This window comes from Anopheles nili, chromosome 3 (assembly GCF_943737925.1).
Source record: "Anopheles nili chromosome 3, idAnoNiliSN_F5_01, whole genome shotgun sequence".
NCBI classification, from domain to species: Eukaryota; Metazoa; Arthropoda; class Insecta; order Diptera; family Culicidae; genus Anopheles; species Anopheles nili.
In genome coordinates this window covers 65,118,416-65,262,594 of record NC_071292.1, presented here as the reverse complement: position 1 = coordinate 65,262,594, position 144,179 = coordinate 65,118,416, and the positions used below count along the sequence as shown (strand labels likewise).

The window sequence follows — 144,179 nt, the reverse complement described above, 5'->3', positions numbered from 1 at the left end:
GCTTGCCAGCCTTAGCGGAGGTTGAAAATAATCACTCGGAATGTGGCCCGAGGCGGCATTGCGCCTTGGTACTTCGTCTTAGGACGCTGAAACAAAGATCCCGGCTGACGGGGGCACGAAAATTGATTTCAAACCTTTCAGTGCTTTTGCTCGAGGGAAACGTCGGACGGCAAAAGGATCAGCTTGGCGTGGATTTAACGCCCTTGCTTTAACATTACGTGGGAAGGTTTTGATGAATCTTCCAGTGACAAAATGCACCTTTGATTATTGCTTTGGATTAGCTTATCTTGTTAGGACAATTTATTTTTGTTGGTAAAAACTTTTAACATTAAGTTATCAAGTTTATTGCTAAGCTTAAAATTATACTAAAACAAAACGAATATTTTCAGATTAATAAATCTGTTATGTTTAACGTTGCTTAGGGAAGAAATGTTGTGAAATAGTACTGTTAGAGTACAACTCTTCTAGTAGCTAAAAGTCTAGCCCAATGGCTGTTTCCAGCAGCAGCCACTGTGACCTTGCTGACCTTCAAAGCATTTGGACCCGTAGTATTACTGCACGCTGAGTTACGCTTTCTAGCTTTTATCTATTTTGTGCTCTTTTTTTTATGCAAACGGCTTAAGCTTTCGAGAGCATGGCAACGCTTCTTAAAAACAATTCAATCCCTTTTAACCATTTGTCGCTCAGCTCCTTCGGCTACCTCGAAAGTGTTTGTATTCGATGAAAAACAAAAAGGTGTACTGATTCACTGCCTCGCTCGATCGTAATCGGCTACAATTATTCACCCCACGACACGAACGACCAGCCGGCGTTCTGGCGAACAGCGCCCTCCCTTGTACGGTTGTTTAAGCCTTGCCCCTTTCAAAACAGCCTCGATTACTCGATAATTATTCCACCGGAACTGCCGCCCGGGCCTTCCTTCCGGTGCCTCATTGCTTTCCCCTCCCGGGCGGCTGGGGGTCTGCCACTCGCCAGCGACACTGCTGATGCGAGGAATTTTCTCCCACCTAGTGCTCGGCGCCCTGGTGACCGCAAATCCATGACCTCACGCTTGGTACATTCCTGCGGAGCGCCCGGGTGGCGTGGCGATAAAATTTTATGAAAAACGAAAATCATAATTAATCGGCATCGTTACCGTTTTGTGCCTGTGTGGGTGTGTGTGTGTGTGTGTTTGGTTCCACAAGCAGCTGCAGCACCGGCTCGGTTGAGGATCGTTTCGTTTATTCATATTATGTTCGTATGCATGTTTCTATTCCAAGCATACGCCACTGCTCGTTCACAAACACACGCACGTGTCGAGGACATGCCCGATCTAGCTGGGAAAGCGTTTTTCATCCTCTCAGGCGGCAGACGAAAAGGAAGCAACGAGCAAACGAGCACGCAGCGCCCCACCGAATGGCGCCGAGGGAGATTGGAGTACTTTTATTTTATTCACTGAATATTTCCATTCGACCGTTACCGGTTATAATTGTTGTAATCCCGGGTTTCCCCTCGTGCGATAGCGCCACCCGGACCGACGGTGGGACGTTGGGTCATGAGCAGCACGAGCGGGCTTTCTATTTCCGGGACAGGGGAGAGACAATTTGCTGGCGCCAGCATGACACTTCGATGGCGTCATTTGGCACCGGTGTGAGGAAAAAAATAAAAAAAAGAAGACGAGAAAAACGAAAGGAAACGCAACCAGCGGAAGCGAAACGATGAGAAACTTTTACATGGCACCGTTTACCGCCGGTTCCGGGATTGTTGCGCCCGAGTTCTCTGGTCGCCGTGTGGGGCATGGGCGCGTTTCGTTCGCTTCGAAAGTTGCCGTTCCACCGGGCAGGGGTGAAATTTGCCTTTGCTTGAGCACGAAAGAAGCGAAGAAATAATTAAAAGACGAACAAACAGTCTATCAGGCACGCTCGCCAGCACAGCGCCGGGCGGAATTTCCACGCGAGCAGGACCACGACCACGCGCACTGAAGGAAGGAAGAAAAACGAAAAACCTGCACCTTCGTTAGGTTACAATTATCTCTTGCCACTCGTTATGAAGACGTGTGAGCATAATGGCCCACCACCGGAATGGTAAGCCGCCATTGAAGCGACGCGATTGCGCTGAGGACTCGCTTTTTCCACCAGCCAGCCAGCACGGTAACGGCGTAGCGAACACGCCCGAGGGCTTAACGGTAAGTGCCCGCCGTTGCAATAATATCGACTTTTGTGAAAGGATTTCCCTGTCGCGGCCCCGGTGGTGTCTTCTTTTGCATGCTGCAATTATGCACTAAATGGTTTCTTTAATGCGAGCGGAATGTTTTCAGCACCGTTCACAGGGTGCCGTTACCGCTCGATGGGAGAGCTTTGCGAAAGCTTTCAAGGCAAGCTATTTTTTAACGGTTGTTCGGTTTTATGGGCCTAGAATGGCTTTCGGAAAAGTTGCTTTTCTTCCAGGGGACACAAGCTCAAAAACGCTCTTCAAAGGACGCATTGATAATGCGATCGATAATAATATGAGAACTCCATCACGAGTAAACAAAAGAATAATCCTGATAAGCAAAAATGTCGATGGCATGCAAAAACCAAACCCTGATGCGCATATAACTCAGCTTCCCACAATTTTGATTCATTAAAAAATACTTACCAGCACTCTTCCGTCGGTCGTTGCATTCACGCAGCGATTCTCTGATACCTTTATTACGGTGGATAACGTGCTTCACCATAGGACAACATCGCCTAAGTCCGCTTCAGTCGAGTGAAGCATTAAAATGTACCATTCGACAAAGCTCACCATTTCCATGCTCAAGTTGGACGGAAAAACGGTCCCATGAACTGCTGAAACCGCCATAACTTAAGCGCGTTACTGAGTAGAAAGGTTTCTCTCATAAAATCCCCTCTGGGAGGCAAATTTCTAATCGCTTGAGCTAAATCCTTTAATGCCTTCACTTCCACCCGGCCACACCTGCCCCATGCACGCCGAGAGCCACGCGCGATGCGGCATAATTTAGTGCGATCTTTTATGGTATTGTAAGGAAAATTTACAGCTTTATTATGGTCGTCTGGTAGCTGCTTGGCGCGTTACGCGGTAGATTTGTGGAGAAGTTTTATGGACCAGACCATCCTCGGTGGCGGATCCGTGCGGGCGCGAGCGATGTGGGTGAAATTTGGCACAAAAAGGACCCAACACAGCCTTCGGACCGTAATGTATCCTTTTGCGTCCCGCGGGGACGCGAAGTTATTTAAACAAACGACAGCCAATCAGCGGCGAACCACGTGTCGGCACAACATACACTTTTGTGACCCTCGAGTCCGGTGTGAGTCCGGGACATGGGGAGCTGTTCATTAATCAAATGGGTGTTTGGTTTTTTGTGTGTGTGTTTTTTTTTGCGGAATGTGATGATTTCTGCTACCATCGACCATCCTGTGAAGAGGTGAATTGGTGTTGCTATCTTGCAGTTCGATTCGTGTGACCGAAGCCAGAGCCAATGCAGTTGCATTCATTCTGCTCATCTCGATGTGCCACGGTTGAACCGGTGCCAGCATCGGAATGGATTTAAGTTAGTGTCTTTTCGGGTCAACGAGCTCGCAAAGCGTGCATTGTTCGATTGGATCCGACGCTGTCCACGTCCCGTTGATGGTGAAGCATGATGGCAGCTGGATGGCTCGTGTGCCCGATAAAAGCATGAGAAAGTGACCGTAATGAAATGTGAAATAATCCTAATGGATAAAAAAGTACTACGTGATGCAGAGCCCATTCTCGGATGCACAGATCGGAGTATGGACAAGTCGTTCTCGTAAGATTCATCAAGTCAGTTTTCTCGAGGCTCAATTTTTTTCGTTGGAAAAAAAAAGAGTAACATTACTCATCGCTTGTCAGCCGGCCAAAAATGCTTTTCCTTTATCCAGTGGCACACAAAATCGATCACATTTTAAATCCAACCTTTCTTTAGCCTTTAGCCAAGGCAAACCCCTCAAAATTCAGCTCCACCATAAAAGAAGTAATGAATTTTTAACCAGACCGATCGACCGGCGTCCGAGAGCGAATCGATTCGATAGGGGAGAATTCGAAGATGCAGCAGTAAAACGTCGAATGACATCCGACCGGGCAAATAAATAAAATTCGACAACACCAAACCAAGGGGTGTGTGGCTCTCGAATGGCGTGAGTGACAAACGAACGCAGCGTGGGTACGAAATAAAAACCCTTCGCCCTTCGCATTGGAAGGAAACCTCCCGGAACGAATCATCTCGGGTCTGCTGATGCCAGCGTTCGTATTGTCCTTTTTTTTTTATACGGCATCGTGCGTCGTTCACACCCCGATGCAAAACTAGAACGAACGGACGGTGAAAGACATCAAAAGAAAAATTTCCCTCCCTGAGGTTTTGGTCTGTTCCGTTCCATCTGGTGGCGTTTGTCGTTCTTCATTTCTCCACCACTCGCTAATACTCTAACCCTAACCGGGCCCGTCCAGAACGATGATGGACCATCGATTTTTAGGCGGACAGATGGATGAAGGTTCCGCACATTGCTCTGACGACGACCAAACAGGATACCCGGGCATCCCGCTTCCTCGTGGTAGGCATTTTTGTCGGGACGAAAATGATGACGAAAAGGCACAGAGAAGCATTTTCCTTCGACGGAGGCGGAGGCCAACGCATCACATCAAAGCAATGATCGAAGAAATTAGACGACTTTTAGGTGACCTTTTTTCTGGTTACACAGCATCCGACTTTGGGCTGTATCTTTTACTATTTATCCGTCGTTTAGGTCCATTTTTAATGGAGTATTAAACATTTTCTGGCAGATTGTTTTGCCGCATTGTTTGAATAGAACAAGGATTTTTGTCAGTAAGCGACACTTGAATGTTGTAATAAAATCCAATCGGTTTTTAACGGGCTTATTGAATGTTTCATATCGATTTCTGTCACGTTTCATCCATAATCGATGAGTGAGCTTGAAGTAGGGGAGATGCTGGCGCTTCGACGTTTCTACACGAAATTCAAATGATCCTTTGCTTCCACGATTAGCAACCACATCTTCCAGCGCACGTAGCAAGACGGCGTCATCCTTGCCCCAGTTACCGACGATAAACGTGGCTTCATTTTATCGACCGCAGAAAAGAAGAAGAAGGAGAAGAAAAAAAGCTACCAATCTTCATCTTCAATTTTCCACTTCACCTCGTTTCGTCGCTTTTGGGCTCCTATTTGTGCCGACCGGTCCATGGCAACTGAGAGATCACAGCCGGTGCCGGTGGGTGTAGACCACCTGATCCAGTAAGCGCTTCAGCTGCAGCGCTCGGTTGAATGATTCATTTCCATGAAATCGAATTTTCACTTTAAAAAGGAAAACGATAAAAGACCGGGGCGATACCAACCGGGCCCGAAATCGGTTTCGTACGTGAGTTGGCCGGCGGAGTAACAAGGCTCGAATGGGACGATCGGACGAGAAAGTGAGGCGACATTTTTCGGATGGCTTACTCCACGGATCAGCTGCCCTTGTTGCAAACGAAAATCAGCAGGTCAGCTGGCACAGCGCTGCGAGTGCATTTTAGACAAACCACCAACCAACACGAAGGGCTAGAAATCAGACGTGGTCGATTCTAAACGATGCAGCGATTTTTGGATGTATTTTTTTTCTCTCCCTCCTTCCACTGCCACCCGGGGCTAAGTCTGCGCCAGAATGCATTGATGGCGAACCAACGCAAACGGAAACGCCGATAAGAGGTTTAATTTAGGTGACGTGACCAACGAGGTCGACCAAGTTGAACGTATGGCTTTTCGGTAGCGAACAGACTGCAAGGGAGAAGCTGCCTGGCACTTGTTTAATCGAAAGAAAGAAAGGAATGATATATTGACTCATGGTTTAAGTGGTGCCAGAATATTAGACCACATGGTTTCGGTGGGGGTGGGAATGCTGAATAAAGCTGGAAAATGCCATTTTTCATGCTTTGGTGGGATTCTTCATTGAGATGCTAAGGCTGTTACAAGGTTTTCGTCTGATTCAACTTTAACCTATGGTTTGATTACAAATAAAGTTGGGTAAATTCGAATGACGTAAGCTATACTGCTATTGAGATTTTATTAACCCCCTTTCGATTGGTTACATAACCTCACTTTACTGAACATTTGAGTTTTAAACTGAAGCGATAAGAAATTCAGTTGGCTTCAGTAATGCGTTGCTCGAGCCAAAATGGCGCCCCTTTGACCACCAGTAAACTGTGGTCTGGCGCGGTACGAAACGTCATCGGCTACATAAACGAAGAAGATACAGCAATAACGACACTTGCGCCACCACCCTATGGGCAACAGCTGGCACGGGAAAGTAGGTAACGAAAGCAAAATAACGGCGTGACGGTTGGAACCTACTAAAGCGAGCCGTAAAGGGCTGCCCAATGCGAAGGGCTGGCAAAGCGATGAAATGGAAACGGAAAAATAAAAAAAACCCCTTCCCTTGCACGAGCACCACGCGAGCGTTTTATCACGATTGCCATAATATTCGGCAGATAAATAAGGGAAAAAATGTTAAATCATCGAAATTGCAGCTATTGTGGACGATAAAAAAAAAGCTCAACGCCCGTCGGTGGCTCAAAGGTGGAGCGCAAACGCAAGAGTACGGATCTGCCCCTGCAGGAGACAACGATCAACGTAACGGTGACCCTGTGCTTTCACGGAGCACAGTGCGATGTGGATGTGTTTTAGACATTAGAGCCAACACGAACGGCAAAACGAACAGGGTACAGTGAGCGAGCGAATGAGCACTCGTTCGCTCGTTTTTCACAGGACGCGAACGATTTTCTCCACCATAAAACCAACCCCAAACCAATGCTTACCGGGGCAGAAAGATGCTGGGTGGAGCTGCAATCCTCAAACACCGGGCAGGTCAGAAAGTGCAACCGACTGCAGTATAAAATGGCGGCATGTGTGGACGTGTGGCGCGCAACTTTTGCGTGCACGTGCTAGTATTTGCACCCTGCTCGAACGAGCGAACAGGCGAACGAGGCAACTTCAATAAAAAGCCATAATTTTTACCCCACAATCTTCTGCCTCCTGCTCTGGTGCGCTGGTCGCGGTCGTCGGTTGGATGCGCCGGGACGTTTTGCAGCTTCCCGAGCTGTCTAGCTCGGTTGCATCCGCTCGCTCGCTTTTCATTGGATATTTAATGGTCGCTTTTGGAAACAGGGTGCAAAAGAAACCAGTCACTTTGCCTCAGCCAGCAGCCAGCCTAGCTTTGCCGTAACCTCGCCACAAAAGCCAAAACGGAACGTCGGCTGGCATGGGACGGTTAGAGAGGGCATGTCCTTTTTTAGGGGTGGAAAATGCGAGCAGAAGCGTTTGATGATCGTCATGATGAGATATGCTTCGGCGTAATGATAACAGCGGAGGTGATGAGCGGTTGCAGGGAACAGTGAATACCCTAACGATAATCATTCATGATACCCTTCGGCTAGAGTGAGCTAATTTTTTTTTTGTTTAAATTGTGCTTCTGATGTAGCCTAATTTAAGCACAACATGAAAAGAGCTGCGAGTCCTTGCGTATGACAATGAATCGGCAATGGATGCAATGCATCCATGAATATTTCGTTTGTGTTTGACAGGTAGATTTTTTCTTTTTTTAATTTAAACACCTTCCACCTACGCGCACATCATGTTTCCGTGAGCTACTGCACAAAACGGTTGCATGCGCGGCAAACTTTCTCAGTTCGTGAACGGTTCGTTTCTCGCCTTTATTTGCTCACTTTATTACGCTTGAGCTGCCAGTTAAGAGCCCGAAAGTCCAAAGTGGAACGTTCGCTTCTCACCGCTGACCTTGGCACGGTCCTAGAGGATTAGAGGTCCCGGTGCCCATAAAATTTCATCCCGAACGTCGTGCATCAATTATTGATGGCAACGGGCTAAAAAGTGGCAGCCCGTTGGCTGTTTCCCGAATTTTCTCCCGCACTAACGGGGGTGGGTTGGTGAATAAACGAATGAATAAATAAACCACTCCGCCGAGGTTTTTGGCAGCCGTCCGGAATGCAGGCAACGCCCGGGTTTCGGTGGCCAACTAGTTTAAACTACTCGACTTTACCTCGGATCCGAACGCGATCGTGCAGCGAACCGTTCCAAAGGCGATTATGTAGCGCAGGAGGGCTTCTTTGCGACCGGCACGGGCTGGACTACCTTTCCAATCTTTCGCTTTTTTTTCTTCCCACCACGCGAATAACGGGTCCATCGGGTTTGGTATTACGCTGGAATTTTCCTTTTTTTTTTCGCTCGTGTTACTGTTCAACCTGTACCTGTACCGATCCCGCGGCACCGGCTCCTGACGGCTGCTCCTTTGGACGCTGCCGCGCTAAATCCCAAATCATGCCCGCTTTTATTTCACTTTAACATTCATTCTCGAGCCGTTCGGGCGCGGCTGGTCTGGCTCGGCTGGCGAACAAGCCGAAGCGCGCCATAAAATTTGTTAGTTTAAAGGCTTTTTGGCAGCGAACCAGAAGCGTTTATGCATTTATGCATGGAGTCGGTTTAATGGAAACCTGCAGCGTAACGAACAAAGTAGACGGGAGAAAAGAGAAAGAGAGAAAGAGAGAGCGAGAGTGAGAGTGAGAAAGCGAAAGAATGCACCGTTTTGGATCTTCTAGCAAAACGGTCCCAGGTCGTACCTGCTCTGGATGTTTTCCGACCTCCGTTTTTTTTTTTTTTAATTTTTTTTGTTGCGTTTGTCGCTCGTCCCATTTTCCATGCAACGAGTGCAGCGACTTCCGCTGACGGTGCACCGGGAGTAGCTCGAACTACCGCCGCATCGTACCGGCCTTCCAGACTGTTTATCATAACTACTTCATTGTAGCGCCATGACAAACTATCCACAGTAAGCTCCGGAAAGAAAAGTAAAACAAACGCCAGGCAAAATAGCGCACCAGCATAAACACGTCGAGGTGGAACCTCCGTCCTGAAACGGAAGCACGGGGCTTGAAATATGAAGTGAAAAGTCCGAGACTTTTCCTCGTTGGGAAGTTTGTGTTGTGCTGTTGATTTTTTAAATTATTGTGCCTCGGCTGCTCCATCCCGGCGTGAATGATGCATGCACTTGTCGGATAGGGAATTCGTGGAGTGAATTGAATTTGCGTTTCCAGCTTTCTCTCCGTCGGAATCAATGTGGATATACCGCTTGCGCTGGTGCATTTTCATTAGCTCTCGTCCATCTGGTGCTGTTCTAAATGAACCACCGTCCGTTATTTGACTGCACGCCCTCAACGGGAAAAGTCAATATAAATGTGTTTGCTTCGCCGTTGCTAGTGGCGTTCTATTTATTGCGCCTGTTGAAACATCGTAAGCTTTTTAATCAAAAACTTAAAATTGAAACACCATACATTATCTGCCCATTGATGATGTTATAACGACTATACGACTATTCTATTATCATCACCGTTCTGCAATCATGGCTATCATCATGTGTTCCACTTAGACATTTCCGTCCACTTCAAACTTATTAAAAGCTCCTGCTAAACTGTTCCATCCCGAACCCGGAAAAGCGTCATACCCAAAAAAGCTTTCCACCGGCTGTCACCCTCCTTATACAACCGGAGGTCCATTATCAAGGTATTAAGCGAGCGATTATATCATCAGCGTCACAGTTCCTCCGCTTTCGCTGCTCCTGATGCCTGCGGTATTGGTTTGAGGCCAAAAAACGGCGTCCTTTCGACCGGCGTTAGACAGCGGCATAGCATCGATAGTCCCGCGCGGAAATCAGGGCACTTTTTTATTCATCCTTGAAAACGAAATTCGATTTAGCGGTGCCGTCACCATGGGCACGATCGTCTATCTGATACCGCCGTTCGCCAATTCACCCGCGTCACCTAACCTGCGGCCGACAAATGGGGATAGTTGCTGATGGGATTCATATTCCCAGCACGTGCCCCGAGTGCCTGCTTGGCGTTCCGTACCGTTCACTTTCGTTCCCCGAAACGGACAAACGGCATTGACTTACTTTGGCCAGTAATAGCCGTGAAGCGGATGGAAGCAACCACAAAAAGAAAACCAAACTGCTCGCCGGCCCATAATCCCTTCAGTGGTGCTCGATTGTGTCTGGGACATCGATAAAGTAAATTATAATACAACCAGTTCATGACCAACGTACTAACCATGCTCGGTGGCCGGTTCATACAGCGAAGGTTTCTACAATCCTGGAGGTATGAGAAAAAAAAACCCCTCCGAAAGGAACTGCCCCCATTCGGTGGCACGAAAAGCAAAACGCACAATTCCGCAACCATGTGACTTTCGATGGCGAAGCAGATAAAGCACGAGATCAAATGTGCCTTAACCGCATAAAACCATTTAGTGTAGCTTTTTTAAAAAACTACCTCCATTACTGCAGCAGTCCGGGAAGTTATTTGTGGCCAAAAACTTATCCGAGTGGTTCGTAGTGGCCGGAAAGAAAAACAAGCATCCTCTACGGCGGTGCCGTACGCTCCATTTTCCTACCAGCAACCAATTACCATATCCTCATCCTGTTCAACCACACGTTGGCAACGGGTGCACATAAATCCAGCAAACTACGAAAACCAATTAAGTCGAAAAGGCATAATTCATACGAGCTACGAGCATTTATTTTTGAGAATAAAATTCATACGCCACGCTCGGCAGGACCGAGAGGGTTTTCCTTCCACACCAATAGCGACTCATGCGGTCGACGAAAAATCGACGTGCCCGGAAAAGTTCCTCATATGGGGTGTGAACGAACTCTCATCCTTATCCGAGCCTAGAGCTTCTGAATGCGAGATATCCTCGTGGTTACGGCTTGAAATATGGATCGAACCCGACATCACCGCGCGCGATGTGTTTGTTGAGGCTTTCGGAGGGATTAGTGTTTCCTGAAAACCCGTGTCCCCATGGGGAAACTAGTCACCTCAGCCCACAGCCCAGTCGGGTAGGCTAAGCAGCGAATAAAATATAGGTGGCGGCGAATGAACCGGCGCGCCGGTGCTTTTAATGAGTGTAGCATTTGGTCAGCATTTGGACGATGGCCCACTTTTTTGGTGTATCATGCCGTGACCGCAGCCGAACCCTGTAGGCGTTCGTTTGCACTGGACCGGGCACCGGCCACCTAGTTCGTGGGATGGATTTATGGCCATATTATGGATTTATAATAGACCAAAAATTATTTGAACTCGCTTCGCACCACTCCGTCAGCCTCCATGGCTCGTAGGTGTGGTAGTTGGAGCACAGTTTGCCTTGCGAGCCTAGCATTTTGGATTTCGAGCGGCTCAGTTTGGTGAGCCTCGGTGAGGGATTATAGGAATTTATGGCACGGTGGTTTGTTTTGGATCCTTCTGACCGCACGGATTCAGGTGATGCCCTGTGCGAGTAGGTGTAGAATGGCTCTGGTGTCCGGCAGAGTTGGCGTAATTGAAATGCAAAATCATTAGCACGTCCGCAAATGACCTGTGGGATGTTGATCGTAGCTTAGCTGGCCCGACGCATTGTAAATCTAGCTCAACAAAATGGCACATTTCATGTTCATTGCAAATCCAATGTTCTCTACACGATTGAACAATAAAAAATAAATAATTTGTATTCGATTCTTTGTATAACGTACTTTACTTTGTGATGTAAAAGGTAAGTTACAATGTTGTTAAAGGTAAATTAATTAGATATTCTTTTTTATGAAACACAAAAACAGTTTGAGTAAATATATTCCTTGGAGTCATAAAATGAGCCCTTGAACGAAATGGAAGAATCGACATAATATGTTGGGATGAAATTTAACGATCACCGAGTTATGTCATAAAAAAATGGCGATATGAAACCAAGCCCGTGTCTTGTAATGGAAAAATAATCCCCCCAATCTGAAATTGAATTCGGCATTCCATTTTTTAACAGCCAACAATAAGAAACCCTGCGCACCTCAGGTCGACGAAAAGCCAGCATTGGCAAACGATACACACTCGAGGCACAATAAAATTATAACTTTTATCATTAAAGTTGGGTTTTTAATTAGCGTGTACACGGGCGGCTGGCTGAAGGTGTTGCACGAGCCAGGGCCAGAATCAACCATCCATACGCCGGACGGTCCAGGGGTTCCATAAATCTCCGTCCCCGGGTGCGATTCATATCCCTGGGCCCCCCCTCGGTGCCAGGCTGTCGTCGGAGACAATGAGCAAACTTTAATTGGAAAATTTTCGGATTGAGTGACAATTATATCGCTGTCGGGTGAAATTGAGCGCACGAGCTCAGCTGGGTACTGAGCCCTGTGCTACGCCACAAAACTGCTGCGTTGGCCGGTCTGCCACCGGGAATGTGTTCGATGTTTGACATGTTTTCGAGAACTTTGCTGTCGCATCGCAACAGTGCTGGGTAAACTGAATCGAGAAGGGCCATTCCCGGGGCTGGATGTGTGTATGATTTATTAATGAATTTCTTATTGCTTCTGTACCGAGCCTGGTAGGTGGTATGATGGGTTGAGACCCGATGATGACTGAATCCGGTTGGCTTTGTGCTAGCGAATCTTTTGCTGGGAGTTTTCGATTGTGTTAATAAAAGTTGTACGAATTTAAGAACTCAAAGCTTAGCCTTCAGCCACAATATGAAAACTAATTTTTCATTTTCAACCGGAAGCTGGTTGATAATAGCCAATAATTAAATATTTTCAAAAAACTGGTTTGACATCAATCCGAATCGTTTAGGATTACATTTCATGTAATTCTCGTAACTTTATACTTGAAACTCATACAGCGTCAATCGGGTGTATTCCAAAAATTCCTTCAACTAATTGTACAAATAAATAGACACCACTAGAGCACCGAAATGTATTGTGAGCTCATTTTACAGCTCCAAGGGCCACTTCTTGGGATGTGAACCAGGACGAACAGGAACCAGGCGGGTCTTAAGAAAGGGCACAAAGAACAATTAATTACGTGCCCCTCGGGCCAAGGTTCTTGATGGAGAAAATTATTTCGAAAATTCGAGCACCTTCGTAGAATTCGGCTTCGATTCCACTCATTCCACGATTCCAGGTCGAGCACATGCTTGCAATAAATACGCTCGGTGCGCAGAGACGAACACGCTGTGTTTGTGTTTTTTTTTTTCATTCTTCTTGCCGTGGAAGGCCTGTTTCCATTGCATCTGCTACTAGGGAGTGCTTGATCGATAGCTGAGTGCAAGCCCTTGAGCAATCGAAAAGCATGGGAAACTGGTACCACGAGGTACTTCACATGCCCCTGAATAGCGCCTGCGGGAGGACTTGCGAGCTCGCTCATGTTGAACGATTGAGTAGCTGCTGGGAAGCACGTGAAGCAGCTGCTGGTGAAAGTTTTGATAACACAAAAGTAGGAGCATTTGATTGTGGCAGGTAGCTGAAATTTGGCAGAAGCATCCGTACGAAGAGCAATACCTCTTTTGTAATGATCTTTTGTCTAAATATCTAAAAGCTTTTCCACAAATCATGTCTCTGTTTCTAAATCACTGGTACGTTTGAAGTATAGTTGACCCCGGGTAAAACAGCAGAGCTTTTGCACAATCTCAGATATCGCTGTAAGCTGGGGTGTTCAAATCTAAGAATATACTCCTTTGAAGAAGAATTCAAGTGATTGCTGCTGTAATTATGAAAATAAGCTGAATTTTTGATTTCCGACCTCGTTTTATCACTCCTATCAAACGAAAGCTCTCTGGGTACCAATTCAAATCATATCAATCACGTAACAACTGAAATGAACCAGATAAATCAAAATCGCTTCTAAAAAAACGCATTCGAACATTTTCTTACACTTTTAAGGTTTCCTGTAAATTTATGCAATGATAAAATAGATCATAAAGTACTAAAGTGAGCTTTAAAATAATGTGATGGCGTTTATTGAATATTCCTACAATATTCAGCGCTATTTCGTGGAACGCTTGTTCCTTCTTAAATCACGTCGACTCGCCATATTTACTTAACCATATGTCAGTGGCGTTTCCTGAGGTAAAAAAGGTTTTAATTCCTTTCTCTAAGGCACTCGTTTGCTCAAAGTGATCGGTTAAGCCGTGAGTTGCCGTACTCCACAGCCGACTTCCACGGTTCGTCCTGGGACGACTGATCGAAGTAGAATGCCGTCTTGGCGTTCCGTTGGCTTATCACATCGGACAGTTTTCCAGCACTAGCAGTCCGCAGGCACGTGTACAGCTCTCCCACCACCTGACACGATTCCAGTGCGTTAGCCGCTACCCCGAACCCTTCGAAATCTCGCACTATCTCCGCGACCTGTGAAAGTAAAAGTATTGCGACGCGTTTAGAATGCTAGCCCCACGAGTCGAAATGGAGTTGAATCCTCACATTCACGGTGCCCTCCTCGGTGATCCAGCGAAAGCCACGGAAAATGCACTCGACGGCCGTTCGATTCGGGCAGGCACGTTGCTCTTCCTCCGACCAACCGAATGCGTACCGTTTCTCACAGTAATCAACAAAGCTCTGGCCGATCTGCTTCACACGCGATCCAAGCCGCTCGTAGGTGAGCAGAATCTTGCGCAGATCACCGTGAAAGATGTCCAGTATGTGCTCCTGGTGTACGGCGTAGAAAGGAGCGTACTTTGCGAACACGGTCCCACACTCGCTATCGGTTAGCTCGCCCACCAGCAACCGATGCGCGTCCGCGAACAGCTCCCCTAGATCCGAGTCTGCATCCTCGTGAAAGGCGCGTGCCTGCTGCACGAACCGTTCCGGCACAAAGCGACGCCGAACGGGATCGTACAGCCGCAGGTCCTCGCTGACACACTTCACGTAACACTGGCTCTCCGGTGACTGATCCGGCTGCCACATGACCCAACGGATCTTCATCTCAACACTGGCGGACGAATCGTTGAGGCACCGCACGTACGCGTACAGCGTTTGCTCCGGCGTACGCGGTTGCCAAGCGAGCTCGGCCGGAGATGGAGCCTCCACCGGAGGACATTCGGTCCCGAGTGGACTCCCTTTGGTGGCCGACACCAGCAACAGCCCTAGGGCAACAGCACAATTCAACGCGAACGCTACCATCGTACCGGGCGTATAGGGCGGCTGCGCGATTGCATCTGATCCGTTGAACGACCTAAAACAGACTGCTAGCTGCGACCGCCCAGGGCGGGTCCGGTCGGAACGGGTCAGAGAAAAACGGCGCGAAGCTTATCACGGTTCGAACACGGTTTCTCCGGGAATGATTAAGTCTAATCTTTGCATCCGCCCAGGCCAGCGACTCGGCCGATGCATGCGCTGATTTCGCGCGTATAAATAGCGAACACGCCTTGCCTCGATTGCACGAGTTCCCTCGGGTGATCTTCACGCCACGTCCAGCACGATTCGCTCTCAACCCACTCTGATTGACTGACGGCGACCATCCAGAACTACCGGTGCCGCGAGCATCCCCATCCATCCATCCAGGCCATGAGCGCTGATAAAGACGCAATCTGTTTGTTTTGCTTGCCGCAGCGTTTCACGCGCCCTCTCGGAGGACCGATTGCACCCCCAATCGGTGGTCCAGCGAGTGCATAAACATATAAATCAACGACAGCACCAACACGCATCCGCCTGGGTCGCATCGTCAGCAGGCGTATTAAGTTTTCAGGCGACCACCGAGGATGGGCCTGATGCGTTCTGGTGCAAGGGCGGTGAGTAATCTGAATGTGATGCACTTCGTGACGCACACTTTCCATTCCTGCCTGATTTTGGATTTGCGTCGCTGCGAGAACGTTTCTCTCACTCGTGCTGGTGCTCTAGAGCGAGAAAGTGTACTGTCTCATCGCCGTGGGAGCTGATCGTCGCAATGACGGACAAAGCTGGTCGGGAAATGCGACCGATGATTGATGAGATGATTGCTGCTGGTGGACGCGTGTGTGTCGCAGTAGGCCATGCGATCAGGCTCGAGCTATCCGGCGTGCGTGTGTGTGTGTGTGTATGTGTGTGTTGGACATTGGATGAAACTCCAACCTGGGTGCTAAATTTGCGTGATTACGTGCATTGAAAGGAGCGCAACATTGTTCAACGAGAATGGGAAATCAATGTTCAATATCCGCTTAAGTTTACCGTACTGAAACTTCACGGCCATAAACTGGTTAGTAACAATCTCATCGCGGCTCCTTACGCTCAAATTTTGGCGATGGAGTTGGTCATAAATTAACGGGCCACTTCTACTTCCGCATCACGAAGCCACTCGAAACTCGATGAAATATTGAATCATCAACGGGCAGGCCTTAAAAATGGTAATTAAAATCGTTTCCAACTTTTACCCGGTGCCGTCCCAAAGCGAGCCACAAGAAAGCTTGCGGAACCAGCGCAGAGGGAGACGCCCAAAAATCTCCCGACGCCCGTCGATGCTCGTGGCTCTAATGATCCGCATCGAGCGCATTCGAAGAAAGCACCCAAAAGTGGGTCCCCCGTACGGTAGGGGAATGAAAAGATAAACGAAAAAAAAAGTGGTGTACACCCCATTCTTACGTTGGCCCGTGCCATAATACCCTCCGGAGCCCATTTTTATTACATTCCCTGGGTTCCTGGAACCGTTAACGGATGGCGCGGCTGTGTTGCGGTGTTGTACGAGCGGTTAGCCCTAAAAACCCGCCCCGGGGGCAGCATCCGTGTGCGAGAGTGGTCATTAGAATAAATTTACATTTAACTTTCCACCCGTGTGCGGGCCGGGCCGGGCTGGGCGCTCCAAAATGTGCCATGAATAGAGGCCGAAGGTGAACAACTTTAACGGCAAGCAAAAAAAAAAGTTTCCTCCTCCCAATCCGCTATGGTTTCGCTCGTTCTCGTTCGCCTCACCGGACTCGGCCGCAGACATGATGCAAATGAACGGCCACCCAGGTTGGAGGGTTGAGGAAAACTTACTGATGACGGAGCGGGAACCGGCAAGTGGCCAGAGGCAAGCGAAATGAAACATTCACGGAGAGTAATGAGAGTCTAATGGGGCTGCTCGAAGCCCATCCGTGGAACCCGGGAAACGGGCAAGGGATCGAAGCCACCCAAATGGAGACGCACGGTGGCCCACGGAGAAGGATGGCTTGGGTAGGCTTGTCCAAAGGGCCAACGAAAAAAAAACGAGTAGTAATCGTATTATTAGATTGATGATTGCCCCGCTTCGACCGGTGAAGTGGCAAAACTTTTCCACTCGAGTCCGGGCCTGTTGGCATAGCTTAAAAGCATTATGAGTTATTTATGACGAGAGGAAATTGATTCCTTCCTCCACGGGCGCCTCCACTGGACGCGTTTCGCTGCAACGTGAGACGCTGTGGAACGCAAACACCGAGCACCGAGATTCCGTTCGACAAATAGAGCTTGGCGCTGGAGGAGTTTAGGATCGCCCGGTTCACCCCGGGCCCCCACCGTACCGATGACAGCATTGATGGATCCTTTGCTTCGGAACGCCGGAACCGATGGGAAGAGTACTTGAAGCGAAAAACTCCAGCACCCTGGAAACGCCCGCACCCGGTCAGCGCTAGTGGCCAAGTTAAACAGATTGTTTACGGGAAACTCTTTTGGCTTAATTGAAATTTATAAAACTTCCTGCCACTGTCCACCCTGCCAGATGACCGGATCCACGCGTGGCGCAGGGTAGCTACTAAATGGAATCTTTGAATAAATTAATTTAGAGCGCAACAAACTCTCAGGGCGCCCTAGCGCCTGGGAAACTCTTTTCGGAAGCGATGGTCAGCTGCAGCTAGTTAGCTTCTTTCGCCCATTGGATGTATCCTAAAATTTGAAGCTCAAGCCACATGCAGCTGCTTCCGGACGGCTCTCGGTGCTGGTCGGAGACGGTTGCGAAGAAATACCGAAGCTGCTGGTAACAATGCTGAAGTTAGTGAAAAAAAAAACACAAGCCATCATCATGGGGTGAGCGCTCAGTGCAGCTGAGTGCATCGTTTTCACAGCGAAAGTGTCTTCCCGGTTGGTATTGTGCTTTTGCACTAGCGCCCCAGCTGGCGCTCGTTCTACCTACGAGCTGAGCCCGTTTATTCAACAACACTTCAAATCTCAACAACTATTCGGTGGTGGGGAGGGCGCTCGCCTGCGCAACACAAAAACGCCAATGGCCGGAGACCAGCGGGGACGAATTAGAAGGAGCACAAACTTTCCAATTATTCTTGATAGCTTTAAAAGGGCACATAAATTGCGAAACTTTGTCCGGTTCGGCGTGATAGGGGAATATGAATATTAAATTACAGATAATTACTCAAAAGTTGGGCAAAAAGTTGCATTATTCATTTGCACCAAAGCGTCACGAGCCAATGAGAACTGTGAGAGTCTGTCGATCTCGCACAATGGAAACAGATGGGGAATCTGGCCACGCCAGCTATTTAGCTTGTCTGTTGAATGGCTTTATTTATCCCTCCGCCGGAGATGCTGGAACGAGTAAAAGTCTCTCATGAAACTATGTTTGCATTATGCGATGGGTTTTGCTGTTGGTGTGGGTGGCTGGTTCAACTTCACCAAGGTAGCTCGCTGCGTAATTAAATGGAATTTTATTTCACAACTCAACCCCCATTGTGAGATTTCAGTACGAAAGCTATTCGAAAGGAGCTTTGAAACACACCACCTAACTCTCTCTCGAATGTGCAACTGTCTTTGGCGGAAAAATATGCATCATCTCCTCTGCTAAGCCTGTTTGAGTCCTTGAGAGATTTGAATAATGCTTTGCACACAAACCGCGCCATAAATGTCACGTCAATTCATTACGCCGATTAAGAAAAACCCCATCATCCTTTCCATTACACTGTTGACCTATTTCAACGTCAATTTGTCAGCGCTTTACTCGAGGATGCCCATCCACCGAAGGCGATTATCAACTTTTAGGAGCACAAGCGAAAAAAAAACACCAACACCACATTCCCATCGTCCGATCTCCTGGAGGCGTTGAAACTGTTGGCGTTTATGTTACGCCAACCGGTGACGCCTTGCTCTATCATTAAGCAAACATTAACGCTCCACGCCACCAGCGTACCAGCGCACCGGTACTCTAAACAAATGCCGGCGCGATTTTTGAGCTCAAGAATGAAGGAACGGGCCTTGATTACGAACCTGTGGGCTTCTGCATCTCACGCCCGCTGTTGTTTCTGAAGATTTACAAACACACGGTTGAAGTTGTTCATGCGCGCGCTCAAGAAGAGCTGCGGTTCGTCACACCAAACAAGAGTTGCCACCGACGTTCGGGAGTGGTTTTAAGTAATGAACAGCGCACACATCCATTACTGGTACCGCCACGGACGGGCCGCGTTTAATATGGTCCTCGCTGCGAAGAGAACCGTAACCTTTTCCCGGCCCACGATAAGGTGTTTTGGTGTAAGCTCCTCTTAAGCTCGATTTCACACACAAACGCAACCACGTCAACCGTGGCGAGTTGGAGCATTGGTAAGCCGCCAAACGCATGCACACGCGGAATGGGACTTGTTTTTTGTTTTCGTTCTTTACCGCCGGTACCGTTGGGTACCGGAGCCGAAAGTGGGATCTAACAACACATGCTGAACGGGAAGAAGGAAATAATTATGCACCACTCGGTGCATGCTTGGCGGTGCAATAGTTACAAAACACGTGCATAAGCACTTGTCTCGCGCACGTACCGTGGTTGCCTTATTCTTATCAGTGGGTCGAGCCATGGGCAGACATAAAACCGCACGGTGCTGGCTCAAACGCATATCAAACGGCAAGAAGCTGCAGTTTACTGCAGATGAAGCCGGTTGCACTATTTTTACCACGCGTTTCCCGACCAGCTTGAACCACCGCTCGCCATGAAGTGCTGGATTTGCGAAGCACTCGTACCCAAATCGTGGAATTTGCACCCGAGCGCGCGTTTGCATTTTTATTCTATTCCTTCTGTCCCAATTCACCCACCCGGTGCATATCTTTGCGTGCAGTGGCATAAAAAGTCATAAAATTAATTCATGCTTAGTGTCGGTCCTTTACTCTCGCAAGCTTGCCTGCCACGAACCGAAGCCGGCTGGGTAGTGTAAGTGACGGTTGTGCGGCGTGTAGTGGGAGGTTTTTGTGCCTTTCACGAAGCCCTTCCCTAACGAAGCCCACAACCCGTCAAGTGCATAAGAAATATGCAATAATTTAGCAGCCAGCGGGAATCAGTCCCCATTAGAGTGGGGGGGCGTGAGCGCCAGATTTTCCACCCGATATGCTGAATTACGAACGTAGTCAACCGCACAGCATAACCGTGCCCCGTGCTAGCTTGGTTAATGGTTGCTCTGGGGGAGGCGACTGCGATATCAAAGCCCTAGACCGTGGTCGGCCTGCAGGCGGTTTGCGCACTAAATGCTACGCGAGACATGGGGCGGTGTGTTCGTGAGTGTATAGTAGGGGAACTTTACTTTTAAGTTGTGCAAGGAGGTGAACAAATTTAGTTCCTGACCGTCGCTTTTCGAGGACGAATTGAGATGACAGCCCTTAACGGTGGTAATGGTTGCGTTGGATACGACTCAGGGTGCAGAGAAACTGGATAAACGATCTGAAAGGTGGTTTATCAACGTAAATTGGGAAATGTAACGTAGCATTTAATGCGACTTTTTAATGATCTAATTGTTTTATTACGAAGGAAATATGCCATGGATCCTTTTCTGAAGATGTAACGTTGAAACAGTTCAAAGAGAATCCTTAGGAAATCAGCGCCGTAGGGTTGAAATTTAGATACAAAAACAGTTAAAAATGCAGTACTTGACTTAATGTAGAAATGATATAGGTTATTCGTTAATTCAAACAAAAAAAATGAAGTAACACTTGTAAAATTCAGCTTATATGATACAGTTTAAACAAATTGTGGAAAGATAAGTGCACTAGACCAAAAAAAAAACCTTCACCTTCATCGCTTTTCACCATTTCAAGGTAGTCATCATGCTTTTTGTAATCATTCCCAAACGATGCAAAATAAGACCCTTATTTATGCTGCCAGCATAATCACGGCCTTCAATTTCGGTTCCGATAATGCGGTACACGGAGAAAAAGAAGGACACAGTGAAACAACGCCATCCCACCAGCGGTGCAATCGTAAATGCAAATCGAGCTTTTGCGCGCTGCTCGCAGAGGAGCGCCAAGTCAATTTCCATTTGGCAATGGCCTTGCGCCTGATTTCCCCGTGACTGATTCCGCTTGCTATCGCGCGCTCTCGGTCGCTGCATTGTTAACTTCAAACAGGGGGTTGGCCAAACGGGAGCAAGGCAGGCCAATTATACTAACACTGTACCAACAGCGCTACTCAGGAAGGGTTTCGACCGGGTCCTCGCGCCCACACTACGGTGCTCGATTGTTTCACACCGGTATCAAGACACCCACCGGCATGCACCAGCTGCCCGTGGAAAGCTAAGCTCCGATTCATCCGAATTGGGTGCGGGACCGGCCCGACCCCGATTGTCTGCTGCTATTTCGGGTACCGACGGATGAGCGCTCATCGGTTGAAGCTGCCTGCAACGCCAATCGGACGAAGAGTTAATTGAATCATTTGAATTTTAATTTGAAATTAAAATTAATTGAAATTGATTGCCACGAACCATCGGTGGAGCACGACGGTGGTGGTGGTGGTGAAAAGAGCGCCCGGAAAGGAAGCCGAAAAAAGGGGTGCCTGGCCGGGTCTGACGAAGCCGATGGAAGGACGAACGCGACACGGTGCCAGGCCTCATGCATAACTGCATGCATAGTGGGTTGCAAGTTGATTGTGTCGAGGGCTGTTGTTTGACACAAGCGGTGATGCGGTGATGCATTTATCACCATTGTTTCCACGGGGATACATACAGTATCGGGGTGGAATGGCGTTGTTGAAGAAAAAAAAAGCACCACGATAGATTCAAACCCGCACCGAGAGACGATGGGTACACTTTTTTTTTTGGTCACTTCTCTTTGCAATAGATGCCAGAGTGGATGAATTATAAGTTAAACTAGCAAGCTTGTGAAGCAAAACAAAAATGAAAAATGAACTGCGAGCGATCCATCGAACTATGTGGATTCATAACGAACGTTTAGAAGCAAAAAAAAAACGGAGTAAAAAAGATCAACTCGAAAATCCTCTGAACGTTCACAATGCAGCGCTTCCAAATTTGTTTGTTAGCGCAGGAAACGTGTACCCTTCGAACATTTTTCATGACGTTAACGTTTTGCATCGGCTTTTTTTTTGCACCTCGTTATTTCGACGCGAATCCATCGACCGGAAGTATGGAATTGCACGTTGTTGGTGGTTGTTGTGTTTTTTTGCAGCTACTTCCAGTGTAGTTTCCGTAAATCGCTTGTTATGCGTTTCCGGGGCTTAGAAATGCATTTCCAAATCGCATTCAATAAACCAGGCAAAATGTTCCGCTTCGATGGTTGTGCACGGGAAATTGGGTGTGAAAAAGGATAAATTTAACGCGGAAAATTTTTTATCTAATTGGCACACGATCGTTAGTACGACGTTTCTTTCAATTTAGCAGCCGCAGCAGGATGTGTCTGTATGAATTTCGATAAATTTAACGGCGGCACCATCAATAGAACTGCTCTTTCAAATTTAATGTAACAAAGCTAACGCTAAAAGCTACAGAATGTAACGTAACTTGTGTGTCTGTGTGTGTGTTTCTTTGCTCTCGTTCAGTATCCTTTCAAGGGGTGAGCGGACAACTGCTTGACAAATATGTTTGTTTGTTCATTCACTGCCTTGTGTGCTTGGTGCCTGATTTATTCAACTTTGGAACAGTCTCGGCGCAAATGGTCACGAACACAACGGGCTCATGACAGCCGGGGCGGGCGCGTTTTCTTTGGGAAAGTTTTCGCTCGCCGGCGGCGATCGCGTTCTCGATGAATTCCCAGCCGCACCGTTCGATAGTGTCGTCGGTGGCCACTGCGAGAGATGATGAAATGGATTTCGGGCCCCGAGAGACGCGCACGAGATACGGCGGGTGATAAACACGATCCGGCGTTGGCCAAATGATTCACCGCTTTATGAGGCGACCGTCTCGACGGGGCCGAGCGCTCGTTTCGCTTTGTTAGCGCTTCCAACCGGTTGGTTTTTCGCTTCATGATTGAAGGCTTGTCCTACACCCGCCTACGCCTGTGTACGTGAGTGTTTGTGTCTAAGGCGGCGATCGGGTGTTGTGCGTGCCGCTTCCGTTTGGTCCTTATCGTCACGCACACACCGACAGTGGTTGGTGAAAAAGTGGAAAACTTCAAACCGAAGCCGCTGCGTCGTGTATTTTCTCGGCAGGGTCGGACAAGAAGAACTGGTTCGTGTGACTACGCCAACCCAGTAGTAGGCGATGGAGCAACGCGAACCAGGCCAGCCGTTGCCTCGGGAACCGCATTTTACTGTGCGGGTTGGAAAGAAAAATTTGAATAATTGATTATTTATGCCCATGCCCTGGCCGCAGGGTGGCTTTCGAAACGATGCGCTTGGCGCAGGATGGAAGTTGAAAACAGCGTGGTCCGTTTTTCTCCCACAGTCTGAGAGCCAACGCGCACAAGGATGTTGAAAAATCGGCCCCCAGTCAATCGCCCGCCCGCCCGAACGGACCCGACTCACGGCCCAGTGACCTAGGGGGCCATATGCGCGTTATGGTGTCAAGTTTCCTACGGTTATTTACTATTTTATTTGCTTGTTTGTGCAACTCTTTCTATCGTTATCTTCCCATCGGATGACCCTTCGAAAGCGGTCGATTCTCGCGAATTCCACTGACAGGGAATGCAGTGACCAACCCAGCCGATGGGGGCCGATCGGACGGGTAAATATTGCGCATTCGATGTCACTTATCGTCAGCCGATGTCCGGCATTTGGGTGGCTGGACGACGGAAACCATCGGTTGGACGTTTTTCGTACGGCATTTTTGCTTCCCCATGCCCAGCGACGGAGTCGGATGTAATTTAATTACTGACTATTTCTCTAACAAGACGCCACCCTAGTGGAACGTTCGTAATTGATTGTTATTTTTCGCCGTCCGTACGGGCGGAAAAACAATGGAATAATGAATTTGCCACCGACAAAAAAAAATGGGCAGCGAGCGAGAAATTCAATCAAGCTAAATGGAGGGAAAATAAACCACTATTGACTGGGTCCGCAGAGCAGCACCAGAAGCGAACCGAGCGTGATTGCGACCGGGCAGACGTAATACGTTCGATGTACGATCGAAATAAAGCCAATTATACACGCGCGCCGTAAGCTTCATTCGGGGCGAGAAGCTGCGCGCTGGAAGGATTAGAGAATTTCATTCGGTAGTTGCTGTACGAGCGGTACAAATGGAATTTGTCTATCCGCACTTGTCCAGAGAAGCTTTCCACGAGATGACCTCGTGCATTAGTGATGAAAGAGTAATGCGCTGGATAGTGAGCTCCCTCTTCAATCCAATCCCAGCACCGTGCTGGTAGCGGAATTCGTTCAACATTAACCGTCAACGCCATCACCCGTCATCGGTTTGTTGAAATGGCTTGTGCTTGTTTTCATGTTACCGCAAACTCTCTATCGCTCTCCGGTATGCAATTACTGCTTTAATATCCCAAACAAGCGCATGCATTATTAATCCTGAGCTGCATTTATTGCGGGTTTGCCCGCTGTACCTGTGTGGTTTCAGTACGACGCACAAGCGCGTCAAGGAGTACACTTAAATAACCGCTTTTTTCTTTCACACCTCACAGACAAGCGCACGAAATTGAAGCCCGCACAAAAACAGAGATGAAAGCCGTTTCCGCGTCAACCGCCACAGGCAAGATGACGCCGGAATGTATAATTGATGGTTTGATTTCGCTGCGAGCGTACCAGCGTACCGTGGGTTTTTCTTTTCACCCCACCAAGGGGGAGTTTTCCACTTCAAGGCGCCATCCGGATCGTGTCACAGGGCCAGCACTGCGGTGGGTGATTCGCACCGCCTACATCTAGCACCCTTTAAGGCGCCAAGCGACGCTGATTAATGGCTGCCGGTTCTGGTTCTGGTGGCGAGGCGCTAGACTCGGAGCATCGTCCCATTAATGACATGGTTTTGACAACTTTCGACAAAACACGGGACGGCCAATTAAAGCGCGGCCCTGATTAGTGTGCGGTGGTACCAGCGGATACCGTTCGTTGTGTGCGGACCCTAGTCTCCTAGGTGGTTCGCATGCGAGAACCCCGCAAGGGACATCATTCAAACGTGATGAATGTTGATGAAACGAAAATGACACGCGGGCCCGCGGGCCATCCCTTCAAGCGGACCGAGTGTCGTGTAGGAAAGGGGGTTTAATTAGGACAATAAAAGTCATTAGCTCGCCCGCCCGGCTGAGAGGGTCGCCAATGAATAGGATGGGCGATTTGCGTGTAGTGTGGGTGTTTGTGGTCGTGACTGGAAGAAGGAAAATTGGCGTCACACACAAACACTCTGCTCGATGGTACATCCTTACATGGTGCTCGCTGGAAAGTGACTATGTTTTAGCTCTAGCACGCTTTCGGTTACCGAGTTTTCGCTTTTGTTCGTCACGAACGCACCACTGTTCAAGCGCTTTTTTGACACACGAGTACGCTGGGATCAACAGACCGGCATCACCTTGCAACTATATTTTTGCTGTAAAATTGCATTCCACACCCATTGCGGAGTGCTTTTTCTTTCTTCGTCATATTTGCTAACTGTAATTCGCCCCTCGTTTGAGGTTCTGGGCAAAGGGTTTTGCTTTGTTTGTTATTAACACGTTTTTTCTCTCTTTCTCTCTCTCCGGTTCCTTTTATCCGTTTCCCGCAGGTGAAGGACATGATCGCCGACGTTGGATGACCGGTGTATGAAATGATCCCACCCGTCTGGTGCATCACAGTCTGGTTTTACTTCAACGATGACGCTATTAAAAGTTTAATGAATGTAAGCTAACGGTTTGGTGCGTTTTCATCAGCCCCGGGTATAACCGATTCAGTTCGGTTCCATCGGACTTTTCCAGCGTGAAGTGTGTTTGTGTGCGTGATTGCTAGTGGAACCGTTTGCGAAAGAGTTATTAATTTTACAGCCACGCCGAGACGATAACTTTTCCAATTTTATCACGACAGCGATGAGCGGAGATCCCGCTGCCATCCGTCGGCTCACTGGACCTTGTTGACGGTTCCGCGATGGCACCGAGCGTCTGCCAAAGAGATCGATGTTTCCTCGCGGAGTAGCTTGAAGAATGTAACGGCACGGAGGAAAACAAAGCGTATCCGGCGGCGCAGTGCACGTACCGATTGGCGGGGCAAGAATTATTAATTTCCCGCAAAGCCATCACGAACACGGTTCACGTTTCGCGCACGGTTGCACCACGCGCGGTAGGAGATAAATTGAAAATGAATGTAACTTCTGCTTACGGTGGGTTCCGGGTGCTAGGGTGACACGAGAGTCACCGCGAGCGTGAGTTTGGTGATAGTGATACTGGAGCCGGTTTTAGCCGTAGAGCACCGGGTGTCGTTTGAAAATTGAGACAGGAAACACTTCGGGAGCATCTGCGCGTGAAACAGTACGTTACCATAAGAGCGAGTGGTCGTTGTCGAGCTGGTGAATTTCGGAGAGTGCAGTTTAAAAAAAACCGCCCTTACCGGCGTGAATCGTTTTGATTGAAAAACGTCGAGGTGTCGTTAAATAGTACAACCCATAAAGCAACCAAGTCGAACGAAATCGGCGATAGCATGATGTTGGAGCTTAAATTGATTCTTCTTTGCCTGCCATCGATTCTCCTAGCCACCACGCTAGATTCCGGTAAGTAATTCATTTTTTTACGTTTTTTTTTGACAAATAACGGATCCCGTAAACAAAGAAAGCCAGTTACTAAGCTAAGGATCAGCATTTTTTGGTTCAATAAAATTATTCGCATATACCTTTATCATATTGAAATGTCCTGTGCAATGTTTGATAACAAATTCTACATACTTTCCTAATCTCTCGAAAGCTATTGCTTCGTACGATTTTATCCACTTGTAAGCCAAACAGATGGCGCTGTAAAAGTTTCTTCCAAGAATAGAAAGAATACAATAACACCCTACGCAAGAGCGTCGAAAAACTGTTTAAAAGTAGTACGCTGTCAGTGCAGCATGTCCTGCCGGGTGCTGCTGTTGCCTGCGCCATCAATAATCCTTCGTACGTGACCTACGCCCGAAAACATCCGCGACCGTTCGCTCCGACCACCGTTGCGCAGCTGTGCCATTAGAAAATGCCACTCGCTCACAGGAAACAAAAAATCTTTATCTCGTGCTGCGGGATTTAGCGCTGCTCGCTGGTTTCCGAATATAAAACAACGCCGTCAAGTGGTGATACATAATCACTTCAATTAGCTCCAGAAATAGTACCTTATCCGACAGCGTCGAGGGCGACCGGGCCCCGGGCTGGGTAGATATTAGTCTCGCCTGTCTTCCGGTGGATCAGCCGGTCGGATCATGTCGTTTTTGTTTGCCACCAGCGCCCGAAATGAAGCGCACGGTCGCCACCAGGGTCGCCCGAGAGGTACGAGAACATGGCCGTAAATCCGCCCCGGATGTCCGAAACCAGCAGGGACGGCCCCAAAATCGTCCGACCGACAGCCAAGCAGGGTGTCCGGGCCACCGAAAGCTCCGCCAGCGGAAAGGAAAGTTTCGAGACTGTTGATTTTTCCATCCACGGCCGGGCCCGGTCCGTTTCCCACGCGCGTGCCCTAGTGAACCAGGATATTGTACCACGGCAGACGTGTCCTTGTTGTGTTGGGTTGTTGTAGCTTCTGTTTTTTTTTTGTTTCGCTTCCCCGTTTTCGGGCAAGATCGTTCCGGAACGATATTTTACATCAAGATTAATTGCTCCAGCCGGGTGGAAAAATGCGAAACGGAGCGAACCAACCGAACCGAATGCCGTAGCACGAGTGTCCAGTAATTGCACAACAAGACTTGGACGTGGCCTGGTGCTTCGGGCTTGGCACCCTCGAAGTGGGTGGAAAATGTTTGAGCTTTCGCTCGAGAATGGCAGCTTGCAAAAAAAAAAGGAAGCATTTTTTCGCCCACTGCGCTCCGGTGGGGATGGTGAAATATTTCGGTTTCGATCGTCAAACCCAGCCGTCAGCGTGCCCCGGACGGGTCGTGCTCGTACAGAGCACGGGCAGGCCCATTAGTCATTCGAAAAGTTCAATTTTTCCACTCCACTCCGACCATCCGAGCACTGCCAGTTGCTTTCTATATTGGCCCTCCCGAAGGGCGTAGCTCCATTATCGGGACGGAAATCGATAACGTATCGCATCGCGTCACGTGACGATGAATCTATCCACTGGCACTGGCAGCAAGGGAGAGATGTTTTCAACTACCGACGTCGCGTACCCCGAGCGAGTCTTTCTTCCCAGCTAGCGGCGGAACATGCAGATGCAGGAAAAGCGACCCGGAAAAGCCGGACGAATGGCACCGGACGTGCATACTTACATGCACGCTCGCTCCATTCATCCTTCGGGTTGCCGTCCGTGCTGTATCAATTTAAAATCTCTTTTTAAAGCAAAGTCACGTTCCAGGGCACACTATCGCTCGGGCGCATCGTCGAGTGAAAGGGACAAACCCCAGGGAGCGCCACTCATGAGTGGAGCGTGCACGTCGCTGGCTGGTTCGCGTTATGATCGGTTGTGCTGCTAAATGCCCGGAACAGTGCGGGCAGAAGAATAATATAAACCATGCTTAGTTTCGAGAGCACGAACAATGGAGCGCTATTTTTCTTTTCTTTTCTGCTCACCAAAGAAACCCTCAAAGCTTCCAAAGGACCGGCCGCCTGGGAATGCGCTCAGTCTGGCGCTAATGCAGTCTCGGTCCTTCGCAAATTGGGAAATTTATAAATCTCTATCGAACCGTTGTACATGGTATGAATATTTGCTTTGAAGATAATCCCCCACAGGTCAACGTCTGACGCCAGAGCCGGCAATGGCTGAGTTGGGCACGGAACCGATCCAAAACCCGATCCGGGCAGAAGATGTTCGCTTGAAGTAGCCATGGTGAAGCTAATTTGAGATTTGCCGCAGATTGCCAGCAAACCCAACAATCTGTGGCCCATTTGATGCCGAAGCGTTTGTGTCCCCTTTTGCGGACGAACCGGGTCGGGCGGGAACGTTGCATTCGGGTGACCAAAATTTACATAATTAAACCTTCCGATGCACTGGGCCATTTCAAAAGGCAAACAGTCGTTGATGGGACAGTTTTAATTATTTTAGAAAACTCGGGCTGCTGCACATGAGACAGAAAAGCATGACGGTAGTTTGAGTCGGAGATATCGAAAAATAGTCATAAATTAGCATTAGAGCTATGTTTGCGGATGCGATAAAGGCAGCCGAGTAAATAGAGCGAAATTTGTAGAGCCGAATGTGTCCCTCGTTTTTCTTGGTTCTTTGATGAGCAAATTGTAGCCAATCACAGAATCAGAACGTTAGCTCGGAGTACACAGCGAAGGCAGCACTCGAAGGAGTATGGAAATTGAGCAAATTGTATCGGTCCACCATTTTTTCTCCCACATGCAAGGCAATTGGATTCACTGAAGCCACAGATTGGAATGCAAAGCTCTCGTGATCAAGTTTCAGCGATGTGCATAATTCTATAGCATCGAAATAATTTTCCCATACGTAGCCCCACGATGGCTGCCGGCTTTGAATAAGTCGCAAATATAACTTGGTTACGTGGAAAATCTCTCCTCCTGCTGAAAAAAGCCCGCCTTCAAAGGCTCTTTCACACTTCGTGAGCACTTTCTCGGTGCTATTGAGCCAACGCCACCGAAATGGCATTACCGTCGAGGGGTTTCGCTTGCGAGCATGTTCGTCAAAGATCAATCACTCCAGATCGCACTCCGTTCCATTGCGTTACCACGCACCAGCATGAGCTTCTTGCGAACAAACGCGCCAATATCTAATCGAAAGCGTATTACAATTCACCGCATTAGCCTGAAATTGCCCATCGACAACGGTTTCATTATTTTCCATTACGAAGCGCTCGGAAAACGCACGTGCCGAGCCGGATGAGGTTTTAGTAACGGAAGCTCACCGCACCACAGACGCGTGTAAGTGCGTACCACCGAAGCGTGTTATCGAGCTGGTCCGTTTGGTGTCATCGATTCACTTGTTTGGTGAAGGTTTCACATGGCTTCGATGGCGCTACCACGGTAGCTTGGGAAAACGGCCGGAACACCGACACCCGGATACTGCTGACAGTTCGTGGCCGCAACGAGACGGGGATCCCAAATCCGTGTATGATGGCATGGGTATCTAAATCCTGACAGCTGTCATGTTTCCGACCAGCAAGGCAGGACAGGAACGCAGCTCCTTGGCAGTCTGGCTCGGGTACCCGACTTAAAAACCCAACCTGGCGGGGAGACATAGAGACGGATATGAGGAAAAAGGCTCAGAATAGCGACGGAAAAGGAATGCAAGACGAGCGCGGCCAAGATGCAAATTAGCGTTGACAATTTACTTAACTTTTCCACCGAGCACGCACTCGGTACGGCGGCTTAGGCGGATGGCTTTTTCGGTCGGATGTGGCTTTTGCTGCTTCGTTATTTCAGCTCGTATCTGTACTGGGTGTATTCTACTCTCCGCTCTGCCCGATGCGTTCAGTTGTTGACAATTGCCGAAAGCCAACCGGCCTACCGCCAGTACCGTGAGTGGTTAGGTGGTATATGTTTGGTAAAAAAAACCCTCCGAAGGTTGGCGCTTCGTGAATAAAACAGTGCCCGGCTGGATATGAAGGCAAACTGCAAGTCGATCTGGCGTAAGGAAGCAAAAAAGAAATCGCCAACGGCAACACTTGCCTTTTTGCAGCGCCTCACTCAGCAAGGAATGAGGAAAAAAAAGCAAAACGCAAAAGCTTTTCAGCGCACAGTAATCATATTCCGAGGCGTACGCGCGTGCCCCCAGCAGGGTCGAGCCGGGTGCGCCGAGCATAAATTAACATAATTTTATATTATAATCAATGGGGAATAAATGCGCCAAGCCGTCCACGTTCGCTTCGCTTTCGGGGTGCGTTTCAGACCAGGACTGCGTACGGGCAGGCATTGCGCTTTCGATCGCTTGGTGCGCGTTGTTTTTTTCCTTCTTAACCCCCACGGTGGGTGGACCGATGGTATAGGTAAGCTTGTCCTAGCTCACAGCATAAAACGGCGCGTAGTAGTTCCACGAACAACAACAAGCGTGCGAACAAGCGTAACAGTGTACGTCGCTGCGGCACATTAAAGCACGAAAACACAGGCGAACGAACGAAAAACAAGTTGTTAGCGCGCTACAACAACATGCTTACTGCTTCGGCCTCAATGCCGTCACGCGTTTTGTTTTGATCAGTTGTTGAACAACCTGTTTCCAGAATGCAGCCCATGCTATACAGTAACATGCTACGCTTGAGACCACGACGTCTGTCACGGAAATGTTATCTCATTCAACAAAACTGACTCGTTGGTTTTCGTTGGAAATAAACATTATGGAAAAAAAATATTCTGCCGTATTGAGATTTGCAATCGTATGAATCAAAAGCATTGCAATCATACGTCAAAACGAAAGTCTTTTTAAGCGCACCTTTTTATTTATTTATATTGAAAAATCGTACATGAGTCACTTCCTGTTTGTACAATGTGCTTCCAATCTAATGTTTGCCTACGAAGCATCTATAAAATATTGTGTATTAATCGGCCACCGTGCACCCTCGAGAGTTTTACTACTATTTTCGATTTTACCATCGAAATCGATTTCGTCACACCTTCCAGCGGTCGACGTCAAGTTCCTCGGAAGCACTCAGTAGCAACCGGCAAACGATGGACCGTGAGGATCCCAACAACCCTTTTCCACGTGCCAAACTGCTCCATCCGAACCTGGCGTATCCGAAATGGAGGCCTGATTGCAGTTTGATTGAATCTCGCTCGACCCAGCTCACCTTTTTCCCAGTTCACGAGCGAGTGATGCGTTCCGTAAGCGAGTTTCTATTTACCCGCCAGCTTTGGGACGCGCCATTTTTGTTTGCCCAGCAAAACCGTCAAACCGGTGGCAGCAGTGCGGAGAATTGGAGCTTGTCAAAGCTAAAAACATCCTTCCTGGCAAAGTAGCATTCGGTAGCCGACGGTTTGGCGGTCGGTGTTGAGCGGAATCGAGTTTGAGGCATTTCTATCTTTCCGATCTTCACCTTTTCGCGCACTCGCATGCTCTCGTGTGTGTGTTTTTTTTTCTGTTGCTCGCCAAACTCCACCCCAAGAAGAGTGAGAAGGATTTGGCGTTGACGTGAAAATTGCTATCGGCGCATCGATGAAAAGTAAACGTACGTTACGTCAACCCCTCCGGTGCGCGTGAAATCGCTTGGAGTAGCTTCGCTTCGAAAGATTTTGAGCAAAGCAGAACCGGAATCGAGTGTGAAGTGAAAGTCGAATTGAAATTTAAATTTCGCGTGAAATTATTTTCCACACTTCACTTCCACCCTGCTGTCGGTGTGCAATACGCGGCCACGTGCTGCAGGAGCGATCGTTAACGTAAGCCCTGAGTGGTTGTTTCCATCGGCGACGTCGTCGTTCACGCGCACGACGTGCCTGGGAGTATTACTCTACACCACGCCAATATAATCATTCCGTTCTTGGGAGAGATTGATTTAAAAAGGCTCTTTCAAAGGCGTGATTTCAAAGATTCCGAGACAGCGTTTATGGCAGTTTTGGGTAATGGAAAACGGCTTTATGATTAGTTCGGAGCCGTTTTTACGCCAATGGAATGTGCTTTGTCCGTTAGCGGGTATTAAAAGTTGTAAGTCAATTATAAAGGGGCATTTGGGGAAAATCCCCAAAAACGAGCAGCGAAATATATTTTCCATCAAAGGTTCGGTCTCTCGGGAGCTATCCGTTAGCCACAAAGTCGGCCGTAAGTGGTTGAAAGCCCTGGGAAATTAACATTTCGAAAGCGTCCCCTTCAACCCTCGTTACGCTTTATCTTTGCCCGTAGGCAGGGTGTCGAATTTAAAACGGCTTCCCATTTGCAGACCACCCGCCTGCAGCTGGTTCGCGCGTCACATTGATGCATAGTTTGTCGGGCTCGCGAATCAACCAATTTATCACGTGCCTCATGGCCCGACTCACGCTCTTGTGTGCGGCACATAATTTACGTCGATAGCAATCGATCAGAGTGAATTCGGCCTGCTCTCAGGCGTATCTTTCATCTCGCAGGTCTTTCATGTGCTGCCTTTTGACTCACTGCCGTGGCTTTCTCCGTTCGCGACACCAAAGCCCTCTTGGTTGGGTGCAATTTTGAGAGGAAAAGTAACGGCTGCTGCTGTTTCGGATTTTCCAAACGAGGTCCTTCACAACCGTGCTAGGAATGAAGCCAGCCAATGCCGCCAGCCGGAGCAACAGATTTATTGCCGGCAGGGCCAGCTCACGGCTGTGGTACCGGCGGCGAGATGGTATCGAAAAATTTCAAAAACTTACCCACCAAGATTTATGGACCGTTTAGTCGGCTACTTATTGCTCACCGTGGGCGCACATACCTCACGAGCCGCTTGCCATACGGTGAGAATTGATTTAGAACGTGTAAAACCTCGACCTCTACCGAGCCGGTCGTTCGGAAGCTGGGGCTGAATTTTCCTTTCTTATCTGCACCGGTGGGCACAATGCATTCGCACCAGCTGGTGTGCCCACGATTGCGGTTACCTTTTGATGGATGTGGCGTTAAACAAGATAACTTACTTTATTGCCATTGCTGGGTTCGGAATACCGATCGGAAGTTCACCGTTATCATGATAAAGAAGAAAACGAAAAACGCCCTTTCAAATTTGCAAACCAGAGTGCAGTAAATCTTGCATTGATCTGTGACATTTGAATCCGTATCGCACATTCCATGTGGTGTAAATGATTGAATCGCATAAAAAAGTACGCCCTTGGGTGGTGTATTGCGATGTGTTGGATTGAACAGAGGGAAGCATTGGGAAATATTTATCACTGCCATTTCTGCTAGTGCAATGGGCAACAGTAAGTAGACTATTTATTGACATTTGTTGCACAACTGGCTGAACAGAAAACAAATTCTGTAGGTGGCATGTAAATACCTATCCAATACCAACAACAATACCAATCTATAAGAACCCGTTACAATAATCCCAGTAACAGGCGCCTCTATAAGAATTCACCTGTATAAGAGCTAAAAGGCGTCTCTATCAAAACTACCATGCGTGAAGTTCAAGTAAAATACCAGGCACCTCTATGATCATAACGGTTTGAGTAGAAATTGAACAGGAAACACATTTCGTCGGTGGCATGTAAATACCAAGCGCCTCCATAAGAACTACCAGGCGTCTCCATCAGAAATATCATGCGTGAAGTTCATGTGTGAAGTACCAGGCGCCTCCATGATCAAAACGATTTGAGTGGCAATTACCTTTTAGAGCATTACCAACACGGCTGGAAGAAAGAAATTTTATTCACTTGAATGATATTCTATACCACCTCATTTGTTACGGGCACACGGGCGATGTGAAAATCAGGTATAAAGCAATATCAACGTCCTACGGGATGTGTCTTAGCATGGCGAATGTAGGTAAACTGCTACTGGCACTGGCACTCCAACTCAGTTGCCATTCCAAACCAGCACATCCACGTTCGAGTTCATCAACTATCCCTGCACGTGCGGATTGATGAACCCTTCATAATCTTCCTGCCAGCCGTGAGTGACAGTCACGGTTTATAGTTTTCTACAGCGAAGCGTGCCCCATCTGCTACTCCTTTCGTGCCATGTTGCTGGTTGCCTTGAAGAAACCATTTGCATTATTTCTTTGATATACAAAGCTGGCAAGGCTGATTTTTTCTGGACTGATTGAAGTTTTTTTCCTATGGCGAATCTTACGAATAGTGTTTTATTTAAGATTCATTATATTTTTTTAGCTCGACGTGCTTTAAGTTCTTGAACATTTCACTATTTGGCTAAAAGGAAAAAAACGAATGCAAGACTATGGTAAAATCATAATATTGTTCAACGCTCGTTATCTGATGTATTCTTTTTTTTTCTCATAAACTTCGAGAGGTAAATAACATAAGTTGAGGTTGAAATTTCCATTTCGTTCATACTTGTTGTCTAGGGCTTCCAGTTCACGGAAAGCTGACCTATCCTGACCAATGAACAAGATATTTGCAATACGCTTCCGACACGGATCAAACCTTTTTGCAGTTTTCCGCGGAAAATCAGCTTACCGAAGGCTTCGATCGACCTCGACCGGTATCCTCTAATCCCCAAAACGATCGGGTTAGCCAATAAACACCCACCACCATCTTTCGCACCGTGGTGCCTCGGGAGCTTTCCAACATTCTGTTTTCCCTCTACAACGGCAATTCTTCAGGATGCATGGGCTAATCCTGACGACAAAGGAATTGTACCGGATTTGAACGGACCAGGTTTGCTGGGTCTCTAGCGCTTTTTTTTTTAGAACGGCCCAGTATACCTGGAATGGAAAAATCCAACCCTGTTTTGTCGCAATGAGAAAAAAAAGAAAAAGATTTTCGTCGATGCGCAGCGCTTCACCTGCTGGAATGGAAAATAAATCCTCCCGCCTCGGGTACACTAGCAACAGCCATGGGTGCAGCAAGCAGTGGATGAACCTCCCACCAGCGGCTGCGTATTGGTACGTTCTGGCCAAAATCCTACCGCACGGCTGCCAAAATCCTTTCACGAACTGGGGAGAACAGTTTTTATTTATTTGCCGCCAGCCACCCAAAGGAACCCGTGCGCGTACCTAAAATTCAAAGTTGCGCCGTGTAATCCGCCTCGGAAGCGGTCGCTTCCGACGCGGGTAAACTGGCGACACCTTTAGCCGCCCTTTGCGAACCCACTGGCGACGATAAACAATGCAGTGGCGTAGTCGTTCGTTCAGTCGCAGCCACGCTAAATTTGGAGCTAAGACCAGCCCATCCCGTAGCGACCTTTCCTGCTCGGTTGTAAGGCAAACAACGGATTAGCGCATCAACCGACGGGTTGCCGTTACCCGTGGGCAAGGCGCGAGACGGCAAAAAGGTCGACCGCAATGTGCCGCAGCCGCGCGAACCGAAAATGGTGCAAAATGCTGCAAACGCACGCAGCGCGCTGGAGCTTTGCGCGAGCTGGGCGGCATTTTCCGGCTGGACATGAGCTGACGGATGCGAATGGGCTGTTCGTTGGAGGTGATGGGCATGGTTGGAAGGAAACGCTCCGCTGGAGGGATTTGAAAAGTTAAACTCCGCAGAGCGCGGGTTTCAATGAGCTAAACGTTTGATGTGGTGTTAAAACAGGAAACCTTTTTCCTTTTAGCCAAAGAAACTTCACGTCTTACAATAACTTGAGAAGGGTATAGTTTTCTCGTCAGTTTCTGGAAGCATGCTACAAAAGTGGGCATTAAACGGGTTAAAGTCAAACAGAACATTATGAACAACTTCCTCTTTAAAGCAAGAAATATCTTCTATTTCTGCTCAAACATTATTTGTTTTTTGGTCTTTTGATAATTTCTTCTGATTTTAAAAAGGGCCTCAATCAGAGATAATTTACCAACAGAGAACAAAAAATCATGTAAAATATTATATCCTAGCACAATTGGAAACAATAGCAAAAGCTTTGCATGAAATTCGCAACCATTTCTTTTCCTAATGACACCACATGTTGTATTTTTGGCACCGAGCTTGTAATCTTTCAACATAACTTGAGTGTATTCGCCATCAGCCAAGCGTATCGAGACAGCCAATGTGCTGGTTGATGGCTTTTAATTCTGAGATTGAAAGAACCACACCACATGAAAGTAATTGGAAGTTGAAATTTGTGACAAATTCAAGGTACTAAACATTTGCAAAGCATCTATTCTACTTTGAGCACATGCATGTAGTCGTTTCCACTAGAGAGGAAAGGTATAATTGAGGTTCACATTCCATAACGAGCTGAAGGTGCTATTTTTGAGTTATTTTCACCCATCAGTACACGCGTCGTGCGTGAAGTACAAACCACCAGCCCGCTATCGGGTGAAGGTGTTCTTTGTTAGAGCAACGTTCATTACTGCTGTGACAGGATATGTGACGCGTAGGAATCAAACCGCTTCAATCCACTTGGGCATTTTGGAACGGGTGTACCGGTTCGGAGAACTGAAGAAGCTTCGTAAAACATACCAAAATACTGAAACGATATTACATTCGCGCACTCGAACGAAAAACATGCTAATTCTCATTACGACCAAGCCTTCTTGCTTTTGTACCGGTGTGAGTCTTTTCCGGCTCGGGGAACATCCAGCTGGTGTAGGTGGAGTGAAAATGGAAACGAATTTCCAAAATACTTTCGCTATGCGCCGATGCTTGGCGGTGGGCTTGATTTCGCGCCGCACCCGACGAGCGTGACTGATTCGCTGAATTTCGTCTTCCTAATGCCACTGCACAAACCATCAACCCAAACCGACCGACGGCTGCGAGTGCGAGCAGGAGTCGTTGTGTGTTTCGGTGTTTCCCAAAAAAGAGAAGGACGGTGACGACGAAAAAAAAACATGTCAAGCACGACATCAATCAAAATTCTGGTTCTTTCTTGCACCACCGATGCCGGCACGTCCTTTCCGGCCGGTCGACCGGTTCCGAAACGCGACGCTGACTGGAAAAACGAAAATTGTGAAGCGAAAAGCTTAATATCATGATAATAAGAAAATTCGTCACGACTCGGCACACCGGGAAACCATGCCGTGCGGTGCCCAAAAGCCTCCGGGACTCACCGGCACACTCACGCATACACTCTCGCAACGTCTGGTGCCCGCCAGGGAGAACTAAATTAAAATTCCACTTATTTCCCTACTTTGTGGTCCAATTTATTACACCTGCGCGACGTGGTCGTGGAAAAGAGAGCATTAAAAATAAGAAGAAAAAAAGTCATCCGTTGGTCTAGGATAGGGCCATTGCACTCGCTCTTAACGACGTTTGTGGGGCGGTGTTGGATATTAGAAGAATTTCCATGAAATTGAACGATTTGCTAAGGAGTATACGACCCACAAGCAATCGATTGCCGAAAGAAAAAAAACCTTTTTCTAAACGATTGGACGCGGACTCGTGATAGCAGCGTAAATTCACTCAATAAGCAATGGAATATCGGCTCTGAATCTGCTGAAATTGCATCGAAATAACTCCTCACCTAACAAACAGTTACGCAAAGCTCAGAGCGGAGAGATTGATCCAGTAACAAGACGTCGTATGTTCGTCGAATAATTTAAGCTGTAACTTTATTGCTACTTGAGAAACGATGAATGTTTACAATTCGTTTCGCTTGCTTCACGCAACAAGAGATTCTTAAAAAAGGAGCATTTCTTTAGATGTGTAGTAGGGTAAATATTTACCGTGAATGTTCCAAAAATATTCGACTCAACTCCTTGCAAACTCAGCGAAAATACTCATTAGTGCGTACCAGGTGCTGTTGTGGGAAAACCCCCGGCAAAAAAAATCCCATCGGATTTGCAATCAATATTTACGCCCCGTGCCGTCGGCGATGCGCGAAACACGCGTGAAGTGTAAGTTCGTTACACCTGTCCAGCGTGAGAACCGCGCCTCGTGTGAGGAGTTTTGTTTTTTTATACCCCACCGATAATGCAGTGAACAGCGTCGTTCTTATTCAATCCGTAGGTGAGAAAGCAAAGCGAGAGAAAAAAAAGCTCCCCTTGTATGTGCCACTCCACTCCGATGCTATTCATCATAACGATCAGCTTTTTTTTCTTTTCTTCGGTAGTCTGTTCCACCGTAGTCACCGACAAGAGCGTCGGAGCCAAAAATCCCACTTCCCGGCAACGCTCGATAAAAGGTGTTTTTCCAATCGAAAGGTGATTAGAATGAAGAGTAATGGGAGAGGATAAAAATATCGCCACGTTCGTGTTTCGGCGCACCGTGCGGGGAAAGCCAGATAGTCACCATCCTGGTGCGAGCGAAGCGTGCTTTCGTGAACGTCTTCCGAGAGCCGCAGGGTTTCGCGATGGTGGCCGCCACGAAAGCGACATTATGCCACCGCACAATAGAACATCATTTGATGAGCTACGAGATGTTCGCCGATCCGAACGACATAAGGTGTGGGGTGATTTCTTTTCTTTTCTTCGAAGCCTTCGAACCTTCGAACGATCGATAGCGATCTTCTTCTACGCGGTGTCCTGGACGACGCCGTTCTCTTACGGTTCTGCATAATGACGCTTGGTCCTCGTTCCAAGGCTGGCAGGGAAAAAGTTTTCTTCTTCGAACCCGTAAGCTTCACAAATCAGAAAGAATGGCTCTAACTCCTGTGGTCTTGTATTGAGAATATTTATGCGCAGAGTAAAAATCGCACACACACACGCGCTTGATCAGCTTGCGTTAGCAGCCAATGGCACGTATCTTGTGGATTTTGCGGACCGTTTTAAACTAGAATTTAGAATAAAATGCCACAAACTCTCATAAGGCACAAAGAAACAACAGAGGAAAAATGGGAAACAAAATTGAAAAGTTATGCGCCAAAAACGCACGATCCTTGTAATTATATGCATCATAAGCTGCTGTGTTCAGCATCGCCCCAGCATGGTCAATTGTTCAAGATGAGGCCATTTTTGTAGCTTCATTTGTGTGCCTAGACTTCCCAAACCACGGCTGCTTGAAAACTGTATGCCAATCTGCAGTTATTAAATCATGCGAGGTTTTTCCCTGAGCCCTAAGCATAACAAATTGTGACGCTTACAAGAAAACACGAGTGTTACTTTGCGTTTCGCAAAAATTTCATCCGTCCCGGACGCAAAGAAAACGGCGCCGCGCCGGTACTTCATTATCGTCTAGCGTGGCTGGCGCGGAAATAAAAAGAAAACATCGCCATCCGGACGCAAATCTGCTGCTATTTTATTCATTGCCCTGCCTTAATCACGACATAAAGTATCATCTGCGCGAGATGGCTGGGCGATGCGATAGGACGGGTTTGTTCGTCAATGAAACGCAAAGGACACACGTACATACACACATCTCTTTTATGCAAACAAGAACCTTTTCGCTCACGGGTCGTTGGTCGTTGGGTGAATGTGAAAAATGTTCCGTTGTTTCTCGCAGCTCTTGCTGGAAAATATGATTAGGGTGTAGGGTTGGGGCACACACCGCGGGAATTACCAGAAAGCAACCCCTCGCGCGAGATGTACTCTATGTTTTAAGGAGATTCGGGTGCACCAACCTTTTGCAGGGTAAGCAACGTCACTCTGAATGCCCTCGAGGGCAACGAGGGATTTTTCTTTCATTTGCGTGTCTCAAAACAAGTGTTATTCCAACATGTACGGCAATTTTGAAGGATAGCGAAGAAATTTGAGCCAAAGTTAGAAGAATGTGAACTTTTGGGTTTTCCTGAGGAAGACCTATTTCTTGAAGCAATATCTAAGCGGTTTAAGGAAGCGAATATTGAAAGCTGTGAATAAACCGATGTAACCTCACAATTTCAAGCTGAAAACTTTAAGTATTCTCTATTCAGGCACCACCACAACCACAAGCTACCACGCATCGACGGAGGCTTATGACTTTTTGCCGGCACATTATACTAATCCCTTCTCGTTGGCCGGGCACCGTAAACTATACCGACGAGCATTAATCTGAGGCTGAAATTAAGAAGTTAGGAGCCCGTTTCTAAGCTTAATCTCACGCCAATGTACCGGCTCTGGGCCCGTCACCATCAGGACGCTGCAGTTGATTGGACCTGACAGCTCGCCAATATCGAGACCTACCCGCATTCCGGAACGGAGAGGATATTCCTCATTTTCCCGGAGCCTGCGGGATGTCCCATTACGAACCGGGTTTGGGCTGCCGTTTGGGCTCTGCAAAGTTTCGGTGAACGGTGGACCCTTCTGCGTGCATTAGCTACTCGTGTTTCTTCGCGCTTCGAGCAGAAAGGCTTTCTCAGCACGACGGTTTCCTGCTGCTACAGCCCAATCGCAGTGGACCTTCATCATATAAATTATCCTTCAACGGCACGCAGAAGCCAGCCGCTCGGGAAGATCAATTCCTTTCCGTAGGGTGCTTCCCGTGGGTTGTTCGAGGCTAGGAGAAGATTTTTCCGAGAACCTCAACCCCATCCGCCGACCATTTCCCGGAAAAAAGAAATAAAAGCACATTAAAGCGAACTGCAGGACATCACGGGTTCGTTTAGTTTCTTTTCCAAGCACCCGATTTCGGGCCACCGGGTCACCTTCTCTAGAGCCCTCATCATTGCACGGATGAACAGTTGGGCAGTCAAACATCGACACTTCTCATCGGTTCCGGCCGTCCAGCGTTTATCTACCACGGTATCGAGCTCCGGTGAATGAACCGGACGAAAATAAACCGTCCGTCCGTCGGGAGACGATTGCAAACGGAACGTTGCCACCGGTGTTTATCCGAGCAAACCCCACCGGATGGGGCATACCAAAGGTCAGGCAAAATATGCCAAATCCCGCCAAGTTTCCTTCCGCAGATCCGTCCGTTGGCAGGGGCTTTTCGGTTCACTGACAAGTGCCGGGAGCCGGGTTTTGTTGCGGTTTGTGAAAAGTTGTGTTTTTTGGGACCAAAGAATCTTACCCGGTCTAGCGGTTTTGAAAGAAACAGATCCGCCTATCCGCTCGCTTGTTCGTACCCGATTTCGGTGGCTCTTCCCCAAACAGTTTGCTTGGGTAACGCAAGCAAAGAAAACGCGCACACACGCGCCCGGTATTGATTTAAGCATTGAAAGGAAAAGACGAACCAAAAACATGCCATCCCACGCAAACAAATCGCAATGCGCCCGTCGAAATTATTGATCAAATCGGGCATACATTAATATGAAGCATACCTCATCGCATCCTGAAATAGACCCGAGCACCGGGGGTCCCATTATATCTGATTGCACAATTCAAATGTCCCCTAGCACGCCACCGCCACGGAGCACGAGCTCGTACGGCTCCGTGTGCTTTGGCGTGTGACATCAGACCGAATCGCAGATCGGTGGTCTTTCTTTTATCGATATTGTACCGAACCAACCAAACTGAAGTTGGTCAGCGTAACGGGGTTCGATATCAAGCGTCCATGTTCAAAACACAAGCTTCCGCTCGCAGGAAGCCCCAGGAATGTAGCAAAATGATTGGATAAAGCGTATTAAAGACCCAAGCTTATCCACGGTAAAGCTATTCGGTCTCAGGGCATCGAGCTCGTTCCGATAGTCACGTTTTAAAACGAACTCTTGTGGGTTTTCCCAAAACCCTCATCGATCGAACAACGCCATCCCATCCGAGTGGGCCAAAAATGCAGCGGTCGATGGCGAACGTCAGCGAAGAACCGGCCAGCGTCTCAAGATTAGGCGCTAATGCCATTTGCAAACAACTTATTTATGCATAATCAACCGGACCGGGTGGTGACCGGAACGGAAGCGCAAATGCCGGATTATCCCGTCCTGCGGTGATGTGCTTATCGGATTGCGCCGACCCATTTTCCACGACGAACCACCTGGTTGCTGCATTTAGCCGAGCTCATTAAAACTGCAACGGGTTTGATCGGTTGTGCAACGCCGGGATACACGCGGCTGTCTTGAGATGTAAGCCGGCTTTAGCCCGGCAAGCGGGAAGGAGTTTTCGAACCGCGATTCATTAGCGTCCGGCTGACAATCGTATGCAATCGCGATAAATCCGACTTTGCCGTTTACCTTGGGTGGGCGTGGATTAGAAACAATGCATCAGCCCACCGAAATGCTTGTAATCGAGGAAGCGAGGCGAGCCGTTACAGCCGGCAGCTAATTAGAGAAAGGCAACATCTGACTGGTAGCGAATGATAATGATCCGATTTCAACGATATGGTCGCTGGTTTGTCACCTTGAAAGGCCACGACCGAGTTGATACACATTTTATGCCTCGCTTTAGCGGGATGTCACCGGGTCGTCACGAGATACGGTATATCCTTGGCTTTCTTGATGCTATTATTGTAATCTTCAAGCTCCGTAGCTTGCCGTCGCCAATCAGCTAGTGCGCACAATATCCAGTAACAAAGGCATGCGTAATGTCGTCATTAGGTTGATGTTCAATTACGGCGAAGCAGCACGTGTGAATCATCAAGTTACAGATAGTGCACAATGAAGCCTATCAATCGTGCCATCTCTCGTTGGTCACGTTGTATTGTGCCTATACAACAGTCGGGTGATATCAGCGAACGCGTTATATGGCAGTTATGGTAAACCAATTTGCAAATTGTTTCATATTGGCGTAGCATATGAGAAGTTGAGACTTATATTAGACATGTTCCATGCACGCTGTCATCTCTAAATCATTTGGCTTCGGTTTTATTTCTATTTTGCGTTGAATGCAAAAACTCTCAAAATTTTTACATCCAGAAACCATTCACGAAAGCTTTCAACTCTATGGCAGGGGTTGGCCTCACGTAACCCTCATTTTCTGCTTCATCCAGCTTTTCTGCTTGGGCGTATGACAGCCGGTGCTAAGATTAAGTGCCCAAAAATAACCCAAGCTCAACGCACATCCCACACAGCCGGGTGCCGGATGGAAACGAGCTCTAAAACAGTGCCTACGCTTTCTCGCGTGGGTCTGGTTTTTGTTATTTGATTTAGCTTTTTACGCTTTGATCGCTTCCTCCGGCTGGAATGAAGGCACTGGATCCAAAATAGCAACATTCACTCACACACTTGAAGTGGGCGAGATTAAAGGAATATAAAAAAAAAATACCTAAGAGTGTTCAGTTTTGAGAATCTTGAGTCTCTCGCTTGCATCATAATCGATTGACTCGCTGCTGGAGATACGCAAAGCTTTTGCCAGTGCACGCTTGATGTTGGCATGGGTCGTAGTTGCTCGCTTGAACTTCGCCAGAACATCAAACGAGTGTACGCTGATGAAATTGATAACTGTCATAGAAAATACACAACGACAATATGGCTACAGTCTGCCTAGGTTACCTAGGACCTGTAACGATGCCGAGGGAAGTAATGATCGCTTCTGCCCATTGTTCAGATAGCTGGCGTGCATATTCATACCCCTAAATGGTTTCGTAAGAATTACATACGTGGAACCACTTTTCTTTTGCTCCCCGACACCCGGGATACCATCTCGGATGGTTATCATATTGCTACGCTCGAACGGAAAGCGAAAGAATTGTGTGTCACGGTAAGCTGGCGCTCGTTAGCTTGGCAACTTGAAACCCGCTCCGAGCCCTCAAGGATGAGGCGTTCCATTTTTGAGCGCCTAATCCGATCCTCATGAAAACGGCAGCTTACGACTCCTTCAGCGAGCAAATCCGCCCAAAAGCAGCACATAATAAGACTAATCCCGGACATATCACTAAATATTGCAAAAACCGTCCCAAAGCCGGCCCCTTCGATTCCCGGGTGGAACGAGTTTGCGAGCCGCGTGTGTGGCAGCTTTCTTACGGCTTTTTTCGACTTCCCTGACATGATGTTCCGCTCGCGGCAGATGCCAGCTGCCCTCACGAACGCATGATAATAAACCTAATTTTCATTAAAACGGCCCTGCGGATCATGCCAAAGTTTTGCGATTTTCATTCCACGCGCTCAACGTCTGCATCAATTAGGAAGCCATCGGTCGGTGCGGTCCGTTGGCAAGGCACCTAACCCCAACCAACCCCCACTAGCAAAGCCACCCCCGACCCACCCGATTATCGATCTCGATTTCCTTGCGGGTGATAATAGGAATACGGTGCGTTGGGACGACGTAAGAGCCTTGGGTTTAGCGTCGGAAGCTTTTAAATGGCACTCTAAATATAATACTTCACAGGGGGTGGGAATTTTCAGGCTCATTTTTCTTTTCAACTCCATCTCAAGGTGAAACGGCTCGCTATCTGGCACAATCTGGCTTTTTCTCGGTCCCTCGCAATGGGTACGGTAAAATTAGGCCTACGCCGAGCTTGAAATTTAAGCACGCATCGTACTGCAAGGCCGGGGTCGAACCGATGTTAAAGGTTTTCCCCCCTACTCGCATTCGTAGCGTCGGTCGCGCGATATATTCAAGACCACCCGGACGCCACCACTTCCCGGGCACGCGTGGCAATAATCGGAATCCTTTATCGTACGCCATCGCGTGATTTGGTCCTTCGGCATGCGAAAGACGATACTATCGGCCCGCGCACCGGAACCGTTACCATAAAGTTTTATTTTTATTTTATTTCTCTACCCACCCATCCAATGGGGCCACGCGCGGCTAGCAATATTTTCTCTCTGACCGCATTTGGCTTGCTATCCGGTGCCAGCAAACTGGGCCTTTTCATGGCAGCACTTTCGTTTAATTTCGTTTTCGTCGAAATCGAACGCGCCGCACAATACACACGCGGGCCAGCGAGCCTTGAAGCCTTTGCGAAGCCGGACGGACAAGCAACTAGCCTCACTACGAACGACATACACACATACACATTCCAGGACATGCCTGACAGGCGGCTTGTCACGACAAACGATAGCGGTGACATTCCGTTCAGTTGTTTTATTTTCTCTAGGCTGGAAAAATTCCATTTTCTAAGGACCTTATCGGATCGGCCACAGAAACATCACCGTACGGAGGACGCAGCTTAGCTGCACGGGGTGCTTGCGGGCCGATTGGCGCACGGATTGGAACCGGATTGTATTTGTGCGGCTCATACCGACCGGCAGATTGTTCGATTCGGAAGCACTAGCCAGCAATGGTGATGATGATGATGATGATCATGGTAGCCGTGCCGATGAGCTAGTCCGTTCATCGGTGCGGCCGACGATAGTGCCGGAAGAAATCGATTATTAATTGAAGCCAATAATAGGATAATGCAGTTGAGTTCGATTTCCCCGCATTGAACGAGACGGCAGGGCAATAAGCGAATGATTGCAATCATTGATTGTTGTCTACCATTTTATTGGGTCGTACGAGCAGAACAAACACCATACCTTTCTTCTGTCGGTGCTTTGGGGCGTGATTTGAGCAATACTTGTGCCGTTTATTCTCTTTCTCAAATTTAGCAATTCGACGGAAAAAGACTCAAATAATGAACAAAAAGGTATGGAAATAGATAACGAATTGATTTTTGTTATAGTTTAGCGGAGTGAAAAATGCCATCAATTCGTTAGTATTTTTCCGATTTCTGTAGATCAAAATATAAAAACGTACAAAAAAATGATGCCAAGCAAGTGGCTTACCGTAAAATAAATGAACAGAAAGCCCATTTAGTGCAGTGTCAATCAATATCACTTAAGCGCTAGAATATATGTTCTGCAGAAATTGGAGGATATCAGCAGTTATGCTTTTATTAACAAGGGCAAGTGAACATTTTCATACCAACCACAATATTAGCGGGCGGCTTCTAGGACATGTTAGTCTTGAGCCATGTATTCACGCACGCATTACGAGCTAAAACACCGTACCAAATTTTCCAACGCCTTCGTGGAAAATCACCCACTTGGCTATTCACCACCGTTTTCCATTCCAGATCATTCATTGCTTCCATTTTGTCGAATCTCGGTGGCCTTCCTAGAATTCGCCCGACAAAAAGCTTTACGGAAAAGGCGACTTTCCTTTCGGTCTGTCACCAAGCCCTTATCGGCTTTTGGGTCCGCGGTCCTTTTCGCCTCCATCAACAACCTGTGGATGCTAGGGACCACTCGTGGTGCCCGAAGAGATTGCAACGGGTTTTCGGTTTGCGATAGCAATTTGTCACGTTCGATGACTTCGTTAATATCGCTCGAAACGATAAGCGTTTGCTCCTTTCGCTCCGTTTGGTCCTTAATACTAGCCTTCCTCATTTTGCTCAATCTGTCTCTCCCACACGCACTGTTTATTTTTATCATCAGCAGCATTTTCGTTTTCCATTTACACGAGTGCTCAATGTTGGTAGCAAATAGTAAAAAGGAGATTATTCACACAAGATTTGAATTCATCATTAAATCATCTGGCCCTAGTCAGTGGTCGTAGTGGTTCGTTTTCACAATGACGCCTTCTTCGATAGATTAGTGGCACGTTGCTTTTAATCTAGAGTACTGCCTGACCTTGGCGCAAGCTTTCTTCCTACCACCGTACCATCTAAATCTAATGCATCGGACGATGATTCATCACGCCACTACTCGTGATTTTTCCCGTTTTCCTGTGGCCTTCGCAAGAGCGACGCCACAAGTGGGTCGCGAGCCATATCATCTTACACGGCCATAATATCCCGCCCCGTAAGGCGTCCTCTGCTTCGTTCGGAAAATGTGCTGATAAAAGATAAAAACAAGCTCTCGTGTGTTGGTACACAGTGTATCATCTTTCTCATTGCCCAGCTCCGAGGCCAGCCGTGGTGATTGCTGTGACAAAGACGGTGGTCCCACAAGGACACACCACATGGTCCCGAGGGCTACGGAGCAAGGGAAATGCTTTCACTTTTCCGAAGTACATTACCGTCCATCGAAAGAGACGAAAAAAAAAAGTCGCACCACAGATAGCGAACAGTATCCGGCTTCGTCGGACGGAAGCTGGTGTATGATACTGATTGCTGGGATGTTGACAAAAATAAACAAATAAATTGAAAACATTGAGAAGAAGAAAAGTTTTCTCCTCTCTCTCCACTTGGCACAGGTCCATGAGTTCCGTGAGTTTGCGACGGTGCTGGTTTCCAGTGTCCGTAGCAAGTCCATGTCACAGAAATTGAACCATCATCGTACTTTGATTTGCTTACTTCGGCCAGACTAGCTATGAAAGTGAGAAAGGAAAAGAGAAGAAAAAAAGTAGAAAAAAATAACAAGAAATAAAACAAACTTCCTGTAAAACCATCCGATCAAGTTACGACATACGATCGAACTGAACGACAAATAAGAAGAAATACACAAAACGAAAGAGCAGAACAGCATTGAGACAGCTCTTTCGGATGCACAACATATACACCAGCGCACACGGCGATTGCAAGGAACGAGCCGCGCACGATGCTGTGGGAATTGGATTTCGAACTTTTCCTTCCTTCCATCGATATGTTGACACAAGGCAAGGTGAAATAAAAATGAAAGCCAAGCGGCCACCCTCGGGCTTGCTTCCGAGCGAGCAGTTTGATCGATCTGTTTCGTGGCGTATGATGGATTCATTTCATCACAAGTTGCACGAAAAACATTGATTGCGTCGGGTGCGTTCGACCGTCGCGAAACAAACGAAAGGTGTAACATTATACCTACGAGCGGCACGATCGAACGATCAATAGCTACGTCCCCTCACGTGTACCGATCCGTTTTCAAACTTTTGTGGAATCGTTTTCCTTACTTTTTGCTTCGTTTCATGTTTGATTCGTGTTGACATTGCAGCTCGGAAAAGCGATCGGAATTGTAGCGAAAACCTCACCATCGCCGAAAATGACCGTCGCCTGAAGGGACCACGCGCGGCCGAAGCTTGTTTTGCGATTCTTTCGCACCCCAACCACCGTCGCGAGCGAAACGAATGGAAAGTTTCACGCAAGCAATTACCGTTTTTCGCTCGCGGCCCGAGCACGCGTTGGTTGGTGGAAAGTGTATTGAAACAAAATTTTCCGACTATCGACCGGAAGAATAAACATTAGGGTCAGCTTTCGGGAGCAGGCTTGCGTGCGGCCAGCTTCCAGACTGCCCGCGGCTTGTTGCGCGAAAATGGCGACCGAAGATTTGTTCTGTACCACGCCGAGGAGCGGAAAGTATGGCTCGGAGTTTGTGGAAAGATTTACGATTCGCGCCAGAGCAGGCAGCAGTTTGCAGTTCATTATCATCGATGTTGTAAATTTTGCGTTAAGCAGAGCACGCGAACGCACCCGTGGCGCTGGGCCATATGTCCTGACCCGCCAATCGCTTTCCGATCGGGTGCGCTTCGCAAGACGAGCGAGCAAAATGAGCTTTGGCAAAGTTTCGCTCCCCAAAGTCAATCGGCTTATTCCGTTCGATTGGTTTGGCGAAAGTTTTGCGTAATTTACGTGTCATGTGCATTGGGCCGTTGCTTCTTTTTTTGGTCTTGTTCTGGTGGCTTCTTATGAACGTATAATATATAGAGCGCGACCGAAGTTCATGTTTTATATTTTACCAAAAACTTTTCTGTCTCAACTTTACAGTCATAAAACGCTCCTGTCAGCGCATAGCTTCATATTTTTTTTTTTGCGCAAAAATTTGCTAATCATATTTGTTTAGCACCGACTAGTTCAGTTCACAGCCTTTCCGATAAATCTCTGGTGCGTCTGTGAATTCGATTCCATATCAAACCGTTCCGAACAATAGCTTTTCTGTTTGCTTCTAAGAAGCAGATAAATCAAAATCCAAAAGCCAAAGCGACCGGTGCTACACAATGTGTCAGCAAATTTACATCCATAAGCCGATCCCACTGGCACATTGGTTCGTTTTTGTTAAATTAGAAACTTTTGAAGCTCGTACGTTTAAGCCCACTAGCGCGAATCGACATACATGCTCGGTGGGAATTCTCAGACAGGTTCACCCACGGTTCGCATGGTTGGTGCGTTTTGTCTGCGTTCCAAGTAGAGCAGGCAAAGTTTACGTTTGTCGAACTAATAAACGAACAAATTCCACCAACAGTCTTCCATCGCAGCTCACAAATCGGCGATTGATTTCGCAGTGGTTCCCGAAAACGACGTCATGCTTCGTTGGGGAAGTAACGATTGTTGCCTCAAAGCGGTTGCAAATATGCTGAATATGGTTTCAAACGAGCACAGTTATGCGCTTCAAATGAAACTCGCTTTAGCCTTAAAGCAACGATTCTTGGGTGTGTATGATCGTTTCTGATATTAGAACATGAATTGAGATTCACTTGTCCAATAATTGAAGCGGATATTTGAATGAAATCACTTTCCGTGCTTTATCGTTGCCGCAATTGACCCCCTCGTGCTACATGGATTGCAATTTGATCTTTTGCGTGAAACTGGCTGTGACGGCTTGGCTGTTTGCTATCTCAAAAGCACCCCCGATAATAATTTTACTGCCACATTAGCATTACCGCACGGACGCGATTCCAAGCACATCGGGCTCCGTTACGGCTTTGCAAAATTGCCTCCATTTTCTGACGCTGCTCGCTAATCGTCACATTCCACGCTGAATGGTAATGTGCGATGGCCGCGTCACCATCCGGCCACCGTCTCCAGGCACCATTCATTTGCGCTCAACGGCCGGCAGCAGAATGCCTTTACACTTCATCCACGGCCGCTGAAGTGGGCGGTTATTTTGCTAATGGATATCGATTTCGAAATTTCCCAGCTCCGCTTTCATCACCAATCAAGTGGCGCAATCCGAGAAGCGCGTCCGAGCCTTGGGTATTACGATCCTCGACACGTCGGCACGAAAGGGTCCTCCAGAGCGCGCACCCGAAAGACTGCCACCCCGGGAAATGTTGCCTCTCGACAAACTGAGCGCATTATTGAGCAACTTATTCGATTTGATTAAGCGCGTTGCCTAGCGAGGCGCTCGTTTCACGCTTAAAGAGCCGACGAATGGTCTGGCCGCGCTTCCGGCACCGCAGTCCAATTAAACATGCAATTCAACTCGTTCCGGGGTGCATGTTAATGAAATGTTTGCACTTGCTGCTACCCTGCACACGCGCTGAAAGTGCTCGAAATGGACGCGAGAGCAAGACAGGAGAAAAAATAACGCTACTCTCTCCGTACAGCCTCGAGCGTTGACGAATACCACATTCATTTAACATCCAGCGATACGCAATTGATTCATTGAACCTCGATTATTGATTCTAAATCAACTCGACAAATTCAGCCGTTCGCTAAATTGGGGTCGAACGGTTTTACGCCTGCCTCCCGCGTGGCTCGGGTGCTGCTAATCCTTGCGAGCTGGACGATGGATGCAGCCACGTTGGCGAGTTCCTGTGGCTTGGCCGCTTTCCGCGAACGATGCCCACGCTAATACGATGCGCAAATAAAGCTCCACACTTAGGCAACTAATTGGAGGCATTTCGGTGTGCTGGTGTGGCCTCAACACGCGTTGCCATCACGTGGTCCATTCGGCGCGGGCGTTGGATCGCGAATTTTCAGCGTTAAACCGAAACCGGGATCAATTAGGCAGCCACTCGGGAGCTTTCGTAGGGGTAGATGTAATTGGTTCGTGTCGTGTTGGTGAAAAGTTTTATTTTATCCAGCCCGTGCCGGGAATCCATTTTACTCTCGACGTCGATGACTGTGTAAATCAAAATCAACGCTATCTTGTGTGAAGCACGCATTCACTGGGGATGTGAAATTTAAATGATTTTCCCCAAATCAGGAAGGGAAAAACCAATCATCCCCATTGGGTTGGGTTTGAGGCGATCTTTAAAGTTTCTGTAGTGTACTTTTGAGAATTAATCGAGTGGTTTTTGCGTATCTAAAAATCGACCACACGATGGGCTCTAAAAATCCCATAATACTCACAAAAAATGGGGCTAACCAAATCTGCCGTACCTCATTTGTAGGGTGATTTAGGGCATCTTTTTGCGCGCTTTCCATCTAATCGTTGCGCTCAAAGCGGTTTGGTTGGGTAGAAAACTCCACCCATTTGGTTCGTTGCTTTAATTGAAATGTTCGCTCGCAGCAATCACGCACGTTTTTTGAAAAGTTTCAGCGAAAAAAAAATCTGGTGGGCAATAATAGCCCACCGAAGGTGAGTTTGCTGACGCTAAAGGATACGATTGAGCACGAAACGATCGGGTGCCACGACAAAAACTCACTCTGTTCCCTTTGGCTTTTCCACCCTTCCGTCTCGCTCACCAACGCACCTCCCCCCACCATGCGTTCGCTGCCTAATGGTTGAGATTCTAATTATCGAACTCTGCGTCGGGTTTCTCCACCATTCACCGATGGCCCGAGTGAACCCGGCCCAATGTAACAACGACCAAACTTCCAACATCGCAATCACTTTCCGTTCCCTGCGTAGCGTTCCCGTTCGTTCCGCTCACTCGCACTCACTGCATTCCCGTGAGCTGATTCTGCCAAAACGCTGGGCTGGAATCGGGTGGGAACATTGAGAAAAAAAAGCCAGAAAAAAGAAAAGCTAACGGCCGACCGCTCTCTAATGACGCGCTTCGATGATAAAGATGTTACCCGGAGGGTTTCGCGGTGTTTCCTTGCGGCCCGGCTCGGTTGGAAGGAAACTTCGACCGAACGCAGGAACGGGTCAGCGTAGGGTAATAAATTTACTCGAACACCTTCACGAGCACGCCTCCGGATCTTGTGCGGGCGGGCTCGCATCGGATGGGATCCCTTTTCGGCTTGATCGCTGCTGCGCACGCCATCTTGCGGACGGTTCGCGAAGCTTGAAACGCGCCCCACGCCACGTGGGCGCGCAAATGGGATGGTCTTTTCGCCTGGCCTGGCTATTTTTGCACCCGGGTGGTTCATTTATCTGATTAACGATTTGTTTCATTTAGTGCACGCCGGGATAACCTGTGTAACGATCTTTCGCCCTTATCGCTTCCCTTTTGCAGACAACAAATCCATACTGGCCAACACGGACTGGAAAAAGCTATGGCTGGAGTCGGGCCAGCTGAGCTCGAGCGGCAGGATAGACAATCACCTCGACAGCAGCGATTCGACGCTAATAGACGATGGCGAGGTAAGCTTCAAGTGTCCTTCTTACTGTTTTTTTTTTCTTCTTTCAACCCAACAGCCCCCTAGATGCTCGCGGGCTAACGTGCTTCGTGCTCGCGCTTTATCGCCGGTCATAAACGTCGGTTTATGGGTTTCCAATGGTGACACATAAAGTCTGGGCTTTTAAATTGCCATGTGTTTACGATTACAGAAATTCGAAGCAAATTCGGGCGGAGCTGTTTGATGGGTTTGTTTGAAGAATGCGGCCGATGATATAAAAGCTCACAGCTCAAAAGAAAAATGGCTTTTAAATTCGATGAAGTGATTATTTTTACAAACACTTAATTTTTAGTTGCGCAGACGAGAGCCATTTTATGGGTCTTTTGTTCATTTTGAACACCTCGCGAAGGACTTAAAATATATGTTGTTTTATTTGTCTTCCATCACGCTGCCGTTCCAAAAAAAAAAAGCTCTTTGTCTCGAAACATTTTGCACCCATAACTCGCCCAAGCGGCTCGATTCTAATTTGAGTGTTCGATAAAGGCAAAGCTCGTACAGCTAATTTTAATTAGACTTTTGCAGCGCCACGGAACAACGCGCAGCTAAATTGCTAGCTAGTTTAGCCCATCATTACCCCGGTTCGCTCAATATGCGTTTGAAGCGCACGGTTCATTTTGCTTAATTTGCGCTACCTAACTACTTCCCTTTACAGATCAGTGGCTTTTGTTGTGCCATTCGCTCGTTACATCGTTTAACCAGAGCCCCCGCGCGCACTGAATGAGACACATCGAAAGCGGTGGGTGGAGAGATCGGAGGCAAAAAAAAAAAGAAATCTCACCCTTCGCCAGATGCAGGAAGTCCCGACGCTAATTACCAGGTGTTGGCTCGGCACACACCTTCTTCTAATCCGCTTTCTTAAAGAAAAGTTTTCCCACCCGGATGACACTAGCGCGTGGCTCAAAAGTTTCTTCACCACCCGGGTGACCCGAGCGGTCCCCGTAAATAGACAATCAGCCGCCCAGAACGGTTCGCCCTCCTGGTCCGCAATCTCCGCTCGGGTGTACGCGCGCGCACACAACCATTTCAAATAAGCAAAATTAATTAACATCATGTCGCCGCCCGGCCCAAGACTCACCGGGCCCGGGTTCGCAGACAGTCCGAGGCTCACGACATGCTTCGGTGGGTTGTTATGATGCCGCCCTGCGCCCAGGACAGTGGGTTGCTGGGTGCTGGTTTCCACGAGCCTCTCTGCCGCCTGGGGATGCTTTTTATTTGCTCACCATGCGCTCGGTCCCACGTCTTTGTTCACTCACGGGCGGGTTCGATGGACTTGTAACAGGATCCTGCTATCGGAGATCTGGGGCAGATCTGTAGGAGGAACGGAAGTGAGCGCAGGGAGTTTTGCCGATACTTGTTTTTCTTTTTGCCACTACGGTTCATGCCCGGAGCGACTAATGAATTCATATTTCGCTCGATTTCGCCTTCTCATCGGGAAGGAACATTTGCATCCGCATTGTTGCGTGCGTGTCGTACGATTTTACAGACCATACAGGGAAATACTTGTAACCGTAGATTTGTTGTTCCGTAGTGGTTACAGTTCAAATTCCTGTAATTGCAATTGTTACGCGATCGTTGTATCGGATGACTTTTATTTCTTCCCTTAATTGCTGTTTCCAACAAAGCCACAGAAAAATCATTCTACACCCGAAATAGATTTTCACCAGCAGTGGAATCGACACTGGATTTCCGTTACGTAAACAGTCATTTCGTGAGCAAGCACGCCGAAACGGTTCCTAACGGTTCGCATTTGTGTGGGAGTGATCTCAAAAAAAAAAAAATAACTCCCCCTGCGGTGCCGCAATTTAAAGAACAAAAAACGGACGATGCTCAACGCTCTTAAAACAAAAGCAAAAGCTCCGAACGCCTGCAGCATTTTGCGAAAGCGAAGCCTAACCATTTCCCACCGGTTCCGTGGGGTGGCCAACGCCCAACCCGAGGTATCGTGTGGCGCAGGATGTGCCGCTGTCATTAACATTTCCGACAGCAACGCGGCAGGGACGGTCACCTCCTGGACGGACCGAGCCGAGAAGATGTTGATACAACACCGGCGTCGATGAACAGCAAGAGAAAGAGAGAGCGAGAGAGAGAGAGAGAGAGAGAGAATGCGAGCTGAAAGAGAAGGCCAGTTGGAAAAGGAGCACTAGCATAAGAAAAACAAAGTATCAAAATCCCTATTTCGGAATCGCCCTCCGGGCGCTAATGGTGTCAGGTTTGAGCTTGAGTGACAATCTTTCGGCGAGCGGATCGAGACGGAACCGGAACCGGATGCGAACCGGGGGCGCCAAGGTGCGTGCGTTGTCGAAGGTATCGCTATTGACGAGGGCAGGCCTCGCCAGGCGTGCGAGGGATGTCGCGGGTGGTACTCACCCCAAAAACACTATTAATATCTCCGCAGCTACCCACTGCTTGCTCGAGAGCTCGCTTCCTGCCCGGTAGAAGCCCGCCAGGACGACACCGGCGTCCAGTGACCCATGTTAAGCGTTCGGACACTTTGACCGGGAAAAGAGGAAAGCGTCGCCTACTTCGAAAAGGCCCCCCGTGGGTGTGTGCGTATGGTGAAAGTAAGCACGAGCCAGGATCAGAGTAGGCCGACGCAAACCATCTGCGAAACCGTTGTTCACCTGGATTTGGTGCGCTTGGGGTTGGAGTGAGCCTTAATGTCACAAAACCGGGCATTTATCTCGTGGTATTCGGGAAAGATTTCCTCCTGCCCGCGTGGTGCGCCCATTCATCCTTAATGTGGGTAGTTAGTAACGCGTGTGGGTGTGGAATGGGGCGAAGCCAAGCCAAGCAAGCCCTTTTTGAGGGAGGAGAAGGTGAAGAAAACACCTTTCAGTGGGCCATTTTGTTTCTACCCCTGATGCCGGACAATCGCACCGAACAGGACAGGGGGACCTTTTCTCGAGCCTCTTTGAACCGATGTTCGCTTTCCTTTTTTGTTCTGCTCTCTTAGTTTTTGCCTCGTTTCTTCTCTTTTTTTCACCATTTGGTGGGAAAAAGTGGAAAGCAATACAGCGAACTGCGATGTGAGTTCCCGGGCAAGGGAAGTTATTTTTCTCGCGCTGATCAATTTATCTTCACCCGCTGTCCGCACCGTTTCTCGCCGGTCTCTCGGGCGCATCTGTAACGCTCGGAACTCGCTGGTAACGGTGGCTCGTTTGCTTGCCGTGCCTTTGCTTCCGAGAAACGTTCGACTGAACGGAACCTTCGTCAAATGTCGGACCGTAATTTCGCATCATTTGTCATTTAGATTTCGCTTGTTTTGGTGGGTAATTTTGTTTGTGTACGCGACGCCACCAGTGTTGATGGAAAAAAAATACACACATTTCCACACACTCACACACATTCACTCCCCCGCTGGACGCCTACTCGAAGGGACCAATTTACTGGCCCACAAATGACCACAAACACGCCCACCGAACGGTTACTACTACTTGAGCCCATTTACCAATTCAAGCTGCCTGCCAGACATTCCGGGACCGAACGAAATGTCGCCAACCGGCATTGTCGATTGGGCTGGTTCGTGAGCTTAGAGCTCTGACAGCGGGAAAACTTCAGCCTTCAGGGAAAGGATGCCAGCCGAGGACAAGTGATACGGATCCCATGGTAAACGTTCGGCGTGATAAAAGGGAAAACACTCGTCAGCCGTTTGAAGTCCCGATGTGGACAATCGGTTACAATTCTCTCTTTCTCTCTTTCTCCTTCTCTTTCTCGCTCTTTCACACCACTTTTTTCTGCTACGGTTTTCCCGGATGAGGCACACACCGAGCGGAATGCGAATCGGTAATCAATGCTCAATCAGGGCAAGGTGCGGTGCCAATCAGGTGGCAGGGGAATCAATTTCTCCATTTTCTGCTCAATTGACGATGTATAGAAAAGTTTTGCCTATGGGGTAGCGAAAAGCCCACCCCTTCCACCGGGGTGACTTCCGGTGGTTTCAGCTTTCACCAGTGAACACGCCAGTGGCCTCAACTCGATCAGTAGCTGGTCGTTTGTGAGGCAAGTTTGTGCGAGCGGCTTTTTACAGGATTTCGTTCGATTGAGAGCACAATTCGATGGAGTGTGTGTGCCTGTGGGTGGTTGGTAATTAAGATTTCAAGATGACTGCATTCAAAAGCGGAGTTTTGAAAACACACCCTCAAAACGGCACCATATTAAAGTTGCTACGTACGTCATCAAACCCGTGAGTTGTTTTTACAAAAAAAAGAGTACATTTATCGATTGGCTGTTGCAAAATGTTTTACAACCCAACATCGGCGATGCTCGCTTCGAGTAGCGCATCCGGCAGGCGTGTGGAGGGTGTGTATGAATGGGAAAAATTAATTACGAACTTCCGGCACCGGATGGAAGCTCTCTCCCATCCAACCGGAGCTTGTTGATTTCGACAAAACAACGTCCCCCGGCCCCACTCGATGCGCGTAACGCGGTGCTAACGAAATGATGTTTCACGGTTTGTTTATTTTAATAGCTCTTTCAGCGCGCTGGTTTTTCACCGCCCGATCTGAAGCCAGCACCAAGCGCCCTTCCGGGGGTGCCCGTGCCGGTGCCGAGGGAAAGCTAGTAACCGGAAACAAATGATGTCACCCTGTGTGGCGTTTGCCACCGAGTGCCTTTTTCCCCGTGCGGGGAAAACAGCCTCACCGCACGCGATCGTAAATGACGGGCTTTCGGGAACCGTTTTGCTCGAAACCTGGGCGTCAGATAGTCAGCGTGACACTTTTATCACTGGCACGCCGAAAAATACTATCGCGTACCCGCGTAGAGTGAGTAGCCTGGGTTACGAAAGCTTCCGGTTTTGGTGACGATGCCGTGCCGCAATGTATTTCCCAATTTTGTGCTTTTCTTTTTCGCTTTCGTCGAGTGTTTCACTTGCTGTTGTTGCAAAGCATGAACCACGGGGTGGCGATGAAAGTGGCTGCAGAAAGCGTGATAGATGAGTGTCTCGGGGAAGGTGTGTTCGGGCTGCAAATGAGATTTGTGCGGATCACGCGCGGGGTCCTCAGTAGCGTAGGGTGCAGGGCTCAAACTTTTACATCATTTGATTTCGCAACCAACACCCAACCAGCCAAGCCGCATCCCCTTGGGTGCGGTGCGCCATCCCAAGCACAGCCGTTTCCGATAGGGCGACACGTTGTAACAGTGGAAAGTTTTTCAATTTCACAAATTGTTCCCGACATTACAACTTCCCTTGTTTCTTGACACCAACTTCAGCGGCGTTATCGGTGGCCGGGTTTTAATGACACTCGATGGGCGATGGGAAGCTCGCAGGGTAGACCGAAATCACGGTATAAAAACCGCAAGTAAGCAGCACCCGTGTGCGGACCATCAGTGCCTATGCGACACGGTGCTGCGAAAGGGGCCTTTTTTTTGGGGGCTTCCTTGTGCGAGAAAATTCCACCTTTCTCAACTCCAATCCCACCGAAGCGCTTGTCCGGTTTCCCACCGCCAAAAGAGCTCAGAAAAACAAACGAAACTATCAAACAACGGCCTGCCGACGTTGCGTGCGCGTGGAGGCGGAGGATTAAACAGCAACTTTTGCTTCGTTTCCTGCTCGGGAGCGCTCTCCTTCCTGGCATTATCTGTTACTTTTTACCGCCACCACTTTTCACCGGCCGACCGTATCATGAGCTTTCCGTTTTTACGACCCAAGCCCCTCGATGGGAGCTAGCCCCCGGGAAAGTTATCCAATGATTATGCTATTTAAGTTTGATGTCGAATGCAAAATGGAAACCAAACAGGCGCGCGAAGAAAAACGGGGTGACCCATCGCTACGCTCGGTGCCCGAAGCGTACCAGTACCAGTACGCGCCTCGGGAAGCTTGCAAGCGTTCTTGTAGTACTGTGGTGGATTTTTTTTTCAGTACAGATGAAAACTTGCGCTACCATTCGCCATAAAGTACACCAATTTACGAGAGGCTCAGTGCGGTGGCATATATATTATTGTTACTCTCGGCATCGATTTTAGCTCACATTTTAAATGATAAGAAATCGAGAAAACAAATTCTTTATCACGCAACATTGCGCACATATTGCCATTGAAGGAAGAAAAAACAACATAACCTTACTTTTTTGTCGGGTTATTGTAATTTTCAATTGTTGAGATTGAATTACGTTCATGAATAGTTCAACCACAATGCTGATTTTTTCTTTCACATTTAAATGGTTCTTAGCACCGGCAGCCTTTCAGCGAAATTTCCATGGCTATTGCTCCGTGTGAAATTCTGCACATAAAGTTCAGTTGACGGCGCGTATTTCATTGAGGGTCTCCAACAACCGTCCGTCGTGTGTTTGCGAGGGCTCAATAAATCGGGGACCACCATTCTTAACGTCATCCACCGGGTGCGCACCAGCGCCTGTGCACAATTCCTTTCTCTCGTTCCAAGAAAGACATACGTCCGGCAAAAGCTTTATCCCAAAGCACTTACTTCAGAGTCATAAACCCGGAAAAGCGCACCCCGAGACGTCCCGCAGGCTTAGCTAGCACTTGTACGCTCACCCCCTGCCGAGGGTTCCAGCTGTGGTTCGGTTCCGTTCACTCGATTGCGTCTAATTTTGACATAATTCTTCAAACTGTTCACTCAATCCCGAGACCCTCTCGAGGTTGAGCTTGAGGACCACCGCTACCGGCCACCCAGTACCAACTCGTCAACTGGTCTTGTAAAGCCGTACGGTGGTGTTCGATGAAAAATTAACTTTGCCCTCTCGCCAAGGACGGTGCGTTAGAGCGAGGCTCAGGATTAGGAGCGTTGGTTGGAGAAAAATGATCCCAGCTTCCACCAGATGCGATCGTGCTGTCGTTAGCTTTCCCAACCTTACCCATACCATACCAAGGCCGGCTGGCCAATCCGCAATGGCGCAGCACTGGCGCAACGCCGCTTGAGAGCGAAGATGTGCTAATAAAATTATAACCGTTTTATGACTTTCGAAAACATTAGCTAAGCCTTCGCATTCAAATCTTCGGTCCATGCCCAAGCGAGCGGTTGTAGGGCTACCCGAATCAACCGGGCTGTTTATCTACTCGTACCGGTCCCGGAGACCATCAAACACCGCAAAGCCAGGGTAACGAGCGAAAAGTTGGACACGGCCAGACAATCCGAGGACCCAGGATTCTAGTCCTCCAGTAAAAAAAAAAAAACAAACAAACAAGACGAATGTGGACCCTTTCGGGGTCCTGAACGTTGCCGTTGCGTGTGTGCCATTGCCGGTGAGTTATGGCTTTGACAGTTCGTCCCGGGTCCAGTTGTGACCGATCGTCGTGAAACGAGGCCTGGGTAAGCGTATAGCCGTACCGTGTCTAATGTAAATGGACCGACGTAAGGATCATGCGTGTGATAGAGCTAGAGCCTTTTTGGGGCAATGGTACGAAAATTGAAACAAATCATCGTTGGCTTTTTCGTGGTTCAACGAGTTCTCGTTTGTTATGCACATTTGAGCGGAAAATAGCACATTTGATGTGAAATGATGGAAATTAAAACCAAAAGTGTTGAACAAAAAGAGATACAATTTACTGGTTTTATAATATTTCTTTATTAGAATTTTTGTACTTATTTCAATTTGATCGTGAGTAGTTTTCAATGGTGTTGTGGAAAGATGCTTTGAAACAAGTTGCAAAGCAAAACGTGAGTAAATATGCGTAAATGCTTCAATGTGATTTGTTGCAGATTTATTCACGCACCGTAATCCAACGCACACGGCATGCTTAGGGCATGAATATTCGTTATCAACTGCGTTTGGTTGTTTGAATTCATTCAGCCAACCCGCATATTTATCTTGCGCACGAACGATCCAGCTGTTTGCTTGAGTAAACGTGCCGTCATTGCGCGAAATACGCGAGAATCCCACGTGCAGTGTATGTGTTCTAAATTGAACCTGGTTAAATACTTCACAGCCACGCGCATACCCGCACCGATTGGATGCAAATGGGCACGATGCGGCAAACAATTTTAACTGAAAATTAAACCATCCATTAAAAATCATGATTTAGTGGCGTCGTTGCAAAAGGGCCACCCATCCTCGGTCCGCGAGCATCGTTGTGGTGGGGCTTAGAAGGCATCATTTGTGCGAGCCTCGGGTGGGAAATGGGAAAAGCGAAAAAAAAAAGGAAAATTTCCCTCCAACCAACCATGCGATCCCGTGCGCCACATAAAGCATTGGGACCCATTGCTCGCGGTGGAAAGCGATATTATCGCCCAGTTGTCGGTCCATAATTGAACTTTGTCCCGGGTGACAATATCGCATATCGCACTACGTTTTTGCCTCCCAGGGAATGCTTTCATTCACCACTCTAATGGCCACGGGGTAATACGGACCAGCAGATCGAGTGTGAGAGAGAACGAGCATGAAAGAGAGAGAGAGAGAGTCGGTATGAAAGGAGGAAAAAAAAACTCGCCCATATATTTTCACGGCGGGCAACGATTAACTAGCTATGAGACCCAACGCCGGTAGGTTGGCCAGTCGAGATTGCCCGTGACAGGGTTGAAATTGATATTCGTTTAATAAAATGTTGATAAATGAAGCCCGCAGGAATGTTGCCTGATCGGAGCGAACATAATTCATTTCGTGATTGCAAAACTCTTTTCTTTCTTTTTTTTTACGTGTGTGTATCCAGGGCTTCATAGATTGTAGTTGAATCGCATTTTCCAAAGTTATTTGAAGAGTTTGCTCTTCTTTAGCTACTATTTTCTAATGTTGAAACCATTTTGTTGCGTTTGCAACAAATCATACCCTATTTGGATCAGCAACATCGAGCGGATTTTGTTCCACTTATCGCTGTGTTTTTGCGCGCAAACTTGATAACGGTTCGTGATTCGCGTCGTTTTAACAGAACGAGCACACACGCGAGCGTTCGAATTTCTCGCGACGAAGAGTTCTTAAATTTACATTTCACTTTACGACAGCCCGAAACGTGAGCCTCCAGCAGCGGCCGGAAGTATAGTGCTTTGTGCTCACCGTAAAGCAGCCCAACAGTCGCTTTATTTCTTCGTCCGCAGCGCTCGTCATGTGTGAGTGAGAGTGTGTTCGGTCACATCCTTACATGTGGCTTAGAGGGTGGCCTCCCAAGCGGAAATCAGTTGTACTTCCGTCCTCCTCTAGGCGGGAATACGTAGCTCACAGCAGCAGAAGCCAGCGGAACCGTTGGAATATTATTTATACGCCGAGAAAGCGTGCAAGGCTCCGGCGCCCTGCGAACGGAGCGAGGCGGTGCGAAATAAATCTTTCACAAACATTTGACAAATATTGACTGCGGCAACGGAATGGAAATGGCAACGGTCCCCGAAATGGAAAGCACCATCGAGCGGGGCACACATGCACGTTCACATAAGGCAGGACCAACGGTAGGGTGGTCGTTTTCGGGTGGCATTATGCAGGCAGCCCCGTATACTTTATGGGTCGTTTACGTCGTCAAGACGCTGCACCGGCAGCCATGTGCACGAGTAATCGAACCCCGGGAGAAATGGAACAATAAGACCGGGGCTGGCGGTGGCCGTTTCACGCAAAGGGGATCGCCTTCTTCAGGTCACAAATTTTCAAAGTAGATTTTTATGTCCCGTACCTTTATTTGCATATTATTACGTACGCGTTCCAAATGTCAAGCGGAAGTGGAAGTGGTGGACGTTTCCGTTTTTTTTTGCTTTGTTGTTGCTCCGACTTTCTGCTGTTGGTGGAGAAATATGTCGTATGGAGGTTTGGCGCAACTTCGCTCACCTGTGGAGAGGTGAGTTGGTTTATGCCTGGCGTTCAAATGTGAATTTCTGGTCGATTGCCCTCAGCAGGAGCTATTAAACTGTGCTGTCAGCGCCTCCGTCGAGTAAGGTGTAGACATAAGAGACCTGGGATGAGTGATACCGAAAAGGACGAGAGCGTGAGCTCATTAGATAATTTCGTGCCAAGAATCACGATACATGGGAATCCATCAAATGTAATTCATTATCATTTTCGTTTCGGCATTCGAGCTGTTGCTAGTCTTTTTGTGCCTTTGATGGCCATTTCTACGTGTACGGCCCTAATTCTGTGCATCATTTCAACCCAGGTCCATCTGACAAACTCAATTAACTTTGCTGTAAAAACTTGCTGGCCATCAAATTCGGCCAACGTTTGCCTTAAAACACCACCGGCCGGATTGATGTACCGGTGCGCGATTAGAACCGGGCTCCGGTTACATTAATTTATTATCGCCATCCGATCGAAAACCGGACTCTAAGGCGTTCTCGCGTGGATTTGCCGCTAACTCAAAAGCACTACTTTGACGGATGAATGAAACATTAGCACAAACCGCGCACTCATCAATCACGAAGATAAATGATGATTATTCGTATTATAAGTGATGCTATCCGCGCTCCACCCACACGAACATTCGCCTGATGCGCGCGCGCGTGCGCTCGCAATGTGATGTAACGTAATTTATATTTGCCCCGGAAAACGGGTGTCCCCGTTCTGCCTACAAATTGCATAATCGGTGGTTTTCTAGTTGGTTCATTTTGGCTCACGGGTTTCTCGCTGTTTTCTTTTCTCTACTTCCAGGTGATGGCGCACAACACAACCGTCCAGCTCGGTGGAGTCGCGTTCCTCGTGTGCAAAGTGGCTGGCGTGGACAGAGTGGGTGTAAATTGGGTTTGTCTAAGTGTTTGATTTAAATTTCTTCCTGTATCATGTTCACTTGCAAAACAAACCCCGTAAATGTCGTGTAATGTTGTCCCAAACATTGGCTGAACATCTTATTGATTTTGCTTGACCATTTTCACACACCGGAAGAATGTTATATCATGACACATAATATTCATTGCTTTCAATTTACAATATATTTATTATTAAGCATGTCATATTTTTCGTAAGCCAACATACTGCTGTCAAACGAGTTCCTGATATTTTCTGATTACCGCCTCCGTATCCTTGCGGATGATTGTGCATGATCCTGAGAACAAACGAGCTATCGTATTTTGAGCATAATTAAAATGTGTTTCTCTGTTTGCCAATTTCAACGCACAAAGAGATATGCTTTGGTCGTGTTACTGTGCCACAAGCAAAATACAACACAGAAAAAAGGGACCACCCGATCCTGGTTGCACGCGTTTTCGCGTTTTTCATTACATGTGTAAATGGAGCAATCGAACGCGCTGCTGTGTTCGTGTCCACGGTCTTTATTGAAGGTTCTCACTCTCGTTGTCATTTTAATTAATGCCCACTCGAGCGCTTCGCAATTTTTGCCTCACTTTGTAACAGGAACGCATTCATTTCCGGTTCGAAACCTTTGAACTCGGTGCGTGAATTAAGTTTTAACGCACGACAAATGATGAGCGCAGTGGACCCGTAAAAGTGAACTGTTCACATAACGGTCCTACCCGATGGATATTTCTTTCCTGTTGTAGAATACATGCTGAACAAATTAATGGTGCAGTTTGGATAAAAGAATGAATGAAACGTCACAGCTCCATGCTGATGTATCAGTGAAGAATATCGATGCGAAAGTACAAAGCGGGTGTGATTGTGCTTTTGTTCCGAGCACCCAAAAAAATGCCTCGGAATGAAAAAACGCGAAAGATTCCATTAGGGAAGAATTGCAAAGCCCCCATCGCTTAGCACAAAACCGACCCATTGATTTATGGCTATTATTTACGAGCACCGAGGCAACGATTTCACTGCAGTATCTGCTGCACTAATCCTCATTAGCCATCCCGGCCTTTTTTTGTTGTTGCTTTATTGAGGTGCTAGCTACAGTTTTGTGCTGTCTTTCGCGAATGAGAACACATTAAGGCTTCACCGAGCCCTTGGAACGAAGGTAGGCCGGCAAGCGTAAGTGGGCCACTTTTTGCCTCAATAATTTAAGCCCCACCATATCGGCCACCGTACATCTTCCGTCGGTTCGCGCAGAAAATGCAACCGAAAACAGTTTGCCAACGTTACCGCAACCATGCAAACGGGGCCAATTTGGTTGGCTGGCTCTTTCATGGGGAGAGATCGTTTCATGAAAGGCAACGAAAAAAAAAGCAGCTGCAATAGACAAATCTCAAACAAACCAGTTTTGCAAACGTTTACCCAGATATTTGCGGGAAGGATGTTGTTTTGGCTGGAATGGCTAAAAATAGCCCCCCGGAAAATCTTTTCCAGCTCCGTAGGCCAGCCTTGGAGCCGGTTTGTGTTGCGAAGGTAAACATTTATTCGGTTGTTCGGATTAGACGAATGCATTTCACTGCGGATTCAGTTGATCCGTTTGACCAGCTTTGGTGGGCGTTCGAGCGCTTTGGAAAATCTCGTACACATATCGTACGCTTCGGCAGGGAGTTGTGTATGTGTGCGCTTGAAACGAAACTAAACAGAGCTTTAAAGTTCGTTCCACAGATGCATCCTTTTCGATGGGAGCAAACACTCAGCACCGTAAAAAAAATCCTTAACAAGGAAGCAGCAATTTGTGAGTGTAATAATTTACCGAGATGTTCATAATACGTGAATCACTCGGTAGAGATGCGGAACAGTGAAACGAGACGAGGTCGAAATGGACGGGGAAGAAATTAATGTTTACATTACCCGCCGGTGCAACGGCACCATCAACCAAGGATGGTTTCCCACGGGTTGCTCCTGTGAAGCGGGAGCCACAATGGGGGGTAAGGGTGCACAAACAAGGTTTGCATATGCTAGTGATTATTTATGAGCCATCCTCGCTTCCTATTGAACGATCGTGTGCAAGTTTTTCTTTTACATGGCTTTTGTTTCGCCCCATAGTTCGCTAGGTCGCTTTGTTCTCGCAGCATAATGCGCATCGTATTGGCTATGCGCTTGTGTTCGAGTCAAAGGTCACATAACTCGCATGCGCTGCAAAGTGAGACGACGGGCTGGATGTTCACGATACCGGGAAAGAATGTCGCTTCGCATGCTGCTATCCATTGATGGCACACGGCTTTCGAGGGGTACCATAACGTGACGGTGTGGCATTTAATCGGTGAAAGGCCAATCACATGCAGCATTACCTCGCTTTAGTTATATCAGCGCTTAACGATGGCACTCCCTTTTGAATTTACTGTGAAAAAAGACTATAGTGTGTCTGTCAGTTAGTACTACTGCTCTAAACATAAGTAAGTTTAAAGTTTCAATCTTGTTTTGTTACTCAAATTTAAATTATTCCTCAACCAAAGCAGTTATACGATTTATTGCTTTCATCAAATCGACAACGATGCTTTACAGACATCACCACCCCAAAACCAAAGTTGATGGTGTTTTAATAGTTTTGTAGTTTGCCAGCGGTTCTTCCACTCACAGCTAACCGAGCGTGCAAAGCTCAACGTAAGGCTACAGCTGGCACTTACGCGCACTGCAGACATCCTGCAGCAGCCGAATCGATCGGGCGCGGTTACCCAGCAAGTCGTTAAAAGTTTTGCGACATAAAATTAGCCAACCGAACAATCAATAAGCTGCTACGCACGCGCTTCAAATTGCCGGTAATAACATTTCGATATTGTGCCATAAATCTTTCCACCCACCGGGTGGGTGGATGAAACAGAAAACGATAGATAGAGAGAAAGAGAGAGAGAGAGCGTGAGCTGCAACACGGATGGTTTGTTTATCATATTCGATTGTCACCGTTTTCCTGGGCGATGATTTGATTAAAGCCGACGGTGGTCTGGATGAAAGTGGTTTGAGGATTTCTTTTGTAGCGCGAATAAAAAAAGGACGAGTGAGCCATTTTGGGCTCTCTGCCAAGCGTGGGAGCGTCCTGCCTGATGGATGCGTCCTGGCGTGGTTGTTTTATCCTCTTTTGAGCCGGGGTTTGAGCCTACACTCGTGTGCGTGGCCCGTTTTTTTTTGTAAGCACGAAAGAGCGCCTAACACCGGATGAAACGAATTCTTAGCCCCGGTAAAACCCAGCTGCTGATGCTGGCTGGTGCTCCGTTTGGGGGGTGGGCGCGTTTGCTGCCGCCATTAGGAAAAATGATTGACGATAAAATAGAACATTAAGCACGCGTTGACTCGCAAAGCTGTGATGTTCTTTTCCCGCGCACCAGCCCAGATTCGGGAGGTACGTTGCGCTGGCAGTGCTGCTAATGCCTCGCCCCGTCAAAGCAGTAACGAGCGGATGGCAACGGAAGCGCTTTTAGCTTTGAAGAGTGGATGAATAAATACGCATGAAAGCGAGGAAGAAGTGGAAGCCCACAAAAAAAAGAGCGAATCGAAGCCGGCAGCCCTTCGGGCCAGCAATTTAGCTCCACCGGACGCTCGTGTCGACGCACGTGAAGAAGGAACAGAACCATCAAACCACCCGAAAAGATGAACTAAATTCCGGATTCTCCCGGCAAGAGCGATGGCGCTACCCTTAAGCGGTGTGTAGTGTTGTGATAAATCAGCGCAATTTTTATTTGCCCCCTTCTAGTTCGCCCGTGGGTCGAGGACTTGCGATTGAATTTGATCGAAAATCTGTCGGCACATTGTAGACGCGGTGATCGGGAATTGGGCTGAGTCTCGAATTACGCCACGCAGCTGAACGTCTCGAGTGGGGGCGTTCTCGAGTAGTTCGTGTGGAGCAGAGAGCGATGAAAAGGCCCAATGAAGCCTCCATCAAGGTTTCCCATCACCAGGGAGCTTAAGAACGAGCAGGACGACGTGATTCGTGTTGTGAACGAAAAAAAGAGGACAAACACTTCCGCAGGCGAAATCGTTCGTTCGTTACGTTCGACTCGTTCGCGTAATCGTATCTTCCTGCGGGGGGTAAAAGTGTATTTTTAACCATTCTGTGTTTTGGGGAAAAAATACTCCCAAACGCCGCTGGGCGTGTTGGGTAGGGCTTTGGCGAACCATCGACAAGCAAAAGGCTGACCGAGCTGGACAACACACACACGCGGACATGTAGGCATGTTTCCAAAGAACGAATGCTAGGCTAGCAAGGCGGCGACGGCCGTTGCAAAGAAAACAATCAACAGTGAATCGAGATTTATATCCTTCCCAATGCGATGGTGGGGTGATATTTATTTTCCGCCAAATGCATTGATTGTTATCCGTAGCGCTAGCCGTGTGGGTGGAAGGCAAATAACAAAATAAAAAAGAAATGTCAAACAACTGGGCTACCATTTGCCACGTTGCGATATATCGTTGGAGGATATTTGGCTGAGATACCGCAAGGCGTTTCGGAGAAAGCGTTTTTTTCTTGCGAAACCGTTGACGGCGGTGATGTTGATGGATGCCAGTCAACTCCGACGGGTCGCCGAAGCGATGTTCGGAAAGAGAAAGCGTAATAAACGAGGCTTTTGAAGCAAGAATATTAAAATTGTTCTACAAGAATACGAACGAAATGCGAACCAACACCACCGCGCGAGGCTTCAGATGTGTCTGGTTGATACGTTCCGCCTCGTTGACGGACGGTGTGATCGAATGAGCTAAGATAGGGTAGGGCGAAGAAAAAAAAATGCTCACACTCTTCACCCTTAGGTTGTGTTCGATGATGTTTGGATTTATTATTTAAGTCCCGCTTTCGTCAAAGATCAAGCCGAACGGGGCAACCTAACAGATTTGCTCGGGGCCTTTTTCCTTCTATGAAAAGGATGAACTTTACCGTTCCTGTCCGTTTGATGTGTTCGGAAGCATATTACATGGAATGCAAATGGTAAATGTTGATCAAACAATTCTATGCGAAGCGTTGCTCCTATTTGAGTAAGCCACCTTTATCGGGTAACGTGTGATAGCTGTTAAAAAAATAACAAATCAACACTGTTGCAAATCCCTATTGTTTTGTTGAAACAACAAAACTCTTTCTCAAATCACGACGCACAATTGAAGGAGAATAAATCATCATAAATGCTGCTCGAAATATTGTGCGAAGCGTTTTCACCTGTCTGCTCCAATAAACTCAACTCCATCATGATCTATTAATCATACCAAAGAGTTTTGGGCAGAATCGTTACGGTCTCGAATTTATGTGGTCGGGTTTTTGATAAAAATAAAATAAATCCCACTCAACTTCGAAGAAACTCATTCATATTCATCCCTCATTTTGGACTCTATTTCGACCTGGTTTCGAAGAAATCTGGCTGGATCTCCTTTCTTTTCTTACTTCGGTTTCTTTGCCAGACCTAGTCGCGTCTCTTTTTTTTTCGTGTCTTATCATATAACACGCACAATTCCTCACGGAACCGTGAACGAAGGAGCGTGGGAAGTACGGTTTGGTTCGTTTTTCGTGCTGCGTGTGAATAATATATTCCAGTGCCTATCACCCTGTTTGCGCTGACCCCAACTTCCGGTGGATTGGTAATTGCTAGTACAAAATGGTATCCCATCTTTTCCCAACAAGTAACAGTTGAAGGGCAACGGGGTGAACGTGTGTTGTGCTTTTCCGTTGGTGGTATTATTTACTAAATGCCAGTAAGATTTATCACCGATCGTCGATCACACGGTTCAATGGATATTTATGTTCTATACTTATTTCTTTGTGATGTTTTACACCACGACCTTGTTTTCTATCTCTTTTATTTCCGTTTCATTTTTTCTTCTGGACATGCACATACGTCACTGCGATAACACATCGAAAAACGCCAACCACAAATACGTGGAATTATCCGTTTACCCGATCCGCTTGCTTCCGGCTGTTGTGCATTTAATTTCGGCTTCGCGATGACGGATCGATGGGCGTCGAGCAGAATCAAATCTCGTGGATCAGACGGCGGGATTGGCACATTCTTTCGTCCGGTGCGCAGATGTATACCAACGACGAGCGGTTCGCGATCCTTCACACGCCCGGTTCCAACACGTGGACGCTACAGATCAAATTCGTTCAGCGACGGGATCACGGTACCTACGAGTGTCAGGTGAGTCTTTGGTTCATGTTTATTGATTAAATTTGTCATACAGCTGAGGTTCTTAGGAACGAAGTTTTGAATGTTAAGCTGCTGTGGGGGAGAATTTTTAAATGATTTGAAAACATGTTCTCCCAGACATATCCGTTGAGAGACAAGTTTATGCTTGTATAAACTGCTGCTCGTGTATACAACAGATATAATTTTATACATTGTGACATTTTATAAATATAACATTTTTGACATTTTATAAATATAAGAGCTCGCCTCTGACCATGAAGCGATGAGGAACGATTGCAGATCGCTCGTACAGAAAACAAAAAATCTATTCTAAGTGTTCCAGTGCTATCCCTCTCTCTCTCTCATTATGGGGAAGAGAAATAGAAAAGGATTAAACAGGTAGGAAGAGCATCTGCCAGCTCTGGTGTTAATGTAACTGTTTCTCCACCAGCCCAACCATCTGGGCTTAAACGTCCGTTCCTACCTGTTCCCGATCAGGGGTCAATAACCGAACCGAAGATGTTCGAGTCTTCGCTTGAGCTCAAGCCTCAGTGCTAGCGACATTGACAGTGAACATCGAGAGGTTCACTTCCGTCGCCGATCCTCCATGTTAGGCTCAGCTGTACCTGCTCTGGCTCCTAATGCTCTGTCGCTACAACCTCGTCCGCTGCCTCTCCTATGGTAAGCAGTGGACCCACCGTCACCGTCGCTCCACTGTCTCAGTCGACCAATTTCACCTTTGGACCCTCGTCCAGACGTCGCTCTCCACCGATCACGGTTGATAGAGAGAGAGAGAGAGAGCTGCAAAATCACGCTTTGGGGCTTAAACCTTGTGGCTACCTGTGGTCAGAGTGCTTGCAAAAAACAAGGCAACATTCGACGTTGCTCACGCCACACTAATCCGTATGAATGTTAACTTCTATACTCATGCGTATACCGACGGAGAAACCGTTCAAGGTCATCGTCCGAGGATTACCGTTACTTGATTCGAACGAAAACGTTACCGAACTCCCGGATGTATTTAGCATGTTTTCTTATCTGCTTTTCGAAAGGAACAGTGGATTTGGCCGGCGTTAAAGTGGTTCGTAAACTCTGATCGCTACATACGGAAATCTGAACTGTATTCGATTTCCAATACGCGGCCCTTACAAGAGATGTTAGCTAGCATCGTGCTTAAATTTCTCGAGAGATGCGAGGCATCTCCACATCTCGTTATAAGGAAACTCGTTCTGGATTCTTAGCGCCTCCTTTTTATTTATGAAAGGATTACTGTTTTAAAAGAAGGGAATAAGTTAGGGTAGCTTCATTGATGTTAAGTAGGCAAGTTAGTTTAAAGTAGAAATTAAGCTATCAATAAGTAGTCATGGTTTCAAAAACCACTTATCACATGATTCTTTCCTCACAAAACTTTTGCAATCGCTCACGAACACTGCACTACGCAATAACCTTACACCTGAAAAGCTAATTAAGCTGCATCCTGTGTTATATACATATATATAATTTGTTCAATAAATACCAAACATTTTCACTTACCTTTCCCAACTACAGATGCATAACTCTTTTCAAAGTACGCTTTTGCCATTCGGCGTGCATACCTACTGCAAACGGAACAAAACACTAGAAATCATCATGTCCATGAACTCACCCCAAACCCATCGTGACCGGTTCACCCAGAGTTCAAGCTGGCTGCGACCCATGTCCTCCATGCTCCATGACCGAAAGCAGATGGCTACCGGGCAGATACAGTCTGCCGAAAAACTTTCAACGCACAGCTTCAAAAAGTTTCTCCCATAACGAGGGAAACATTCTCCGTCGGCTCCTGGACCCATGGTTTACCTTCGGCCAGTGCCAGTGCCCACCCAATAAGGACACAAGCAGCATGTAAACTAACCGAGCGATAGTTTTAACCATGCCCACTCTGCCCCACTCGTCACGGGCAAGATTTCGGTGAAGTAAACACACCAACCATGTGCTGTTTCAGCACGGCAGTGGGCCTGGGTTGGGTTGAGATGAAATGAAAATTTTCATAAAATTTCCCACAACCCCCGGGGCGGAAGCGTGCTCACAAGTAAGCTACTCCACCAGCCCGGTACACCACATTTGCAGGCGGCCGTGCTGCGGAAGAAATTGTGACTCCGGTGATTTGTAGCACTTGCGACTTTTGAACGGTGGCGCAAGTAAATAGTAACGCTATCCGGCTGTTCATCAAAAGGACCATCTTCTGGTGCCGTACGGAAGACGCCCGAGATGAAGTGAAAATGATTGCTGAGCGTAAAATTAGTGGCGGATATGAGGGTTTATGAGTTTTATGAATTTATATCAGCCGGCTTGCCGGCTTGCGCAAGGCAGGCAAGCTGTAAACATGTGGTGGCATCCTCGTGCGCTTCGGCATGGGTGGATGGTTTCTTGGTGAACGTTTCGAGGCCATTCCTTGAAGCACTGTGCGTCTTAAAATCTCGCTAATCTCTTCGTAATTGCATTCCTACGATTGCAGACGAGGGAATGTTTTTCGCATGGGCACTCATCTGAACGCATGTGCAAGAACCACGAACTAAATGGCAATTAAGTTTGATGCCGCTTGTTTTCGTGGAACCAAACAAGGTATCGGAGAACGCATAAACCATAGTTTCAAGATACTTTCGTACAGTTTCTGAGCTCAGCTGGTTATGAAAAACCTATATACAAATGGCGCGCGAGTATCAACAATCACGTTAACTCCATTTTAACCGTATGATACCGTTCAACATTTGAGAACGTTCCAAATTTGCAAGGGATTCCGTTTCGAATGCAGAGCGACGTGTGGCAAGTTATTCCTCGCTCGCTCTACCACGTCTCCTCGCGTTCACGCACGCAATCGGGCACTGCTCACCTAATTTCGACTTTTGTACCGGGCTCGCATTCCTTATGCAAAAACGAACTTCCTACGGATGCTACCTGGGCGGGAGTTTTATACATCTGCACACGCACGAGTGGTTTCCCCATTAACAAAGTTATACGCGCCACCGGTGCGGACGTGTTTGAAACGTGTGCGAAACAGTACTGTAAATTATTTTATAAACTTTCTCTTCAAAGATACGCCAAACCATTTCGACGGGGGTGTAAATGGCGTGAGAAATCCGATTCCGATCGGTTGGGAAAAGAAATTTTGTGGAAAATTGAGATTAAACTGCGGATCGATTTGCGATCCCTTTTGAATAGAAATCGAACCTTCATTGGAAGAAGGGCCCGTGCGCTCGTATTCTTGACTGGGATGGCTTTCAAATATCGAATACGAAGGATTTGGTGAAGTTAGGTAACGCTCGTAGAAAAAAACGACGCACAGCCCAAACAACACCCTTTAAGGCTTTCTTGAGAGCCTGATGATGATTGGTTCTATCGATTTTTGCCTCTTATTATGCAAGAGCTTTTGGTGTCCTAATCATCCAACGAATAGATTAATTTATATACAGCATAATTAATCTGAGTGTCCGCAGAAAATCTACCAGCCATACTATGGGGCTTTCGCTCATGCAATTATGACCCAAATGCCTTTCACTAAACAGGTTCTAGTCTCACGCGTACAGCCCTGCCAGCGATCGATACGCGTTTCCGACGCACAAAATATGGAAATTCTGTAAGTGCTGGCCTGTGCCTTCGCGGCTTGGATGTGGTGAAAATGTGGTGAAAAGCTTTTCCCACTCGCTCACAAACGGAGCCGCGTGAGATGAGCCGCTCGCTATCGCGACCGATTCCCGGCTCGACAAAGTAATTGCCGGCAGCCCTTCTTCCAATTCAATCACGCGAACAGTCTCGCAGCGTTAAAACTGCCACCGGAAGGCAAACGTTTCCTGTGGCGGCTGGCTGGTGCGTCGGTGATGGCAATGCGATTTCCATTCGCCTGCAGGCAGATAAGAGCGAAAACTTTACCCAACGCCCAGCGGCGGCTGGGTTCGCCTTCGTTGAATTGAACTTTTTGCCACCGAGTAAATGGTTGGTTCGGAAAGACCCTGTTGCGTGGCGCCCCGAATATCCGAAGCGATGCTGAAATTGAATTTCGCAGCAGAAAAACGCTCTGACGGCGCCATTCTGGTCGATTTTCTTCGATGGAACGTGTCGATCGGTCCGCCAGCCTATGGCGCCAAGGCTGCCGGTCTACATCGGCCGCAGCGTGCTATCTTGGCCACGGCAGTGAAAGCGATCTGTAACATGGGTTTAATTTGCAATAATGCCTGCCAACGTGGGTTTGTCGTTTGTCGCATGATTTTTAGATAACTTTTCGCCATCGCTCATTTTCGGTTATAGATACCGGTCTGAATTATGAATGGATGCTTGCTTCGTATGCGGATGGGATAGTTTCGCAGATGGTCTACAGCACTTCAATCGTTGCAGCTTCTTATATGAACGAAAATTGCTTCGCTCAATCACTGAGTAGAGGTTCTTATATTTTCACCACGAGTAACGTAAAAACGTCACATCCTAAAAAGTGTAACGCTTCCCATTTATTACTGGTCGTGAATTCTATTCTACAATGATTCGATTACTTTCTTAAAATTCTTAAAATTCAATGAATCATACTTGCTGTATGATGATATACTCAATCTTTTTCTTATTCCCATCATTTTGCCCATTTGCTCTTGCCCATTTTCTTCCCCTTTTTGCAAAACCACAAAAATAACCTTCCAAAAGAGAGCTCTATTATTCTGCTAATCTTCATCTGCCGCCTCGGGAAGGGATTAAAGTACACAGCATAGCAGCAAGCAATGCGCGAGCCGTGAATACGGTGGTCAGCCATCAAATTAAGCCCATGCTTTCCGTTCCCTCGCGCGCCAGCCAGGGCAAAGGTACAAAATCAGATTACCTTCACCGGCCGAATGGACGCACTGGGACCGGCTCCGAGCACACAACAAAGACGTTTCGGGCTAATCTTGGGTGCGCACATGCCGGCTTCCGTGGCCCGGAGACTTTCGTCTCTCGTGTCTCTTTATCGCAGCAAAAAAGGGCACCCTGGAAGGAGTCCGGGTCCGAGCGTCACGTGGCCATGCAAATTACTTATTCATTTCCACGTCAGCTTTCTCGTATCATAAAGCTCTCAGCTTGCTTCTGCATCAGTGGGCGATCCCGGGGATGCTACCTTCTTTCTATTTCGGTTGGTACTTTCGCCTGTTTCTCTTATGGGCCGTGCGATACTTTCTCTTCTCTGTGTGTTACGTATATATGCGTGTGAATCGAGCCACTCAAGCCTCTGTCTGGTTGATATCTCTCGGTGCTTAAAAAAAGAAGCCAGTGATGCACGAGATAGAAAGCCAAATTGTAATGCATCGTGGCACGGATAGTGCGGCTGCGAGATGACTGCCACTGAAAGTGCTGCCACACAGGCAGGTACGCTACGGGTTTCGTAACGGCTTTTGCGTTACACCATTTAACCACACGAACAAAAGTGAAGCACTTCAGCACGGAAGCTGGCGGTCCCTCACTATCAGTCATTCGCTAAGACAGAGCGACCACCGGAACTGCTGCACCGTCGGCGGGAGAACACGGGACAGGGAAGGCTTTGTTTTTATTCCTCGTCACGTTTGCAGCTTTTCTTTTTGCTGCTTCCTCGGAAACCATCAGCCGGGTTTTTTTTTGTAGCCATTCAGCCAAGCTTTCGCTATCTGCTCGCACCCCGAGGCTAGAGGAATGTTCTTTCAACAACGTGAAGACCCTTTTCGCTTGCAAGGCGATGTGATGGAAGGAGCAGCAGTGCTGCTGAAAGTGCTTATATGTTGCCTTGTGGTATCGAGCTGGATGTGCACACTGAACGGCACTACAGCATCGTTTCCCGAACCATGCTGGGAAAATTCGTTTATTATTGCAAAAGCAATTATTGACGCTGATAAACAACGCTTAATGTTATGAGATTCTTTCCCACACCACTCAAATCCGAACGGTAAACGCTATCGAAGCTCTCGTTACTTTACAGTACCGAACGGATGAAAGCTTAAGTGCCTTGTGTACACGATAAAAATGCTCAAGCTCTCACGAAGCGTAAAATTATTTAACGTACTGTTTACTTTGCTGCTGCGCGATGAAACATCTTGAATATTCAACGCAACTTTCGCCCTTTTAAGTGAAATTCTCGGACTAATCAGCTATATCAGTATTGCCTCAGCGGTGCAATAGTTTGCGCCATTTTGTTTTACGATTCTGACAAGAATCACAATTAACTCGGTGTAGCACTGCAAGCAAATCATCGTCATTTGCGTCGCCTGATGAGTTGCTAGGCCGATAAATCCACTCAACCAAACGCGTTCGCTCTTGCTCGACGTGGTGGAACAAACCATCCGGATTATAATATTAATGCATACGTAACAGGTGCCAGTGACCCACGCATCAACTGACATCAATTTATGGGCGGGTGAAGCGAAGCAAACGCTATCACGATGCGGGAATGTTTCTTCGCGCTTGAAATGTCTCTCAAAGTTCGGAGATGGATCACTGATTTTGATTAACCAATCATTCCACGGTAATCAAGAAGAGTCGAGTAATATTGTACAGGGTAAAAGGAAATTGAAACATAACTCTAGCATTGCAAAATTTAAATGATATATCTCCAAGCGATTTAGGACTACATATATGGTTCATTGCATTGTAATACAGTGATGAAATAATACGATAAATAGTTTAAGAGTAAATGGTTACTAAATCAAACGTACACAATCGATAATTTATACAGGAAAATCTGTTCCTATTGGTTGCAGAAAATCTGTTTACGAATACAGCAAGGAAAAAACTGCCCTCGACAATAAAAACAAAGCATTCATTTTGGGGTTTTTCAGTGTGGCTTCCCAACCGTCAACTCGGTCGACCCCGGTAATTCATTCAGACAAATTTTCCATAGTTCTGTACAAACTAAAATACACTATAAATTAAGCTTTTTGTTCCGTACTGCTTCCTGTTCCGCGAAAGGCAGAGTGACTTATATTCTTAAGTAGCACATTTTTTGTTTCATCCATCGAACGTGCACTTACCAACAGGGGTGTGGTGCAGTAAACTTCAGCAACTGATTCGTATTTAAGTTTTGCAATGCAAAATAGGCGGACCGTCTTGGACTCAAGAGAAGATTTTTGTATAGCCTGCAGTATCACCACCACGTCGGTAGGACTTGGCTGTGTACAACCCGCGATATCGCTTCCTTGCCCGAAAACCGGACGCAGCTAGTTTGCAATGTAAATGCTGTACAGTGTGAATTGCGTCCAGTGAGCAGATAAATATGCATAAAAAGCTAAACCTTCCACTGCCAACCTGAGAAAGAAAGTTTCCCAGGAACAACCGGGAACCACGGGAAAAGCGAACTCTGCTATCTGCCAAACGAATCTCGTGCGCTCGCGTTCGCATGAGCAACATGCTGGGAACTGGTTTGTTAAGTGAGTGCAATTGCAGTTAAGCTGGGTGTGTTGAGTACAGGCAGGCGATCGAACGTTAGCGCGGCCGCCTTTGATGTTGAGCACCGCTGGCGGTAAATAGGTCAGATGCAAGGTGCACCTGAGCGGTCGGTTCGAGCGTGTAAACGCAGGCGAAAGCGCTCGTACTTTGCACATCCTGAAAATGTAAAATAAATGTTTCCCGGACGAGCAAGTTTGCCTCGCGCTGCGATAAAAAGGACAGTCGAGCGATAAAACGGAAGTTGCTACCAGCGAAAAGGACAACCATGCTTACCAACACGGAAATGAGCGGCGCTTGCACGGTTAGGGGAAGAAAGTGCAAACAGTACTCTTTAAAACACCCATAAATCATCCGTCTCTTGTGGAGTGGAAAAATAGGAGCTTCCATCAGCACCATCACCACCACCACCACCACAGACGGGTGGTATGCTTTCTTCCCGGGGTTTTTCCCGTTTCCTGTGCGGTATTAGCAACGCCATCTGCGGCCACCTCCCAGCGTTGGTTGACTTTTCGTGTGTTTGCCTGCTACCAGGTCTAGAGCAAGGACACGATACTCTACGCACCGTCAGAATCGAGCTGCCAAGGAAACCGTGTATTTTAGCGCACCGCGCGGAAGGAAGTTGTTGGGATTCGTTGAATTTTAATGCGATTTTTGATGCAAACTGTGGTAGCTTGACCGTCCGGTGTGCTTCGCCGGTTAGTGCAGTGAAAAGTAAAATGCCAACGATGTTCAACTCGGCAGGTTTTAAGCATACACTGCGAAGAAACGCGAAACATCCTGGCTTGAGCTGTCACGCGCCAAGAGAAATGGTACCACGATTAATATTCTTTCGCGGCCATTCTGCCGGAAAACTGGTGCAACAACAGGCGCATAATGTCTTGCACTCAGATAGGACTGGGTACGCTTTAATGCTGCATAGAATCCCCCAACCCAGCGAAGTTCTAAGAGCTTCGAAATAGAAGGTGGAACCAGTAATGCAATGAAACTTACCTCGAGACATCCGGAATGGGACAAGGCGACGCAGGACCATAAAATAACCAAGCTTCGGGAACAATCTTTATATTCCCTCTTTGGACTGTTTGCCCAAATGTTCCCAAACACGCTTTGAAATAAATTTATAAATACATTCACCTTTCTGTAGTTTCTTTCACGGGCGGAAACCACTCGCTTCGGATACACCAAAGAGCTCCCAGCAGACGATTGTCTTAAATTATTCAAATGAATACATATGAATGGTGTGGAATGGAGAGCAACTTCCAACGCTCATGACAAGAAGATTCTCCCTTTTGAGCGTCCAAACTTGTACTTGTGATTCTAAAAACTACAAGGTATCAAGCGGAAAAAAGGAACAAAAAAAGCTTTCCCGCTGAAAGGAGTGAACACATTTCTTAGAGCATCCAACCCTAGCAAACGAACGAAATAGGAGCGAGCATGAATAACTTCTTGGTGAAAGGTGGTGCACATAAAGCATGCGGCAAGAATTTGTTCCCCCGCCGACGCTTCGACACAATTTTGCTCGCCCACAAATGGTAAGAGTTGGATTTTGGGGCCACCGGAAAAGTCATTCTTAGCCCTTTGAAGCAAGCTGAAACATTTCTAAGGTCTACAACTCTCTGCTACCGGAAAATCAACCAAGTGACCGTCGGTGGGCGTCTTGGGAAAGTCGCCACCCTCCTACTGCGTGACCGATTTAGTTGCTAATTTTTCTCAAGTTTTTCGCAGTCTACCGTTTTTTTTGTCCTGGTTGTTTGAAAACCCGAAGGATATGGAGCTCTTCTTGCTCGTGCTACTTTTTAAGAAAGCGCCTTATCGCGACAAGGTTGGATTAGTGAAATCTTGATTTGCTGTGTGGTGCTTGCAATGATTATGTTTTGCGAAAAAAATACTAATAGAATGAAGTGTGTACGATAAAATTCAAATTCGTAGTGAAAGTTTTGTGCTGTTTGAAGTTTTGATACACTATTTTATAAGATAAAAAATGAACCGATAAATATTTGCAAGCGTGTATTCAAGTTTTTTTCACCAATAACTACTCTAATTTTGTCTTGATTGAATAGAATTTTTATTTTTGTTCTATTCTATAAAGATTTTCTCATTTCCGTGTATGATTTCTAAGTACATGAATATCTTACACAGCCATCGCTATTTAAAAAACTCTAAAAAAGTCATTCGTTTATTAATTAATTCTACATACATTTTCAATACCTGTACAAATCCGAGGAAAACATCCCCAAGTCTCAAGAACACTCGGAAAAACGTTTTCAAGAGGCATTACACTAAACGCAAACTAGTCATCTAACATGGTCTCTTCAGTATTGCAAATCCATTATCAAGAGTGAAGTTGAATCACGTTCTCGCACTTAAAGAAAATTGACGTAGCGTGTTTACTTAGTTTTTTTTTCTGTTTTCAATCCATTGTAGATGGCAACCTTCTAACAGGTGACTTACAGTGCATTTTCATTACATCCAGACATCCAGACGCAGTCGAGCATTTAAACTAAAAACACAAAATTTTACGGAATTATATTATTTTTACATGCCATTTTTTTAAGGTTTAAGCTAAATAACCTACACGATACTATCGAAGAATTAGTTTCGTTGCCGCAGCTTATTGTAAACATTTCGTCAATGTGCTGGATAGAAGCAACGTTGCCATATGATCTTCTTTTATTTTATGCAATATGTACACATCATGTTGCTTAAAAAGCCGTACAGGTAGCCTATGCATTACAATTTCAACAGAAATACTAGCTCGCAGACTTCATGGATTATTCCCATGTGCTCTCATCATCATCACGTCATGCCCGTTCAAGAAGACATTAGTTAAGAAGCATCTCTTTTCTATCTCAAAGTCGTATTATGTAATGCATGGTCTAGCATTGCTCGTTCCGTAGCCACCTTCGGTTTTGTGTGCGTGAAACGAACGCCAAGTTCGAAACGAATGCGGTGCGCCATCATGCACCGGCACGGAATACAGCAATGATTGCAATTTTCATCATGCAAAAGATGATTAATTGAGCGACTTCTTTTGCTGCTTCGCCTTCCAACTAACATTCAATCTTCTGCAACCTTACCCATCACTGCTCGGGCGAGTCCGCTCCTGGTCTGACGTGACGTGTGCAATTCCGTTGCTTCTGCGGCACCATTAAGCCCTTCGTGAGATGAAGCTCGTTCCGCGAGCGCGGAAATTACTACATGCCGCAAGGCAAACCGAGCGCGCAACCAAGCAACGCTGAACACTGTAATCGCTGAGTTCCAGGGATCGGGATCGCGAATGCCAGCCTGAGAATGATATATTCCTTTCACCCCCACGATGAATGCTTACAGCAAAAAAAAAAGAGAGAGAATAAAACGAGTGGAAGAGGAATGCAAATAAGGTCGCGTTTTTCCGCTGCCACTCGAATAGGGTTTTGCGGCGCAATTTTTCTCGCATGACAGTTTACAAAATTGTTTGCTACCGTTGTGCAGCCCAAGTTCCACGTTCACTCGTTGACACGAGGCATTTATAAAAGGCGTCTTTGGGTATCCCTGACGCAGTTAAAGCATGCATTATTAACACCGTGCACTATCAATCTGCATTCCTCGTGGTCCAGGCAACGAATCGAATGACTTTCTCCGTTTAAAAAAAGAATCTGAAACCGTTGTTTCTGAAATATTCTTTTGTCTTTGGTGAAAACTATTGGTAGAAACGTTTCATCAAAATAGTACAAATTAAAGTATGTAGTGTTTATCGTAGTTGACAAACAATTGAACAAACTACCAGGCGGTTCATAAACCACGTTGGTAAATCATTTGCAGAGCAAAATGAGCTTTGATTCAAACGTTATTTTGAGAGTATTGTTTTAAATGGAGGGTTTTGATGAATTTTGAGTGTTTTTTTTTAATAAAAAAAATAAATTGATTTTTAATATTAATCTTCATAAAACCCAAACATAATGGAGGCGCATGGTACTTTGTACTCTATACGCATCCAAGCGACCAAATTCGAAAATTATTCAATTGGTAGAATCACTTCCCCTAATACTTTATTTTACCAACAAATCATGTTAAGTGAATTTAGCTTCTCGAGGAATTTCAACTCAACTATTGCAAATTCGAGTACCTTTATTTTAATACACAACCTCGTGGTAATGTGAAGAAGAGTTCACTTTCTTGGAGCGAAATGTGCTTTTTGCTGCAAAAAGAACATTTGATCAATTCGTTTTTTTACTATTTCGCTATTCTGCCATGAATATTTATGGTGCTCCATAGTACGGAATCGGGTCACACTATATTCAGCAGCAGCAACAATGTCGTAAAAAAGCTACTACTGACTAGCTCCTTTCTTCCCGAATCGATGCACCCGTTCGGTCTTGCAAATGCAATTTGTTCTTTTTTTTATTTCCTGCGAAACCAAACGTTACAGTCTACTGCAATGCCACAAATGTACAAGATAGCTTTGGCATGAGGATGTGTATCGTTCGGGCGATCGAAATAAATGTTTAAAATATATTCTCCCCAAAGTGAGATTGTATACCAGAGATCATTTTTCAAACTGATCATTAGAAATAGCCTGCTCAAACGAGGTGTGCAATATCAGCTGCACTCAACTTTTAATACGTTAAAAGGAAGTCAATACCTTAATGTTTTCATCTGAAATTTCAAGGGATTAAGCTTTTGCCCTGTCAATTGAATGATCGATTATTGGTTCGTATGTGTGTTTAAGTACTTCCACTCACTGCAGCTCATTAAGTCAAAATGTTTAAAGGTTTTCATAGCAAATGCTAAGCCTGCATGAAGAAATTCATTTGAACTGATACCGACAGGTGAGATTTTTCTTCAGCAGGTATTTGTTTGATAAACAACCTTCTCTAAAATACTACTTGAAAGCCACCGCAATCATTTAAAACCTCCACGCAGTTGTCATTGTATCGAGGTAATCGAGCATCATTCAGGTGCATTTCTGCATGCCTGCCTAAGCTACCCTATGTGAAAGACCCTCACCGTTTGCTTTAATCGTTTTTCCACAAACTTTAATCGTCAGTATCACACAGCAGCAAGGGTGCGAGTACTCCAGTCACGTTCAACAGAATTGCAACGGTTGAGCAAATTTCCCCGGCGGATGCGTGGGAAAGCCACTCCACGTTAGCCAGCGGTGCTATGCGAAGATGCGCCTTTCTGGACCTGAAATTTCGGAAATGCAACGAACGATTCAACGATATTTCTATTTCATGTTCCCATCACATCGACCGGCACTAGCAGTGAACCCAGGCGACCGTCAGCAGTTGGCACATGAACGCAACAATTCGCTCACTTTTATGCGAAGCTGGTCGTATCCCCATTCGGGCCTTCAGCTACCCTGCCAACGTACGCTGACTTTTGTGCAAAACCATATGCATGCGGTGTGGATGCCCCGTTTGCCAGTGTCGGCCGGGATTTGCACCATCCCGGTGGGAAGCTAACCGCAAAACCGTAAGCGCTTGTGACAACAATCATCGTCGACACTCTCGTTTTGCTGGTGTGGAGCAAAAGGGCGGCAGAATCAACCCCTCCGGCGCTTCGTAATCATCTCCGGAGCGAAACGACGATTTTGTGATGAATTTGTTCGGCAGTGAAACACCGCCCTTTGCGTCTCAAAAGCTGCACCGGATGAAATGAGAAACATTTTCATTTTTACATCCGCTAAGCTTCTAAATGAACCATTTTCCCAGCCGCTGGTCGAGACGGAGGAATGCGCTGTTGTCCGCCAGCCCGTGTTACTTTCCACTCGCGCAGGGTGACTGGGTTCTATACGGCGCGTTATGTACGCCGTAAAAGTAATATTGCATCGTTCCGTACTATGTCATCCGTATATGCGCGTAATGGCACCATAGAGACCATTACTATCTTCACGTTACAAGGAACGTGCGCTTAACTACGAGGGTAACCCGGCAAACGGATAACCAACGGGCGGGTCTGATGCTTTCAAAGGAGTAACTGAAGAAGGTGCAGTTGTGCACTTACTTCATGCAGTGGTTGCTGGCAGAGGCGAGGCCGTTTCTTACTCCACAGCAGATATCCGGGATGGCTAAATGGACACAGCATAGCAGTGAACCGAGCTCATGGTGAAGGAATTTAATCTGCTACCCGTGGAATTGGACACGGGTAGCGCAAATTGAAGTGACATTTTGAGCGTGTCGGTATGCGATTGTGGCAGTCGGTGTGTAAAGCCGCAAGGTGGGCATTCGACGCGGTTGAGCGACGCTTATTGCGTTTTGTCACCGAGCAACGGGAGTATGATTGAAGGATAAAAAATGGACACACCCAGCTGCAGCGCAAAACCGTAGGTTTAGTTGAGTTGTGGTAGGATTTTAATTTCCAGTGTACATATGTACCTGCTCACGTCTAAACGCTTCATAATATTAATTTTTGTTTTAGGAGGGTGTTGAAGCAATTTAAATTACAACTGTGCAGCTTTGAACTGTTTTTTTCTCTCTTCAAAGAACTGTGAACCATTTCAAATAATGTACAATGACCTGTTTTATTGTTTGAGCCATTTATGATACTGAATCGTCCCTTTATTCGTTTGTTTTGATAAATTTAGCTCATTAGGGTGTGTATCGATTTTTTCCTTCGATATTACTTGCCAACCAGTGATGGCTAATGCTACTATATTCATCTACATGCTCAGTACAAACGGAAAAGAGAAAACGATACCCAGATCTGAAAATATCCAGATGATTTATCGTGGTCATATTTTTCATCGAATCTTGAACCAAGCGGAAAAGTGAATTCGACCATTGGTAATTGTGTGATAGATGCCCCGATAATAGATCGACCGGCTTCGTTACACCGGCCAGACGAACCACCGATGAGCAATGTCGCAATCAACAAAGGCCGCGATTGCGCCGGGCAATGGAGAAACAAAACCGAACATGGGCCTCCAATTTGACAGCAATAATGGGAAATGTTTCGGCACCGGGCAGCTGGAAAAATAAAAGTACAGCAAAAGAAAAACCATGGAAAAAAGCACTCACTGGGAACATGCTATTGAATGCACAAGCGGTCTCTGTAAGCTAGCTAGGTTGGATGGCTGTTTCAAGCCAACGGGCCGGTCCGTTTGTTTATTCGATAAATCTTGCGTGAGTGAAGCATATTGAAGTGTTTCTTCGGCAAAATTCGACGCCAGAACTACACAAGCGCTTGGCCTGTTGGCACGTGGGACGGAGACAAATACGGAGGTAGCGTATAAAGAAAAAGTTCCATTCTTGTTGCCGAATTGCCCACCATTCCCCGTGATATCGGGAACCGGTGGCTATCGTGGATCGCGCGCTAAACGGGTGGTTTCTGGGTGGAAGAGCAATCACGTTCAATATCGCGCGATCCATTCCACATCCGGGGAGGGTGAGAATCACAAATGGGAGTCTCATTTTTCAGCCGCACTGCTGGCCGCCGGAGCAACGCTGATGAAAGTCTCGCCGGTAACGCAGGCCGCCAATTGATTTGCAGGTGGTATCAATCGTCGACCATCTGTGTGAGCGTTTCATTTCTCCAGGCTACCGATGCCGGATCCAGATCTGGACGGAAGCAATTGCAATTGCTATTGGCAGATAAATTATACGCTATCCAAAATAGCGACGAGCGGCCGGATCGTTCCAGAGCTCGTGGGTCAGTTGCAGAAGCTCCACCAGGACGAGTGTCTGGAATAGAAATCAAAAACGAAACAAGCCGAATTGCTGGAGATAGAAACACCGCAGGGCAAGTGAAATATGAATGCCGATATGCCCGAACGAGGGAGAGTACACATTTTTATTACAAAACCTGCGCCCCATTCGCACCAAAGCAGTTCTCGTGATTTGAGCCATACATACTCGTCACGAGCTGCTTGGATTTGTTTCGTCTGTTTTGAAGTTGGCTCTCCAATAAAGCTCGCACTTTGATTTATGACTCCGGAGCGCTTACACTTGCTGGTAGCGTGGAAAAAGTGCGCTGTATTTTTGATGACGTTGCCAAAAACCGCTCCCCGAAAACCATCCAAACTTTGCTCCGATCTGGGTCCATCCGCGAGACCATGCGTCAATCTGGGCTTCTATGGGCCAGAGTTTTCTTCAGATTGTGCTTTCGTTTTTTATTACAATGTGCACGTGAATAAGTCAATAAATGAAAATTACCATTGAAAGCAACCCCTCGTAAATCACGGAAGCAAGGTGGAATTACACGTTGTGTGTTGAATATCTGCTATGAATGCCGCTTTTTGAGAGTAACTCAACAAACTGCGGCTATGCGCAGAAATTTTTAGAAAATATTCTCTTTTTTGCCTTTCACGATACTCCATTTGGATGATTTAATTTCGTATTAACAAAGCTAGGCTTCTATTTTTCTCTTCAAATACAAGTGATTCAATTTTGTTGGAATTTTCATGGAAAATGATCAACTGTTAGAGCAGTTTGCGTCATAAACTACTCGCCCTTCGGTAGCCTGTCTAACATGGAGGCGCCTGGTGTTTTACGAGAAAACTTCAGGCAGCGTACAAACCAACCCATCTTGGGTTGCCGAAATTCACTCGGTCGTGTTTCCACAGACAAAAGTTTAGCCATTCTGCTCAAAATCGACGCCAACAAATCACAATCAACGCCGATACGGGCGTGTGGCGCAAAATTTATTTATACTTAGCGCGTGTAATACCCCAACTGATGCCTTGTTCATTTGATCGCGATACTGTGAAATTTCTCACCACCGATGAAGCGAAACCTGTCATGGGCCGTGAGGGAAATTGGAAACCGGAACGCACGAGGGCGGCCTATCGTAAAATATCGCCCTTAGCGTGTTCGGTACACGCGACGAGCCTCACGCGGTCTTCCCGGCTACCCGGTGCAACGTTTTATTTGACCAAAAAGTGATAAATTCGTGCTCGGCCCCGCTCAATGGGACGTGTTTCGCGGGTGAGAAGCTCGCTAAAAAAGATTCCCCCAATGGCACAGATCAACGTTAACCATTGTCATGGTGCGACCATACATAACCTCGCCCCATAAGACGCCGGCTTGGCTCTCTGCGCTGACTGTGGTCTCCGGTACATGACGGTTGAGGTTCTGTATCGCATTTTTTTGTATTCGCTTACTCTTTCTAGAACTCCCTCGTCGTTTTGTACTTTCCAGCAGTGAAAAGTGCTCAACGTTGCGGGCCACAAAATTGAGCCTCAATACCATCGGAGCAGTGCCAACGGAGAAGTCAATTTAAAGCCCATGAATGTGAAAGATTTACGATCTTTGAAGAGGTTAAGTCCCCCTGCTCGTGCGCCCGCTCGGTGGGCCTGCATTGTACGACCCACTCGATGGGGCTTTTGATTCTCAATCTCCAGTTTTACGACACGCGAGCCGAATCAATACCACCAAATGGGCTTTCTTAATACCTAAGACACTCGTGTCGATTGGAGAGGGCACAACCAAGCAGCCGGGGATCGTTTTACTGCTCGCACAAACGGTCAAGTTCGACTGCAGATGTGCCAGATGAGAAGCGCGCTATTTACATGTTGCGGCCACACCAATCAGGCGAAGACGTAGGAAACCGATCCGATAGGACAACAAATCACTATAACAAAACACTCCATAACTTCGTGGCAATTTTTTATCATGATCGGTTCAACTCAGATCGGTGTATTTTATGGAGTGGATTAATATCGAAGCCCTCCAGAGGGAGACATAAAAATATGACGACACTCCCGCAGTGTCTCGGTTAGGGATGGGACAGTTTTTAAAATAATTTGTGGCTTTAGGAGAAGTGTAAAAACGATGCCTATGTGCGAGCATAAAATGAGAAGCTGTAAAATGTGGCCTCATTTAATGGGTCTGGCACAGTAAATGCCCGTTTTTCGTAATAAACCATTAACATTGTTAGCTTTGGAAAAAAAACCTGCACAAAATTTCGTGAGCAATGTTATGAATGTGTTTGTTCAAACAATTAAAAAAGATTTTTTTTCCTAAACAAACATCGAATTTGCTAACACGCTTTTGTTTATTTTTGAGCACAAATGACTATATTTCATGTGAGAGTAAATTTCATATTTGACTTACGTGTAAACCACGAGTGTTTGAAGCGAAACAACGCAATTGCAATACGACCTTTACCATGTGAGCATACACTTTCGAATGGCAATACATTGCAGCTGCTCGGTTTTCCAGTGAGCACCCCATCAGTGTGCTGCCAATTTGGCAATTGATTCAATATATTATGAAACTAAAACTTTCTGTCCCAGACACACGCGTTACCTTTCCCGTGGCATCTCGCGTTGTTTCCTCCCACAGTCACCAGCCACTTCTCGGCGCTCTAATTGCAGCCAGAGTTCAAACTATCGGTGAACTATGGCGGGCCGAGATCGGAGAGGGCTCCGAGTTGCCTCGCGCGCCACTGTTCGCCTGGGTGCTCGACTAACGATCTAATCAAATTACACATTTGGAAACTTGTGCCAAAATGCGGCCCGACGATGGAGCGGAACCAAATTGTGCCATCAATGTCGGAAAGTTTCGCCCGGGCACCCGGTAGACGGCGCCATCGCGAGGTGCGAGCCGTGCAACGAGCCAATATTACACGATTAGATTAAATATTAATTTAAGCAAAACTTTGCTGAAAAATCTATTAACATTGTCACCGCGACGATCCGGAATGGGGTCGACCGGGTCGTTGGAATTGTCGCCATGATGGATGTCGCTCGCGAATTGCCGCTCCGAACTGTGTCTCGCTTTCAACTGGGTGCAGTCAAAGCGAACGCAGCCGGCGTACCAGCCGTACGTGATCGTGAACTTTCACGTTTTTGCCACGTCTCATCTCCACCTCGCCCGTGAGGGTACGCTTCAGAAACCTTCACTATCGACTCGAGGCCTCGCACGTGACAGTAACCGTGACAGCCGGTGAAATATTACAACCTCCAACAGCCGTGGTACCGAAACCAGCCTTTCACGGTGGAACGCAAGCGTGCCAACACCGGGCGGCGACACATTTTTCCAAGGTACGGGAGTAAATTAAATTAACTGTCAAAGTTTTTAAATGGTTGCATACATTCTGCACGCCCCCCGGTTTTTGGTCGCTGAGGGTCGCTAAAGGTACAGAAACGCAATTGTACCGAGCGGTGTATCGATGTTCGAGTACCGCTCAAAAAGGAAGTGCATCGCCGGAAACGGAGCGCAAGAGCGACGATGAATACCACGACAGCAATTTAAGCACTCGAGGTACAACTGCTACACAGTGCAGCTGGTGAAAAGCCCTGTCGTCTGGTCTATCGGGTTTTCCGCTCGCTTGAACCACTTTTCGACGATGTTCGCTGACAGCGTTTATACAGGAAGTGCTTCTTCTCTCCAGAGGGCCGAATCGTTACTGAGTGAGAGTGACATTTCTGCTGGTGGGAATTGCGGCACTGATTCTAGAGTCACCCGTGCAACGATAGGTCGGTACGATGTGAAGTAATGAACTAGTGCTCAATTTGAAGATGTTAAAAAAGCAAATAAAATTCCATCAAAGCTTCAAAGGCTACTAATTTTAGTCCATTAGGCAGAGTATTACGTACATATTTCTGCTTATTTTAACAACCGACAGCATTCCATTTTTTGGTCCATCTTCCAGACCAGCAGGAACAATGCCCTTTTTGCTAACCAAGTCAACTGCACAATTCCGTATTACTCTTCCCACAAAACCACATTGAAATAAGTGAAATTGCAAGTGCAACCAGTGCACCATACAACTGCACCAAAGCGGTGCGCGTTGTTCGAACAAACTTTGTGCGCCACTCTTCTGATGCATTTTGTGGTTGTGGTACGGGCCCCAAAAGTTGGTTGCAAAATGGCCGCATGAACTAGTTCACCCCATTGAGATCGTCCCGATCAAAGGAGGCGATTCCAATGAAGTGGAAAAGTGGCCCTCGGAAGCTGTTTGTGCCTGTCTGTCTGACCATCCATGACCTCAAGTAAGCCTCGGTTGCCACCGATAGGGCACATCCCTCGACTGCCTTCGAATGCATCCGATGGTCAGGGATTTTTGGTGGTAATTAAGGCAAATTTTGCTTCACACGCTCTCTCGCACTAATGAACAGCTCGCTGTGTAACAGCCCAATGACGAACGGCTGGATAAATATTGGTCCATCATTAAATATTCGTTTCGGCCGAGGAAACCGCACAAACCCCGGGCATCGGCGCAGCGAACCTCACCCCCAAAACAGCTGGCTAACTGCAACGCTTTCCATTTCCAGCCCGGTAGCAAGCCTTGCGCAAGCCTGGCATCAGCGATCGTACCGCCAGACTGGTCGTTTCGGTCATCCCGATGCCCCGAGTTCGATCGGGCGCAAATGTACGAACGCAAATGCTGTGACATCGAATAAATGCCGTCTAATTTATGGCCACCTCACGGTCACCGGATCGCCTTATTGCGGCGTGCCGCAGGAAGTCGGCGAAAACGTCCCAACTCCGTTCCGGTGGACCAGGGTGCACATTCGACGCTGGTTCGAGTGCAGAACGGGGACGCAAAAACAAATCGCTCGATACAAGCGTCACAGTTGTAGCAGTCCGGAGCGTTGCGTAGAGCATCGGGACCGTGTCTAATTTATTAACCGTATCATGTTTCGAGAATCAAGCCACCGGAAAATGCCACTCCGCTGCGTCGGTCCCGACGCTGAAGGGGTTACCAGTGCGAGCAACTGGCACCGCTGCTCGGCTGCTGTCATCATAAATTGTTTCATAAGTCCAAACCGGCCCCGGTTGGGAATGTCTTTTTCTTCGGGGCAGTCGAGCGAATCCTTGCGCCAGCATTACCGGGAAGCTTGTCGGAAGCTCGCCCCTGCTGACTGTCGATTACATAAATTTACCATCGTCGCGGCGCAAAACATGGTAATAACTTGGTAATTTGACAACCTATTTTCTGGAACCGAGGCCTTTGGTTAGGTAGGGAGGGTGGCATGGGTTGGGCAGATAATTCAACCAATCTCGACGTGATGGGAAGCGACATGCTGGGAGTAAGTCTCCCAACAGTAAGTAGTCTTAGAGCGATAGTTATGGATTGCAAATAATCTTTATGCCCTTTTTAGCATACAAACTTAGAAACACCCTACAAAAAATCCAATATGGTAAAAGGATATGTTCGACAAGTATCACTTGGTGTTTGAAACTATTTCAATCGCTTTTGCGTCATTATTTCTGATGATTAAGGACGTGCCGAGAAGCGAAGAGATTCCATCAAATACGATTATTTTGTAGGTGACACAAGCAATTGTTGCATTTCTCTCCCAACTTTGTAAGCTCATTTTATTTCATTGTTGGTGTTTTTGTTTTGTGCCGGACAATTAGTATGCGACCACCGTCACTGATTATCATTCTGTTCCATATAGCACCATTGTTCGATAGCCGCTTTGTTTCACGTAACGTTGGTTGAGTTGGCCCTACCGAGCAACCTTGCGGGTCATGGAAAACATTTAAAACCGGATGTTTCACCCCTGGAGCTGTGCACCAATTAACTCAAAGTTTGGAGATTTTTCAGAATTGGACGCTAAAACATTAATTGCAGCCCAAAGAGATTAACAACGATTTTACCGCTTGGTGGTTCCGATAAAGCGGACACCCGTACCGTTAGGCCGGGAAAAGCCCGGCAGTTGGGGGAAAAAGGCGACCGGCGAAAAGCCTCGAATATAAATAGACCCCAGCCGCAAACTTCGGGCGCACATTGAATGAATCACGGTTCCAGGGAACCCCACCGGTCGTATATCAGGCGACACCGGTCCGGAATTGGCTGCACGGTGGTGGAGAAAAATCTCACACGTTCTGCAAATAAACAAACTAATTAAAACCATATTGTCACTCGGTGCGCGGGCTCCATTTCCGACCCTATTCCGTGCCATTTCACCGCCCGTACGGTCGCGTACACCCAACCCCCGGGCAGGGTCCCAACGGATAATGGCGAGGTCGGATGCAATAAAACCTCCACCCTAAATTATACCAATTCTAACCCACTCCGTCACTGCTGCTGCGGGATCGCTGCGTGGATGCTATCGGCCGCTTTTTTTCTTTACGACTGTCATTTCAACCGGCAGTTGCCAGCAATCCTTTCGTAGGTGTGACACAGAGGCCGTCCGTTTGGGTCGGGCGGCGAGGACGACCTAATTTTAAACTGCCTTCGTCGGCCGAGCCCAAAAACGCACACCCGAGCAGGCGAACCGCTTGTCCCCGAAACAAACTCCGCTCCCGGTGAGGCCTGCGTTTTCGTCGTGATATTGAAAGTGTGCTTCGAAGCACAGCGCCACACTCATCCGTTACGAGGTCATGAAAAATAGGGCCTCACCTCCGGGGACCTTTGGGACGGCTATTGGAGCGTAAAGTTTTATGCCCGGCTAAGAACACACGCACACACACACACACACGAGTGCCACCCGCTCCAGCACGGTGTCACGGGGTAATTAATGCCACTCAACACGTTGCTGGAATAAATCTCACCGGGGGAATTTACGGCAAGCTTTCTCCGCACGCTCACCGTTCGGCATCTTGGGTCCCTGGAGGCCTGCACGGTGGAAGGTTCGCCTGGGAGCGTCATCGAAGCACAACACCGGAGCTGTCTTGAATTTATTTTTGGATATTTAAGACACCTTTTTTGGGTACAATGTAGAGGCACACATAAAACCCAACTGTTTATTGCCGATGCAGAAGTTCAACTCAGTGGTACTGTCATAAACTTTACGCATGCAGCGCTAATTGTGCAACACATTCTCCAACAGAATGCGCATTACATACAGCTTGTGTTGCGTAAAAATGGAAGAAAACTGAATGAGAAACTTGCTTTCGAAAAGATTTTTCCACCGTGACGACACACAATAGCGAGGGTGATTTTGGTGCTCTATATATATACATAAAAATGAAAGCACAATCAATTCAGGCCATTCAAAGTTGATTGCACGCAGTTTTGAGTACCTCCAGAGGCGCCCATTTAGCAAACACACCATTCCCTGAACGCAAAAGCATCTTCCAGGAACGTACAGGTCACCAGCATCCAGATTGTGGTTGTGGTGTGGTTTTTCTTTACTGCTCACCACTTTACGAACACTTGGCGACGGGTTGGGAAAATTTATAGGACCACCCGACCGATAAGTGGATGATGAAAAATGGGTTTTCGCTCCCGGGTCGTGAGCAGGGATTGCAACGCTTCCACCAAACCACGACCGAGGCATATTTTTCGAGGAAAACGAGTAAAAATAAGCAAATGGTTGAATTAAACGACTGGTGCTACTAATGGGGGAAGGAGAACGAGCTTTTACCTTCCCTTTTATCCTACGCCGTTGCTACGCCACGTCACGATAAACCGATTTTGCTGTCAATATTTTCGGGAAGCGATGGAACAAAATTAATAACCATGGTTTTGTGGTAGAGCAGTTCCGCTGGCGTTATCACCACAACGCGCCAACCCTTTCGGCAGCACTTCGCGATGGCTATTTGGTTTGCTCATTTGCTGTTAAATGTGCCCTCCCATTCAGCCTTCCGGTGACGTCCTTTAAGCCAAATGACCCGGAAGACACCACCGGAAGTGTGAGGTTGTGCTGGGAAGAAAAACGATCCGATGCTGAAGGCCAGCTAACTGATAGCGCTAATGCGACTTTTGGGGAGGCAACCGAGCAGCGGTTGCCAGTCGGTTGGCATTATTAGCATGGAAACGTGTCACCTTTCGCATTCAGCGTGTTCCTAGAATACACACAACGCAGCCAACAATGGGAAAACGGTTCAGCGGTGAAGCAGTGAAAATTAAGACTATTAGCAACGCGTCGAATGCAACCATCGACGACGAGCAATCGGTGGCGCCTTTGTGACACAAAACCACACAGGGACAACAGTGAAACGAATGCACAGATGGGAAAGAACCACATGATTTGCCGTTAATTAGCACTGATTAATCCAATTATCGATACGTAGCTCACAACTGCGGTTGGAGAAAGGATTTTAAAACGCTTAAGGAACCTCCAAAGCCATTGTTCGATGGTTGCGCGCGTTGGAGCACGAATCAAACCCATTCTCGTTTTAATTAAGCCGAGGAAATTCGAGATCAACATTGTTCTGTAGATGTATGCAGGTGTTTGTTAGCTAAACCAATCATCTGCTTATAAATGTTGGGAAGAAAGTGAATTTATATCAAGCATGATATAACTGAACGTGTTAAACGATGTAAACGCAATCGACTTGAACTCGACAAAAAACACCAGAAAAAAAGCCTACTTGGTCGTGTTCAATGTCAAGCTCAAAATCCTAACGCATCATAAATCGCCGTTAATGCATCGTTTTATGGAGTGGTGCTTAATTTAATGTGCTATCTAATATCCGCCTCAGCAATACCCTCGGCCAAGGCTCTAAAAAAACAGTTTCTTAATTATCCCACCCTAATCTCTTTCGAGGAGTACTGCCTTATTGGCTTCGAAACTTTCTCCACCTCGATTGAAGCCCGGAAATCCCGATGTCGCATCGTCGTTTTTTTCTTTCTTTATTTTTCTCTACTCACCAAACCTTCTCCCATACCGGCAGCACCGGCCGTCGTTACGTCGAAAATGAAAGCACTCAAATCCCGCGTGTTCCAGCACCTACGAAAGGTAATCTGATTAAAATTCATGATGGCTTAGATTACACGTGGTACATCATAAAAATTGCACACACTCACCCTCCCATCGTTGGCGTCCCTTTTTGGCTCTCCAGCCACCCCCAGTATGGAGCTTGCCGTGCGCGGGAAAACGGCAAACCATTTCCATCGGTTTTTTTTTCTTCGTTCATAGCCACCCTCACCGAAGATTGTGCGAATGTGTCTGTGTGTAAATGTGCCAAGGATAGTGCCGTGTAGTGTCCCGGTCTCGGCGAAGGCAATATACTCCATCTATCCATCGCCGTGCCCTTACATCGCTCTCGCGTTGCCTTTCCGGGCGGGAGCGGTGATGAAAAAATTGCCTGGCTTCGAAAAACTACCGCTCTGCTTCTGCTCATATATCACGTTAATAACCTCATAAAAAGTGAACCAAATAACTTATCAGCAAAACTATGCCGCTTTGCGTTACCCCGAACACACATACCCACATACATCTTGTTTCCGCTCGGTTGCCTTAATCCTTCCAGCGAGAACATTGCGCTGGCCCATCGAGCTGGCACGGATTGAGCGCTGACGAGAAATCGAGCCATTCGCCCCGTTCGTCTGGCATCCCGCACCGTGAAGGCAGACCAGCGAGCGACCGTAATGGTCGGATTTTTCACCGTTCGTACGGATCCAATTTGGCCGTGATGAGCCTCCGAGCCGCCAGAGCACACCGGTGCTGGCACGGTGGTGATGGTTTCCTCGTCCGAAAAATGGCCAAAAGCGAACGAACGGCGCAGCAAGTCAAAACGTCGAACTGGCTCGGGATTGGGCCACCAAAATGGCGCACCTGCCGTTGCAAAGGTGTGGCAGGGGTGTTGCAAAATTTAGTTCATTAAATCCATTTAATGGCATTTTAAATCGCCCATTACCGGCGGAGGTTGTGGTGAAATTGAAAGAAAATCAACCCCTGGTAATAGCAGGGGAGAATTTTTGGTTGCTTTTTTACGCCCAGCCTTCCGCTAAAGTCCGTGAACCGGTGCAAAAGCGTGAAAAAGGAAACCAACCACTCACCCGGCGATGCATCAATTCAAACGTTTTCACCGCCTTTTCCTTTTGCGCGATCGGTATCTTCCGGTGTGCGATATTATTTGTCCTCGATATGCGCACGGGAAAATGGTAGCCCAGGAGAAAAAAAAAAGCTCGTTGGCATTTTGCAAATTTGCGAGCCCACCTCAACTATCGCCGCAAGTTCCGGGTCGGATTTCGAGTGAGCGTGAAAGCAAAGGAAAGAGCTCGCAGCAAAAGCCAGCCACTAAAATTCACGAACCACGACAAGCGACCTCCCGACCGGTTGTGAATGCGAATGGTGACGATTATCACACCGCCCGTAGGCGTTTGGGTTTCGAATTTTCCACTCCCAGAATATACCGCTTCCTGCTTTGCTCGGTGGTCTACTCGTTGGGATGGGGTTTTTTTTTTGTGCCCATTTCGCTGCCACCACCGGTACCGGTGAAAAGGTGCCCATTTTTAAATGCCTCCGAGTTATCTGGCAAAACGGCTATCTTTCCGCCAAGGGTAAAGCTAAGCAAACACAAACCGAGCGTTCCGATTCCGATGGCGTTCGAGCGGGAAGGTACAAACCACGGAACGATGTCACATTTTTTAATGAGATAAAACGTCGCTTCCGGAGGTGGGTTTCCTGGTGTAGGTGGGAAAGCATGAAGAAAAACGGTAGAATAAAAACTCGCTATCCCCGTGGGCGGGCTGTGAACGATGAAACTGACGGATCAATGCGGATAACGGACAGTTTGATAAGGGTTCAAGCGGTGGAATCTCCCCGAAATGGAATCCGATTTTTTTTTTCAAGTCCCTGTTGACCTTCGCGAACAGAGTGTTTTAGCAGCCGTTTAAAGAGGAAAATTAATTTGAAGCTATAATTCATCGCTTTAAACGAACCGACCAATCTTCATGCTGTTGTTGAAGTTGAGATATTGGGAATTATTTACTTAAAATGTTAGCTGGAAAATGCGTTAAATAAAATATTTCGAAAAGAAACATTCAATAAATACAAAATTAGTATGTCAAGCAGCATCAAAATCGAATAAAATACTTGTTTAGTGTGACAAATATTTCAAAAGTCATTTAATTACCTTTTTAAAATAAAAGCTTGAAAATGTATGCGCTGCTGACGTGAGTTAAAAATTAGTTTGCTTTGATAACATGGTTTCGCTCGGATATTTCCGTATTTATACAAATGTATATAAATACAACATTTATATCAATAGTAATGAACCCGACGGCGTGTGTAAACGGAGGCTGTCCCACGGTACCGGTGCCAGCCAAAGAACCGGCCCCGTTCCATAAAGAATGACCCGTAATAATGGTAAAATAAATACTCCACGCAAACGTACATATGAAATCTCTTCCTTCGCAAACACGCCCCGTGTGCCGAGGATTCAATCGCATATCCTCACATCCATTTCGCCCTCCAAGGACCTCTATACATTATACAATCATGCTTTCATCTCGCTTATTCGCTTTTTGTCTCTCTCTATCTTCCTCATTCTCTCTCTCTCTCTCTTTCTCCCATCCGGTTCAATTTTTCCTGGGTTCACGCGTAGATCTCGGTCGACGTTTCCATTTCCTGCGTGAAGGCCTCACCCGCGCGATGGAAGACGCTATTTTTCTAGGAGGAAAACCTCCGACTCATTGTCCCGTGGGTGGCGGCCGTTCGCGGGTGGGTCCTGACAGAAAGCAATCACAACACACGTATTTACACACCCACATACACACACACACACACACAGAGCATCACCATGGCACACTTCAGGCGTCATCCATCACGCACGCTACGGTTTGACATCGTTACTGAAATGGAGCCCTCCGAGATTTCCCGAGCACCGAGATGACGGATGTGGGTGGCCTTCGCAGGGCTTGCGCACGCCGTGCTTGGTCCTTGTTTTTCCAGCGGGCCTCGAGAAAGCGCTAAGACCGCTGTCGCGCGCTCGCTTTCGCCCGCGGTATCTGTCATAATGATAATATTTTTCCTGCTCGCTTTCCCGGTGGGGGATTTTCCCCGAGCACACCGGTAAGCCAGCCAGCTCGCTACTTAGTATGCTTCGGTAAAGCAACGTCGCTACTTCCGACCGCAAAATTCGACGACACTGTTACCGTGGGGTGGCCGCTTTGAGAGCTTTCGCATGCGACCGCGTACGTTCCCGCTACTCGGTGGGAGGGATTTTCCTGCTCGAACATTCCCAAGCCCCGGAGGGTGCCCAACGCGTCCGACCGGAATGGTAAATGTGATTGCGCGGAAAGTTGCGCCTGCTGTGGGTGTTGCACGGCACTGGGGAAAGCGAAAATTCGATGCGAATGACGCAATTGGTTTGAGCGATTGCAAAATTAAACAAACGCTTGCGAACGCCGAGACTCGGATTAAAATCAAATGTGAAGCGTCATGGCTTACGGTGTGGTGTCACTGTGCAATACAATCAATTTCAATTCACTCTCAATTTCATGCTCAAAACTGTGCTGACTTAAGAGCCTTCAATTCCACCGGCTATGCTTAACAGCGGCTCGATGAATTATGCATCAATTATAAACCTTCCCACGTGTCACGGTTCCTTGTAGTGTGCATATTCCGAAGCACTCGACCGGAACCGTCCCATTGTTCCACGTTCATGGTCACGGTCATAATCAAGTGCACCTCGGCATGCGGTCACGTCCGGGTTTTGGATTAGGACACCTCTTTTATGCCACACAATCACACACATGCAGCTCTCCTTTTTCGCCAGACTTCCTCCTAACCATTGCCTTCGCAAAGGGCTATACTTTGTGTGCCCTCATCCACTGAACGGGTGGAAACGTAGCGCGCATCCAAAAATACATCAAGAACACACATCACAGCTCCCTCGAACCGATCCCTGCCGGCGCATCACTTGGTATAATTATTCCATTCCATGTGGCACAGTAAGTACCGAGGGGGTTTTCCTGCCCGGAGCCGCGAGGCCACGCGTGTTCGCTTTCACCAAGGGCAACGACGATCACCCGACGATTCTAATGATGACGTGCACGGAAACGAAAAACCGACCCGGCGCTTTTCATTCGCATAATAACGATAATGCCGGAGCACGGGGATGATTACCGCGAACCGAAAGATGACATTGTTGTCGTTTGCCTTCTCAAGATCTCTATCGCTAGGAGGAAAAGTCTGTTTCATGCGAGTCACAAAGGGAAACGAAGGACACACTCTCGCTCTGGTCGCCCCCATTCAAAAATTTTCCGGTGATTTTGAAAAAAAAGGATAAAATAGAAAATGGCAGAAAATGTGCAGAAGCGACGCTGAACGCCGTGTGACGCTCTACGAATCCGCTCATGCTCATAATTATCGGGAGGGTAAGCTCACGATGATGAAGCCACTCCCGACTAGCGGACTTGAGCTCTTGTGCTTCTTTGCAGTCTATTTTTTGTCTCCCCCATGCCGTTAGCCTTCCTTGTTGTGTTCATTCATCAGCGCACGAAGGACACGCTCGGGTGCGTCCCGTACAAAAGGTGGTCAGTAGGGAGCTACCCGCCACCACAATAGCACAATGGCGACTATCTTGCACATATTATGCTTGCCACGGCGTTTTTCCTTTCCTTTTCCGCGGTGGCAAACGTTGTTTTTCCCCGACGCGCCAACCAACGGCTTCCGCGAGGCTGGCCCGCGTTCTGTTGATTTTTCCCCCGAGGGTGGCTTTTCAGCCCGCGGGGAACGATCGTTCACCGGTACAAAGCATCGCGTGGTCTTCCGCGACTAAGGATCGTTTTTCGCTCCAATTTTGCGCTGGTGTGTGTGTGCACTTGTTTGTGATAAAACAAAAGAGAGAGAAAAAAAAAAGAGCGCATGCAAAACTGCACCCAACGAATTCCGTTCCGTCACATTCCGGTAGAGTCGCGTTCAGCGCATCGCGCACATCGGCTGCCTTAGCCCGAAGGGCAGCGTGGAAAACCCCGACGGGAAACCCTCTTATTGTTCCGCGGGCATTCAGGCCGCAGGCAAAAAGGCTCACCGGAGGCGACCGTGGGGAACGCTTAGTTAGGTCGGTGTGGTTTCGAGCGGGCCCGCATTGCTGCAGTCGGGTGCGGTTCCGCGTGCTTTTCATCATTCGAGCGAAAGCGACCGGCGCCCTTCGATCGTGTCCAACCGAAGCGCCAATCCCAAAACCGCCCGCCCGAAAAGGGAGCCGCAAAAATAATGAAAGATTCCCCGGGATCTATCGAGCGGGTTGGCACGCGAACCGGTTGCGGAACGAACCGGGCCACATAATGAAGCATCAACGAAGCTGACATTGTTTTGCTGGAGCATAAAACGGTGGCTCTGGAGCTGGGCAAACTTTTCCATCACTCCGTGCGAACCCACCTCGCGTATCGAACGGCAATCGGCAGATGGCAGCATAGGACGAATGGATACCGAAGGGCTTTAGCTCGGATTAAAATAAAACTAAAACTCCGCCTCTCAGTGGCGCATCGGTGCTGATGAAAGGCCACGGTTTTTGTGCGTTTCGGGCTTTTCATCGTGCGGAACCAAATCGATCCAATGCGATGCAGCCCGAGCTGTTGTTGTTGCATCGACCAACGCTGGATGGCTCCCTCAGGGGGGTTCACCCGTTTTTCACTGACCCGCGCGATTCATCGACCCTCGGACTCTCCTTTGTCGTGTCGGAAGATGGATGCCTGCGCCCGGGACGGTGCAGCTGGTTTCTTTTGTAATTTTCACCCAACGCAAATGCACCGACAAACGCCGGCAGCTGTTGCCGGGCGCACCGAAACAAAGCCCCTCGCTTGCAAATGATGTGCAACAATGGGGGCCGACCGGTGCGGGATATATTATTTAAAGCGCGGAAGGACGACCGACCGGAAGGGCATTCGAACGGATTTTCTTTCTTATTATATTTCTCGCTGACAACAAATCTGCCATCTGCCGCTCGTTTGCGACTGAAAACACTGACAACCGTGCATGATTCATCACCGTCTGCGCAACGTCCGCTATCCTTTGTATGGACTTTTGAATGTTTTCATAATTTATGTTCCTGTTGATAGTACTGTTGTGTGGCGCTCCCGCATTCACCGTAATCACGTGAATAAATTGCCACAAATGACAGACGCTCATGCCAGCGAAAACAAAAAACCCCCCCCCACTGAAAAGCTGCTTTATGAAACCTGTAATATGATATTTCGGATTTAAAAACATGTGTTAAAAACCAGCCGAAATGTTGCTCAGTACACACTACGCATCTGGCTTGTTATCGTTCATGAATGGTTCGTTTTACGGTCTGAATTATTGAAAATATTGTGGTTCACCGAATCCATCGGAGATCGCCTTGCTATCATCGGCACCTAACCTCCTCAATAGCCCAGTTGATTGAGGGGCAAATAATTTCTTATCGACCTTTCGGTCAAAGCTCGAGTGCTCTTCCGGCCAGGCTGCCACACAGGTGACCGGAGTTGTAAATAGCTGAATAAATAATGCCCGTAAAATATTTGACTAACATGTCAATCGATTTCGGTTTACTCTAGGACACATATAAAAAAAATGGTGCATCGTTCTCTCGACAACTTCGTTTTCGTGTTTCATCGATATCACTCGGATGATTTACTTGCCGGTAAACATAGCTCTTTCGGCCCCCATGCTTCATGGCGGCACACTAACCGGAAAACCTCACCGGTAACTGCTGTAGGGAAGTGAGCAAATCATGTCGCCTTACCGGCAGAGTCGGTTGTTTTAAGTGTAAGCGACGAGAAGTGCCTAGCTCCACCCGGTTCATCGTTCGCTCTAAAGTTCGGACTGGCTGAAATGGCTCCGATCACCTGGCTCACCAGGTCAGCGTGGTTTATTCATGCTGATGTTGACCACACTCGGTGCCGGGTTGGAGGTGATCTAGACCCGAGTGGGAACATCCTGCTCGTGGGAAGTACCCGGAACCAAGGGCACGAAATGAGTGGTTGCGTGCACCTTTTGCGGCCGAGGTCTTGGAAGCTACGCCTGATTAGCTTACTCCACGTCCGGGTTACTTGCGAGAAACGCAACCCAAAGAGGCGCTCGTCCCGCTTGCACCGGTGGCAGCGTAGCAAATGCTTTTCAGTTTATGCAAATTTCTCATTTCATCAGGATTGCCCTTTTGCGACCTCATTTGGCCGCCCGAGGCGGCGCTGATGCAGGGAATGGCTCGAACCGGGTCCGGGTCGACAGTACCCGATGTAACGACCATGACAAGCGCTATAAATACTAAATCACAGAACAATCTCCCGTCCCGGGGCTGATGCTGCATTTAATAAATCATAATCCCATGTGGCTAGTGCAACCTGGCGGTTTTCTTGGCCCCTGTGTTGTCTCCGAGTCGCTCCGTCCGAGGTCTTCGGAATCACTTAGAATAATTACTTATTCCTAAATCTTTCCCCCCTGTTCTCGGCTGCAGAATGTTCGCTTTTTCTCACCAGCCGTTAGCTCACATACCGGTGCGTTTTTCGAACATGTTGCTTTAAACCAAATTGGTTCTTAGAGTTCTGTAGACTATAGAAATTCGCTAAGTTCATTTTTAAGTCCATTATAAAAAGTGGTTAAAGGTAGAGCTCTATCCTACACCCATCGAAAGAAGCAATCCGGTGCGGAATAAGTTAAGAGGATTCAATTAAATTACACCGCTCGACTCATCAAGCTCGGTCTGCCGTTCGCTTTCACCAGAGACGAGCATTCTCCCGGGCTCGAATCGGGCGGCAATTGTCTAAGAACGGCACACTTTCTCCCCGAAGCTGATTGGATTAGAGCATGCTCCCCGATCGTATTTCAATCACGTTTTCACATAAATTATGTTACCGTCACTGCTGATGCATTGCGCCGCAGTACGGAATATGCATGATCCTTGGCGAAAGGCTACCTTTCAGCGAGCGGAATCCTCCAGGAACAGGCTTCCACCGATGGGGGAGTTTCACGTACGCTCGGGGAGCTAAGATTGCCGCAATGTTACTATCTTTTACTGCTGCTCCTACCCGGTCCTGGGGCGAGTGTTTTCTATCATTCGAACTAGCATTACATGGTAAATCTTCTCGAGTGCATTTGCTGTGTGGGGTGGGCAAAAAAGAATAACACAAAATAACGCCACCCGTGCTTGTTCTGGTGCCGTATCCGGTGCATGCAGATCACTCTGTTAAGCCACACCTCACTACGTTGTACTTTCGCTTCCCAGAGCGTGCCTGTCAAGTGAGCACACAAATTTGTTATTGTTCTCGGTAGTGCTCCATGCTACGGTGGAAAAGGGATTCCCATTCCCAAAGCTGCGTCATACATAAGGAAACACCTACCACAAGCAACCCAACTTCCTTTCTCGAATGGAGCTACAACAGCTTAAAATATTACATATCGTACTTTCAGAAGAGCAACAGTAAAATTACGAAACAGATTCCCATAGGAATCCGTTGATTGTTTTGTTTGTGGTTAGATCGGAGAAAAACAGCTTCTATGCTGTCCAGATAAAGGCATATAACTATTTCTTTAATTAGGAAAAATAGACGAGAGAACCAATTTGATAGGTTACTTAGCTGTTCGATAAATATTCATCGAAAAAAAAGCTATTTTTGTTCTCCACGACGTCAATGCAAATGCACCATCGAAACTCTCCATTAATCTATTATGCTTTTGTTTCACTTTCACCCTTTTTCCCACAGGTTTCGACACCAACCGGGATCATTTCGCATTTCGTGAACCTGCAAGTGGTCGTCCCGGAAGCGTTCATCCTCGGCTCCGGCGAGCTGCACGTGGATATGGGATCAACAATCAATTTAGTTTGCATAATTGAGAAGGTAGGTTCCATGCGCGCGCGCGCGCTTTGCGCCTTCGTTAATTCATGAAGCGTCGCATTCGGTACCGTGTGCGGGTTGCTTTTCTGTACTTTCACCAAAAACCAACACGCAAACTGGTGCGGAATTCTACTAACTCTCGGGCGCGGGTTTGGCAAGAAAAAAAGTTTCAACCAAAAAAATCGCCTCGGAAATAGGATAACGTAGCATTAGCGATGGAGTGATAGCAGCAAAGAACAAATCATAAAATAACAACAGACTCACTCGCTAGCCCAATGACGGGAATTCCATTCGTAGCCTCCTCGGTCGGCCGAATTTCCCATCATCGACAAGGAACCTGGAGGGATATTGTTTCTGGACGCTTCGTCGAGTTACTTTACTCTCAACGTGCGCTTCTTCGTGTGCATTCTCCGCTACACGCTGCTCGGTGGTGCACCACCCACACCTCTGTGTGGGGCATTTTTCTTGTAGAACTATTTTAATAAGATTACCATCCAAAAAGCCGGCCCAGCGTTTGCTCGACACCGACCAGGGGCGAAGGCTTGACGCTCCGAAATTCCTGTGAAAACGTGAGAGTACTTACACGGGTTTCGGTAGCGCACTGAACAGCATCAGCAGCAGAAGCAGCAGCAGCAGCTTTGAGGCTCTAATCTACCGGCCCAGAGTACACCAACGGCACCGGCACGTCATGGCGCGAGATCGGCTTGGGTGCGGTTTAGTACCGTCCGTACACGACAACACCGGCCGGAAACGGGACCAAAGTGAAGTAGCGTGTTATTTCGAGCGCAATCTCAGCTCATCATTCCTTTGCCAAACGATACCGAAGTAGGTTTCGGACGGTCGATTTAAGCCTTTGCGCCAGCGCCCATCGAATGCCCATGCACTTCCGCACGTCCGCATTCCATTCGTTTCGCTACGAGATTATGGTTATTTTCGGCGGAATAGTTTTCGATCGACGTTGCATGAAATTAGTGCCCGGTCGGATGATGGCACCCACCGAATGGGTGTCGAAGGACGAAACGAAGACACACATAAAAAAAAAACCCGCCACTCGAGTTTTCGCTTCTCACGGAAGCGCACTGCCGGGCGAAGGTTTTAAAATTGCCATTTTTGGTACCCAACCCTAAATCCCAACCTCGTGTGGGCCACGTTGTCCTTGTGGCGCCACCCTGTCCGAGCAGGGTGAACAGCTTCCTTCGCGTCCTTCGAAAGGATGTGTGGGATGATTTTTCATCCCCGATAGGGCTATTATGGCGAATGAAAAACGCAGCTCCCGGGGGTGAAATATGGATTCCCAGCTGTACCTCGGCTTGCCGAAGAAACGCCATTATTGACTGCCTCGATCTCTCATCGGAAAGCTCTGGGGTTTTTTTTTCTTCTTCATCGCAATCACCACTTACTTCGGTCGCTAGCTGTGGTGCCACAGCGTTGCACAGCGTGTTAACGCCCTCTTCGATAGATAAGCGCACAGACATCGCCTCGGTGGCAGGATCCCTTTGGTCCTGGTGCTTACCACGCTCGGTTTACAGGAAGGTCGATAAAACGTACAATAAGGTGAAACTGCGCGAAATCTTTCGTCGGTTCATGTTGTCTCTCATTTTCACGCTCTTTCGCGCTCTTTTCGAGCACAGCCCCTTAACGAAGGTGTCGAAGTTTCGCCATTGTGGAAGCTGTCTTCACCGTTGCTCTAACTCTCTCCTTAAACCGACACCCGCTGGTCTACTCGATGGTTTTCGAAAGGAAACAATGAGCTGAAATCGATTGAGCAAAACAAAAAAAAAGGAGTAAAAGACACCCGAATGCCCTCGACAGTCCACTTCCGGTCCGGTTGTTCATTATTGTGCAGTGAATTGAGTGATAAAAGCGATAATTGATGATTCCGAGCTCCGAAAGCTCCTGCCTGTGCGGCAAATGGCTATCGATCGCGTGCGGATTTTGAACGGTCAGCTCACTCATGCTCGAATGCTCGGATATTTATTACCAGTTCATCGAGCGGGCAAATCGGTCGAATATTAAGCTTTCTTCGACGATTTTCACCCACCCTTGGGTACGCTGGGGTTTTTGTTTCTCTCGTGGTTCTGGGACCACTCAAGCGTTAAAGGGTGCGCCATCTTCGCTTTCGGAAGAAACGGATTATTATTTGGGTTCGGTTCGTTCGAACGACGAACGCGCAGGAACGCCACCCAGCAACGTTCGTGGTAGGGATTTTTCCCACTCGCTTCCAGAGAAGGATTCCATTTGTGCTGCTTCGTTGCCGTGTGCTCATCGATGTGAACGTTTCTCCTGCCGAAAGATGCGCTCTGTTTCACCAGCAAGCTTGATGTAAAATATTTAATGCTTGTACAATTAATCTTATTTGTGCGCCAATACCTAATCCGATTACGGAGATGCTTGCAGCGCGTGTTTTTACCAGCGTGGAGATAAAGTTTGCATTGTAACTAACAAGCCGTAACGTTGTGCAAAAGGATTTGCATGCACGGTTGTGCGATCCATTAAAAGATGGATGGTACCGGCATCGGAAGCATGATTAACAATTCATTGACACATTGCCCCGAAGGTGGAGTGTCAAACCGTTGTTCTCTTTTTTATCTCTTCATCACACCATCTCGTACGGCACGGGAAGGCCCATTTTCCGACTCCCGTTATCGGTAGTGTCCTTTTTCTTCTCGGAAAATCAATCAATCCGTGCTTTCTTGCACCCCATCTGCCACGTTGCTAATCTTCCGTACAGCTCGAAACGTAGCTTTCTTTCGTTGTCGCAATTTATACTGCTGTTGTAAAAGTCTCCCACGTGAAGGTGTTGCTTCCGGCACGTTACCATTCCGTAATGAAGCATGTAAACCAATCTGTTCCAATCACGGTACAAACATGCTAGGATGGGGAATGCCTGAAAAGATAACAGCGCTCCATATCGGCAGTCGGGTTTTGGGTGTCGTCTTATCGCTGCGTGGGAGGAAAGGAAAAAAATTAGCCCAACTGGAAGGTCTGGCCGGTGCTAGCGAGGATCGCAACAAAAAAAAATGCTAGCAACGAAGAATTCTAGCATACAACGCGCAGCAACGCATTTCTGATCAAAATTTATCGCCCACCAAATTACGCTTATCGCATCGATGCCGGCCGGTGGCTGGACAGCAGTTCCGCAAAACCTAGCGTTTCGTGTTCGCCATTTTGTGCGACTAACCGATTTTCTGCCCAATCAACTTTTCGCCTTCCCCAGCTAGGGCTTGTGACTGGTGCGATTGTTCGGCGGTACAGGGAGACGGCAACAATCAAGAATCAAGAGCCGCCTGGCAGAAGGAGGATGGAAGCAGCAAAAAAAAAAAAGGTTCGCTTCCTTAAGCAGCTTTTCGCGCAGTGCCGGGTGATGGTATCGCCACGTGCGCTCTGCCACCGTCCGGCTTGAGTGGAACCATTAACAAGCGCACCCAATCGATAAGAACAAATTGTCGAAGGCTCAAGCTAAATCCTGCGGCTGTGCGTGCCATCTCGAGCGTGCGAGAATAAAACCACATCACTGCATCGAGGATTTGCTCGCTAAATTGTGATCCTTTTTGGCAAAGAAAAAAGGATCCCCCACCCGAGGGGTTTACCCAACGACGTGTCACCGTGTGACGGTGCTAATAACGCTTAAGTAATACCGGGGGGGTAGTGTGTTGAGCACAGCGAACAAAAAAAAAACCCCCACAAAGTTCCTCTTTAATTGCCAACCATCCCAAAGTGGCACTTTCGATTGAAAATATGCGCCACCAAAGTGCTCCCTCCATCGGTAACCCATTATGGGGAGCAGGTGGGATCGTTCTTGTTCTTGTCTCTTGTTTTTCTTCGCGTTTCAATTTAAAATTTCTCCCATGTTAGCGAACGCGAGGGTGAACGTAATCTACCGGTGGGGCCTAATTGGGTGTTGCCGATGAAATTGATGGCCCCGTGGCGAACGACAAACGAACGGTCAAACTTTCCAGACGGCTGCCGTTTCTCGGTGGATCGATTTGCAAACCCATCGATGCCCAAATTGTCTTACTTTTCGTGGCAAAGCACCCACCGCCCAACCCAAAACCTTAACGGCAAATGAATCGCAATCATCGGTTTTGGTTATTTTTCCCTCGTTTTCCACCCATGCGATCGAGTAGAGCGCCCGAAGGGGCGAAGTGCATTCCCCGCTTCACGGTAAGCTTTTTTAATTCCATATTAACGGAGCGGTGCAAACGAGAATATCTCTCCGGTTTTTTTTTTTCGTTGGTCTCTTTTTATATTTTCACACTCGTACACTCGGTCGTTGTGGATCGGCGAATCAATCGAACGGCTGCGAGGTCTGGCCGAACATTGGCACTGGTTGCGGCACCGCCCGCTGCTTTGGCCCGAGTCTGCAAGAACTTACGCAAAAGGGTCTCATGAAATCCGCTAGAAAAGGGCGCAGGCGAGAAAAAAAAAGATTACACAGAGAAACCAACAATTCATAAAACCCAAACGCTGCAAAACCATGATTTCGTAATGGTTGCGAACCGGTCAAAGGGATTTCAGCTTTTGCCAATGATATTTTCAAGCTCCTTTTCATCGCTTCGTTTGTTTGATTTTTTTCCCTTCTGCCACGCGAAAAAAATCGCTTTTGTTTGACTCTCTTTCACCGCTTTGTTCTCGGTTTTAATTTTACGGTCTTGTTCTTAATATGTGTTTTTTTGTGTTTCATGTAAAAATCAAAGCAAATTTTTCAAAGTAAACCAAGCATACATTTACTTTTTTTTAGAGTTTACAGCTCGGTACACGTGCAGGGGGGGCAGCGGTTTTTTTTTTGTGCTTAAAAATATGATTGCTTCTGATGTTCTGATAAAGCGTATTATGAAATTGCACAAACGCCAGTATCGATTACTGCGAAGTTACATTAGCTTTTTTTTTGCAGCCTATGCAAAGTACGTTGCCTTCACATCTTTCAGCACTCAAGAGTATGTATTAAATGATTTTTCGGCCAATGAAAAGCTTCTACCATGAAAAGCGACGGGCTTTGGTCTGCCTTAAAAGCAATGCATTTTACAACGTTGGCATACAAAAAAAACCCCACCCGTGAGTACGGGTAATACCAAAAAGCACAAGTGAGTGCACTGCCGTCGGAGCGGTCAGAAGATTGAATTTTAATTAAATGTATCGCTGGTTTCGTTTTGCTCGTTTGTTCACATTATCTCATACCCGCTTCCGATGTAGCCTCGGGAATTTGGTATTCATGGAATATGGTTTATTTTGCTCCTTTGGTTTAAATTTTCTTTATTTGAATGGGGAGTAGAAAATGCTTCATTGGTCAATTTGAGCAGGCAGTCGGTGTGAAATTTAATTTGATTGAGCTCATGCAGCCGGGTTTCGGTGAAGCTTTCTAGCTCCAGAATACAGTTATGAACAAAAGCTCCTTACTATACCTGCTGTTCTTCTAATAACGTATACTTGATATTCAAGCTAAAGATTTGAACACTCTTACTTCTGTAGCGTTGTAGTATTCTGCTACAACTCAACTCCAATATGGTGCTCCTGCGGATACATACGCTACAGTATGGTTTTTCACAAAAAAATTTCACCGTCAAAGTGTCAAGCTTGAACTTGTAGCTTGAACTTGTCTAATCAATTTAGCCACACTCTTTGTCAAAACGTGAGACGAAAGCAGCCGAACAAAAAATCACATTCCTTCGCACTCAACCAGCACGGAAACGTTTTCTTAACTAGCAATTACGCTGTAAATCGACGAGCAATGTCGGTTGCAAACCATTTCGGTCGTGCTATTACCGCACACCCGAAACCAGCGAAAGGGTAACGGACTGCGAGCGGAAATTTAAAGCAAGAAAATATAACCGGTACACAAACTGCACATTCTGCGCTTTGTCAGGCGAAAACGGCCATCTAACCAACGACCATTGTTTCCAATAGCGGTTTTCCCATGGCTTGTCTGCGATTGAAATAACAACAAAATGGCGAGCGGGAATGCCGTTTCAAGTCCAATTCAAGTTCAACTAGAAACCAGGCAGCAACAACAAAAAAAAAAAACGAGCTGGTCAAAAGCGCTACCGAATTCCAATTACGCTTAATGTTCGCTGGTCGTTATGGAAATGGGGTTTTGGCTTCGAAATTCCCTCGATCGGCGCTTTAGTTCTTGGTTTTCTTTTGAGCTAGCTGTTCTTTGCCTTTTTTTTTTCTTTTAAACCGTTGTATTCCCTCCCACGCGCTTGCGGGTAAAATTGAAACAATCATCCTAACTAAGGAATCCTGGGCCCGATGAATCGATCGCCGGATCTTGCCACGGTGCGCGCGATCCGGGAATGCGGATGCGAATGGAATGAACAACTCGAGCACCACGCCACAAGCACACGTTCGGGAAGCTAACCTCGCGGCTGGTGCGCTAACCGAAGGCGTTCAATTCAATCGCCCGTCCCTTCGGGAGCCCATCCTGACGAGCGCCACCGCGCTCCAGGACGCACGGGGCAGGCAAATAAGCGCGGACCTGGCGGCACAAACGCCGCACAAACCCCCAGGAGCCCGATCCTGATGTGAAAACTTCAAATTGAAAGAGTTAAACGCTAGCGCTTCATGTGGTTGTGCTCCATTATTTGTGCCATTTTGTGTCGTTTCATTCGTTTCGATCCCCCACGCTGCCTGGCTGGGTTGCGACCGGCCACCACCGAACTATGGCGTGGAAAATGAGGAAATTGATTTTCCATTCATGTATCCCACCCAGAAAACGCCGGGCAGGAAATTAAGCTTGGTTTCGTATTTCTTTTTTTTTTTGCTCGTTTCGTCGGCTTCCTTTCCATTCGCCAGCTCGCAAGGATCGCTCTAGCATGCCTGTTCCGGTCGTAATGCGTCCATTGTCTTGACGCGCTCGAGATGGGGGTAAAAACGCTCTCATCTGGTATGGTGAGCTTTTTTGCCGCATAATGAGGCAATGATTTCGTCGCGTCACGAAGAATTTTTAGGACGCTTGCCATTTTCCATTGCCACCCTTCGGTTTCTCGGGAGCATTATCAAACGTTGTACGTACGTGCTGCCTGCGTACAATGCGTTACTTTTATGCGTTATTATTATAGTGTACGGAATGGGATATTATTTTCCATCAAATTAACGGAAGGCTGCAAGCAAACACGCACATTCGCACCTTATGACGGTGAGCATTAGGTGTAATGTATGAAAAAATCGCCCTAAAATCAGGTGTGAAAAAGAGCAATGTGCACGCACTACGCTACACCGTGATTATTACGGTTCATTTTGGATCGACACGCTGGTCAGGCGTAATGGAAGCACCGTCAGGTTGGGCTCCTAAATTGATTGACCTTTCCATAAAACAATCTCCAAGCGGGAGATTGATGAAGCGCCCGAGCTGGACGGGTAACATCGAACCGCTTTCAGACCGGCAGCGAACGAGTGGCGCACCTTAAGAGCCCTCCAAGGAAATCAGCGATACTAATGCAGATGGATACTTCGGTTCGCTCGTTCGCAGAGTCCACAACCGCCCCAGTACGTGTACTGGCAGCGCAACGATCGGATGATCAACTACGACGACTCGAGGCGAGACATCAGCATCGAGACGACGCCCGGCCCGCGGACGCAGAGCCGTCTCATTATCCGCGAGCCGCAGATCAACGATTCGGGCAACTACACCTGCTCGGCCAGCAACACCGAACCCGCCAGCATATACGTGTTCGTGTCGAAAGGTAAGCCGATTTTTCGTTTCTTCACCCACCGGCCATGCTCAAACTCACGTCCTTTTTCTATCCCGATTTATGTGGGACGTTTTTGTTTCTACGCTTTCTTCGCTTGATGGATTGATAGATGAGTTATCCTTACTTAGCTCTCGCACCAGCGGTTGTTGTTTCGTTCGGAAGGTTGAGCTGCGAAAGCAAAACACCCTTAAAACCAACATCCGAACCGTGCTCGCGGGCTGGTTTAATCTTATCGCACGAATCTACCCGCCACTCGGTTAGGGCTAGATGACTCCATTTCACTTACAAACCAACCATTGCGCCACCTTCGCGTCGTGCGTTAGCGTATGCTTACCTTCCCCCAAGATCGGGTCGATCCTGCGCTTCCAAGGACACACTAAGGCCATCTTGGGTCGGACGGCTTTCGAGCACTACTTCTGTCCATCTTTGCCACCCGCCACTGTGCCTGCTTGATGAATGGACAAAGTTGTTGAAATTTATTAGGCCAACACCTTATCGCCTAATTACTATTCAGAGACTTAATTATGCCCGAAAGTTTGCCACAACCGGCGCACCACCAGACCCGTGCGACGATCCGGTGTGCCAGCTGATAGAGAAAGTTTTTCTCTTGGCCACCGCTGCCAGGCACCCCGTCAGCTGCCGGAGCCGATGCTGCTGGTTCACTGTTGGCTCGATGTACCGATGTGTACATCACTGCGCAACCGTTACTGGGCGGCAGTTGTAGTAGTTCGGGAGATTTTATCAGCAAATGGAACACATCCCACAGCCGGTTGAGTAGTTGACAGTTTTTTTTTTGGTGATCTAGGTTGCTCGAAATGATCCAAAGATGAGTTGCAATGACGCAGCTGGCAGCTGGACCAGCAGGGTGTTCAGTGTAATTAATTGTCTGTCTGCTACGGGATGGTGTTTAAATTAAAACACATTAGTTCAGCTCTTTACTAACTATTTTTTCATATGTCTTCGGTGTTTGATTGCCATCATGTGGAACCAAGGTTCAATTGTGGGTTTTTGGGCATGCAAAAATTAATTATTGCAATGTAAAAAGAAAAACTTCATACAAAATGTATCAAACTCCTTCTGCGAACTCTCGCCATCAGCAACGCATTAGGGGATCTCACGTAATCACACATACTGCGCCCGGAAAACAACTCTCATTTCCCATGATAAATCTATCTGACTTAGTGCCGAGCCACAAACCCCTCATCAACTAATCCCTCGTCCGATACCGAAACCGCCCGTAAACCACAACGCATAAGTGTTTCTTTTCGCTCACTCGCTCAAGGCACGCCACGTAGCACGAGCAACAACAACGACAAAAAAAACAAACGAACGAACGAAGCCCACTCAAGCGGAGCTTTAGCCAACTTTCGGATCTGCAATCGGAGGATTCGGGGTGAAATTAATTTTCCCGTCCAAGCTCCGCGAACTGGCATCCAGTGTGGTGGCTCATTTATCTCGTCCTTCGCATGATCGTTGCACAACCGAAGGGTGGCTTGGTGGCCGAGGTCAGCCATTCGTGCGTGCCATTCGTTCCTATCCTATTCGACCATCAATTCCGTCTGCCACACAACCGGAAACAAGTTGCAGGGCATAACTTTTCTCGTCACCAGCACACCAGAGAGGTGTGAAGCAAACGGCACGCAATCCCGCCGATGGTGGGACAGGATCGGCATGAACGGAACCGAAAATACAAACACTTCATCCAGTGGGTCTGTTGTGTTTTTTTTTGCTCTCCTTCCTAACGCACCCCTAGTTTCCCACCGGAAGGATCCAAGTTGAATGATTTAATCGAAGGGTGGCCTCCGATTGCTGGTGGTTGATTTCCCGGAGGCTCGGAAGGCCTGCACGCTTATCACCAGCCGTGGCTGTTAATTGAGTCATCGGGATCGTAGCCCCTCGGGCCAATCGATTAGGTAAATTATGAAAACCATTCCACTCTCTCTCTCTCTCTCTCTCTCTGGTGGGTGAAATTGAACCGCTGTTCGTGAGGGAGCGAGTAGGTGTATTAAAAGAGATTTGAGGGCCCGCACTGGTTGAAAAAAAGTTCGAATTGATTTGAATGGACACAGTGGAACGAGAGCGAGCGAACCAGGTGAAAGCTTATCGAAGGATGATATCATTAGGTTATGGGTCGAGGAATCAAAGATTACTCTTGTTCACGCACGTGGAAACAAGATGTGTGAACAGCAATGCATTCGAGCTAAAAGATGGATTGTATTGAAATACGAACGATCTCTGCGGTGTAAAGTTTCAGTGCTAAAGTAACATTAAAGTTAAAGCAACGGTGGCAATTGTCGATCCACCATTCTTTCTGTCGCAACTAAAAGTAGCTCTGAAAGTGCATTTGTAACCAGCACCAGCACAACCTGCGGCCATTGCCGAGAAGTAAGACCCAGCACCATGCACCCAAGCGCGAGTAACTTAAATGAGAACTTTATTCGAGCGCCTAGAGCACGAAGGATACAGACGAGGATGATCGGACCAGGCCCAGCGCGGACTAAAATCTTTCCCAGCAACGAAGCTGGTCAACTTTGGCGCACAGAAAACTGCGCGATTAAGAAACTCACTTCCCACGAGGGGCGGGCTGTTCGTTAGCCGGAAGTGAAAAAAAGAAATATTACACCATTAAAGCGCTAGAAGACCATGAAAAAAACAACAAGCAAAAAAAATCATCCTTAACGGGCGTTCGTTGCGCAAACGGAATGCTTCTGCGTAGGACAAACCCTTCTACCCGCTAGTAAACCTATTCGAGCGGTTGCAGCACGCAGTGGTAGGCGGAAAAAGTGCACATTCTTCGAATGACCTCCGGCGACGGGAGCACTTAGTTGGGCAGGAACATACAAAAAAAAGGTGGTTGGTGAGAAGAAAAAAAAACCACCCCACGATTGCATACATTTTAACGTACAACACACGATTGCCAACCCGACGGGCGAGAAAAACTCTCGAGCAACTGTCGCATTTCCAGTGCGCCTTGCACCCGGATGCACTCGGCGGCGAGCTGGGAACGAGAGCCCGCTGGCTAGGTTGGAATTTGTGAAACAAAAACAAAAAACAAACCAAGCGCGCGAAATAAAACGCACGATCCGGACGGATCGGCGAAAGTTTTCCAGCCCGGGCGGAAACGGGCGTCTGTAAATTGCATTAGAATACGCCGTCGGGGGGGGGGAATCTAGTTCGAACGAGTCTTTTTTTTTTGCTGTTTTCTCATACCAATCGCCCGTGCTGGTGCGTCCGGGAAAGGAAACTCGTTCCAACTCCATCATTTTCACGTCGGGAATTTTTTATTTCACTTCTTTTTTTTTTGTTATGCCCCCCAGCGGGCGTGAACGGGTGAGGAATTTCAGAGTTTTCCACCTCGCTGCTTCCACTCGCGCACAGATTGCACGATGATGACCATGTTAAGGACTCGTTGGCATTTAATTTCCACCCAAGTTCCACCCACCGTCCTGCTGTCACGGCCAGTTGAGAATGGAATTTAAGCTGCGTTTTCAAGCAGCGCCGATTTGGTAGTGCAAAAAACCCGGCTCAACCAAACGATCCGCCAGCGCCCGCCCAGTTTGAAAAACTTTTCATCGATACGCGAGCTCTAACGAGCAGCCTAATGGGGTGGCATTAACAAGAAATTATTAACATTCCGGCGCCCAAAAGTCCACCCACACCGCGCGGACGTTCGAATAATGAAGCCCTTTTTTCGTGAGCGTTGCGGAACCAAAACGGGTTTTGCGCGAGTGCGAAACAATTTTCGAATACCGCCAATATTTTAACACCCTTGTGACCATCCCCCGCGCTCACGGGGTGTGACTTTTTATTCGGGGCTTATTTGACGCACCCACCGCCTCATCCCCCCCCCCCCCCGCGTTACCGCCTAACCCAGGCGAGGCTGATCGTGTTTCGGGTTCACGGATGCTAATCCTCTCCCCTTGGACGGCTGCGTCGTTGATTAATCCCAAGGAAGTAAAATTCAATACCACCAGCAGGACAATGGTGCCGGGGGGCGACCAAAGCAGGAAGCGAAATGGAAGTGGGAGTGGGCGAAAATAAAAAAATATATAACTCATCGCCATGCAGCTGCCCGGAACGATCCCGAAATCGGAGCGCGGTATTTGAAAACTTTAACACAGCCATTTTGTGTGGGTGATTTTTTTTTTGGGTTTTTGCAATATCCACCACGAAGCAAGTGAAGACGGTGCGCCATATTGAGGCACGCTGATTGTCCGAACGCCACGTGGCCATTTGCGGAAGGTGGGTGGATGGGCGGAGGAGCCCTGCCCAACGAGGCGCCACTCAATAGACGAGGGTTGATTAAAACAGGTAGCCAGCCGGGACGTGGCAGACGAGGTAGCAACAAGTTTTAATTAAAACGAACATTCGTTCCGGATTAGGCGGAATGAAATTGACCACACCGCAGTTCAACCCTCCACCCCTTGTCAGTATCGGGGTCCTTGAGGTTCCCTCGCCTGTGGGTGGGAAATGGAAATGGGTTTCACCGAACAGGGCAGCACTGGACGGCGTCCCCATCCGTAGATTCAACCGTCCTAAATGGCGCTTACACGGCTGATCACGGGAACTTCCGGTTCATAAAAGCGTACTTACGCGCGCAAAGGTGCGGCAAATGACGTCGAAGCGATGGAGGTTCGCCGAAAGGGATAAGCTCCTTCATTAATGCCCTCCCACACACACCCACACACATACACTCGGGGTTGTGCATCATCGAATCCAACCGAATTCCATTAGACTGAAGAGAGCGAGAGACACAGAGGGATGAAAGAAGCAAAAAAAACCTTCCCGAAAGGATGAGGAAAACTGCCCTGAAGTGCACTCAGAACCCGAGTGGACGAGAGTATAACAGAAAAAAAAACATCAGGACATTTCTGCCTTGTCAGCACCAATCCGTTGCTACCTGGCTGAAATTTTGCCCCATTCTCCTTTTTTTTTGCCTTGCAATGAAAAATTGAAAACTCACTCGAAAGCTGAGTTCAATGGATCGCTGTGCCCGGTAATGGCGTCCGTTCGTTGAGAACTGCAACCGAATTAGCTTGCCTTGGAAAAGGGTGCTTTTAAAAAACATTTTGTGGAAAGTGGATTTTCTTCTTCATACCATTTCACCTGCACACCAGCGTTTTCGTTCGGCCGCTTCGCTTTGTTTGCCGCTCGCTTCCGACGGAAAGGGGTGATAAATTTCATTAGCCCCGAGCTTCAAGGATACATTTTGTCTAATTTGATATTCGGCTTCCAGCTACTCCCCCGGCGCGGCTTATCGGTTCATCTCACTCACGGTTGAACTTTCTAATCAGCTCGTGCCGCGGCCACGAGCGAAAGGTACCGACGCCTGGACGCGCCTTCCGGAGGGCATTAATTACTTTATTGAATTGCGAAATTTTCGCTAAGCACAATTATCGACTTTGGCGACGGTCCTTCCTGGACCGGTGAAAATAGAAACAAAAAAAAAAGTGAAGCGAGAAAACTCGCTCCTTCCTACCTTGGCTGCGGGGAGGCCATCGCGAAACATAACTGAGCACGATTAACGCAAATTGGAAAATAATACCGAAGTTGCGCCAAGCGTTCGCGTAGCGGCATGCTGCTTTATGGTGCCGGCCGTGGCTCGCCTACCGGCTTGTCCTTATCTTCGTTAGCTTAAATTGGATCCCGGTCCTGGATGGCTGGCGTACCTGCGAGCAAAGGCGTTTCTTTCGCTGTGTTTTTTTTTTTGGTTTTATTTTCACTCTCACCACCGTACGCCGCCCTAGTGGGCCGTGTTTGTCCGGTGGATAATTTCGCACACCGAGCTGCGACTGCAGTAAAACACGATTAGTGGTACCACCTCCTCGCGTGCAAGGTGGAAGTGGTATTTTTTCGATGCTTGAGCGCATGCCACTACCGTGATGCCGAGATAAGTCACAGACTGCTTGTTGGGGGAGGGGTGGGGCTTCCGGTTTCCGGTCGGAATCCGGCAAACCGTGCTTCGGAACGATCGCAGGATTCCCGCACTTTCGGCCGGCACTTTCGGAAATCGTATTTCGCAGCTTATGGCGCGTGGCGATCGGTATCGAAAATTTGCATCCATTTTGGAAGCTTGGAGCCCGAGCAGGTGGAGGATAATTTAAAAACGGGTCGCTTATTAGCGTCGTTAGTGAGGCCGAAAAGCTAACGATGGGACGAAACGATGGTTGTGCTTTGAATAAATTGAACGGGCAGTTCATTTTCCTTTCAAAGCACACCACCATAGATACAGTCCTAGGGCTGGATTCTGTATTCTAAATCGTGTTGATCTTCACTCAAATTAAATCTACACTATCTTAATACAATTCAGCTCAAGCTCATGGCGTTTTTCTTGAACACCACAAAATACTAAATAAAGCAAAAAAATATTGAAAATTGGATCGCTTTTTACCCATAGCTTCCCTCTTTCATAAATGCAAAACTGCTCATTCGGTAATGTGTCGGTATAAATGCATTTTCACATGGCGCATCCCAAACACCTGACTCGGCATTGTTGCCATGAATACGCAACGATCAAAGCCAACATCACTGCCTTTGCAATGCAGCTTAACGCTCTTGCAGCATCCGCAAACACACACTCTCACCGAAAACTGGTGCCCATTATCCAGTGCGTTTGCACGAGCGCCATCATCAAAATGTCAACATTTGCGCACGTTTCCATTAGAGCTCGGATGGTGTTCCAGCTCTCGCGCGCGTACCTCCCGGTGATTTCTGATGATAAAGAGATTTTCCGCCGGAACTACGCGTACATTCCGGCCGGGCTGATTCGAGATTTGTGCAGGATTCAATTATTGGTTCATCGCGCTGTCGTAAACAGATCATCATCGCATGATGTCACTACGAGGATGTGTGTGCTAACAACTCAAAATCCTTGCACACACACGGCCTTCCACGAATGACTCTAGAAAAATGGATATCAAAAGCCAACAGGCAGCAACAGGAGCGGTATCAATGCTGGAAAAGCGCCGTCATGGTCACCTTCCTCGCGGGAGGAAAAGGGATTTGAAAGTAAGCGGATTACCTTTCCATAAAACTACGTCATGATTGGCCGTTTGGGAGCTGCTGGCAAGCGGATTCGAAAATAGTAAGCTCAGTGTCACGACTAAGCAAGTGAGAGAGAGAGAGAGAGACAAAGAGAAAGTGAGGTTCCGAGAAAAATGAGAGACCAACATGGTTTTTTTTCCGTCGATCGTGTTGCTCGAAATAGAAACCATGCATGAATAGTTGCTGAAAAAAGCTTCACGGAAACCTTACATTGGCCTTATTGAAACCTGTTCTCCTAGCTAACGTAAAAAAAAAAGATCAATTTCTTCAAAGGCACTAAACGAGAGCAGTTCGTTCGTAAAAACACCACGTCGTCCAAATGTACACGATTTTATTATAAAACGTTCACACAGGCTCTCGATTGATTGAGTACGGCATAGGATGCATTGTTGTTAGCTTCTGTGTTGCCGTACGTGGAAAAATAGAGCATTACATTTTCGTTGAAGTCTACATCAACCTTGCTTGTCGTTATGTGAATTTCCCTAGCCAAAAGAAAAAGCTCTACCATACTCGTTCCCAATATAAAAAAAATGAAGTCGGCATAAATAAAGTTGTGTTATTTTTTGCAAAGATTAACACAGGTCGTACTATTTACTGTCCTGCTCGTTCGAAACGAAGCTCGAAGCAACGCAGAAACGAAGCTCCTATAATGAAAACAACCCCGCAAGCTGGTCGGTCCTTCGAGGCTGTAAACTTTTCCGAAACGAAACCGACCCTACGCGTCCGTTTTCCGTCCAGCGGGGACATGGCGTTGGACCGGAAATTCGCACAGGATACGGGCGAAAAAGCCCCGACAGCACCGAACTATGAAAGTAATAACAATAATGCATGAGCCGGTCAGGATGAAACTTTAAACATGACCAAAGTCAATATTGATTCTATCCCGAACCATCGCAGCCGGGGCCACCACAAATCCAGACCATGCCGAGGCTCCGGCCAATCTCGTGCGCCGACAGAACGGTGCAGGTGTACCGGAGGGTCTCCACTCTCTTGGCTTCACTTAAATCACCTTCCACGGCTGCCTGGACCGCCAAAGAAATCAGGAAGATAGCCCAAGGCTGAAGCAATTTTTTTTTCCATGCTCATCTAGGTCATGTCCGAGAGTAAAAGATCGTTCGTCGAGGCGTGGCGAACGAATAACGGAACAGAAGCACGGTGACGGGCGAAAGAAAGCTCCTTTAGAAGGATGCCGGCCCAACACCCACGGCAAAAAAAATAGGAACGTCTTCCCTCCACCCCATCGGATAATGTTTAACTTCTTGTGCAAACTTACAATTGAACTATCACGCAAGCTGCCAAACGAACGGAAATCACCGAACCGTCACCCGGGATCGTGCTCCACCCACGTCCGGGTGGCGTGCAACGAGTGCAAGTGCACCCGACAGCCGCGATGGTAAAGTTTTTCCGTGGCCGACCGGCCCACTTACCCCCCCACCAAAACGGCTGACATGCTCTCGGAAAGATCGCTGATTTTAAACTCGAGGGAAACCATCGTTTTTTACCTCCTTTCTGTGATGCTGTGTGTGTGTGTGTGTGACTTCCAGAAAGGATAATGCGATTGCACCTATCCGCTACGCCTTCGAGGCAGCCAATTTCCGTCGAACGCTGTTCGTCGATGAGCACCATTACAACATTGTCTTCTTTTTGTTGCTTTTCCCCGTAAACGGTAGGGAAACCGACGATAGGGGTTTTTGCTCAATTTTTTTGCTGGGTTTTTGTACATCGCACTAATTTGAGCTACACGAACGGTTTAGCTTTCTTTTACATTCTGCAATCCCGCTCATAGAACAGTGTTTATAATGTGAGATTGTAACCTCTGCTGCTGATAAAAGCTTCCCAGTGGCTGCATTATGCATACAGCAATGATCATTAATCATCCCGCGAATAGATCTATTATCGCGTTCTCGCACCCATCAGCGCTCGTTGTCGTGTATGAAATGTGTAAATACCACGCTTCTAAAGGCGACCTAGCTCGCACTCGCATGTCACGCGGGAATGCAAAATCGACATCAGGCGAATCGAGGCGCGATCGAGTGGCAAAAAATAGGTCATCGGCCCGGGGCACCATTGGCGGTGGTGAGGAATATTATGCACGGGGTAAAAAGCGTTAAAATTGCTGTAAATTTCGGCCACTGCAATATCGTGCGTCAGCGAGCGCATTACAAATTCATGCCGGAGATAGCATGCACCCGATGCTGACCCGGGACGAGCGAGCCGGCGAGCGCTGAATTATTTCTTGAATGGCGAATGAAAATGGTGCGAAAACTTTGGCGAATCACAATTGGCTCAAGGGATGGGAATGCAGCTGAAAGTAGGGAAAAACTTTCCGGTACGAGCGGTATGGCATAATATCGTGCCATTTTTTAGATTTCTCACCATTCTCAAACCAAACCCCATGGTGACTGCGAACAGGGAACGATATAATCGAACGCTGATGACGATTGAACAGACAGAGTTTTCTGCGCGGTAGCTTCTCGAGTGAACACTGTGAATGGATGGACCATTCACTGGGCGTAAAGAACGCTGACACATAAGAGCAATCTCTTGCGATTTGAAAGCTCAAATTGAATGGGTGCTTTTAGAGCGAAAATTTCGATTTCTTCAAATAAATCGACACCGTTCGATTCATTTCAGACTAATTCAATCAGAAACCATTACCATGTTGAAGTACATTTTTCTACATGCTCAATGTTTGCATGTCTCAGAAAATTTTAAATTCCCCTCAAAGTGTCCTTAAAATGATTCGAATTCGTTTTTAAAACGTTATCTTCCTTAGGACATAGTCCACACGCTTCGGAATTAATACACTCGCTCCTATCAATCCTCTCCAACCTGAGCTAAAAAAAAAATATAGCCTAAAACATCCCTTTTTGCCGAATGCAGGCTGAAAAAAATCCCCTCAAATCCAACAAATCGATCAATGGTCCAGATAAAAGGCCAATAGATCGAAAACAAACCAACACAGCGCCCGCCCACCGTGGCCACTCGCCATAAATCGGGATATACTCAATTTATGACCCGCACCCAAGTCTGCAGATCTCCCCACCCAACCAACCTACACCGCGTAGAAATGATTCACAGCACCCGGCGTAGCAATTATGGTCTCGACGCTCAGAATGACAAGCATTCGGCGGCGCACTGCAGCAAGTGGCAGTCTATAAAAATTAAACTTAGGAAATTAAATTTGATGGCTTTTCATCCTGCTCGGCCGCGCGTACCGAGCCAGCCATCCCGAATGCGTGCGGTATTTGTGCTGCCTCCTGGTTTCGTCCTTTCTATGTGTGTATGTGTGTGTGTGTGTGCAAATTGATTGAATTTTCGTCGAATAAAAAATCGCCACAGCAGCAGCAGCAGCATAAAGCGCCCATTCGCGACGCGTAGGGAAGAATATTTTTAGGGCGGATTGGGCTCTCTTTCTTTCACTCGCCGGGTGGATTTTTGCACAGCGTCATCTTCAAAATTGAGTCACTAAACGGGATGGTTCCGTCCCGCACCACAGCGTTGATCCTGCGCTCACATCACCCGCCCGATTGGCCACAGCCCGTGAACGGTTTCTCGTGCATCGGGAGGGGTGCTTTTCGGTTTGGAAAACATTTTACGGAGCACTAAAATTTTATTCACTTTCAAGCGATTCACCCGTACCACCGGTATCACCGGTTTCGGGGGGCTTACACCAGATTGACGCTCGCTAAGACGCGCAAATTGAAATTAAACAAAGTTGTGCCTTCAAATGGACGCTCAACGCTCGCGGGTACAAGCGTTAGAGGGTGAGTTTTTTATTGCCCCTCATCTCGCAGCGCGTGTTTGCGCACTGATTTCGGACACACTCCTACCGGATCGGGACGAGATAAACTATTTGCCTTTCGGTTTAGTGTCGCTCGTAATTTTGTGCAATTCAATTAATTGATTTGCATCACCAACGAACGCTTTCCAATCATCGTCTAAGCGCCACCCATTTGTCGGTGCGGCTTTTGTGTACCCCTTTTTCGGTGACAAATAATTGCCGGTTAAATATAGCACATCAATTCAGCCGGTGTCAAAACACGCTGCTACGTGGCTCAGTTCCACCATGCGAACGAAAATTTGGTAACAGTTTGCGGTGGGTGACAAAAGCAAAAACGCACGCACTCCCTCCCGCAGGTCCGTGTGGAAATCAAATTAATGGAATGTTGACTTTCCCCGAAGGGCGAAGCTGTTTGCTAGCGTTGCAGTTTCTGGCACCCGTTTTTTTTTTTTTTTTTTGTTGCCCAACTCCACCCCGATGGCACTTTTCCGGCGAAAGCCGCCGGTGCCCAAACATCGAGGTGATTATCTCATCCCGTCTCCAGCGCAAACAAAACAAACCAACCATCTCGCCGGCAGGCACCTTCGTTAATCAAACCGAAATGGCACGTCTGTTTGCGCTTTACCCGGCCACGGCAACCCCACCCCAAGATGGCGGGCTGAAAACGCCGTCAGCTCAGCCACCGGAACGCGATGCTCGCGGAACCGGAAAGAAAAACTATTTACCGACCATCGCGGCCACCCACCATCGCGGCCTGTTAAGCAGGTTGCGGAAAATGGAATGCATTTGCAAAAATTCCACCCAAGCGCGAGAAAGGCCCGGTGCGGGTGGATAGCCATGCCGCGGCTCACATGCATCTGTTGCACCGTATGTCGCGGGAAGCGTAAACGGTGGCAAATGTGCAGCGAACGGTGTGCTCATTACGCGCGGCGATATTCGCCCGATTCTCGGTAATGCTCTTTGGCCGCCGGAACCGCTGATAAAACCTCCGCTCCGGTGGGTGGGAAGAAGGCGCCCGGATTTGGTATCCAAAATGCAAACCACGACGGGGACGACGACGACGACGACGACGACGAGGACGACAAAAAAAAAAGAATCATACCCAACCCGAGTCGGCTGGTGCAGCATCCGAGCCCGAATCATCGACGGACTCACCCACCGTCGTAAAACCGTCGTTGAAATATGTTTCCTGTCGAGTGCCGGCGGTGCAGCGGACGTCCGTTCAAAGGAACGAAATGAATTCATAAGTTGAAACGCTAGACAATATCGCTTTGAATTTCGAGGCGTGCCCGTGAATACCGGCCAGGCGATGAGTCGTCCCGCCTATCCGGAACCCTAGGAATAAGCCCAAGATATGGCCGCGTTCCGACGCGCAGGAGTCTGTGAGAGTTTAATATACATAAAGTGTGCGAAAGGTGGCCGGGGACGTACCGGAATGTTCCATTAAATTTCTAGAAGATGAAGCAGCACGTTAAAGCGATGACTCATACGCTCAATACGCTCGTGAAACATGTGCTGCTGTTGGGAAAAAAATGCATAACACGTTGGTGAATTATGACAGATCCCTCGGTTTAAGCGCTCGTTTCAATCTCCCGTGCGTTCGATATCGCGATAAGCAAATCGCTTTCCGTTGCGTGAACCACGCGCAAATTAATATTTATTAGCGTAATACGCTCATCATTCGACTCACCCGACCATACTGGGAGAAAGCCCTTCCGGAACTGCGCACGGAAAGGATACGCCCGGGTAGCGGAAATCATATTTTTAGCAAATCTCTCGCTCATTATCTCGTCCCATAAACTAGCTCCAGCTACTCGCACTCGCCAGAGCTGGTTGGCAGAACGCATCAATGCTCGAACCTTCGCTTACTTCCGTCCGTTTCGTCCGGTTGGCCACCGGAAGCGTATGGACGGGGCCGCACACGGACCCGAGCATGAAGCCAAAGTGTGCAAAATGCTGCTCATTAAATTATTCATCCTTGCCCAGGTTAATCAAATTTAATTCCATCTCGCCCATTTCCGCCCGAGTGGAATAATAATTTCTTCCCCTTGCTTCGGTTCTTCTCTCTCTCTCTCTCTCTCACTCTTCTCTGTTGCTCTCCTTGTCGTTGTCCTCTTGCATGCCAAAGCCGTGCCCTGGGCTGGGTGCGATGGTCCGTGGGTTTTACTTTTAATTTCCATTGCAATCACGTCCACGGGACTCTATCTTTCGATCTCTTTCACTCGCACACTCCCACGGTCCACGCCAACGAATGGCGAATATGACCGGAGGCTATCACGACAGGATCACGCGGTGGCCAGTACTTATCCCAAGACATGACTGACACGCGAACAAAAAAAAAACACACACACACCATCCGATGGCCAGCGGTGAAGCGAATGTCGATGCTGGAAAAGCACAAAATCCCATCAACGATGGCCTGGCGGTGTTCATGATTTCGAGCTGTTACACCTCACGTGCCGGGACTGGCTATGCTATCGGTCCGTATTAGCATACGAATGAGCTTCCACTCGGGTGCCATTATCGGGCGTGGTTCCGGGCGTGGGCCACCATTCGACCACAATTGACGCGTTCGCATTTTCGCCAAAGAGCGCGCCCGCTGCCAAGGTGCGAAAGCACCCAATCCAGCGATGGCGTCCTTCGAAACCATCGATCTCGGGGGGTGGACGTGCAGCTTTAATCGAGCTTTGGCACACTTTAATGCCGGAACGGAACGGAACTCATCGATTCGCGTAATGTTGAGCCGCCTTACGAGGTGCTAAGGAATGAGATAAGATGTATGATGTTGGTTTAATTTTCCGGTTGCACTTTACGGGCCAGTTGCCTTTAGGTGAAGCTTTTCACTTCATGCACTGCAGGCAAACTTTTCCACCATCGATTTCATCTTGCAAAGGCACGTGGCTTGCTCGAAAAACGCATTAAATCCCAACGATAAAGAGCTTCTACTGTAATGCTTTTTCCATAATGCACGACAGTTCCTAGCGACCTCTGGTAGGGTGTATGTAAATGTCTACGAAAGTCTGACACCACGTCGTACTGCAGCACGAAATAGTCCATTAATTACACATTGCTTCCACTGGGCACCGTTTAGTTCATCGGCTACCGTGACCCCATTACACCCGACACGGTTAGCTCTGGTAGGTGGGAAATGAAAAGAGCACAATAAAGCTACATAATGTGCACACAATCAACCAGCACTGGGGCCGATGTTGCACCGGTATCCGACGGAGGGCTGAATAGCGCACGTGAAGTGGGATGATGTACTTCATTTCCTGTTTACAAAATGCTTCACTCCGTCTACTCCATTGCTCATACGCGTTCGGTGCATGTGCAACCCAGCCTGCACGTTGCATCGTGTCGTCGTGACCGGGGCTTTTGCACGTATGTGTGTGGTGTTTTTTGTTTTTTTATTATTTTTGCTGATTTTCAACTATCCAGCTTTCACGCTTCACCTGCCCGAAGTGCGTCCTGTTTGTGTTTACGTGAGCACTCGAGTGCACAAACTACACCACTCCTCGTATCCTGCCACACTCAGGCGCTACTTTGGCTGACTTCTAGTGGCTCGCACCACCAGTTCCGGCAGCTGCTGTCGTCGTTTCGCTTGTAGTGGAGCTTTCGCAAACCCCTTTGATGGCGTGAAGCGGTCCTTGATGGTGGCACTGACGATCGTTTGGATTTTGTTTGTCGCTAAACTGCAAATAATCACCTTCATTAGAGGACGTGACCGGTGCCTGGCGAGTGCTGCCTTTTCGCAACACCGCGAAGCAACCTGGTTATTGGCTATTGAAATTGCCGGTAATCTCCCATTTTTGCATCCAAAAACAAAGGTGGGCGTTAGACTGGTTGAGACGTGGCCGCTTTTTTGCTTCCTGGAGCCTTGCTTATCCTGTGTGTTTGGGAAATTCGCACAATCAACCTTACCGCATAATCAAACAATGCAGGCATTTGGTTTCGAGCCTTAATCACTGCTTCGCCCCATCCACCCGAAGTATATAAATCATCTGGTTTGCCTTTTGAGCGCAAAATTAATAAACGAACCCACACCATTCACCTATCTTCCCACGGCCCTGGCCGTGGAAGACATTTTTGCATGCTCATCCGTTTCCGCATCCCGTCAATCCTGGCTGTCATCAGCCTTCTGTGGTAGCATCGCACGATCAACCAAGTTGACCCAGTTTCCTTCCTGTGGTTGGAGCCAAAATGACGACGAAAAAAAAAACCCTTTTTCAATTTGATCGGTTTCGTGTTGCGAACGCCAAGGACATCCCTTTAGCCGGATGCTAGCGTCCAAGGAACACCGAGAGCTGCGTACCTTTCTTGCGTGGTAGAGCGCAACGGAGAGTAAAGTGAACCAGCTTCTTCGGTGGGGCCCGAACCGAATCAAAAATGGATCTATTTTCCACACGTCGAAGGATCCGGTCTGAGCGGACAGATTACGAAAGCTCATCCCACCAGTAATCAATCATTCGTGCGGCAAACAGTTTGCGCTTTCTTCGTCGTAAATTAAAAAATCGTAACGGCATTTCGGAGAACTACGTTTATCTATTTTTAAAAACACTAAACAAAATAGAATAAAAAAAACCAATCGATATCGCAATAATTGCCAACTATATGCCTCATTTGAGAAGAGTTTTTACAGCCACTTGCTGAGAGTTGTATGAAATGCTAAATTTCAATAAATTAAATTTCATTTCGTTCGCTCACTTTCCCTCCCTTGAAGGCGAACTCGCATGACAAATGTACTGTCCGAACGGCGCAACCCTGCCGAGGCTGATGAAGCACTCACCTATTTTGATCCTGGCCTTCGAAAGCATCCTTCAAAACGGCACTCTCGTCCTTGTGCTTGTGGAGGCCGTTTTGAAGCTGCAAACTAGATAATGGCAATCCCCGACGCAATCGTTTATCATTTTGAATACTGCTTTCGGCACTATCACTTCCCGTTTCCGGCGAACCCTAATTCACCGAACCGGGATGAGGCTTCAAAACACTCGGAAACATTTCACTCACTTCGTCAGTTTTTATGAGCATGTTTTTTTTTCTTCTTCTGCCTGCCATCCTATCCCACCCACGGCCACGGAGTACCAGCGAAAGACAATGCGTCTGACAAAGTGGAGAAATGGAGCTTTAAAAACTCACAACTGCCGGGGGGGTATGGTTCTACAGCGGGCTTCTAGAAAGGGAGTGAGAGATAAAGAAGAAGCAAAAAAAAAAACGAAACGCCCCGAAAAGCTGTAGCTTCTTCGCCCACGCAAAATCATGAATCACGATGCCGACTAAACGGCGAAAAGGATATGCGCCACGAGTGAGGAACCGAATGATTGATTAGCGAGCACGTCGCTTCGCTCAATTTTGCGCCGTCTTCCGGCGCCCGGCGGGGCGTCGCATCGTTAGCGCAAAACCCGGGGTGGATTTTGAATGCGGAACCGCTGCCTAGCCAGCGAGCTGAGCTTCGGTTCCAGGCGCACACCACTAGTGAAGGTTGAGTGGAATGTATTTGCATAGCATAATCACTTGTTTATTTTTCTATTCCTCATCAACAGAAACTCCTTCGTCAAACTACCGAACTTCCATGCCATTCGCAGGGCGGTTTATTTCTTTCATTTCTTTTTTTTTTTCATACCCTCCGATCATTTCGGCTTCTTTCGTCCATTTTCTAACCTGCGAAAGGGAGTTCGCTCTCCCACACACATGCCGGGTTTCGTGCGAGGCAGCACGACTCGTAGCTCTTCCGGTTCCGGCCACCCGTCCGGGCTCGCATCCGTTTGCCGATGACGGACGGAGAAGTCATAAAGTATAATGGCGAATGTTGTGCGGAAGTTTTCAATATGCATTAGAAAGTTCCCGGTTGAGTTGCATCACGTTGCCGTAGGCATCATCACCGGTCGTCGCCATCATCGTCGCCGAAGACGGCATTCGAATTGCACGAGCTTGGCTCTCCTGCGGCACCGGCGATGCAGTGGAAGTGTCGGACTCGAAGCGAGTATGCATCAAACTTTGCACTATCTACCCATTTTTGCAACCGGGTCAGGGTGGTCCCGTGCGCGTGTCCCCCACGAGGATGAAGCGTTCATATTCTTCAAACACTTTTATAGCTCAACCCGGGTAACTTTTGGCAGCTAAGGACTATTTGAATGCCTCTCGAGCTCGAGGGAACTTACTCAAGAGGCCTCACGTTCTCGCATCCTGCAGTGAAGGAATCGACGCCGAAAAGCGGGTGAACCAAACGGAACTTTCGCGTTTGGCGTAGGTTCTCAAGAGCGAAACCCTTCATAATGGTTGGGTCGTTCGTTCTGATGGCACCCCGGAACCATTTGAGATGAATTCCATTATCCTCCCCGAGCGCGGGTATGCATACGAACTTTCCATTACGGCGGAATGTTGCTTTGTTTCCGCGTGGTTTCCATTACATGCCGCTGCATTCCACCGATCTGGCTGCGGGTACGGCATTGAGCGCTAGATTTGTAGTGAGACCGGCAAAAAGGGAGTTGCATTGCGGAAATTCTTCGGAAGGAAACTTCCGCATGACTAATAGATGTCGCAACCTTCAAAGAGATACTTTGCATCCTTCAATCATCGCTTGAATTGTTGCCTTCGTATCGAACTACTTCGCTATCGATCAGCCGTTCTGGGGCAGGGAAGAACCAAATATGCTTGGCTAATTAAAACGACATTAAACGGCATCTAGGTACTAACGTGTAAAGTTTGATAATGCCTTTAGGATTCGCTTTCTTGTTGATAGCGTTCCCCTAATCCTGGAATACAATGCTCATCGACCTTCACGAAACATTGCTGATTGAGCATTGCAGTGTTCCTGTGTGCGTCCGTTTGCTGAAGAATGTCGCGACCCTTCATCTATCGCTTACGAAATCACTGTACTCATCCCAGAGAAGCTAGAATTGCTACAAACAGCAAACATCGTGAATTGAAACGTAACACACTCGCACGCCGTTGATCGAATCTTTCATTGCTGCAAAATACAGGTCAAAGCCAAAAGGTCCCACTGATGATCCTTGACCGCGAAACTGTGAGTGATACAGTCAACCAAAAAAAAAAAAACGCGCTCGCTCGTACGGTGCCGCAATGCCGAGGGGCACTGTTTTATTGCAAAATACAACTCCATCAAAAAGAGAGAGAAAGAGAGAGAGAGAGAGAGTGAGAGTTACATTATCATGGCAAATCCACGGTACCTAAAACGGGGAACCACATTAGCTCGATCCACCACTGGTTTAGTCCTCGTCGACGGTATTGTTATCAACGAGCGTGACTTTTGGCACCTCCACGTACTGCGCGAACGGTTTGAAGCAATGGTGCACGTTCGGGGATCGGCAAATTCCGGGAAAGAGATAATAAAAAATAAAACTGATTTAGCACAACCAACTCAACGAGCGATCGTTTTTTGCAACTCACATTACGGCACGGCGTCATGCGGACGAGAGTGTTGTGGAACAGGTCGTAGACGCTGATTAGATCCGAAGCCTTGCACAGGCCCAGCTTACCCTGAAGACAATCCCGGAAGCCGAACATGGTGCTAGGGTGGTAGAGTGAAGATAACAACATCAGAAAACTCGACGGATCGCGAGACCCATGTGCTTACCTGCACTGATCTTGCGTCATGTTCGAGAGGTCCCAGTCATCCGTCGAGTTCAGGAAGGAGTTGGTGCATTCCTCGAAGCTGTCGCCCAGCTTTTCCAAGCAATCGGAGTACTTTGGCTCGTCGTACTCTGCAACGGTAGAGCGAGAGGGTCTCAATCTGCCGGAAATTGCCTTAGCAGCTTTTACTTACTGAACAAAATTTCACCATCGTTCTTGCACATCAGCTCGACCGCGTCCGGCAGGATGCCGACCAGGGCTTGCACAATGGTGTAGTCGTCGTCCTCTAGGCAGGGTCTGACATCACCCACCAGCTTGTTAACGCAGGAGTAGGTTTTGCGCAGCTGTGGACAGTAACTGATCGCGAGGATTTTGAATATTATATCCGTAAAATAACGTATGCCCTCCACACGAGCAGACCTACCGAGGGAAGAATGTGAAGCGGGTTTCGTTGGACAGCGTGTCAACGTCAGTCATTAAGCCCTCTAGATCGAGGGAAGCCACGGCACACACCATTGTCTCCTGCACCGATGACATCAAGCCAAGGAAGGCCGCATCGGAGCCGCTGTTATTTTTGCACATCTCCTGCAGCTCCTTCAACATCTCACCGACCTCACCCGACTCTTCGGAGGAGTTGGAGCTCTCGGTTCCCTTCGACAGTGGTGAGGCCCATACCGCTGTGTTTCAGAGCGAATCGACCGTTATTAAGCTTTGCACCTACCAGTGAGCAACCCTTTGTTTCCTTTTGTTACCTGCCAGAAGCGCCAGAATGCCGAACAAAACCAACGGTGCTACTTTCGCCATCCTTCCACTGAATGCTTTACTCAAAAACACGTCCTATCTGCTTCACGAATCGACACGAAATAATCACACGTTCAGCTCGAAAACGACTGGACTGACAAACCCGCGAACATCGAGCTGATAAGTAGTTGGAGCCTCAGTCAGTCGCGATGTTCTGAATGCCGCTCGTGTGTGTGTTTTTTTGCTTTTGATTATTCCAAGAACAGTGATAACGATTTCAACAACAATAGCAATAACAACTAGATCACCATATTCTCGATGAATTCAAAACGTCTTTCCTAATACGAATCATGATACGATTCAACGAAATTACAACCTTCCTTGAGTATAGGCCGTGCCAAACGTGTAAAATACGCTGCCAGATGCAACCATATTCAACAATTTCTTATCACATTTCTATGTCATTATAGCGGAACGTTTGCCATAACAATAACTGCCTTGACATCCTGTGAATCAGTATGCATATTTTTGTATTTTTTCTTTAGAAATTTAGTCATTAATAGTTTGAGAAAACCATGAGGGTGATTGTTCATGCTCTCAACAGCTACATGGTTAGATTTCATGCCATGGACACTATTCACCAAAGTTTTGGGGCATCAAAACTAAGAGCTTGTGATTAGTTGAGGCTATCATAGGGCGAATCAATAAGAGTCCTCAACAAGGATACGAAAAAGTAAACAATTAAGTTGATTTCTGCTTCCGTTTGTCATACAAACCCCAAAATCACACACCTTACTCCACTGATCCCTCGCTACTGTCCATCAGCAATCCGTTTTCCACCATATGCCTTATCGTGCATGCATTTTTTTTCTTTCTCTTCCATTGCAGGTGACAACACGGCAGCGATCTCACGCCGAAAAACGAGCGGAGCAGCGGCAACTTCCCAGCTGTCCGCCATCCTGTTCGAGTGTCTGTTCTTTCCCAGCGTGATACTGTCCTATCTGCTGAAGTCGAGCTATGCCTAATGGATGGATCCGAGAAACGGGCCACCGCGTAATACAGGTTGACGCCGGAGTTGAGACTGGCGATGAGAAATTTAAAACCTTCCCCCATTTTGGTTTGACCTTTGACAACAGCTGTACTTCCAAGAAGTGTACCGGTATTGCTTTCACAGGGTGACCACACGGACAAAGCCGTACCCTCGGTACGCACCGTACGATTGTGGATCGCTGATTAACGATCGTCGGAAGTAGAGTGCGACAAACCAGTGAGCGTAAAAGGTTCGAGCATCCCACTAGCAGGGAGCGTCTTCTTTGTAAATAGGTAGTAATGCGTTTCATTTCGGTCAGTACATTTTGTGTTTGCCTGTTTTCGCGCACCTCACGTTCACCTCGCGGCTGGTGGTTGGGTTCGTTCGGTGGGTTCGATCGCTCGATCAACTCGAAAAACACGTGTCACGCCCTTTCCCAGCTCGGGAAACCATTAAATAAATTAACTCGCTGAATACGAAACAAGCAATATCTAGCGGTGTGGAAAGCGGGCTGACCGAAAATAAGCACCGAAGAAGTGCAACAAACGAAACAAAAAAATAATACACCTCACTGCCCGGCGTCCAGCGCTCGAAACGAAAACAGTGCGCCCGAAGCACGAGATGACCCGCCCAACGGTATGGTCACGTGTAAATAAATCGAGAGCTTAAAAATTAAATGGACACACGCGCGCACGCAACAACCACAACAAAAAAGCAGAGCGAAGCGAATCAAGCGCTATCGAGAGCGGGAAAAAGGGTTAAAAAAAACAAACCAGTAGGCATTTGGGGGTGGCAAAAACAAAATGGGTCCAGCAGCTCATCCCTGGCCTCGCGCACGTGGATGCATGCATAGTTAAAACGCGCAGTACGGTTGGCGAATGAATTAATCAAACATGACTTGTGCCACCGGAAGCGCTGGTGCATGCGATCCGTTTTCGGGAAAGGAGCGAACAATGCGCAAAAACAAAACTACTGGAGATGCGTGCAAAAGGAGAAACATGACGAAAGAAAAAAAGAAACGAGATAACCGTAACAGCAAACCGAATGGGATGAATAAAACACAGTTGAAACAATACAAACTAAGAGCATTGACAAACGCAAAAATGGATGCATAATTAAAGCACGAGCTAAAACAAGCGAACAGAAAGCGTTGCACTCGCGACCCGCGCGTGGGTGTGCGTGCGCGCGTTGTGCAAATTAACGCAAAATGGCAAATTAAACGACGCTCCACGAGTTGGCCGGGTGGAACAAGAAACGCGCATCCGATAGTCTGTAAATGGAGAGGCCTCGGAACAAAATGGAAACTTTCGGTCCAGTGCAAGTCCGAGGCGCATAATGGGGATGCGTACGCTCGAATGGTGCAGAAAATAAGTGGAATCGAAAATCGGCCCTTACAATCACACCATCACAAACACGGCGCAAGCGAGAGAATGAAGCAAAAAGCGCGGGCACACGCGAACTACGTGTGGCGAAATTTGTAAATACCAAACCATTCGCACGATCCAGCCATTCCGTTCGCAACCTCTCCACTGGTTCGGCAGACAAATCAACACAAAAGTGCATTAATAATGCATCGCAAGCCCACCCGCGATTGCCGGCCCGATTGAAGTGAAAAACGAAAAAAAAAAGAACCCAACCGCTTTCAATAAGCCAAACAAATGGTGAACCAGATAATGAACAGGATACCCCATCGGCTGGAATGGTTCTCGCCTGCTCGGATGCGTGCTCGTGTGTGTGTGTGTATTTGCATGGAATGCAGCTGATTGCCCGGCTTCATTGATGAAACGCTTCATTTACAACTGCCCCCATCGAGCCTGGTGTACGTGGAAAATTCCCGATTCCACTGAAAGCACAAGAAACTGTGCGTCTATCGTTCTGTTCCGCTTGATAAACGCCTGCACAGGCAAGCGAACCGGAATGGCTCAACCACTGCTGGTGAGTGGGGGTGGGTGTGGATTTTCCCGCCCGATCAACAACAACAAAAAAGATACCCCGCATGGATCAAATCCATAATTGGAGCTTATCACAATGAACCGACCATTAATTATGCAAACAGTCGATCGTGCTCGTGCACGGTTATAGTCGTTTTTTTCGTCCTCGCACGTTTAAAATCGAATGCATTTACGTTTTCGCAACAGATGCGGGAAATTGCGTTTGATTGAAGGTATGTTTGCGATAACTGACGTCAAGCATGCCGATCCAAGCGTGGATGGAACAACTTTGACAGTAACAAATCAGATTGCATTTCGAAACGACCTTCCCGGCTGTGCGCCATCGATCTTTGTTCTGGAAGGATCCGTTCATTGACCCTTGTCGTAAATGAAAAAAAAAGATACTTCGTTCCGTGAAATTTGCACGTTCACTGCACTCCATTTTGAAATCATATTTATGTTCCTGTCCGCCTGTCGGTTACCGCACAACTCGACAGCATTTCGTCGCCGTTGTCAGATGGCGATGCATAAAATGCTCATTACACTGATTCTGGCATCCCTTATTCCGTCGAACTCAGAGAACGGCACAAAGTGCACCGAAACGCGCGTCAACTTTATCCAATTTTAGCTCTTTATTTCTTCTCCATCGTGCTCAAGTAATGCCGGCGCGACAAAGGAAAACTCAATGGAGAAACGAGAAAAACTGCCACCATACCAATATTGGTGGAAACTTTCAACGTCATTCCATTCCCATTGTTGTCGGTCTCTTTTCGCACGAAACAATGACGCACGGTTTATGAAAAGCTCATCGAAGGAATAATTTACAGTTCACTTTGCACTCCATTTCTGTTGCCAAACGGAATGGTAAGTCGAGCTGGTTGTGAAACTAAGCCAAAAATGGACGGCAACAGCGTGAATGACGAACGAGTGACGAATTTCAAAAGCTTGCGATCGAGTGGGGATTTCTCCTTGATTCGGGCCAAACATTTGAAAGAGCACTGCGCTTTACGGAAAACTCGTGAAAAACAACTGCGAGTAGAGTTTCTTTTTCGGTGAAATTTGTGAATGGTCGCACGTTAGCGTCTCTTTAAGCAGGCACTTTACTGCATGAAAACCACAGCGATTTTACTTGTATAAGTGGCGAGGCGCTTAAAGCATAACTTTCTTCCCCACAAAATCAGAGCCTGTACCATCCGATTCACCAGTGATGAACCCAATCCACCAGCGAGGAGCGAGAAGGGCGATTAGAAAGACAGGAGTACAACAACAAACAGCATTTCGCAAGGAATGCTCTGATCTGTACATACAAACGCGAAAGGATCATGAAATCTTTCGATAATGAAATATTTCTTTTCATAGCAAAATATATGTTACTTTCTTCTCGCGAGTGCTACTGTATCTGTTAAAGCGAACTGTTTGTCTAAGGAATTAAAATAAAAATTTCCACAGGAAATGTGTTACTGTACTGCGTCGAGGACGGCAGGCGGATAAATGGTGCACCGTGATGTTTCTACGGCGTGACTTTAACGTTTTCCTTTTCCTCCTCATGTTGCGTTAAAGCTGTATAGTACGAAATAGTGATCCAGTGTTTGATTGGGTTGAACGAAACTCACATTCCCTTCGGCTGCCTGGTATTTATGCCGTTCCTCTTTTTTTTATTTTTCAAAAAAGATCTCGAGCAGATCCGGAGGATAAATAGTAAAGCGGACTAACGTACTTAAATGGACAGAGAAAAAAGCGAAGAAAACCGATAGCGAAAAGGAGAAAAAATAATAACTTTGTTACCAACTTCTGGAGATTCTAGTTACAGTACCAAGAGCAACATAGGAGATAGTCTTTCCGTTATCTAATGTAAAAAATGGATTACACAAAACAGGATTAAAGTCAAAAACTCATTACTAAAGCAAGGTGACACTCGAAAGCAGTAGTATTGTACGAGTGTTCTCAAACAAAGACCACAAATGCATAGGCAAAAAGGTGCAAAAGCCGAACAAAACAAAACAAAAAAGACACAAACGAAAACTGTAATATAAAACCATTCCGAGTTTATGTGTGAAAACCAACAGAAGCCGAGCTTCTAGAGCAGTTGCGGAAAACAAAATGGAATTGTAATAATGAAGATGAAACGGAGGATAAGGAAAACAAATATGCGGTCGAAACGAATTAGAGCAGGAGAAAAAAAAAAGAAATAAAAAACTAGCGAAATAATTACACTTAACGGTATTCACAGCAGAAACATTCATTACCAAACGAGCAAAAACAGGAAGAGCGCAAAGTGAAAAATCGAAATTGAACAGCAGCAGAATTTAGAACACGCAGCGCCAACAGAGGCAGGCAAAAGGACACACAACGCGAATCGAGTGTAACAGTTGTTAAATCTCTCTAATCAAATCGATGTGGATGCGTGGTAATAGGAAATGATATTCGTACGTTCCTTCCGAACTAGCGAGGATAAGAGAATGAATGCATGAATGCATGAGCAAATGGTAGAGAAAGACAACATTATCTAACTAATGCGGTGGGTCTTAGAGTAATGGTGCATTTGTGGGTAGAGCGGGAAACAAAGAAAATGGCCTCGGTAACCAACAAAACCGAGACCATCATTGCAACCCAAGCTCTTCCGGGGCGCGGGAGTTCGAAGCATTTATCACAAGGAATTTACCGTAGAGAACGCGTACATATATGTAGAGACAAAAGGGGAAAACGCATCTCATGCACCATTAACACCATCTCCCTTTGCTCCACACAGACGTTCGGGCACGAGTGCTCACGCAACCGATGCACAACGCGTGTGCGGAGGTTTATCAAATTCAAATCGATTCGATCACAATCTCGAAAGGAGATCGGGGTGCGAACGCGAGCACGCGAACCACCCCGTGGCACAAACTCACTGTCACTGAATTGTTTGAGCTACACCGAACGGAAGGAAAACCCGACAAACTGAACAAACATGCACCGATCGGTAGGCGTAAGCAAAATGACGCAGATCCAGAACGAAGGTGCGATCGATTATTAGCTGAGTGTGGAAAATGAAGCGAAAATTGGAACGGAAGAGGAACAGAAAAGTCTAATAAAACAAAACTTTCTTTTCGTATAAAAATTTACCAATATCCGGCGTTGGCGTATTACAGTGTGTCGATTTGAAAGAAAGTATTGAATTTTAGTTTCCCATTTTACTGAATGCAACGCATACACTTTTTATTTACTCCCAAAATGAATGCTAAAATTTAAACTAGTTTTCATCGCGATTGTTCTGCAGCTGGTAGAAACTTTCACTTGTATACGATGCGCTGAAAACCTCGGTGCAACCGATCCTTATAAAGGGAAATTTCACGCTCGCAATTTAATCAACATCAGTCAACAATGTCGTCGGAACCAACAGCTCGCAAACTGATTGAAATAGTTGGCAGTTAAATAGATTTCAGTCCGGCGCACAGCACACTGCAAACCTGAACTTGCACCTGCAATCTTCACCCATCACACGGACAACGGCAGCGTCCGAAACAGTGTGTTTTACATCATTACATCCCATTACTTTCCGTTGCTGGTGCAAAATTGTCCCTGTATCCTAAAAACCGCTTCTCCCAACCTCGGTTTTAATTAAATTCATTCTATTTAAAAACAACACCCCATACACGGCCCACCATCAGGAAAATTGTTCAACGACCGGCTCAAACGTAATGATGCCGCTAAACTTTCCCAGCACCCTTAGTTTCAGCAATCCTGTCTGGTTGCTACCTGATCATACAACTTCCCGAGCCTGTAACAAAAAAACACAAGCACACACACACACACACCCATCCGTCCACGAAATCCATCACCAGAGTGTGCACATCGTAGGTTTCCCGGGTTGATGTGTGCAAAGTTTATTACAACTTTAACACATTCCCCGCGCCAACACGTCCGTGATGCTATCTGCAATGAAGAGATCGCTCGTTATCTAACCGACGAGGAGGAAAATTCATCACCATCCACCAACCCTCCAGGCTGCACCTCTTCCTCAACGGCATGGCGTGTCCTCGGGAACTTCCCATTCTTGTTTGTGCTTTCGTTTTCGCTACCCAAAATCTCCAAAATATACCACCGCAAGCAAACCCGGAATCCCCGGTTACCCATGGCGGGTGAAACACACAAAATCGCCCCCGGAAGTTACCCCTTCGACAATGGCACCGCCCCTCCCAAACAAAAAAAAACGCTCCACCACCCGCGCGTGGGAGTTTTGCCGAGGTGCATGGTTTTTCGTGCGGCGTATAATAAAAAGCAAAAGCTCACACCTTTACCATTTCTCAGCTCAGCGCCATCCCGGCTCGCGGGGTCTGTCTCACCGCTATGACCACGCTTGACGAATGCCACGGGCAGGGCAAAAGAAATTACACCGCGCTTACGGCTGTCAATCGCAAATTTACAAGTGCCCCCGGTGTGCCGTTGACGCTCGGTTCCGTGAACGGAGGTGTTTTTCATCCGGCACACCCACTCAAAAACTCCCAACTCAAGCTAGATTGTGCGCGGCGGAAGTTTTTACGATCTCATTTCACCTGATTACAACAAAGCCACAAAGCGTCGCAGCCGAGAAGCCTTCGCGCCCATCCCTAACACGGTGGGTCCTTTCGCTAGACCCAAAACACACACACACACACACACACACACACACACAAAGTACAACAAAAAGAAGGATATTCTCCACCACGGAACCATGATCGTGAACCTTTGTCGGCTGGGGGTTTTGTTTTGCTTGCTGCCTTTCCTTCTTTTGTCCTTTGCTGGACTGACCTCCAAACAAGCCAACAAACGTCATTCCTCGCGGAGATTCAGTCTGCAGTAGGGGGCGTTAATTAATTTTATTCTTTTCACCGCGCCCGCACCTGCCCACCCGGGTCCGGTCCGGTTGGCTCCGGTACCGGTGTTGATTTTTGACATGTCGTCCGGTCGTAAAACATTGCCGCATCAGGCGTCAGTTTGGGCTTTGAGCCGGTCTCGTCAGACCGTCAGTCCCAAATGTCCGAGCCTTTTCAGCGTTGCAAAGCCTGATTAGCGGCCCGACGCTCTGGGTTTAGGGAATTTTAAGGGGGCGCTTGAGTGTGTCGATGATGGTACTGGATCGCATAAGGGAAAAGACCGCCAAACCGGTGGAGAGCCACGAATTCATGTGGAGCTTATTTATGGATCTGCCTCTTTTTTTTCTTTTATACAATTTTTTCACAAAACCTCAAAAATGACACGAACAAAAATATGCAGCTGTCCATGAAAGTAAGTAGGAAGCACGAACTACAACAGGCTTACCGGAGCACCTCATACCGATGCATTGTGAGGAAATTCTTTTGCTACGCTTCAGGTTTACTTGTACACGTGGATCTTTACTACTTTTCGGACGTTCCCAGCGAACCAGCGTTGACGTTACGTTCAGGCACAGAAGGACAAAAATGAGCAAAAAAAAAATAAGTGTCCTCTTTTCATGTCTAATTTGGACGTCGTCATCCGGTGGATCTAATGTAATGATGATTAGCTCATAAACCACCACCAGAAATGTGCTCGGTGGAGCTTAGAGCCAGAAAAAAAAACAATGTCAAAGCGTGCTGGATATTTCACCAGACACCAGAGGTAGCTTTCGAGATTGCTGTAGTTTTCGTTGCTTTCTCAGAATCTGTTACCACCACTGACCGTGGGATGATATAATATGGATTGTGTATAGTTGACGTCAAACTATGTTGAAAAATTTTCAATTCATATAATGTCATAGAATTAATAAAGTACTACAACGGACAGATTATAAAGAAAAAAAATGCAAATTAAATTTCAATTAAAAATGGCCAGCCAATACATTACACAGGCGTGTTCGCGTTTTCTTTTGAAGTGACTCGAGTGGTGGAACGGACTGCATTCATCATCATCATCATCACCCACGGTCGGTGTCAACCGTTGGCAGTATAATTTTATGACCGTTACATGAACGTTCGAAATTCTTTGAAGTGGTTTTTTTCCCCCATGCAAGCCGTAGGATAAAAGATTGAAATTTAAAACAAAATATAACCAAACAATGATCCGGACCAAAACCAGTATGCCTTTAAAAGTGATTAAACATGTTTCCAATCATAATTCGGTTCAAAAGATTATTCAACGATTAATTTCAAAGCCTAACGAGCACTTCAAAAAAATTAAACCAGTTTATATACAAATATTGTGACATTCTGATATTTATCCAAGAAAGGAAAGTCTTATTTCAAATTAGTTTGCTGAATAATAAAGATGAGTTTTTTATTATTTTGCGCTACCATGAAGTTGTTATTCATCAAAAACAGGCGAGATACATATGTTTACAAAGTCTCTCCTTCATGCAGATGAAATTCTAAACCACATGATAGTTTTCGAATGAGCTCTTCACAGTTGTTTTTACGTTCCCATTGCGAGATAATTTTCAATCGAAAACTCATAAGCCAACACGAAAATTTCACCATTCCAGTTGTTGATTGGTTATTTTCAGTTCGGAACAAGTTCGCTCCTCATTCCACTCGAACAAAACGCTCTGCAGATCTACTCGTGGGTGTCTTTATTTTGCAAAAGCTTTTGCTACTGGTATGGTGGAGTGTGTGACCACGCCTGTGCAGATACACGCGGCACAGTCGTTACCGAAAGTTGTTCTATTTCGTACGGAATCCTTTGGGTCCCAAATTTTCACTACAACGCCATGCATCGTCGGGCAAGTTGATGGACTTTAGATGCACGCTAGAAACATCGGCCCATGTATCGCTCTAACCAATCGCTCTAAGCACGCATCAAACGAAGGCATCTGAAAAATGAAAAAAATTAACCTCGTTTAATTCCAAAAAAGCACTCGGCAGCTGAACTGGGCTTCATTGAAAGAAGTCTGCGTTTTGTGGTGGTACAAATTGATCAAGTGCCACCACATGCAGGACGAATTACATTCACCTTATCGTTGACGAATAAATGCATCCAAGTAAGCCGAATAATTCCCGACCAAAATGTTCCCGTTGGAAGTCAACCCACAAATCGAAGTGTCAAACGTGTGCCAACTAAGTTTCGTCTCGATAATGCGATTATAATTCGTGCGCCACATCCTCGAGGCCCGGAAGGGTGTCACTCTCCCCCACTCTACCGCAGGAAGTCACCCACAGTGCTGTAGGAATAATATAAAATGCGGGAATTGATTTCTTCATCCAGGGTCGAGCTTGGGTGATTCCGTGAAACGCTTCGCTAGTGCTCTTCGCTCGAAACTTTCGACGTCCCTAACGCTGAGTCGCTTGCATGTAGCTGGGGAGGTTTTTTTTTTCTTCTTTATTCCTTCACTCTATTCCGTTTCCCATCCGCAAAACTATCTGCCCTTAGTTGTGCGCGGGTTGTGCTACCTTTGATTTCGAACCGCAAACGAAATTATCGAGGAGCCGGTCGGGGCGAAGAAAATAAGAAGATAATTTGAATTAAAGAAGCTTGACAGTGGAGTAAAACGAAGCTTAAATAAAAATGGCAACCCGAGCCCCCCGGCCCCGGGAGCCAGGGGACAAACTTTCGGTCAACCAGCCAACCCTTCGCGCGGTTGTTGCAGCAGCAGCGAATGCGGACGCAGCGCGGCAAATGAGAGTTGCAAAATTTCATTTCGCGTGGCTTTCGAGTTCTGAGCAAATTTTTCGCCACGAACCGCGCGTTCTGATTGCGCTTGCGAAAGAAAGTTTTCTGCCCTCGTCCTCGTTCTGCACTCGACGTGGGCTTTTTTTTTGTTGTTGCTGTTTTTGGAAAAGAAGACGGAAAGGACCTTGCAATCATTTTATGATCAAAACTATGATGCGGAACATTTTTATCAATATCGCAGGGATTGCAAAAGTTCGATTGAACTTTCGCGAGCGTGCGACAGATCGTGCTGAGGACGCGAACGCTGCACCGAGCGGCACGCTTATTAGAGATTATTGCGAATCGAGATTGGGATTTAATTAGGGAGGCTTTACTGAAGTGTTCGAGAGATTATCCGAAAAAGTGAGAAGGCGATTAGGCATCTCTTAGTTTCATGTGAATAAAATTAAACCTACCAATTGAAAAAAAGCTATGTAGAAATAGAATAATCATTGTACTTGTGCTCATAAACGGACCGAAATTCGCATTCGCTGTGTCCATAGCAACGGTTGCAAATGACGATGGGATGCGGCATTTAATTTGATCGCTCGCCCACACCATATGGACTCGTTATTTACCGTATTTAATGTAGCTTCAGCAAATAACAGCAGAGCATGATAGCTGTACTGAGCGCACAAGAGCATAAACTTAGAACAAATTGGCTTATGCCATGTAAGCGTTTGATAAATATTTCACATAAAAGGCATTTAATTAAACATTATCATGCTTCGTCTCGGAATAGTCAATAAATGTAAAATGCAAATATTCGCTTAAATGAACTGTTCCATCCAATCCAAGGCGCGGTTGGCTTGTAATGATCATCCCCAAACAACTCCGGACCACCAAAAATCGCATCCAGTTTGTACTGCAAATGCCCACCACACCAACTGTCATATCAGGCGATTGAATCCGAACCAGTTAATTAACATTTCGGAGCCATTCCGTGCCGCTAAACGGAATGTTTGCGGGCTACCACCGTTAAGCACGCGCCACAATCATAATGGTAGCGGTGGCATTTATGGTGATCGAATGAAATATTTCTAATTTTTGTACACCCTCTTCGCTCGAGTGGAACCGATTGAATGCAGCTGCAGTTGCAGGTTTGCGTTTGTGGGTTGCACTAAAAAAAAAAGGAAACACCAACCAATGGAATGCTAATTCATGCCCGCCCCCAACACATCGAATGCGAGCTGCGCCAATTATGAGAGGGTGTCTGAAAGGGTCACAGAAAAGCCCCCCACCCGCGGTTCAGTCGCCGATCGAGCCGTCTGTCGTGCGTCGCGATGGAATTCGAAATCAACGTCCGCAAGACGACGGCTCACACCGCCCAAACGCACCAGAGTGGGAAGATTTATTTCACTTTCCTCCACCAATCCGCACCGTGGGTTGTTTGTGCCAACCGTCTCCAGTACCACTAGGACCTCTAGGCTACATTTTCCCCCAGTCGTCAGCTGCCAGTGACGTGCTGTTTGAAATTTGAATACATCAGAATAATATTACGCGCGCGACATTCATAATGTGAAATATATAGCTGTCATAATTTCCCGCGCGCGGGCTGACTGATAAGGAAAGCCCCTTTTTTTTCGGTCCTCCCATGCTACCGACGTGCGTCCCCGACCAGGGGGACTTTTTTTGCTGCCTTTTTTGTTCAGCTACTCTTTAGTCGGCTACATGGAAACGACGAATGTGTGGTTCGTTCTTTGTTGTTTCCACTTTGCTGCCGGTTTCATTTTGTTTTGACTTTCAACTCGTTTCTGCGCTTTATACGATCGCGTGGCTCAAGTCGGCAGGGATGTGTGTGTGAGATGGGTTCTCTTGTTGCAACCACCCACCCCACCCCCTAAGCCACCTCCTTCACACTCCGTGTTGATTCTCCAGGCTATACGAGCGGAATGGATTTTCCTTGAGGAAAAACGAAATGAAACGAAACGCAACGACTCCGCTCCCCCTGGAGGGTGGGCTGGTGGCTCATTTGCCTCATCCCTTTGCCCCAAGCTGGGTGGGAGTTTTCCCGGGAACTCGTAAGTAAGCTCGTGCGCGTGCGACAGTGGCGGCATACGCAAAAAAAAAAGAAAATCTAGGCTTACGGGACCAAAGTAACACCCGTCGCCCATTCCGCACGCGTTTACCATCGCAACGAAGCGCTTTATTCGCTAATGGCGGGGGAGGTGTTCTTGGGAGAGTTTTCTCTGTGGCGCGTGTTTCTTTTTTTTTCCCCCCCAAACGCCCTTTACGCCACACCGACGACGCCGGTTGCGTAGGGACCATACCGGTGCGCGTGTCTTCCCGGAGCGGAAGTTGTTAATTAGGCAATGTTTAATGATGGATTTGTGTTGCCTTTTTTTTTCTCTCCCGTTTGCTTGTGCGTCCCTTTTTCTTCCTTCCACTCACTCGCATCCTTCCAGGGACGATCGCGCATACGACCGTGCGCTTCCTCGTGTGGGTGCGCGTCTCAAGCCAAATGAACACTTTAACGAGTGTTCGCTCATCCGCCGGTGCATAATGTATGGGGCGGCGCGTTCTACTACTAATTAGACGCAATTTACTGCGCACGGGCACGGCGAGGTTTTAAAACATCGTCCATTAAACTAATGTTATAGCATAATTATGCCGGCATCGCGCAACGACGAGCCAATCTGGAGTGCTTCGTTTGCTGCGCTTATCCACGTGCCCCGGCTTTAAGCGGGTTTAATGAACTGTTTTACTTTGACAGCGTAGAAGGTGCGCCCTGGGGGATGTGTCTTTTGAAATATTGCCTCCGCAGGCTGTGACTTAAAGGAGTTTCAGGAGCTTTTTCCATCGTGTTAAATTGGTGTGGCCTTTTGCCTTTTCACATTGTCGAGTTGACGCCCGCTGTAGGACGTCAAGTTTTTGCGCCCCGGACCAAACAATGCGATTGGCATAATTTCGTAAAATTATGTGTGAACTTTTTCGTTTCCCTGCTCTCTGCCATTAACGCATGGAATGACAGCTTTATGCTGGCGTTTAATCGCCTTGCTCTACGCGAACCTTGCGTGGATTTGATTCGCTCTACTTGTAGGCCTTCTGGCAAGCCCCAAAACGGTTTTCGATACATTTTATAGCCCGGTTGGCGGTACTTCGCTTTTGGCTTTGCATTTAAAATGGCACCACTGGCACGCGAATTTCAAATTTATTTGTTTCATTTTTTTCTTCCAACGCTCACACAACACAACACTGTTGGTTGTGCGCCTCCAAGTAGCAAATAAGGATTCGTCTTTTTTCTTCTTTTGGTCGAAGTAACGATTCCGTTCGAAACCGGAAGTCGATTCGGTGAAGGCGGAAGTGGAGGTGCCACGAGAAAATGCCAGGTGAGAAAATGCTATTCACAAGAGGGTGATGCTAATTATAACTTTATTACTTGCTATTCCGCTACGCTCGCGGTTCGTTCCCACCGGAGCCGTTGGTCACTTGGCCAATTTAGGGCTGGTTCCGGTGCGTTCATGTCTAAGGGCCATCTATAAAACGGTTGAGTCAAAAAGGCGAGGAATTTCCAAAGATGCGAACTAAGGGCGATAGGAGATTAAACACTGCAAAATTACGTAATGTATCGAATGGTAGAGGAATGAAATTGCCATAAAATAGCTTTATTACCTCATAGTTGGCAAACTTTTTTTTTCGAAAAAAAAACTAAATGTGTGCCATAAAAAATCACCAATAAATACGCCGTCACAGCTAGGGGAAATGAAACTTTTGCTGAAACAACCACAAAATGCTGTAATCCACGTGAAACGATACGCGTGGCAACATATAAAAAGGCCTAATTCATTACATTCAATCAAGTCACACCAACCACACACGTGAGCACAACTATCAGGTAGTGTCTTCTACGGTACACTACCTAATATCCTGAATTCATTGTACAGATCAATACCTTTACAATACAGCGATTGCTTCCTCCCGAACACCTCACAATCCGGTTCGTAACGAGCGTACGAACGCACGCCTTGCTTGCGAGACATTCTCGCTCCAAAACCACCGAGCCAAACCGCTCGAAATGAACCTCAAACAACTACGAGCCATTTGTTACAATTTCTTTGCTTCATTCTCCTATGCGAGTAGCACAAAAAAAACAACCCCCTGCCGACCACATCTATCACCTTCGTAATCATCACACGGCATACCCAGCCCAGTGTCCTTGGCATTTTAGCAATAGCCACAAAAACAACCCCGAGCAAAAGAACCGTCTCTCCTACACATTCGCAATCCAATGGTGCTGATTAGGGGTGAAAAAATCGCACCACCGTACGATGAAATGGTGCAAATTGAGGGGAAAAAAAGCGTAATCGAGAGAAAGAGAGATCGCGAGAAAGAAAACGAGAGAGAGAGAGAGAGAGAGAGAGAGAAAGAGAGAGCGTGTGGGCTGACTTTGGTTTTCCAAGTACTATCGAATTTCCTCTGATTGTGCCCTATTGTTCGAGACCTTTCGACTTGCCACCGTATCGTGGGCGCGTTTTTGGGGGCGTATAAAGAAACACCCAGCATGGCTGGACTAGAAAAACCGATCGAATACATTTTACGGGCACAGTTTTGATTAACTTCATGCCTGTAACGAATTGAATATTTACTGCGTCCAAATTAGAATTCGTAAAAATAATACTTCACGTCGTCCATTTATCCCCCCGAGGCTTGATCGGCATCATTCGTCTCACTCTGTCGCATTAATTTTGGTTTGGCTTTCTGGCTGATTTTGTGTGTGCTAGAACTTTAAATCGCTCACTCACTCTCCATGCACGCTGGAACGCAAACCACAGACCTTCGTTGCGTAATGCAGTGAAAGCCTGGTCCGACGTGGAACGTTATCCTTTCGTGGCCACGCAGCATCGTGAATGTGGCCGACCAAATAACCCTCCTGTT

At 47.4% G+C, this 144,179-nt stretch overlaps 3 protein-coding genes across 3 annotated transcripts; 1 reads left to right on the top strand and 2 right to left on the bottom strand.

Annotated features, from left to right (window-relative positions):
• Positions 1–13,829: 13,829 nt before the first annotated feature.
• On the bottom strand, positions 13,830–15,113 carry LOC128723708 (37 kDa salivary gland allergen Aed a 2-like). Its single transcript, XM_053817473.1, has 2 exons — positions 14,262–15,113; positions 13,830–14,189 (listed from the first exon to the last, which is right to left on the bottom strand). The coding sequence occupies exons 1-2, from the start codon at positions 14,958–14,960 to the stop codon at positions 13,953–13,955; spliced, it is 936 nt and encodes a 311-aa protein (XP_053673448.1). The 5' UTR covers positions 14,961–15,113; the 3' UTR covers positions 13,830–13,952.
• An 11,404-nt stretch (positions 15,114–26,517) lies between these two features.
• Positions 26,518–132,612, top strand: LOC128726584 (zwei Ig domain protein zig-8). Its single transcript, XM_053820399.1, has 7 exons — positions 26,518–26,587; positions 52,174–52,301; positions 62,857–62,946; positions 68,952–69,119; positions 101,742–101,876; positions 109,342–109,555; positions 129,612–132,612. The coding sequence occupies exons 1-7, from the start codon at positions 26,518–26,520 to the stop codon at positions 129,746–129,748; spliced, it is 942 nt and encodes a 313-aa protein (XP_053676374.1). The 3' UTR covers positions 129,749–132,612.
• LOC128726583 (27 kDa hemolymph glycoprotein-like) lies at positions 127,453–128,836 on the bottom strand. The gene is made up of 6 exons (XM_053820398.1): positions 128,735–128,836; positions 128,407–128,659; positions 128,176–128,339; positions 127,987–128,113; positions 127,800–127,920; positions 127,453–127,675 (listed from the first exon to the last, which is right to left on the bottom strand). Exons 1-6 carry the CDS (start codon positions 128,784–128,786, stop codon positions 127,619–127,621), a joined length of 774 nt encoding a protein of 257 aa, XP_053676373.1. The 5' UTR covers positions 128,787–128,836; the 3' UTR covers positions 127,453–127,618.
• Positions 132,613–144,179: the final 11,567 nt, after the last annotated feature.

What these genes read in the sequence shown, in the direction of transcription:
- LOC128726583 (XM_053820398.1), bottom strand. Translation starts at nt 128,786, where the DNA reads ATGGCGAAAGTAGCACCGTTGGTTTTGTTCGGCATTCTGGCGCTTCTG. An exon ending in CGATGGTGAAATTTTGTTCA is followed by an intron (nt 128,114 to 128,175) that starts GTAAGTAAAAGC and finishes CTACCGTTGCAG; the next exon opens with AGTACGACGAGCCAAAGTAC. An exon ending in ATGACGCAAGATCAGTGCAG is followed by an intron (nt 127,921 to 127,986) that starts GTAAGCACATGG and finishes CTACCACCCTAG; the next exon opens with CACCATGTTCGGCTTCCGGG.
- LOC128726584 (XM_053820399.1), top strand. Translation starts at nt 26,518, where the DNA reads ATGATGTTGGAGCTTAAATTGATTCTTCTTTGCCTGCCATCGATTCTC. An exon ending in ACAGAGTGGGTGTAAATTGG is followed by an intron (nt 62,947 to 68,951) that starts GTTTGTCTAAGT and finishes GGCGTCGAGCAG; the next exon opens with AATCAAATCTCGTGGATCAG. An exon ending in TAGTTTGCATAATTGAGAAG is followed by an intron (nt 101,877 to 109,341) that starts GTAGGTTCCATG and finishes GCTCGTTCGCAG; the next exon opens with AGTCCACAACCGCCCCAGTA.
- LOC128723708 (XM_053817473.1), bottom strand. Translation starts at nt 14,960, where the DNA reads ATGGTAGCGTTCGCGTTGAATTGTGCTGTTGCCCTAGGGCTGTTGCTG. An exon ending in CCGAGGAGGGCACCGTGAAT is followed by an intron (nt 14,190 to 14,261) that starts GTGAGGATTCAA and finishes TTACTTTCACAG; the next exon opens with GTCGCGGAGATAGTGCGAGA.